This window comes from Perna viridis, chromosome 1 (genome assembly GCF_037379345.1).
Source record: "Perna viridis isolate PV_CMFRI_1.1 ecotype Kerala chromosome 1, ASM3737934v1, whole genome shotgun sequence".
NCBI classification, from domain to species: domain Eukaryota; kingdom Metazoa; phylum Mollusca; class Bivalvia; order Mytilida; family Mytilidae; genus Perna; species Perna viridis.
Window position 1 is genome coordinate 62,328,838 of NC_142445.1, and position 144,179 is coordinate 62,473,016.

Sequence of the window (144,179 nt, forward strand, 5' to 3'; positions counted from 1 at the left end):
TAGTAACCAAGATTGAAGTCTTTATTTAAGTTAGGTAGCTGTTTTGGTTATCGATAACTTAGAACAATTTCACCCCTTTTTTTCATTTCTAGTGCCATTGTTTTTTTTATTCAGCTTTTCTAGTTAATGACTTTGTCCTTTTACAACTGTCCTTATGGGATTACTTTACAAAAACACAACTCATTGCAACAAGCCCAAATTTTTATTTATATTTTGGCAGCAACCAAAATCATTATTTTCATTTGAAAGTAATGTGGAAAATATAGAATCATCATTTTTATTTTTTTTCATCTGCTGAATGAACAAAAATTGTAAAAAAGATCCCCATTCCCAAAGAGAATTGAGCCCTACCCCTGAAAAAATCACAATTTTTTTGTGGCCTTTTTCACTCGTGACCTCTTGTTCAGCTGTCAATTCCTCATTTTTTTTTATCAAACTCTATATAAAATAGCCTCATTTCAAAGCACATTCACTCTGCTTGCATATGAAATCAAATTAAGGTTTCCAATGTTAAAAATAAAATTGCCAGAACCCAAAAATCGGAAATCAGCCCATGACCGTATATTACCGTTCCCGCATGGTAAGGGTTAAAAGTCGGCAAGACAAATAACAAACATCTTTTGAACTGACACAACAATATATATAGACCAACAAAACGTGACATATAATTACATACTATATAGTTGAACATTTACACATACAGTTGTATACACATAAAACATACAAGACATACAGTACTGTACATATATACAGAAGTCCTAATTACACATACAGTTATAACTTGTACACATAAAACATACAATACATACAGTGTACATATATGCAGGAGTCCTAGTTACACATAAGTTAAATACACATAAATTATCATACATACAAATTAAACTAACAAAAGCAAATGAGAAACTCGGACTACACTAAAAACTGGGAGCATGGACAAGGTCCACCGGTAGGGTAAGCGTCCTCTGCTTTTCTAGAAACACCCGCAGAGTTGCTCATAAAAAGTCAAGTCCGGGGTAGACGAAAGAGGAAAGGAAAATTATGACACGTTGAACAAATCAGCTTTCATGGCGCAGATGGATACACCGTAACGATCCACGAGTTCATGATGCCGACCATAAAACTTTTGTAGTGATGACTTCAATCTTGTACATAGCAACATAACCCTGCTCCAGAAGCCTATTTGTTAGAATTCTAGCGCGGTACAAAAACATCTGCGTAGTCTCGGCAAGCTATGGCATAATATATGAGTTGTGATATGAACACCCCATACGCAGGTGCTGAAGGGAATAATACAAGCTTCTATGGTACGAAATGATAGGAGTACGAGTTAACCGTCGTGGGAAGATAACTCTGTTGGCGCCATATTTTTTTTAAAGAAAATTAGACAAGTGTATTCATGTCATGATGTATGAAGTCGTCTCTTACAAAAGAAAGGTATGTGAACAAATGACATCTGTGGTAGTATATCGCGCTTGCATCTTATCCTTGTATGCGACCATTAAAAATAGTACAGGTAGTACCAATTCTCAAGAAAACAGCACACTAGAAAAAGGAAACCACAGATCAGTCAGTGACAATGTACTGCCAACCATCTCAAAACTTTATGAAAGAGCTATTGAATCTCAGATATGTGATTTTTTTAAACCAGATTTAACATTTTCTTGTCTGCTTTTAGACCTGGCTACAGTTGTCAAGATATTTTGATCAAAATTATTGAGGACTGGCGTAAATCTTCAGATAAAAATAAATTCATCGCTGCTATACTGATGGATCTGTCAAAAGCGTTTGATTGTCTACCACATGATCTGCTCCTGCTGAAATTGAAAAGTTATGGTTTGTCTGAAAATGCCTATATATATAGATAGCTTAAAATAGGAAGCAGTGTGTCAAAATTGGTGCCATATGCAGTCCTTTTTTGGACATCTATAAAGGGGTTCCACAGGGGTCAATCTTGGGACTGGTCCTTATTAATATCTTTATTAATGATATATTTCACTTTATTTCGAAAAGTGACTTATATAACTATGCTGATGACAATATTATATATAGCAGCAGTGATCTACAAAATATTGTACTCTGGAACAGGAGAGGAGTATTTTAATCAAATAGTTATCAGATAAATCATATGAAAGCAAATTCTGACAAGTTTCAGGCTATTGCGATTGGCAGTAAGACTCAATTAGAGAACATTATTTTTGATTTATATGGTAATGATATCCTCTGTCAGGATGAAGTAAATCTACTTGAATCAAACTAAGTAGGTGTGACATGCAAGATTTCTACTTGGAAGTCGTTAGAAGCAGCTGAAGAGTAGTATTCTGTGGTACCGCTGAATCTCTAACATTTTGTATGGCACATTGTTCTGATCCCAGCCTGACATATCATTATCCAAATAAAAAAGAGGGTTGTACGGTCAGAGGAAATTCAGATTAGATCCGCCACTGGTATAAACAAAACAACTTAAGATCCTAGGAGCTTTTAAAATTGTCATATATGCATTAAAAAAATAACGTTACATCACAAACACAATTCATGACATCTGTCTAGAAAAACTCCATTTCATACAGACATACACAAATTATTAGTCAACAAATGGAAGCAAATGCAAATTAAATTAAAATGGAAAAGCAAATTTGCAATTTCATCGGACATTGTAATCAATTACCTATTTACTTTCACTTTACAAACCGACTTGAAGTCACAGTCTAACCGATCATGGTGGCGCCCATAGGTGCGGGAAATTCAAATTTCCTAATTATAAATCTCGATTTATTAATTAAGGAAAGGAAATTTGTTTCAATTTAATTTTTATGAATATTTAACAGATTACTTTCAATATTTATGACGTTCACAACAACATGGCCTTTCCCTTTAAATGTATTAAAAAGAACTGGAAATCATCGAAGTGAATTTGGTAAACTTACAACATATTATTCTTTTATACTAGCAAATTTCAACTCTTGTCCATTAGTATGGCATTTTTGTAATGAAGGCTGTCCTAAAAAGTTAGAAAAGATTCAAGAAAGGGCTTTACTCTTTATTTATAATGATGATAAAAGTACATATGAAGAGTTGTTGATAAAGTCTAAGATGCCATCCTTGAAAGTTTGACAATTGATATTTTTAGCTATACATGTATATAAAATAATAAGCAACTTACTCCTGTATACTTACATGATATGATAACTGTTAAAGAAAGTTCTTACTCTTATAGGTATATTAACTTGGTGAACATACATGCACCAAGAGTAAACACTACCAGGTATGGCCTGCACTCTGTCAGCTACGGGGCAGCTAAATTGTGGAACCAACTTCCAAATGAATTAAGAGGGGACATGGGCCTTGATCAATTTAAAAGTTTGATAAACAAGTGGGAGGGGAATGGATGTTCTTTTTCCTTTTGCCAATAGTTTGGCTTACCCAACTGACAGATGCAACATCATCTTTAAATCTTTCAATTTATTATTTTAATCTTGCTGGCATGTTAATTTTAATGATTTTAGCTGCTTAGTAACATCTGGTTTTAAATTCAGTTTGCATTGCTTTTATTATAGTGCTTTTTTTGTGTGCTTGATTACTTGCATGTTATTTATAATTTATATGTCATGTTGATTTAAGTTAATGTGTATGTCTTGTGTGTTATTTATGTCGATTTTAAAAGCTCTACAGAGTTTATGTTTATTGTTTGATATATATCAACTTCAAATAAAGTTTACTTGACTTGACTTGACACTGTCAACAAGTTTTTGAGTTGAAATCATTGTTAAGTAAGTACAATTTATTTGGAGTCAACAATTTGAACAAATTACACACATCAATAGTATAATCAGGGCCGGATACAGAGGAGTGCCAGCCGAGGTTCCTCAGAAAAAGGAGTGCTAGGACATTATTTGCCATTTTTTTGTCAATCTTACTCATGAAATTTACAAACTTTCCAATGAAAAGAGGATGCCAACCCCTGCACCCCTTCTGGAACTGCTATATCCAAATTTCCTCTGACCCTGCAACCGTCCTCTTATTTATTTGGATATTGTTACTTTTGGAATGGAACGGTAGCGGACACTTAATGTTTCACTGGAATTATGTACATGTACTATTCTGTTAGATTCCAGTTTTAAAATCATGTCTTCTCCATTTTGAACTTTAAGTAACAAGCTCTGCCTCCTCTCGCCTTGCGCCACGTCACATGTAATGTGATTCAAAATGTCAACAAAGCAGGGTCTCTTGTGAAAAATTATCAAAACTGTATTTTTTGTAGCAAATATGGTATCATCATAAAAGAAAATGATTTCGGAATCAAACTAAGTAGGTGTGACATGCACGATTTCTACTTGGAAGTCGTTAGAAGCAGCTGAAGAGTAGTATTCTGTGGTACCGCTGAATCTCTAACATTTTGTATGGCACATTGTTCTGATCCCAGCCTGACATCATTATCCAAATAAAAAAGAGGGTTGTACGGTCAGAGGAAATTCAGATTAGATCCGCCACTGGTATAAACAAAACAACTTAAGATCCTAGGAGCTTTTAAAATTGTCATACATGCATTAAAAAAAATAACATTTACATCACAAACACAATTCATGACATCTGTCTAGAAAAACTCCATTTCATACAGACATACACAAATTATTAGTCAACAAATGGAAGCAAATGCAAATTAAATTAAAATGGAAAAGCAGCACTAAAAATAGTCAACAATGTAAAAGCATATGAGCAGATTTGTAATCAGTAGCAAGCAGAACAATGGCATGACTTGCCATTTCATTAGTTAAGAAGACTTGAGTAAATGAGGATTCATTGCGAAAATGGCCTGGCAAGTCATTCTAGGTTTTTGCAGCAAAATATTAAAAGGAATTCAACCCATAGCTTGATGTTCTAATGCTGGTTAGTTTTGCTGTGTACTGATATCTAAAATTATATTTATTTTCTTTTATTCCAATTCCGTCTTGTAGATATACTGAATTCTGTCTATTTATTGTCTTAAAAGTTTCAATTGCAATATTTTTAACTCTTCTTACTTTCACTGATGGCATTTTTTATTTTATTAAAAGCTCCTCACATGTACCATTGTACCATAATCGTTATAGATGAATTAGAGGGCTCTTCTTGAATTCTTTTCATTTTATTAGTATGTATCTCACTACAGAAGTGCCAAGTGGTAGGACAGTAATTAAAGTTCAACAAGAGAAAAGAGTGGTATTAAATTTGTTAATCTTCCCAGTTTATTTAATTGTTTCCCAAACCTTTTTAAAACATTTAACTATTTAGAGGCCTTATTATAAACTTGGCTATGTGAGTATCAAATTTAACTGACAACAGACAACAGGGACTTAAGAGAATAATCCTTGGTATTGGTCCTAAATTCTTAAGACCAAATAGTCTGAAGGTTCTCTAGTCCAATGCTAGTAATTAGTGGATTTTTGGTAAATCTGATGGTTTGAATGCTTGCTGTGATTGGGTTGAAGGTTGTGGATTCGATCTCTAGCATTACCAAACAACTTATAAAATGATTATCCTTGCTTCTCTTCTACACGTTCAGCATCAGTAATTAAGACCTATAACTTTTACTATGATTTAATATCAAATATATGCTGGTTTTGTGCAATTAATATATTAATTTTAAAACATGTATATACATTTGTGTGTGCATAAAGCAAAAGAGCTTTAATTCATGCTCATATCTTGGGACTTCAAGGTCTAGGAGCTGAAGTGAAGTGACGCTTAATAGGTACTTTTTGTTAACATTATATTTACATGTAGAACCCAGAAAACTTAAAATCAGTTGCAGTTATTTTCCTAATCAATAAAAAAAATCTGGTTTTAAACAGTCTTTAGAATAGATAATCCAGAACATTTTAGATATTGATTTTTCCATCTCGACAGATGGTGGTGGTAGTTTTGAAAGGCTCGGGTGGAATTCCTTGACTTTCCAATCAAATTAAAGTGTGACGTCACACTAAAAATATGAATTGGTAACTTATAATATTAAATCAGAATGCACATTTTAGTTATCTTAGGTAATAGTGGCCTATATTCTAGGAGAAGGCGCATATATATTCTGGTTAATACATTTACAAGTAAATGCTGTTATTATTCTAAGAAACAATTGAAACTATTTGCATAAAGACTTCATATTGTAGAACACTCAGGCTCAGGGGCAGATCCAAAACAAAAAGCAGTGCTACTTAATGATACTTAATGCATAAATCAGGTTTATTGAGTTTGCCATTCAAGCTCTAGGTATAAGGGTATTTTTCTTAATACCTGGCAGCAATGACAAATACCCCTGAACACATTGTCAGAATCCCTACAGGAACTTATAAAATTAGTGAAAAATTACTGGGCTTAAAGCAGACTAGACTTAGATATTCAATGCTAAAAGTCTGCAGGATTTTACTGGAGGGCTTTGAAAAAATATATGACTTTGCTATTGTGCAAAGTCACCAAAGGTGCAAAATCTTGGCTCAGACAACTGATTTGTCAGTTCTAATCTCCTGGTCTAAATTGACAAAATAACACTAAACGATAAATCCAATTAAAAATTGTGTTGCAATTACTTCAGAGTAACACTTTACAAGTATGAAATGAAGGAAGTGAGACATAATACTATGTCAAACTGAAGTTTTGCAAACTATCACCAACACTATACAAGTCATTATAGGCAATACATTTTTTTAATTTGTTTTTGCAGAATAATTTTTTTAAAAGACTTCTTATGACTTTAATGTATTAAATTTCAAAATACTATACAATATGTATAACCAGCTATTGTGTCTTCAACGACCCATAAAAGACTGTTTCAGTGTGTCAAAAACTAATCTTGTGAGCACTTGAGCCAAGTGAACCTAGTTCAACATCTAACTGAAAAGAGACAAGCATTTTATTTGCAAGGAGTGGGACTTGGAAGAATTTTAGAATAAATACATGTTTTTATAAATCCCAAACCCCAAAAAAACATGTATTTGACTCTGCATGCACCTTTTGTTAAGGAATAAACTTCTTTCGATTAAATCGTCAATTCTGATAATAGAGTAGAAAATTCTGACGTAAAAGTATGAAATTCTAACTTGACAAAAAAGTTGACAGTATGAAAAAAAATTATTCAAACAGTGGCCCTTATATGTTTATTCATCTATCTTTTGAAATAATAAAATAATTCGTTCAGAATTCCAAACCAGCAATCTTCACCTGGATATGCCATACATATACTTGCAATTAAGAAATTGAAATCTTGTTTTATAGCTGTAATTGTAATTTTAAGGCACAAAACTTTGAATTTCCCATCTTTCAAGACATAATAAAGTTATTGACTGTAAATGAAAATGTTTTGCCCATGCACGAGACCAAGGTTTTATTTATTATTTGGAGGAGATGGATATTAACAGTAACCAACATTTCAATAGTAACCTAATAAAAGATAGTTATATATTAATACATGTATAACATAACTAAGGACCTCATTAAAAAATGACCAAAATTACCAAAATAACCAACTTCAAAACACCTACATTTTACATCAATCGATGTGTGGATTTGAAAGGAATCTATGGATGCTTTATATTAGCAAATTCACATATGTACATGGATGTAAATTCAGGTAAATTTGCACATGGGTAAACTTGTTTATGTAAATATTAATTTTCCTCATGAGAACAGAGCTTAAGGAATATATTTAATCCGTGAGAAAGTGCTGAACTGGATTTTGTAGATAATGAATTCGGGAATAAGGATACAGACATGTGCATTAAATCTGAAGCCCTATGCCATTCTAATCTCATTTAATCTGAAGTCGTATGCCAATCTAATCTCATTTAATCTGAAGTCCTATGCCAATCTAATCTCAGAATGGCAATTAAAATTTCAAGTCAACTTTCAGTTTATTTTGACTTTATCACGTCAAATTTAAATGATAACATTCTTTTTCTAACTAATGGAAGGGTGCTGTTTTTAGAAATGATTTTTTTTTGGGGGGGGGGGCAATTGTTCAGTGGGCGAAAATTGAAATAGTTTCAATGCTGCGTTGACAATTTAACATTGTTACTTAGTCTTAATCGCTGTAGTAAGAATAACACTTTGAGAATTTGTTTTGTAACTTGTGATTTAGTGAAGGCATACATAATGTAACCAATATTATTTAGTGTTTAATTCTATTTAAGAGTGCTGGTTATATTTCAGACCTATCAAACCTTTTGACTACTGTACCTTTGGACTAATAGGCAGATGATTGCCAAATAGTTTACTTTTGAACATCCAAAGATTAATACATACTTGATGTTCCTGGTTTAAAATGTTTTCTGTAAATTTAACTACTTTTGTTGAAGCACTCCTTACTAAAGATTTAAAACAACTAGTTAAGTTCATAACTGGTGCCTTGCAGAATGATACACTATACTTAATGCACAAAAAGATAATAGGTACTTGACTGGGAATTAGTCAAGTTCAGATATTAATGAAATACAAAAATGTTAAGAACCAACTATGGTAATTACATTTTTTACCTGCTGTAATGCATTGACTAACAAATGGTCCAGGTTCTTACATCCCTCTGTCACACCCTGTAAGCAGCCTCAAACTACATTTCTCAAGTGATTTGGATAAAAGTTGCTACATTTACATTGAATCTCATTGACAAGTTCAAAAATCCACAATGACAGTATTGTCAGAGTTAAATATCCCATGAAAGCCGATAATTGGTAACAAATTATAGCAAGAATTATGCCCTTAGAAATTGCCTACACTTTAGCCTACATTAGAACACTTTTTTTTATATTTCCTGATTTCAAGGATTGCTAACATTCAATTTACCCAAATGAACTTGAAATTAAAGAAACAACTGGTACACCTTCTGTTTCATATCTAGAGTCATGGGCATAGCTTGCTACGTCCTTTTACCAAGGCAGGGGGTCTGGGGGGCCCCATACGCTGAGGACAATTTTGCACCCAAAAATGTAAATTCTTAGCCCAAATTAGTTTCAAATAATAAAATTAGTTGAGTAGTTTTGCAAGGTTTTAATGTACGAACAAGAAGTTTAATAACTAATTCAAGGGAGTGAATGTTAATAGTGTAATGCTCCAATTCGTCTGTGCATCAAATGCATCGACTACACGCTCTCTATCAACGTCAACACTCCTGTGGTTGTGAAGCAACGACAACCCATTGAGACGATCTTTTGTCATGGTTGTTCTGTTCCGTGTTTTCAGCCTTCGTAAGGCATTTCTTATCTCTGTGAGCGATTTGCAAGATGAAGCAACAACAAGGTTAAGGACACGAGCTCTGCAATGATGGTAAATTGCTCTCGGTTGATGTTCCTGTATCCTTTTCCACACTCCTGATGTTTGTCCGGACATCACGGATGCCCCATCATAGCCCTGACCACGCAGATTACTAATGTCTAATCCACAATTGCCAATTATCTTCAGAAGAGCTGCAAAAATTGAATCTGCATCTACTTCATCCAGCTCAATGGAATCTACAAAATCTTCGTAAACATCACCTTCCTTGTCCACAAATCTGAAGCATACAGACATTTGCTCTTTAGTCCCAGCATCAGTAAATTCATCCGCCTTTACTGAAAACCATTAAGCATCTTTGATACGTCTGATTATAGTTTCTCTAACTGGGTGTCCTGCCAAATTAATGATTTTGTTCTGAATGTGAGTGAGGACTTGTATACTTAGCGTTATATGCTGCAGTTTCTAGGTGATCTTTCAGGACTGGAGCCTCTCCAGATTTCCGTAGTAACTGTCCAAAATTGCCATCTTCGGTCTTTGATTCTTTATCCCAATGATGTCCACGGAAAGGAATGTTCTGTATTCCCAACACAACTATCGTATCAGTGATTCGAAGAATTTCTCAATTTCGCTTAACTTTTGCTTCATAACTTATGGATATTGAATGATAACTGCATCATATACTATGTCGACCTTTCTCTTCAATTCTATTAAAATTAGGAAATAATATTCAAATTTTGTTCACAGAATTATTGTAGAATTCCAAGACAAATAGAATCAAACGCATACCTTTGGGAATCTTATGTTGACAACTTGAAGACGTCGTGATTGGGACTTGATCTTGATGATCATCGACTTGTGCTTTTCTTTAGATGATTCGGATGATTTTGAATCCTTACTCATTTTATTAAACAGGTCGGTCAAACTGGCCTGAGTGGACCGTTTCATTTTCACTTTCAAGTTTTTTCTCCGCAAATCAAACGATGGCGGGACATAACTTGTACATTCTAAATCACAACCAATAATGGATTAAACATGAGAGATTACCGACAAGAAGACGGTAACATGACTGGACATTTATCATATAAAATCCCGGGTATAAAATAAACCATAATCAACGAGACATACTGTCTTTTGTCCTTTCTTTATCAGTCCAGTTTTGTTTTCTTTTTGTTTTCTTTCTTTTTTTTTCTTTTCTGTTTTTTTTTTTTATACCGGCTGCCTCAATGCAAGCTACGCCTATGAGAGTCTAGGTCATAGACCTTAACCTATATACATACATATAGATGATGTGGAATATTTGAAATTGGAACTTAATGGCAAATGTGATGATTTTGACTTTTCAATTTTCAACCTTCCCTTTCTTAGTGGTAATATACCAATATTTCTGGCCTTTGCAGTAAAAAATACACCGTTGTGCATGTTATTTGTACACTGAATTTCTTAGAGTGATAGCTTTTGAGACCGGGGCATGTTCAGCATTTGTCATACCATCACCACAGAAGTTGTATGTGTGTGGTAACAGTATAGTTGACTGATGTGAAGTTTCTATTACTATCTCACGAATGAGACAAAATTTCTTCAGTTAGATTTCACATTTTAGATCCTGAACTTGATACTTACCGGATTTTACTCACATAAAATATAATATGTGCTGCATGCAGAGCAGAACATACTTACTCTTACAGAGACACCTGGTGTCATTCCTGGTCTTCTGGGGAGGTTTATATTGCAAGTACATGATTTTTTAGTGCTGCTTTGGCCTTTCTTATCTTCAGTTTTAGCATGTGTGTATAGTTTGTATTTGATTCTGTTTCTTGTTTTCATGTTTTGGACATATCTTTGGATTCTGGTGTCTATAAATTGTACTTCTGGTATAATATTCATTGGTATTTTTTTGCCACTATTCATTTCAGTGCTATTAATATACTTTACATTGAAAAAAAGTATATTGAAAATTATGACAAATAAATTAAAGGTATGGGAATGTTTACATATGGCCTAGAGTTTGATCACTATGTCAAATTGAAGTAACTTGTATTTTGTGGGCAATTGCTTTTTAGGTAAAACAAGTGAAAACAATGTCTAGGGCTCTGTACTTTTAATCAAATGTTTACATCCTCCTTAAAGAAAACACTGGGTATTTTACTCAGTAACATATCAGATGATTCAAGACAAGATCAAACATATGGAAACTCTCACCATTCAGTCGATTTTTGAACTATGCCACTGATTATGAGCTGTTAGAAAAATCTGCCATTATATACTTTTTAGTAGTAAAACTTTATACATTTATGATCAGTCATCAGTTTTGAAGAAAATCAGAGCTATGCTTATCACCATATGCATATAGATGCTAATGTGCAGTAAATTACTGTTAACCAATAAATCTCCATGCCTAAGGATGTCAATTCCATTTTGGGGCTTTTTGATTTCACAATTAACATTCTTTCAAATATGTATTCTGTAATAAGGGACTTATTATCCACGATTTAATTTTTTCTTCATTGCAAAATTATTGAAAATAAGTAAATTATGCAATTAACAAAGATATGTGATTATGAAAATAAGTGTTGTTTTCATGAAAATGTCAAGGTTTAAATGTGTCAAGTCTCTATCTGGCTTTCAATAGTCTTAGTTAACAGTATAAGTTGTAAAAATTAATGCAATGTGAGATGTTAGATTTAAAGTGTTTGATGATGACATTTAATCCAAAATTTTTTTTTTCTTTTTAGACCATGGAGCACAAAATATATAATATGCACAGACGATGTAAGCAATCATCAGATTTTCCCAACAAGTACTCACAAATGTTGGTATTTGTTGGGAAATCATTAACTATTGAAGATTTTTCTGCAATGATACTTGTATTGCAGACAAATAAAAAAATTACTGATAAAGAAAAGAGGTCTGTTAGTAATGCACTGGATCTGTTAGCCTTTCTGGACAGACGAGAATATATCAAGAAAAACAACTTAAGTTTTCTCAAGAAGTTGTTAGAAGTCATTCAAAGAATTGACCTTGTCGATAAGATAAACTATGCCTCTGGAATGAATCAAAGCTCATGTACCGGTAGTACCTGTGACCAGCCTTCTTATGTTTTGGCAGTACAACCATCCAGTGCTCAGAACAGTCAGGAAGAAAACCTGACTGATCTTAAACATGAACATGCTGCAGATGTCATAATGACAATAGAAGGAGGTGAAGATGTCATACTGCCTTCATCTCTAGACAGTATTACAGATGATGACAAACTGGCTTTGTGGTAAGGATTTTCAAAGTGAAATATTTTGCATTGAAGAAAACTTTTCCTTAAAATGAGAAAAACTTATTCAGAGAATTAGCTTCTAAGATCAGGCATGAATGCCATAAAACTTTAAAAAAAAATTTACTTTAGACTGAGAACATTCTTAATATCCATTGTAACTCCAATCAAATTCAAAATTGATAATATTACAAACAATGAAGAATTTTCAATTTTTGTGACACTGAGGCCTGAAGAGAATGATACTTAAGAGGAATAGTAACTATTGTACTGACAGAATGCATGAAATTCCAACTGTTTCAAAATAGAAACCAGCATAATGTTTACCATCATGTATCCTTTCAATATGTTCCATCATTTTTCTCAGAATTCAGTAAAAAATGCTTTTTGTAGGGAATAGCTGAAAGCTAAAATTAAAAAATAAATAAAGATGAATTTGTATAACAGTAATGCACTTGCATCATTGTTGTCTATAGACACATGGTTTGTGTGCTGTAACTTATGTAGTAGACATTGTCTGTATAAATCTTCAGTACAAAAGGAAGATTGGAATAGATTTTTATACAACCACAAAAATATTGCAGTTGTATTATGGCATGTTGCTGTCATCTGTAGAAACTTTGTGTCTGTGTGATAAACTTAAGTATTAATTGGTGAGCTTAATAAAATTTCACTACAAAAATCTGGACTGTAAAAGAAAGGTTGGTATTGATTCAAGGAGTTATGGACAGAACCCTTTTGGAATAGGGAGCAAAAAGGGACTGAAACTAGCATTTCACGGAATTTAACAATATAACTTAAGAAAAATCATGGATGTTCATGATATTGTTCCAAGAGTAATCAAGGGAACCAAGGTTATAGCGGTAATCAAAAGAATGTAATCCAGGGACGAAGACCAGACATGGAAAACAGACATGCACAACAAAGAACATAAAGTAACTAAAATCATACATACAAAGTAACAAAAGCAAATGAGCAACTCAGACTCCACTAAAAACTGGGAGCATGGACCAGGTGCACCGGTAGGGTAAGTGTCCTCTGCTTTTCTAGAAACACCCGCCGAGTTGCTCATAAAAAGTCAAGTCCAGGGTAGACAAACGAGGAAAGGAAAACCATGACCCATTGAATAAATTAGTTTTCATGGTGCTGATGGATACACCATAACGATCCACGAGTTCATGATGACGACCATAAAACTTCTGTAGTGCTGACTTCAATCTTGTAGCAACATAATCCTGTTCCAGAAGCCTATTTGTTAGAGTTCTAGCGCGATACAAAAAGTCTGCGTAGTTTCGGCAAATTCTATACCACTAAGACCACACTTGGATTGATTTTTGTGGGTAAGACTTGAACTTTTTTGGAGTGAGAGGCAAAATAGGGACCAAAATCAAGCATTTTCCTGAAGTCTGGACAATAAGTTTACTACAAGTAAATGCATCTTTTTGAAATTGTACCACAATGTGCCGTACAACTAAAGGAAAGGCTTGGATTTTGGGGGTTGTGACTTGAAACTAGTAGGGGCATAAAATGGCCTGAATTAAACATTTTCCTGATGTTTTCATGATAACTTGAGTAAAAGAGAATCGATATCTTGGATTCTGGTCAAAGTCCTATCCTGTGTCAAATTTCTGCTTGAAGTCAAAATGTAAGGCTGTATCAAGCTTGAAAGATGCATCCATACTTGTCCCAAATATTCTACACTGAACATCTGCAGCTGTATTAACTGCCACTTGTGAAGCATTTTATTTTAGGTTTGTGGCCCCAAATGATTAAGAATGAGCATTTTATATAACTTTATATAAAGTATTTATTTTATATTTGTGACTGATTTCGATAGGGATTGATTCAAAGTTTTGAATTAACATTTTGATTTCAATGGGCATTGATTCAAAGTTTCGAGTTAACATCAAATTGAATTTGGACCCAAAGGGTCCAAAATTAAACTGCATTTGCTTAAAAGAAAATGAATTCTTGGGCTTCTTCAATATGCAGGATGTAACCATGGATTGAACATAATAAGTTAATATAAGGATTTCAGAAAGTCCTGTGTCAGAAGCATAAGCTGTGCCAATTTTTTTTTACTAAGAATCCAAATTCAGAAATTTATCTAGATAAAATGCACAATCCATACTTAACCCAGCTGTTCAGGGTACAACTGCTTCTAGTTGTATTATTCTTTACTTCATGGAGCATTTTGTTTCTTTCTAATTCACTCATTTAATATCTTTTGTTTAAATTTCTAGAAAAAAAAACATGGACTAAGAAGGAATGTCATCATTTTCAACATCATGAATTGTATGGATAACAGATGAAGCTGTAGATTTGTTCCAGAATATGTTCCAAAAAAGTGAAATGAAAAAAAATGTACTTTATTGTTAGACTGTAAATTGTCTGTGTATATATGTAAGGTTGGGTTCATTTGAGCTAGAACTGATAGTTGAATATCCTATCCATAAAAAGTAAACATGTTGTGTGATCACTTTACTGCAAGTTACTGTACTTGTTTTGACTTAGTTTTTGCTGTACAGTTAGCTTACGCTTGCTTTATATGTTGAAACTGTTGTATGACTTTTAAATGGCTACCACAGTGATTTCCCAGTGTTCAGATAAATTAATAGTGTATGTGTTAAGTTGTGCATAAAAAGGTCATGAACAACATTTCATGACAAAAACTATGTTCTTTTCTTAAAACTGTAGATATATTTTCAGATTTTCTTTCTCCATTTTAACTGCCTACATTAATTTATAAGTTTGATTTATCAGTTGTAACTGAGAACGTAATGCTCAAAGCAGATAATTAAGATTTTTTTTTTAACTTGACAATGTAATCATGATATAAACATGCATGTTCTATAGAACACTTATTATCTGATTTTTTTTTAAGCTTTATTATAAAAGGTTATGACAATATTTATAGGTTTTTTGTTTTGCTTTTGTTTACAATAAGTTTAAAGGTGAACAGAGAATATTATCTCGTAATTTTCTGTATAGTTATTTTTTAAATACATCAATAAATTCATGCATTTAAATATAGATTATATTTTTTAAAATGTTATAAAGAGTTTTACTCACACAAAAAATTGTATTTTTTTTTTTTGGCATTACAGTACTTTTTTGTATTTTTTATTTGTGTAAAAGCATAAGAAGTGCTGTTTCATGACTTGCTTTGTGAGTGTTGTAATGTTTCATTGTATTCATAATTTTATAATTATTTATTAAATATCATTACCAGTTACTGTTCAGGAAGTATATCCCTTTTTTCATTTTTGAAATCTGTATTAAAGCATGTAAACAATAAATCTTCATTCCTTTTTGAAATAAAAGCATATATTAATGTTCTAAAATTCAGTTATAATTGTAGTGATTTTGGTAAAGACTAAGAAAGAGTAATCAAGGGAACCAAGGCCATAGCGGTAATCAAAAGAAATAATTTATAATAAAGAGAAATTGAAAAATACAAAATGTAAATCAAAGACTCTTAAAGTAAGCGATGGCTGTACTTTTAACTCATTAACATGCTAATATATACTTCTACCAGATGTGTTCTATTGAGTAGTAAATGACTCCTTCAATGAAGGAGAGTTAATGAACAAAGGAAGAGTATTACAACTATTTTCTTGTGTTCTTGATGCAGAATTTCAGAATAAAAAATAATATGGTCTACAAGGCCAAATTTGTAGTAATAGTCCCATGCAGTCATTAGACTATAAATCTTGATTTCATACTGACACTATTGTATATTTAAATGACAAAGTTTTAGTGGTACTCTTCAAAAGAGATTCATGAATACCAAGAAAAATATGTTAAAACAAACAACTATACTAATTTCCATAAAAAAATGTTTTTGCTTCTATTTTCAATCATGGTTGTACAGGGTGAATTTAAATAACACATTTCTTAAATGATTCTTAGTTAATTATAAGATAATTCTGGGGTAATAATAAGAGAAGTTAAATAAAGTGAGAATATTTTTAAAGACATATACCTGTGATCTTGTTCTAGGTTTATACTGTCATATTTTGGTTATTTATGTAAAAATGTTATCAAACCAACTTAATTTTGTCAATAAAGAAGTATTGGATTTGAAATAAGTGTCTTTGTTTATGGCCTATGCTTTTTATTGTACTATTATAACTTGTAAGCTATGTTACAATCACTAGTCCATCTACTTGTCCCTCTGCTCCACTTTTCTGTTACTGATTTCCAAGCTTCTGTTTGAGGAATAGAAAAAAATCTATTCTTTTATATAAGAAGAATGCTTTGATATTTAGTATATTGCTTTTGCATGCTGACTTGTACCATGTCTCCCCTTATTGCACAGTTCAAAGCCTGTTACATCCATTTGATATTGAGCTCAGTTTGATATTCTTAAATTATCAAGCATTTTGAGAGAATTGCATGGCATTACAATGTCCCCTACCATAATGAATTTAAGTTTAAGAGAACAGAATGTAAACTTCATGCTTAACTTGTAAGAGAAAATTGCAGAATAAAAATGTCCAAGGGCCGTAATTGGCAAAAGTTATACAGATCAGGAAAAAATGAGCTTGATCTGCAATTTGTTAATGTGAACAATGAACCAAATATCAAACATATACTTGCAAGCATGATGATAAAGTGCAGAATACTAAGTTTTTTCACTAGTTTTAAATGTCCAAGGGTCATAACTCAGCAAAAAAAAACAAAAAACAATGGACCAGAACACAATTCGAATTTTAACTGTAATTTGTCATGTTAAACAATGTACTAAATATTTAATGTATATCTGCAAGCATGAGGGAAAAGGGTGCGGCAAAGAAAGTTATTGCATGAATTTTCTAAATCCAAGGGTTATAACTCAGCCAAAAATCAATGTACCGGAACAAAATTTGACCTTAATCTGTAACTTGCCATAGTAAAGCAATGTACCAAATATCAGATATCTGCAAGCATGACAAAAAAGTGCAGAAAACTGATTTGCTGGACTGACGGACAGACATAGTCCAAACCTGGGGGAATAAAATGACCTTATGAAACTGATAGACTGTTGTCCGAAGGAAAGGTTAATAACAATACAGTAGATTCCACTTAATTGCATACATGTTAATTGCATAGGAATTCAAAAAGCAAAGCTATTATTTTGTTCGTGCAAAAAATCCTTTTATTGCTATTTGTTATACAGATATCAAACTAAAGATTGTTTGCAAATCTCTGTGACACACTTACAAACCACAGGCTCTTGGGACTAGGATTTTTTTGGTCACAACAATATTATTAAATCATTTTGTTTTCATATTTGAGTTCTTATGTTCTCAGACATGTCCGCTCGCTATTTAATGTTGTTCATAGACTGACGAAAAACTGGGTATAGTATCAACAGATGTCGTAGAATATACATAATGACTCAAATATTGAAATAAAATTATTTTAATGATATTTATTGTGATTAAAAAACATCCTGGTTCCAAGGGCCTGGGGGGGCAAGAAACTTTAATATGAATTTACGTGGCACTAGCCATGCCTTATACACGTACATGTATGTCCGGAAAGTATATAAACCCGAATGAAAAAGCGATTTACTTTTCTTGTCAGGTCATCAAAGTGTTTGAATAAATGATAACTTTTAGACGTTCAGAGAGATAAATTAATACAATTTTAGTCACTACCCTCCTGCCTCATCAAGTCTCTTGATTTTTGTTGTCCTGTACTGTAGTAGAGTAGGAAAAACAGCGAAATTTCAAGTCCAGTTTAAACTGAGCACATAGAAACTGCAATGACTGGTGCTGGAAATAATTCCATCGACCCAAGAAGGCCGAATAAAGTCGTTAGGTAAACGCATTTCAAATTGTGTAATCGCCGCACTCCCTCGGCCTCACTTTAGTTTAGATCATAGTCCGAATTTCCTCTGACCCAGCAACCCTACTCTTTTTTTTTGGATATTGATATGTAGGGTTGGGGGTCAGAACGATCTGCCATACAAAAAGTTGGAGATTCAGCGGTACAGCGGAGTGTCGCCCTTCAACGGCTTCTATTCTTATGACTTTCAAGTTGAAATTGTACATGTTACACCTATATATACCTTATTCGTTTCTGGAATCATGTTCCTGTATGCTGAGATCATACTTGCTACAAAAATTGCATTTTTTATTGAAGTTTTGATCATTTTTCACAAGTGACCCTGATTTGTTGAAATTTTGAATCGCACATGTAATTCATGAGGCAAGAGTAGGCAGTTGTTACCTTACATGTATGTTCGGAACAGATAAGACATTATTTTTAAAAGCAGAATCTAACAGAATATTTCATAATTCTACTGAAAAATTACATGTTCGGTGCCAGTACGTTCCAAATAATATAAGGAAGGTATCAGGTTCCCTTTTCAACAAATTGTAGACTTCTCCCAGTTCATCAGTTCATGCCATTTATCATTTTGCCAAGTTTTTTTTAGGAATTTTGCATCTGTAATAAGTGGGAGATGGCAAAGGGCATTCCAGATATACATAATATTATTGTAAGAACTGTACAGGATTTGTTGTACATGTAGCTTGCAGAGTTTTATTAAGTTCCTTCCAACTGGAAATCGCTTTTTTGAAAAATAACATACTTGTAGATGTCTTTTAAATGTTTTGTCTTGCTTGCTTTTCACTGTATATGAGCTTTAATGGATCCCAATGTGTTTTGCTTGGACAAAAGTTTCTCAAGTGTCAGTATGATGTATTTTTAAACCAATATCTATACATTTAAGAGCAAACTTTGCTTGCTTATTAGATTTCACTATAAATTGCACATGTCAACAGAACAGAACTATGCATTAGCTGAGATTGCTGCATGTGTGTAAGTCAGCAGAGATTGTTGACTATTCCCGCCTTGCGGACCAACATTTTGTCAACATTTATTTCCCTTTGGAGTAGGTGTCTATTCGGAACACGTAAGGTTTTCCATCTGATATCGACGATACTTCAGAAAATCTAAAAGATCAAAAGGGAATTTCTCGTTCTACTGACCCTGCCATAAATTTTCTTTATACGGGATACAAATGAAAATCATTCTTATGTAACCTACCAACAAAATGAAACACCCTGTAAATTTTAGAAACACTGTTGTGTTTGTCTGCTGGGGATTCCATTTTCATTCGAGTTACCTCTTTTTTCTGCACCCAATTCCGAACATCGATGAGAGAGACTTCAAAATTACACCTGCTCGTACGGGAGGTAACTCTGCAAAAACAGGATAAAATATGGCTGCATCCCGTGCTCCGCAAGTAGGGAATTTAGGCCCAAAAAAAATAATAATAATTTTGTGTTTCTGATCACCCTTCTTAAATTTTGTAGGGTCGGTAGGTAGGGATTTAAATTTTTTTTTTATTTATTTTTCTTTAATTTGAAATGAGATAAGTTTAACACCAAAATTCAATAAAAGCCAAATCTGCAACAATCAAACAGTGGCCAAGAGCACACTCACATGTCTGTTTACAATCAATTCTAAGTATAAACAAGCAGTATTTTTAACTCTTTGTTTTTCCATCTAGGATAGAAAAAAATCTTTGGCTTAATTTTCTTTTCTTTTTCTGTAAGACAGTCAATATGCTTTGGAACTGATTTTTTTTTCAAAATTACAATCAAAACTTTAGGGTAGGGGCCTGAAGGAGGGTCGGTAGAGTGACCTGAAACATACATTGTAACAATTGATTTTTTCAGCCTTACTTACATGTACATCTGTATTTTTTAAATGAAATTGATCATAAAAAAAATTTAATAAATTGTTTTAAAAATGAATAAAATATTTATGTGTGTTTGGAAATGTAGGTTCATATGTTCTTTCACCTACAACTGAGGCATTTTCATATATTTTGTCTTAGGAACTGAATTTTGGACTTAAAAAGGACAAGATTGATTACAATGTGATGTTTGCATAAAGTAAACATTGTACATACATGTACAAATGTACTTCCAACCCTTTTTGCTATTCAAGGTATATTTTTAGACATCAAAGACTTCCTTAAGTTTTAAAAATAATGGACATTCATAACATTTTGCATTCTCTCCGCAACATGTCACTTCTGAAAGGTGAATTGTTTGTTCTCATCATTCTCTACCCCATTAACTTACATGTGCAAACTGCATGTTGGTAAAGAGCTCCCAACTCTCTCTTTGGCTTTACCGCAGCTTGAGTTGTGCTCACTATTATCAGTAAATGCTGCATAAACCCCTAAAATATGGGTTCGCTATCAGGAGCTTCTCTGGTAGTCACATTCAAATGCTATTTTACCATATTTATAAAATCTTACAGAATTCCAAATTTAAAAACACGTAAAACACAGAGGTTTCATTCCTTGCATTGCATATGGTAGAACCTCTCGGTGATGGATTTGGCTTCCTCTTTCGATAGAGTTGGTTATGAGTACTTCTTGTATAGAACTAATATTTTGATTATGATCTTCCTACACATTTGATTTTAATGCTGCTGATGAGAGGTTATCCTTGAAAGACGTGTACAGCATATCGAAATTTACAATATTTAAAACTGGTATTTTTTGCATTTCCAATACCTATATCCTATATAATAACTGTACAAGTATAAACATGAAGAATTGCATTTTAAGTTTCTGTAGTCAAAATTTCCTGTCACCTTGCAACTCGTTTCCTTTTTATTAGCTCACCTGGCCGAGGGTCAAGTGAGCTTATGCCATCATGGCGTCCGTCATCGGCGTCGTGGACAAATTTTTAAAAATCTTCTTCTCTAAAACTACTGGAATGACAGATTTTAAACTTGGCATGGTTGTTCCTTAGGGTGTTCTGCACAAAATGACATTTGGGATTTTTGTTCTTTGAAAAAACATGGCAGCTGTTACTAAAAATAGAACATAGGGGTCAGATTGCTGTTTTTTTGCAAATAACTCCAAAATTGTTGCCTTTAGCAAATTTCTGGCACGGATAATATTGTTCAACATTATGAGGCGGACCTATGCCGAAATTTTCAAAACGATTGGTCAACTGATGTAGGAGTTATGGCCCCTGAAACAGTTTTTTTGCATTTTTCGCATGTGCAACTTTGAAAATCTTTTTCTCAAAATCCATTGCACAGAATTCAATGAAAGTTGGCATTTTGACCATTGGGATTGTTGATTCATGAAAAAACATGGCTGCCATTACTAAAAATAGAACATAGGGGTCAGATGGCAGTTTTTTGCAAATAATTCAAAAACCGTTGCCTTTAGCAAATTTCTGGCAGGGTGAAATTGTTAAGCATCATGAGAAGGACTTATGCCGAAATTTTCAAAACCATTCATTGACCAATGTAGGAGTTATGACCCCTGAAACAGTTTTTTTTGTTGTTTTTTTAACATGTACAACTTTGAAAATCTTCTCTAAAACCATTTAAGATCATTGAATGAAAATAAGCATAATAGTTCTTTAGTGTATTGTGCTCAAAATGACTGTTGTGATTTTTAATCTGTGAATAGATATGGCTGCCTATACCAAAAATGGAACTTAGGGTCGTAAGACAGGTTTTTGAAAAAAATTCAAAAATTGTTGCCTTTAGCAAAATTCTGGTTCATGTCATGAAAATGCTATGAAAAGCATTTCTTGCATTTGACAATTTAGTTGATTTTAACTTAGCCTGTCTCATTCCTCAAGTTTTTCAAATAAGCAAATGGTTAACCAGGTGAACAATTCAGGCTCTCTTGAGCCTCTAGTTTGGATACTTACCGGTATATATCAGGTTAAGGGTCCGAACAATGTGCCATACAGAAAGATGGATTTAAGTACATGTAGTACAGTGGAGCACTGCACTTCAAATGATTCTTAAGACTGTCAGGTTAAAATCCTGCTTGTACAACCTTCCTAATTAAAACCAGAATTCATTTTCCTGTATGCTGATACCATATTCATTACATAGATTTAATTTATTATATAACTTCGACCATTTTACATGATGTTCTATGTATTGTTGACATTTAATTACATGTACATGTAAAATTGTGCATGATGAGTTGGGCAGAGCCTGTTACATGTACTTTTGAACAGAACAGTACCATTTATATTATTTTTCACTGGAAGTATGAAAAATTCTAACAGTTCCTGTCTTTAAAATGTGTTTGCCACAAATGAACTATTCAAAATATGTTTCAAGCTTGAATTCACATGTACATGTACAAAATGTAAGTAGTGACCATACAAAATATACATGTATGCATTTTTTTTTAATGTGTAATAAATTGTTTCTGGTATCATCATGATGATATCTTTCAAAAAGCTTAAAGCATGTTTGCCATAAGTTTGGAGATCTTTGGTTCGCAAATTAATGATATTCAAAGCAATGGTTGTGACTGGTTGGATAAGGGTCAGATTCAGAATATTGTTTAACGGGAAACATTAGGTTCTAATTTTTGCTATATTAACAGGATTTAGGGAATCACGAAAATACAAGTTTGGCAAATTTAACTCCCAAAATTTAATATGCAATTTTCATACAATAAAATCTGAAGATGTGAAAATAAACACTGAAAAAATTTACTACCCTTCTTCATAGAGAAGTCACAATATTTGAAACCTGCAAATATTACCAGTTATACAGAATGTTAAAGGAATCATCAATTTTATTCTATAATTTGAATTTTTGGATGGAAAAAAAATTCATGTACATACATGTACTGGTACATGTAAAACTTGATAATTAGTCAAAATGGACCCAAACTTATGTATGACCTACAAAAACTCAACTTTATTTCACGTAAGTGTACGATGTAACATTTACATAAATGTACTTGCCAACATAAAAATGTGCTATCGTGGATAATAACCCTAATACATCATTACACAAGGAATATAGATGGTGTGAATCATAGTCATGTTTTTTGCAACCCTTATTTTGGGTTTGAAATTTGGTCCAAAAAGAAATATGTTTAAAATTTCACAAATTTCAGCTGTCAAATCCCATATGTAACTTTAAACATTATCAGAATATTTTGTTGTTCTTGTTTCAAAACGTCTGATCCTTTGGTGTATATCCACGCTTTTTCTAAATTTTGACTTTTCACATCCATGATGTGAGTGCATTGCAATCTATCATATTTTATGTCCGTGTTGCCCTAATGAGGACTTACCAGTACTTTAACCTGCTTTGAAAAATCCTTGTATATAGAATAATTTTACTCACCCTTATTCCAATAGCCGTCACAAGCCCCTTCCCAAAAAAATAGTTGGAAAAATCACTGTAACAGAGTAGTTCATTGCTGTATCCATCGACAAATTATATTGTTTTCTCTCAAAGTGAAAGTAAGTTTGAACCCTTGTCTTCCTTTCCTCTGGTTTACATTTGTTGGTGATATTTGAACACTTTTAGTAGGACATTTATTAAAATTGCTTCCTGGGTGGGTCATTTTTCCAAGATGATGAAGCTGATGGGTTAAAACTGTGACCAACCACCATGGGTCTGAAATGATGTATGATGAAAAATCATTTTGGAGAGTTTGTTCCACGAGAACTGGGTCAGTTGGCAGGTATGATTTTGCAGGGTTGCCATTTTAGACACCTATTCATTTAAGCTAACAGCCAATATTCTTTCATTTAGATACAAACCCCCACCACAAGGTGGACCATCAGATGATCCCACACCAGATTATATGAATCTTCTTGGTATGATATTTAGCATGTGTGGATTAATGATGAAGGTGAGTAAACAAAATCAAACTTCAAGATCATATCTATAATGAATGAGTGATACATGTATCAATACAACCCATATTGTCATTGTATATTATGATTTGGCTTATTGTTTTTTAATGCTTCATGTATTGGAATAATCAAATGTTAAAAGTTTCAGTTTGCTCTATTCCTTTATACAAAATGTAACTACATGTACATGTATGTCTCCTTTTGTATTTTATACTAGACCAAAAAAGAAACAATACCAATTTTTTTTTATAAAAAAATGTATAATCACATTCTTAACAAAATATTAGGTAACATATATTTCAATATATATTGTCATTTAACAATTGAGATTCAAAAAAGAAAACAAACAAAAGTTGTTTCATTACATTGCACAAGATTTCGAAAGTTGTCATGTTTAAAACATCACATTGAAAAGTCAATAACGAGTATGACCGCCCCTTGCTTGGATTACTGCTGTTAATCTGCGACATATAGAACCAATCATATGTTGGATACGTGCTTGAGAAATGTTATTCCATTCTTCGAGTAAAGCGTTTCTGAGTTGATCTATCTATTCTGGCGGTTGTGGGAGCCTATGTACACATTTGTCAACGTCATCCCACAAATGTTCAATTGTTGACAAATTAGGTGACAATGCCGGCCATGGCAGTACATTAATGTTATTCTGTGCGAAAAGTTGGTTGCATATGTGTGACACTTGACATCTTGCATTTTCCTGTTGGAAAGTATGCCGATTCCCATGCCGGACAATGAAAGGTTGAACAATAGGTGCCAAAATTTCATCACGATACCGAACAGCATTCAAGTTACCATTTATGATTTTTACACTGTGGGTAATTTCACCCCATGCCATTTACGCTGTGGCCACCAAATGGATCACACTCGTAAATGCAGGGGTATGAGTACCGTTCATTTCAACATCTGTACACTCTCATTCTGCCATCGCTCCTACACAAGTGGAAACATGATTTGTCACTAAAAATGATGCTCTGCCATCTCCTACCTGTCCAGTAATGACGTGCTCTGACCCACAGAAAACGTGCTAAGTGGTGACGTCTAGTAAGAATGGCGCAACAACAGGACAACATGATTGCAAACCACCTGCCTTTAGTCTATTGTGAACAGTCTGAGCAGATATTCTGGGATTATAATGCCCTTGTGTTTGTCCTGCAGTCACTTTTGCAGGAATGAACCGGTCACGCAGATGAATGAGCCAAATATGACGGTCTTGGCGTAAAGTTGTTTCTTTGTGACGCCCACTATGAAGTCTATGTGATCTATCAGAACCTGTTTGCCTCCATCTACTCATTAACCGAAGTGTAATGCAACGTCAATATGGTGCATACCTGCTTGAACCATGCCAAATGCTCTATCCCTCTCATGTTGACGAAGACGTGGCATTGAAAAACTTCAAAACTGATGTGGTTAGTTTTCATCACCTTTTGTGTACATGTGTTTACTGGACATTTAATGACCTTGATAAAATTTAAAACCCATTGCTAGAAGATGTAATCTTCAATTCCGTGTCAAAATTTCCAAAACATGATGGTGATGTTACGCTTGCGTCAAAATGTGGATACTGTTTTCTGGACTTTTTTTCTAAACGCTTGCAGATTATGACATGATTTTTTGTATATAAGTTCACCATGTTAAATTACAGGTCAAATATTTGTTTTGTTCCGCTATGATGATAATGACTTTGGATTAATTAAAACTCAAGTCTGGAGTTTGAAATTTACTTGAGTATCCAACATGGGGACATGTGGGGTATGTGAGCGTGCTCAATTAAGTTCTTTAATTTTAGAAGAAACTGAGTATTTTTTAATCAAGGACTGATATCTAAACTAAAAAAGAATTTGGCAGGAGACCTAATAAAGAAAGCAATATCAATTTTATTATTTTTGTTCTTTGAAGCATTTTGGGAAGTTGCTATAAATCGTGTTGAAAGTTATGTTTTATTTGAAAATTTCAGTTGAAGTGGTGTGCATGGGCTGCAGTATATTGTTCCTTTATAAGCTTTGCCAACTCCAGAACATCAGAAGATACTAAACAGATGCTTAGTAGTTTTATGTAAGTAAGGATGGTCCAAAGGTTTGAAATTCAAATTACTTGAATCTTTGGTTTAGATTAGAATATTAGTATATAGTTAAAATAGTTTCCGAACCATAATGTTGACAAAAATGAAGAATCTCATTCATATGTTAGCAAGTAGAAAAAATTTTCACATGTAAAACTTAACTTGCAAGAAACTTTATGTACCTAAATTGAATTTCAATTGTTAGTCACATATTTAGCTCTAGACAATTACTGTTGTTGTCAGTCTGTACTATTAATCATGAATAATATAAAATATAAAAAAATGTTTATAAAATACTAAATTGTATGAATTAAATATTAATATGCAGTTACTACACTTCAGGCGTAAGTTTTGTATTAACACTCATGAAAATGCCAAACTTCTGTTAGTGGGTACCAAATTCATGGTTTAAAAAAATCAGTACATTCAGTCTTGAATTGGTGAATTTAGAAATTTCGTCATATACATGAAAGGGAAATCTTTTTGTTTGGTACCAAATTTCATGGTTTGCCAAGCCTACAAAAACCACGAAAATTGGTACCCCATGAACAATTACTAGTATACTTTTCAGTGTTATTTACTGTATAACAATATCTTGTATTTCATATTTTAGGTTATCTATATCAGCAGTAGTTATGTCATACTTACAGAATCCACAGCCTATGTCTCCACCATGGTAGCACAAACACAGCAGGATGGGATGATCTGAATAGAAGAGTAACACCAAGATATTGAACATAAATAGACTAAAGTTTAAAATGCCAAAACGGCATTCAGGTTACTGTTTTTTGTTCAACTCTTGTAACAGAGATGACAATATTGAACATTGCTATCACATATTTATTAAGTTTCATCATAAAGAAAATTGTTATTGTGTATTCTAGATGTAAATATGTTCACATAAGACTGTCATTAACCTTTAACATTTGTGCAATAAAAGTCAATGAAATAATTTGATATTACATACTTATATATGCAGACTACCAGTAATCTGATTTACTTCAACTTCAGACCATATTTTGTTCTGCTTTCTACATCCAATTTGCATCATTAGAACTCTTTTATATTTACTTCAGGTTGTGTCACCTGGCACTTTTTTGTTAGCCATAAAGTTTCATGTTGGTTACAGCAAGTTATATGGTTGACTGTAGGGATTGGAGTTGGTATTCTCTTGTTTGAATGATCATTTCATGATAAAATGTCTTTGGTTGTTAAATGGAGTTTTAACCCAGATATTTAAACTTTTTCAGAAGCATAGTAAAATACCTATCAGAATGATGAAAGGTTTAAATCTCGTTATAAATTGTCCAGTTAACCACCAAAGACATATAAGAATGTCTAAAGATCACTGATGTTATCATAAGCTTTTCACTTTTTCACCTTTAGTGATCAGTCTGTCTGTAGCAAGTCTGGACTGTAACTTTTTTTCCTGCAAGATAAGCTTTTGATATTGTGGGTAGACAACCTTGAGATGATGTATTCAATGGAAAAAAATTGCTGCTTATGTTTTTCATATGTTTGAAAAACACCTGAAAAACAAATGTACCTCATGTTTTTCATTGTTTAGAACCACCATGAAAAATTTGTTTTTGACAAACAAATTAATTCATGAAAAACAAGTATTTGAAGTAAATACAAATTATATGGGAAGTATATGTCTCCTAATTGTATTAAAAGAGTATGGTTTTCATATAATTTTTTGGAAAAAAATGTTTCCATGTGTTTTTTAGGCACACAACCATGTATTTTGATTTTGGTACTAAACATGTGTTGCAATTTTTCATGCGTAGAATTGATGACTTTTAACCTTGAGGTCAAGCTATATTTCTTTTTGCTATTTTTATGTAACAATCTGTGTCCAGACTGACTTTTGTTTTTGATGAAAAGATTCTGAAATTTGGCAATTGGGTAACCATCTATCATAACAAATGTTTCTCATGAACTAACTTATGGTGGGGTCTACCAACACAGATTCTGTTGACATTTAGTTTTGCATGTGTTCAAATGTTCCTATTTTTCTGGTTAAAAACAAAAGTTAAATAAAGTAGGGAACATTTTATTATAAGAATAAATTAGGTACAAACACTTTCATTTGAAGTTGCAAATGCATAGACATAAACATGTGATAAAAATTTATAAAAACATGAAACATTGTGATTTATTTCATAACACACAAAAGGAAACACAATATTACCCATAAACAATGTAATGTATGTGATCACTACAATCAGTAAGAAACAAAACTTTGGATTATAAAGATAAAACAGTGCCAGATTTCTTTGATCAACAATTAACTACCATAAATTCAGAAATATTATTGGTATTTTATTTTGCCAACAATGTGACCAACTACACTTCAGGAGAGTTTCGTAAGTGCATTCTTCCACTTCTTTATCAAATTTTCTAAAATCTAGCAAATTGGACTGTCAGTTAAGTTGGGAATTTAAATGATGTAGGAATAGATGTAAAACTTTCAATTCAATGAATAGATATCACAACAATTTCTGAATTTACAGTGTATTGTGAAATAAACAACATTCATATAAACAAGAGGCTCACAGGAGCCTGATTCGCTCACCTTTTTGAATTTTGCCTTTCAAAGGCAATAAATTAAACAAGAAGTTGTCCAACAATTTTGACTAAAGAAGTCTTTGGTAGGACTATCACAAGATCTTTTCAACAATTGAAAGTTTCTTTTAATCAATCATAGTTTTCAAGATATTGACTGAAAACTATTTAAAAAAAAAGTCAATTTTCCCCTTTCAAGGGCAAAACCTCTTACAAGGAGTCTGAAGACTTTTGTAGTCCTCATAATATGGTTCATTTCAGCTATAGAAAGAATTTGGATAAACCTAACTGTTTAGGAGATATATGTGAAAAACTACTGTCTGACCCCTATGTTCTATTTTTAGTAATGGCGGCCATGTTTTTTGACAAATAAAAAATCCCCACATCAGTTCTATGGTCAAGTGGTGTCAGAGGAGAAGATTTTGGAAAGAAATAACATTAAAAATAGCAAAAATCGTTGAAAAAGAGCAATAACTCCAACATGGCTTAATGGATTAAAACTAAAATTTGACCAGAGATAGATCTTATCATGCTGAACACTTCTATCCAGTCAGAATTCAGCTTAACCTAACAGCTTAGGAGATATATGCAAAAAACTACTGTCTGACCCCTATGTCCTATTTTTAGTAACAGCGGCCATATTTTTTTTGACGAATCAAAAATTCCCACATCAGTTCTATGCAGGATACCCCAAGGAACATTCATACCAAGTTTGGTTCTAATAAGTCAAGTAGTTTCAGGGGAGAAGAGTTCTGTATAATTGTTGACAACGACAGACGATGACGAACACCAAGTGATGGCAATAGCTCACATGGCCTTTGGCCAGGTGAGCTAAAAAACAAGGTACCGGTAACATTTGTAATTCTTGCTGGTAGAAGTTCCACCTGAAAGTCATGCATAGGGTTATGAGTCCATAATTTTGTCACTTTCACAAAAGTATAAATCTGTCAAAAATGTCGACTAATCTCTTGATTGATTTTACTACTTTCCAAACCTAAGATAACCATTGGGTTTCTGATCCTTCAGGATCAAAATACATTATGTCACTGGTTCATCAGGGAACTTCCCTACAGTTCTGAACACTACACAACAATATAGTTCCTACGTAATTCCTTTTATATCAAATGAACATCAATATCTCTTTCAAATCAGTAACAATGTCTCTGGCAATTATTCAGCTTAATACTATCCTATCATTGCTGCAAATGAATGTAAATCTACATAGTCTTCCTAGCCATTGAAAATTTGAGGGACTTCTTTTTTGGTCTTGAAAGATGTTAAGTAAAAAGTATGCATTAATGGAATTTAGATTTCTATAATGTCAAGAAACATTAAGTGTACTAAGCATGTTCATTTAACAAGCTCAATAGTCAAATTCTTCATTGATATTTTATGATTGATAATCAGGAAGTGAAGAGCAGTAATTTGTAACAAGTATAATAGGCGGGAACATTTTTCAAATGGATTAAAAGTCAAGCTGAAATTTCGATTTGTGTATAGTTTCTGAATGTAATTACAAATTCATTTATTGGGCAGGTTTAAAAAATTGTGAAAAAGGTGAAATGAAACAAAATTTGTTTGTGTTAAAAGTTGCATACTGTTTAAAAATTTGAACTAAAGATCCTATCTTTGAAATCAGTATTTAAGATTGACATTCAGTTTAAATATTTAAAAAAAAAAAACAAATTCAAATTATATCGGAAGTGCGAATTTATTTTTACAGTTTTAATTTACATCATATAATCTTTGAAGTTGACTGTGTAATCCTCCTACTACTTTCACAAGGATCAAAACCTCCAGTGCTAACTATACTTTGATTTAATCATGAATATTACTGTCTGATCTTTTTAAGCTGTTAAGAAATTGGAAGAAACAAATTAATTGTTGTTTTTTTCTGTTTTTGCATGATTATACCTACTATGACCTAGAAGTAATGAGGTCATTACCATAGAGCTTACCTACTAAGGATCATTGAAATAAATCTCTCTTCCAGTCAATTCTAACAAACAACACAAAAATCATATACATGTGTATCAATCAAACTCAAACATCAACAACAAAAATTGACAAAATACCATTTTGTTCTAAAGTCTAATTAAAAATATTCATACTGTGTAAACACATAACCACAATGATCAATACGCATGTTTGTTATAAATGTAATTTTGTCACATAATGTAGGTCACTCAGGAAATTAAGTCATGAAACAGATTTTGATTCAACAGATTTCTTATTATATCTTTTGTGAGAAAATGATTTTCGGAAACATGTACATATTAAATAAGAAAGCCAATGTAACAAATTGTTTGAGGTAAATACTACAAGTCCCATAAAACTTAAACAAATTCTGAATTCATCATTTGAATAAATTACAAAATATAGATAAAATATTGATAAAATGCAAATTAAAAGCTTAGCCCAAAGTAAAAGAAAGTTTTCATACCTGTTAACTGTCCCACATTTAGAACCTTCCACATAAAAATGTAAGATTTCAGGGAGGTTTTTTTCGTTTAAATTACTATATTTTCTGCGAAAAATACTAAATAATCGAATTTTTACATAAAAAGTTTGCTTTTACATGATAATCTCCCACATAAGACAATGTCAATAGGGGAAAATCTCTCAAATGAACTGTTCAAAGGGTTGACAGGTATGGGAAACGCACCAAGCTAACACAGAAGCCACTGCAAAGCAATATCTTGGATTTGAAGCAGCAACCATTTTTACAATTTGGAATCATGCTTTACAATTTTATCATCTTTCGGAATGATGTGATTCTCATCTTTATAGAGAACAATCTTTAACCTCAAGCTAAACCTGTGGCATGATAGACAATTATAGAGAACAAGCTTCAATCCAAGGCTAAACCTGTAGTGTGATAGACAAGTGTAGAGAACAAGCTTTAATCTAAGCCTAAACCTGTGGCATGATAGACAATTATAGATAAGAAGCTTCAATCCCAGTTTAACCTGTAGTGTGATACACGATTATAGAGAACCAGCTTCAATCCCTGCCTAAACCTGTGGTGTGATAGATGATTGTAGAGAACAATCTTTAATCTAAGCCTAAATCTGTGGCATGATAGACAATTATAGAGAACAAGCTTCAATCCCAGGCTTAACTTATGGTGTGGGAGTCAATTATTGAGAAACAGCTTCAATCACAGGCTTAACCTGTGGTTTGATAGACGATTATAGAGAACAAACTTCAATCTCAGGCTAAACCTGTGGTGGGATAGATGATTATAGAGAACAGTTTCAATCTCAGGCTAAACCTGTGGTGTGATAGATGATTATAGAGAACAAGCTTCAATCCCAGTCGAGAACAAGCTTCAATCCCAGTCTAAACCTGTGGTGTGAAAGACAAATGTACATACAAAATAATAGATTTTAAATCAAATTTAGATTAATCACACTGACTATGACACAAATCTCTAAAAAAATATATAGTACTTGAAACACTATAATATATATGTAGATAAAACTTAACATAAAAATCATTCTTGTTTCTAACTACACAGCCAATAAAATAAATTTCTAAAGGAATGTTTCTATATTGGGAATAATTATTGTAAGGCACTTTGAAATGTATCACAGCAAGGCATGAAAACAGCAATTTAAACAAGAGTTCAAAGGCAGACACCCATGTCATATAAGCAACACTCTGCTTGTATAAGATGCAAATATCTATATATATTGATGTTTTTATATACCATAAAGTGTTCATATATCACAATTCACTAAAGGAATTACCAGTACTTGGGACAGCAAATACCAATTTATAGATATATGTACATGTATAACTAATTTAAACATATTTCTAGTTTCTAACTGTACACTAGTATACAATTATTAAAACAATTCTGGAGAAGGAATGTTTCTATAAGGTTTATAATACCGCCACCACTGGTATATATCTTTAAAATAGTCAAGGAAATACATGTATTATACATCATTCTTTTTTCAGTTGTGATAAAAAATAGAATTTGAGAGTATACTTCAATTCACATAATGATCAAACCACATGTAGCTTGTGCAAAATATAACTACATGTACCTTCAAAATGACCTAATTCGTGTTGTGTGCAGAAGTTATTTTTCATATACATAAACCATAAATCAGTAATAAATCTTGAAACACTACCATATTTGAACAGATTTATAGATATAACTCATATAAAAGTCTCTCTTGTTTCTAACTTACAATAAAGTTAATAAAATAATTTGTAGAAAAATGGTTCTACAAAGGAAGGTTACTGTTGCCTTACATCACAGCAATATTTTAAGTATCAGTCTTTGTAAGAATCATGCAAAATCTGAAAAATGTGATAAACCTTAAAAAGGCTACATATTTTTATTTTTGTAATTAAGTTGTTTTATGGATGTATATTATGAAATGTGCAATTATTCATTCCGATCTGTCTGCTCTTAGGAGATAATCAACATTGAAAATCCAGTAGATTCTATTGTATTTGAGTGTCATTTACAGAGTTATCTCCCTTAATTTTGAAAGCTACGGTGCATTCTATATAATTTTTATCTTTTATGAGCACGGGTTATTTGAAAAAACCAAATGTTAATTTCTGTTTACTAAAGCATTTTAAACAAAATATCTAAAATAAAAATATGTAGGCTTTCCAACCATGTATCACATTTTGCATGATTCTGAGCTGGAGTGCTACTTAAAAAATAATAATAAACAAAATATTCACAACTGGAATAAACTAAAATACAGTTAATAACCTGCATCATGCGAATGTCATATGCTTCACTTCATTGGCTTGTAAACAAATCTTTAAATGATCACAATTGTACACTATTACAGGGGCTGACTGGCTGAACATAATTTAAACATTATCAAACTCTACTTCAATGATACAATTACTCATAATTTTTGCATTGATTTGCATACTAAACACTTAAGTACTAATATGTTTAAGATGATGTATTCACAAATGTCATGAATGTCATGCTTCTATACAATTATGTTTTGTAAAAGTGAATACATGATTAATTAGACATATAAATTAGTATTAGCAGATGCTGTAGGCAGATTAAAAATTGTATTTAAGGTCATTTAGTCATAACAACTGTCATAAGACCAGAACTGTTTTTTACATAATGATATAGGAAAATGTATTGCCTTCTAAGAGTGATTTTAGGCAATCTTTATAGCATTCGTCCGATTACCAAGTTTTACTGGGTTATGGGGCACAGCTTGATATGACCACAGATGGCTCAAGTATCTCCATGATCGATACAACACCAAATCTTTATAGTGATTAAACTTTTGACACAACTCAGGTTACTGACACAGAATGAAGGAGGTCATAGAACTTATCAAATTTGAAATTGGACATTTATCTATTATGGTCTGAAATTGAAAAATTCCAAGACAATATATGGCATTTCAAAAGCCCAGAGATTTCAATTTTTTTAAGCTATCAAACAAACTTTCAATTTGTGTCTGGATTTGAACCAACTTGAAAACAGAGTAAAAAACATCTACTGTAGCTTGATTCATTGGATCAAGAATTTTACAAATTCAGGACTTCAAATTTTAAACCTTGATACAAGTTTGATAATATACTTTTCATCATTTCGTTTACTCCTAAAACTCAACATCATCAAAACAGAAATTGAAAACAAGTACTATCTTAAAAAAAAGATAGCCGACACAGTAAAATTTGTTCTTTTTACTTATAATTTTAATCAGGAAGTAACGCATGGCATGCAATTTCAATTTCCTTTTTCGAACCCCACTAAGTTATCATTATTTGCCCAATCTGGAAACAGAATTTTGATCAGGCGACTTGCGTTTCCATGGAAGAGTGTCTTTAAGGTCAAAGGGTAAAAAGCAAAACTATACCAACTGCGTCGGAAAAATAAATAATTACCTTCATACATTTCAGCAGAACTTCATATAACTAGAAGCTTATAAAGCCTGAATTGCCCACCTAGAGACTTTGAAATCACATGGTCAAATCATGTGAGCCTTCAAACCTTATGTTTATACAGGTCCCAATAATAACATCCTTTCTGGTACCCAATAAAAATGACATTTATCTGTGGGCCAACATGTGTATGCCCATATGGTTTCAATGGCAAATCAGAATGGCTGCAGCCTCTCAATTAGCAATCATTCTGAGCCGCACATAATTATTTGTAGAGGGTACTGAGGTCATCATCCCTTTCAAGTTTCAAAACATTTGCACCTGTGGTTTCAGAGTTTATCTTTCAAAATTGGCTAATCGCAAGCTTAAATAGCCTCTGATGGCCACCTTGTTAAATCAATCAAAACCAAAGTTTGATCATGTGTATAATATTTTTTTTACTATTATTTCTGTCAAGTTTGGAAAGCCAAAATCTATTTCCAAATGGGGTTTAAAAAGCAACTTTAGATTGGCTGCAGTGACTTGCTCAGATATCTGAGCCACACAAAAAGTGGATCGTTTGTAACGGACACTGAGGTCATTAATCCCATAAAGTTTCAAATTATTGGCACCAGTGGTTTCAGAGAATTTTATGTTAGGAAATTGGCCAGTCAGAAACTTAGATAGCCTCTGGCACCATCCTGCTAGATCCAAAAAAGGATTGCTTGTAGAACATCTTTCATACATCATTTCAGCTCAGTTTGGTTAAAATTGGACAAGTGATTTTCATGTGGCCAAGCAAAATGTGAAAAGTTACAGACAGCAGATACAAAGTGATGGCATAAGCTTGTGTGGACCTTTGGTCAAGGGGAGATAAAAATGTAATATTTTAACAGATTTAATGCAGCTTGTTAATAAAAAAAAAGTTCTGTAAAATTGCAACTGTGTTTGACACATTCATATGCAAACCAAGTGTAATATTTGACCCGTCATCAAAACAACATAAGTACATCAGAAAAAAGATATTTAGAAAGACATAACATGACATGAATTCACATATCATTGATAAAATATATCACAATACACAACAAATAACAGTTAATAACACAGTAACAATGTAATCAACATAAAAAACAAAGATACTAATTCAAAATACTGAGGCATGGGAAGAAAAACTTTCATATTAATAAGGGTAGGGCCTCTAATAAAAAATAAATTTTGAGCAAAAATTGTTCAGCTTAATTTGGCACAAATTCAATTCTAGGATTTAAAAAAATTGCAGTCATACACATACATGTATGTGAATGAAAGAAATAATTATCAGTACTTTTTGACTGTTAAGTAATCCAAAAGATTTTTTTCAAAGTTGTTCTAAAAAGGACAAATATTCAGTTCAATACTATCTACACTGCCTGAAAAACAAGGTTACAAAAAAAAATGGACTCATCATGTCATCTAAATGGTCAATGATATGTTACAACATCTCTAGAAGTAAGTATTATACTCAAACTTCTCCAACACCTGGGATTTCTCTATCACATTTTAAAGTACCAAATTTTTCTCACAAAAAAATCAATGTAAATAACCTTGGATTTCTCAAACTCTCTAACTAAACTGTTGGTCCATATTCAGTCATTGTAATGAATTTAAGAGAATAACCATTACTATAAACTTGAATATGTCAGCCATATTGTTAGCATAGGAAATAAAAAGGTGTGAAAAACTGAAGCCTTATCAATAATGTCATTTAAGATTATTACAGGTAATTATGTAGTAAGATACTTTTAATTAAACATAATACTTACAAAAGTTCAGGAATATTCCCAAGGAGGCAAGATGCAAGAAAGAAAGACAATTAAATGAAAAAAATATTGACCCACAAATGTCAAAATTATTTTAATTTACCTCAAAATTCAAAATAACCTTTTGAAAACAAATAAAAAAATACCCCCAAAGTAGCAAAACCTCATCAAAAGTTCTAAAAATTAAGTCAAACACAGACCAAGAACAAACTCAATCCAGAAATTAATCTAACGGCTTCAGTCTTTCGAACTCCTGATAATTCAAACACATTTGGAAGGCCCCTTTGAGTTCAAGCTACCAAGGTTTGACTGTATATTGATTAAAGAAAACAAATACAGTGAAACCTGTCTTAAAGCAAACCTTTATGGAACACAGGTCATACCAAATCTGTAATTAAAATCAATGAATTTTAACCAGGATATTTTGAGCAGCTGCCCCAAACAAATCCTTAAGGAGGTAGACCCAGGATAAGGGACACAACTCTTACAAATCATTAAAATGTTTGTATTCAGCATTTTACATCAAACTCATGTAAGCATAAAAGTAACTTGGACTGATTTCATTCTGTTTCAAATGAAAGCTTAATAGGCTTTAATGAAATTGAATATGACACAAACATATCACTGATTTCAAGAGTTATGTCCCTTATCCTAGGTCTACCTCCTTATGTCTGAATTGGGTTTGGTTTAGATAGGTTTCACAATATTCCTAAACTTGGGAATGACATATGCATTCTTTAAATTGACATAAACATAAACACATCATAAAAAAATGATTGTCTGTTTGACAATTAAAGATTCTGAGGTAAATTGTAAAGAGGAATTTGAACACATTTTGCCATAGTTTGTATAGTACTAGGTTATTCACAGCTATTGCAGAGAAAAAACAACTGATTTTTCCACTTAATTCCATTTAATGAGTTTTAGGAAAAAATCAGAAAGTAAAAGATATATCAAGTACTCTGGGTATTTTAGGAAAGAATATTTTAGAATCAATGACAGAAATTGTTTTAACTTGTAAAAATTTCTTGTAGACTTAATGCATTAATAAAGTAAAATTATAGTTTAAAATAACTTTCAAAAGTCTGTCCAAAAAGTATCTCCTATCAAACAAATAGCTGTGATCCAAGAACCAACAGTTAAAACAAAAATGAATCATAAGAACAAATCCATGACAGTGAAACAATCCAATCTGGAAGACTCTCTTTGAAAGACACTAGTTCCGGTGATGTCTTGGCTGTTCCACTGATAAAATGTCCACTGAAGGCAATGTCAACCAAATGTTTGTCTTCACGGTGTCCATTGGGGGCCTATAAATAATCAATAGATAGATTAGTGTTCAACCTAGAAAATGTGCTTATTTTCTCACCATAAAAAACTTTTTTTTTTCAATATATACCAATGTTGGGTTTACTGCGTATATATATTTTTTTCAATCCAAGAGACCACCTCTGTGGACTTTTGTTAGCAAGCTCTCCTAGAGAGAGGGAAGTAGTAGGTTCCATCCCTGGCTGAATCATATCAAAGAGTCATGGTTTCTCCATTGATCAAGCACCATATAAAAGATCAAGTGGTGACTGTTGGGCTCATAGTAAATATTAATGAGTCCAAATGGAGAGTGACCAGTGGGCTGTTGTTTCTTAGAGATAGCACAATAAAAATCATGTTCAGTGTGTTGGACTAATACAAAGAAGGGGTGTTTGATTAATCAAACATTCTCCTCCTGAAATGCATGAAAAATCTAATCAATTCAATCCAAGGAAAGTAAATCATAAGACTGAAGCTATGGTTTGCTGCTTACAATGGGGTAATGGGAATGATCATGGTTCCATGCTTTTTGTGAGGAAAATGATTACATAAATAATTCAAAATATTGAGCAGACATTTACCTAGTACTGAAATGAGTAATTTATGTTTGATAGGGATACAACATGGAATTTACAATCTATTTTTGACTAAATGACCAGAGATTTTCACAATTCATACCTTGATGTCAACAAAGAATCTATAAGGCTGGTCAGGCTTTAGCCCATATGAGTAATAAATGAAATATGTTGTATCATTGATACCAGAGGGAAGTTTTGTTGGAAAGTGTTCTGAATCATCTGTAATTGACCACCTTGTCATTTCCGCCCCATGAATGGGAGTTACAAACATTGTTATATGATCTGGTCCTACAAAAAAAAAGTAAAATAAAAAAGGTAATAAGTGGTTAATATAAGATTTAAACTGTGAAACTTATAGTGTGAAATTTGAAATTTCAAAGTCAAAAGACCGTGATTGTAGGGGCATATGCATGAAACAGATACAGTATTGCTATAAAGTGATGCTAATGCAACTGCATACCAAATATAACTTGCCTAGCACAAGTGGTGCATATAAATGATCTAATCAGAGCTTAACATGGACGCCACCGCCAGAAAAGTAATACCTTAGTCTTTGGCAACATTAGCTACAGGTGAGACAAAACTGATCTAAAAATATTCTCAACAGGTATGTAAATCAACACTTTCCAATGTCATATATATAGAGGTAATCAAAGAAACATTTCAATGTGAATAATGAATCTCTTAAATACCATTGTATACAAAAAAAAGGCAAGCAAATATAGGACTTCAATAAATAAAAATGTTCTGTTTACCTGTTACATCAAGTGTAATTCTAACAATTCTTGGACTAAACTTGACAACTTCTTTCTCCACTAACTTCACTGTCAAAGGGTTTTTGATCACTGGGGGTGGCTTGGTAGTATATAAGGAAGTTCTGAAGATAAAATAAATGTAGTTAAGCATGACTATATTCTATCCAAATCTGATATAATAAATAACATTTTACCATCTTTCAAAGATATGAACCAGTAAAATAGCCTTTTTCTCTACATACAGTTAAACCGGTCTTAGCAACCACATGTTTTCAACAATAACCTATCTAAAAAACTACAAAGTATCCATATGTAGCACATTTTATGTAAAATTAACCAGGTATATAAAGATGGCCATGATTTAGCTCTCTTTAGAAAGTCACTGTGCATATTAAATCAGCTTTAATGATTTCTTTAAGAAAAATTAAATACTCTGTAAATCACTACATAAATTGATCTCCCTTAGGCAACTCGGTTCTTCTAGCTTAATTGTATCCTGAAACTATTTTATACATGACTATGTATTACTATGAAATATGAATACTGTTTAACATAGCAGGCATAATCATGGATAAAGGATCTCCTCTAACGTATTTTTTTCACAAATTTTCTACAAGAATGTATAGTACTGCAGTTCACCATAATATTCATGCATAGAAACCGTGAACTTGAATTTCAATCTATTGATCTAAATTTCTAAATATGTTTTCCTTATGAAGAAAAAACTTTCTCTAAATCCATTAAGACAAACTTTAGGATATACCAAAAAAAATTAGCATCAACTACATGTTTGACAAGGTACAGACTCACCTAGCATCAACTACATGCACGGCAGGGTACAGACTCACCTAGCATCAATTACATGTATTACAGGGTACAGACTCACCTAGCATCAACTACATGTATGACAGAGTGTAGACTCACCTAGCATCAACTACATGTATAACAGGGTACAGGTAAGGTACCCCACAGTAATTACCCTGGCATAACATCAAATGGCTGTCATGGATGACTGGATTGTCTTTAATGAAGGAAGCACTGTTGTGATCCAATGGTAAATACCATATCCCTGAGTCTGATTTGTTGATTGAGCTGTCATGGTTATAGAAATTCCTATTGAGGTGCTGGAAGCAATACATAATATACATTTTTTTCAATGCCTTATTTAGCAGGTCAATTCAGACATCATAATTGAATAGTTAAACATGATACCATTAAAACTTGAAACAAGTGTCTGACATATTTACATTTGGTAAACTTTTCATCTTGGCTTTCAGAGTCCGAAAACTCAGAAATAAAAAAATGGAAAAACAATGAAAATTTTTATGGACCTTACTATAAAAAATGACATTGCTAATAAGGATGAAAATCCTATATAAAATTTCATTATAGCACAACATGTGTGAAGAAAAGCAGAAAATGATTATAATACATCCATCAAAACATGAGCTTTTTAAAACTACAAAAAATGTATAGTCTTGATTATAATACATCAATTAATGCACTGTGGTGCTAGGTATTCCCACACTCATACAGGAAGTAGAAACTGGACAGCACCCAAAATAACTTACATCATATGCCAAATCTGTATACATGTAAAGCCACACACCAAATTTGAAATTAATCCATCCATTAAGAGCTGAGATTTGTGTGACAAAAATTTTCCATATCATTCAAAATAGTGAAAAAAGTCCCACAAAGAAGAAAACTGATATTAGACAGCAACCCTTCTATATAAAATCTCAAACCAATTTTGAAAATCACTTACAACATATTCTATGTAGAACCACACACCAAATTTAAAATGAATTCATCCATTCAGATCTGCCAAAGATTTTTGTGACAAAAATTTACTATATCATTCCATATAGTGAAAAAACAATGAACAGGCTGTTGATATCGGACAGCCCTATAATCACTTACAATGTCTGCCCCTTCTATATGAAGCCACACATAAGATTTGAAATAAGGTAGTACAATACAGTTAGGGCATTTCTAAAAATTTGGTCTCATTTTTGTTGAATAAAGCTGTTTTAAGGCAGTCCGCACAGAAATTTCTAGTGTTTTGTCATAAAAAAGTGCATATTTTTTAAATCCTAGATGTATGGAGATTCAAGTCATTTATAAGTAATTTAGTGATTATTGTTATAAAATCCAGTAGCCATGGTAACATACTGAAAAAAATATTACTGAGTTTTAGTACAAATCAGGGGTGCCTTTCCAAAACTAACAGCCAAATACTATGTTTTATAAAATATCAGGCACTTGGACACTACAACAGGATGAAAGCATGTATGGAGTAGGTGGAAAAAGGGTAAAAATAATTAAGACCCTTTTCGATTCATTCTCTCACAATTTTAGTTCCAAAAGTTTGTGCGAAATAAGGTATTTTGAAATTCTACCATCTGATGGTGAGGAAAGAACCTAATACAACAGGGGACTGAAACATTCTGGATACTATTCTTCATTTAAATTACACCTGTTTACCATTACATATATTACATCTGTCTATGTATAAATGCTTAACTACATTTAAACAATAAATACACCAAATTTCAACTTTTAATTTCAAGTTTTACAAAATTTGACGGGGGTAACTTGGTGTGCGAAACAGTGCAACTTAATGCAACTGTATAGTGCACTCTAAATCTATCAATTGGAAGCCTAGATTTGTGAGACAAAATTCAGAAAGACAGAATGATGGATGGAATGACAGACATACCACCCATTTGTTGAGTGAAGGTGGCTTTTTAAAACTACATGAAGAAAATGTAAGGTCTTGATTTTCTGTATTAGTATACCACCATAAGATCTGAGGGTACATTTTTGTACATAAATGAATTGACCACGTGTGAGAATTATTTACTTGGAAAAAAATAACTGGTAATTGATTGCAGATAATCATTTAGATTATTACATAGCATTTATCTGTGTATCAAACTGAAACTTCCATATCAAGCTTAAGACTACTGCTTGACACCATTTCAAATTCCAAAATTTTCAATAACTTTGCACACAAGGGCATGTATGACCTGTAGGAGAGCATAAGTTGTTTGACCTCTACTTATTTCTGTCTATTATTATTTGGTAAAAATTGCATATATCATGACTAAATGTATAAAAATATCTCATCCTACCCACAAATACCCATTTCCTGTAATTTGGTAAAAACAATGTATGTCAGTAAAAAATTACTTCATGAGTACAAAAAAGAGAAGTAAGGTGTAAAGTGAAATATTGTCATAAACTAAATTGTGGGTATCTACCTCACTAAAAATGTAATAACCTAAATTGTGGGCGTCTACCTCACTGAAAATGTAATAAGCAAAGTACTGAGCTCCATATGAGTTCCCACTTTAGGGGAAACAAAATCCTGTTGAATTAACTTTACATACAATATCATCAACTTACAAAGTACATGGCTCTTTGTGGGGTAGGACTCTCTTTGTTCCCACTATACGGAAACCCAAATGCTGTAAACTGAGTAAGCAGAAGACTACTAGTGAGTAATACTACTAACGTTACTATCAAAGGCTTTAACTTGGAGCATAAATATACTATACCAACCTAGAATAGAAAACAAATAACAAGAAATACAAGTATAGAAATAGATCAGAACCTAGAATAGAAAACAGATAAGAAGAAATACATGTATCAGTATAGAAATACATGTACCAGTATAGAAATTGATCAGAACTTAAATGACTTTTCTATTGTAATAAATCTTAACTTAGCATTCATTTTTTATATCTAAAAAAATCTTTCAAAAACTGAAATATGTTATATAACCAACAGAAACTTTGTATGGCTTACTTTGCACTTAAAAGCTTAAATTCATCAAATGAAGTTTAAGATTTACAGTTAAATGTTCAGACTGTGCAATTAGTAACAAGCCTTTTACTGGAGACTAATAAAATTGGTGAGGGCTAGAGGAAAGTGAATAAAAGTTTGAATATATATAGTTTGTCAATAAAATTGAAGGTTAAGTAACTGAAATTTTTTAGGACTGACTGCATAAAGTAGCTCTAAAAACACCCCTTTTATGAGCAATGCGGTGGGTGTTTCTAGAAAAGAAGAGGATGCTTACCCTTCTGGTTCACCTGGTCCATGCTCCCAGTTTTTTGTGGAGTCCGAGTTGCTCATTCACTTTTGTTAATTTATAAGTATTATTTTGGTTAATGTATGAACTTTGAGATGTTTGTCTTTCTTCACAGTCTGTTTTTTGTCCCTGAATTACATTTCTTTGATTTCCACTAGAATCTCAGTCCCCTTTATTACTCTTTCAAATTGTGTAAAAAATATTGAAACCACCTTTTAAAATACAATAATTTTTCATAGCTATTTTTCATAATAAAAAAATTCAATGGTGTGTCCAATACTGAACTTTTTATTAAAACTTTTTTGAAACATGTCATACTTACTAAATATTGCATACAAATTACAACAGCAACAGCAGTCATCATGGCTATCAACACATCAGGGAAAGCATTGCCACCCACTCTCCCCATTATTGGAATAAACAGGACAAACATAGATTCTAGGTTATGTAGAGTTGCTATCACTGGAATTAACTGCCCTGATAAAGTGACTAGTATAAAGGAGACAGTTGGTCCTACAATGAAATATCATTATAACTGATAAAGTGACTAGTAAAAAGGAAACAGTTGGTCCTATATTGAAATATCATTACAACTGATAAAATGGCTAGTAAAACGGAGACAGTTGGTCCTACAATGAAATATTATAACTGATAAAGTGACTTGTATAAAGGAGACAGTTGGTCCTACAGTATCATTATAAACAGTTAAACAGCTGAGATTTCATGGCATTTTCTACTTATAAGTGCTCACTCAGTCTCCATAACAGAAAGAAAATAATAATGAACTTATTTTGAAAATAAATGTTTTAAACACTGCAAAATTTCATGGTGTAGGACCTATCACAGACAAATCTGGAAAAATTACAGTATAGCATAGGCTAAGCAGGGACCAACTAAAACTGGGACCCTATATTTTCACAAGATACTGTCAATACAAAAAATCCACTTGCAAAACTAACAAAAAGATGTTAATTTAGAGATAGATAATACATCTTCAAAAGTTTCTCTGCAATTTCAGCAACTTGGAATGGTTCATACTGTCTTATGTTAGTTATTTATACAACTAAGTAAACTTTTGTATGGGGTCTCACCCCGCTGTTAAGATCTTGCCATTGAATGTAAGTCATAACTCGTGTTGAAGATTAGACTGTGCCCTTTTGTCCTGTTGTTATTTGTATATGGACATTTCAACCATCATTACTTATCATACATCTGCCTCTATGAATTATTCATGTACATGTTCAAGCATGTTTCTACTTACCTTGAGTATTATCTATTTTTAGAATATAAGTGATGATATATCTTGATGTAAATGGTCCCAATATCCACATCATAGGCAAGAAGGCTGATGCAAAGTCATTGTATGTTAATACTAAAGTCAGTATACTGAACAACACTATTGTAGCATCATAGTACAGTGATTCTGTGTACCAATCTGGTGTATACTGAAAAAAAGATGGCAGGTGTTCCGATTTACTTGCAAGAGTGGAAGTTTCTAAGTCTGAAAGCAATGGTCTACTTAAGATTAATACCTTATGTTTTACTATACAAAATGTAGAATTGATTTAAAATCATTTAAATGAAGTACATGTATTTCTGATGAATATTCAAACGTAATCAAGTACCCCTAAAACTACCCCATTCATCCCAGTTTTCTATTGGAACATACACAATTATTCATCCGGTAATTGAAGAAGAAAATGTCAAGAATGTTATATTTAACAAAATTTGTAAACAAATATTTCATAATTTGGATAAAATTAAACAACCAAATATGCAACATGTAACTTATCTAGTTACAATCACATACACTTTTTTGGCTCAAAATCTGCAAAAATTCAGGATACAAAAATGTTGTCTATGAAATTTTCACAATCTAATGCCTTAAACAGAAATTTTTTATTGAATTTTTTTTTTATTTTTAAAGTAAACCATTTTAATGGTGTTCTCACAAAAGTAATTATTTGAGTGTAATCTTGTACAATTCCACTGATTTAGAAACCAATATTGAAGTAATTATTGTACCTTGTATGTTGTTTGCTTCAACCAATAATGGAAGCCCAGTAGAATAGTAAATGACATTACACCATACACCAACAGGATATTGTAAGTTCTAGTAAACCAAAACATTGGTTGACCAACCAAGTCCACCAAAACCGCTAAAACAGCCAAGATGGCAAAAACTAACACCATAGACAAAATGGAAAACAGGATAGCTTGCCACAAGGTCTTGTCAGTTGATACTTTTTGATCTATAAGAAAAGAAAAACTAGAAAGCTAGCTCATTGAGTGATACACCAACTTGCAACACTTAAGTTGGTGTGTTCGACTTTGGTACAATTCTTTATTTACCACTGTAATTTGAATTATTTTTCAGTGCAAAGTGGTTGTGACCACCCCCACCCCATTCCAAAACTAGAAGCCCTGTTTATTACAGGAGTCAATTGTTAGTAGTAATTTACTTTTTTAGGAAATCAAATGTGTCTGTAAGACACTAGTGATGCCCCCACTTGCTAGATTTGCCAAAGTAGGAATATGTTTATTTTTGTATGAAGACATGGTTTGCAGATTCAGAAATCCTTCCAAGACTTGTGATACTCATGGTCTGTTGGTTCCACTCAATCCTCCTAAGGCTTGCAATGACAAGCTGTTCCAGTACCATAACTTGAAAAATTTTGGGATCAGAAATTCCTAAATGTATGCATATCTACATGTTGTACCCTGGCCATATAGTGTTATGAAATTCTGTTTGGTAGTTGCGATGAAGAAAAAGAGGATAGATGGACAGACTGACGGACACATAAAAAAAGAAAACCCAATCACAAATCCCTAACTTTGTTGCCTGGGACATATTTCTGACAAAAATTACAAAGTCCAACTATCATCCAGTTTCTTAATATTCCAATGTCCAACTATCACCCAGTTCCTTAATATTCCAATGTCCAACTATCACCCAATATCGTAATATTGCATGAAAATCAAGATCCTATGATCTTGCACACCATCATTATGTGTAGAAACATCCTGAAAAAAATATTTTAGATGCAGTTCAAAAACTTCAGGAGGAGATAGTATGACAAGCCATATAGCCATATTTCTGATGAAAATATCTAAGCCTAACTTTCACCAATTTCCGTAATATTTCATGAAAATCAAAATTCCTTGACCCTGCACACCTTCATCATTTGCAAAAATATCCTGTAAAATATTTTAGATGTAGTTCAAAAACTGTATGAGGAGATAGCCTAACAAGCCATGATCTATATATTTCTGAGTAAAATGACTAAGTGTAACTATCATCAATTTCCGTAATATTTCACAAAAATCAAAATCCTTTGGCCCTGCACACCTTTAGCATGTGTAGAAATATCCTGTAAAATATTTTAGATGCAGTTAAAAAATCTGTATGAGAAGATAGCCAGACAAGCCATAATCATGTGTAATCTAGACAGACGGCAGGACGGAGAAACAGAACGCTGGATGGCCTGACAGACGGACGGACAGATAGGGGTAAATTAATATACCCTCCAACAGTTTGTCACAGGGGCATAAAAAAATCAATAGACCATTAAAAGGATAAATCCAACAGCAGTGAGTTTAAAGAGCTATTTCTTTAAAAAAAAACAAAAACAAAAAAGTAGATTCCTATTATAAGTGGATTATCAGGTTATTTCTTCAATGAAGATGGTACCATATTTTCCGGACTATACGTCAATATGGAGTATAAGTCGAATTGCCTAATTTGGACCAAAATCAACGAAATAAACATGGAAAAGTCAAGGGTGAGATGTGTGCTTTTATCACAGTGGCATTTGTATCGTAGGTGTCAGTGGAGATCTGAGTTGAGCGGTTTGTTTTTAGCAGCATATTATTCCAACAATGTTACTTTGTATAGTATTTCTGAATTAAATTAATATTTGTGTTTTTGTTATAGTGTACTTTGTCCGTGAGTTAAATTATTTGTATTGAATGGCTAGTCAATGACCCTGCAGCCATAGATCATTAGGTGTACGAATTGTAAACATGTCAAGGGTGGGCATCCATGTGTGAAATAAGCAGGAAATTTGTTTGATGAATTGGTTACCTGGTATTACGAAATACAATAAAAAATAATTGGTACCTGTAAATTTAATTGCAATTAGCCATTTAGATAACACCTTAAGTGACTATAATTTGAGCCATGTGTGAAGGACCGATGTCTTTCCAGTTAAAAAAAGATTTTTGTTAACGTGTCTCTTAGAGTTTGTTTATATATTTTAACGGTTTCAAAGTTTTCATTAACATATTCATATTCATTCATAAAGGATAGTGGCACTGATCGCCGGTTTGACGGTTTGAGTGATGGCTTTAGTTGATTGAGTTTACCCAAAATTTTGAATTAAAGCAATCTAAAGTAAACTAAACAAATCTAATGAAATGCACTATAGATGAACATTTTTTCTCGAAAAATCCTTATATAAGTCGAAGTCGATGATAATTTGAGGCTGACGCTTTGCTGAAAAAAATATTGACTCATAGTCCGGATAATACGGTGTTACTCAAACTTAAATTTCATAAATGTACATGTTATATTGATCTTATTCTGTAAATTACTGCCAGAAAGAAATTGAATATAAAATCTCTCTTAGTCTAATATTTGAGGTACAATTCATTGGTGAATAAAGCCTAAATAAAGAAAAGTAACGTCAGAAAGATCCCTTTTTTGTATGCCAACCATCAGTAATAAACTTACTTGTAACAATTCTGATTTTATACTTCAACAGAAGTGTCACAAAAACAATAAAAACAAGGCTGAAATTGAAGATGGCCCCTATTCTGCTAGGATAATGGACCATGAACAACCCAACTACATCAAAGAAAACCATAGTCCCATGTTTGTCAGCCCCAGGGTCTTCTAACTTATCATTGGAACACAAATGTTTGATTACACTCAGTAAATTGTCCCCTAAAAAGAAAAAAAAAACTTGTTAGGTTAAATATATGGTATCTTGTTTAGCAAGTAAACAACTATGTTACAACTGAAGAAAAAGGTACCAAACACATTACACATTTAAAAGACAGAATAAAATTTAATGCTTCACTATTAGAGTCCAAATAAAGAAAAATATTTAAATATTGTGATGTTTTAAAAAAAGAAAATTGCAAACATAAAAAGAAAATTATCTTTTTTCCAGTAGAAAGCATTCACTAAAAATGATCTGAAATAATGAACTCTGACACCATAACACTAAAAAACATTCACATTATTGGATAAATTTCTTACCTGCCCTCTGAATGCATCCTGATGGTATATACTCAGGCCTATCATTCTGTGTATGGTATACATATCCATTAGCTATATAAGCAATGTCTAATCCTTTTCAAATAAAAAAAAAAGATTAAATGTAAATTCAGAGCGTATGGGAGATGTCTGTTTGCGCCAATTTTGTGTCCTTTAGAGTCACAACTTATTGGCATCGGTGTTACATTTGCGCCACTTACTTTTAACAAACATGAACTTATTTGCGCCTTGAGAGTATTTTAATAAAATGAAATCAAATAGGATAAACTTGTGACCATGAAATGAAATATAGTGAACTTTTTAAATGTAATGTATGAAACAAGATTGATATGACCTTCCTCTTCCTTTATCAAGGCTTGCAACTGGTAGTTTTTCTTTCAGAGTTAAGGCCACGCCAATTTAATTTCATGTTCAAATTTTATGAGAGAAACAGATGTGTGATTTTTTAAAATAGTTTTATATTTTTTTTCCAAAGGCAATATACAAAAAAGTAAACATATTTACAATCCAACAATACAGAGAAAGACATCAATTTTTCAAATTAATTGCTGTAATTTGTAAGTCATTATAAATGTGTATTCTCTGCCACTTATTCAATTATTTTTTTAAGTAAAAATTCATTTACTTTGAGGGTACATGTTACCTAATATACGTGTACAGGTACACTGGCACAAACGAGTTTTCCATTCTGGCGCAAATAAAACAATTTTAAAAATGTATGTGGTGCAAAAGGATTCTTCTGAAAGTGTAGCCTGGATTAATATTTGCTCTTTTTTTTGTGATTATGCATTATATCAAAGTAAAATAATAAAATTATATCATTTTTAGCCAGTCAACTAACAAATTCAAGTATTTTTCCTCTAAAGTTTAAGTTTGTGAAATCCCTGATTTGTGGAGATTCATAGAAATTACAAACAAAATATACATGTATGTATCACTGCATTTTTATGGCAAATTTTGGATGCATTCCAAAAGCCAAATAAAATAAACCTTTTTAAAAAAAGTTTATAAAAACTAGAAGCCCTGTTTATCACAGGAGTCCCCACCTCATTTGTTAGTAGTGATTTGTTTGAAAAGTAAATCAAATGTGTCTGTAAGACACTAATGATGCCGCCGCTCGCTAAATTTTCCAAATTAGGAACATGTTTATTTTTGTATGAAGACATGGTTTGCAGATTCAGAAATCCTTCCAAGACTTGTGATACTCATAGCCTGTTGGTTCAGCTCAATCCTTCAAAGACTTGCAATGACGAACTGTTTCATCACCACAACTCGAAAATTTTGGGGATCAATTTGGGGATCAGAAATTCATAAATATAAGCATATCTACATATTGTATCCTGGCCACATAGTGTCATGAAATTCTGTTTGGTAGTGTCAGACTAGTTGAGATGAGAAAAAGAGGACCGATGGATGGACTGTTGCATAAATAATGATTATACCCCCATAACAAATCCCTTACTGTGTTGCTTGGGATATATTTCTGACAAAAATACAAAATCTAACTATCACCCAGTTCCATAATATTCCAAAGTCCAACTACCACCCAGTTCTATAATATTTCATGAAAATCAAGACCCTATGACTTTGCACACCATCATTATGTGTAGGAACATCCTGCAAAAAATATTTTAGATGAGATAGTCATACAAGTCACATAGCTCTATTTCTGATGAAAATGATTCTGTCTAACTTTCACCAATTTCCGTAATATTTCATGAAAATCAAAATCCTTTGACCCTGCACACCTCCATCATGTGTAGAAATATCATGTAAAATTTTTTAGATGTAGTTAAAAAACTGTACGAGGCGATAGCCTGACAAGCCAGGATCCATATATTTCAGAGTAAAATAACTAAATGTAACTATCACCAATTTCCGTAATATTTCATGAAAATCAAAAAGCTTTGTCCCTGCACACCTTCATCATGTGTAGAAATATTCTGTAAAATATTTTAGATGTAGTTCAAAAACTGTATGAGGAGATAGCCGGACAAGCCATATAGCCCTTTTTCTGAGTAAAATGACTGTGTAATTATCATCAATTTCCATAACATTTCACGAAAATCAAAATCCTTTGGCCCTGCACACTTTCATCATGTGTAGAAATATCCTGTAAAATATTACAGGATGGACAGGGGTGAAAAAAAAAGATATGGGGTAGCTATGCATAGCCATATGTCCCTATCCATGGCAGATTAAACTAAAGAAGATACTCAAGAACTTGAAAGAGTGAAATGCTCCAATTCATAAGAAATGGATAAAATTATATGTGGTTTAGATTTAGACAGTATTGTGTGAGTTTCAGAGGAAATGTGTCAACAATATCTTTGTTCCATAACTAAAAATAAAATTTGCCAATACAAATTTGCAGTGTAGCATGCACATCTACATTTCATAACAATACATCATACCAAATACTTAGTATCAAAAGAATTTATCAAAAAGTTTCAGAGGAGTTGCATACACCAAGTTTTCTATTGTTAAGGCTTGCTGAAAATAGTACAAAATTTGCAGAATAAAAATGGCAGTGTAGTATGTATATCAACACTTCACAACAGTACAATGTATCAAATATCAACAAGATAGCTACATGTGACCATATATCCCCCACCATGGCAAATTAATGAAATTTAACTAAAATATACTTGTTGTTAAGGTGGAAGGAGTGAAATACTAAAATTTAAAGTAATGAATAAATGATATATGGTTTAGATCTATACATTATTGTGTAAGTTTCAGAGAAGTTGCATCCATAATGTATATTTCCTGTAACTCCAACAAACTTTGCCAAAACTAAATGACAGAGTAGTATGCATATCTACACTTCATAACAATACATCATGCAAAATGTATTAAGAAGAATCCATCCTATAATTTCTTCGGAGTTGCATCCAAAAGGTTGAAACATGCTAATATAGTCTTAGTCCTATAACTCCCACAAAATTTGCAAAATCAAGATGGTGTTGTAATAAACACTTCTACACTTCATAACAACACAATATCAAATACAAAAAAAATCTGTCAATCAGTTTCAAAAAAGTTAGGTCCACAAGATCTTGTACTGTTGAAACATGTTAAATATAGTCTAAGTCCCAAACTCCAACAAAATACACTGAATGAAAATGGTGCTGCAGTATGCACATCTAAACTTCATAATAATGCAATAACAATACATCCCATAAAATATCAAAAGAATTTGTCAAGCAGCTTCAGAGGAGTTGCATTCAGACTGATCCCTACCACTACCATTGTCCATCTGCCAACAGTGGACATAAAAATTCCATTAAGGAATTTCAGCTGAGACCATACTAAAAATAGTTGAAGTCCCATAACTCCAACAAATTTGACAGCATCCAAATGGTGGTGCAGTATGCACATCTACATGTAAACATCATAACAATACAGAACAGTTACATCAAATATCATAAGAGTCTGTCAAGCAGTTTCAGTGGAATTGCAATCACAAAACCATATGGACGGACAGAAGCCTACCATTATCATTTCCCATTGTTGCTTTGAGGTTGGCGAAAAAATCAACTACCTACAAAAATCGTAAGTAAACATGCATCATGCAAAATGTAACAATAATACCTCTTTTGTCTTATTATTTTTAAATTTCAATTTTTAAAGTTTATCTGTTTATTGGTAAAGTCAACACCATATTGGAAAAAAATAGGTATGATCTACAAAAACTGTCAATGGCATATATCACTGCTGAAAATACCTGGAAGGTTTCCAAAGTCCCTGAATATTCTAAAATCTGTATCCGAAGGAACCACACCAGACTGGAACAGTTCTTGCCCCAAAATGGATCCAAATGGGTAGGGAGCAGATTCAGCATAAGCCTTCACCAACCATGGATGCTCTGGTCCTTAAGTAAAAAAAGTAGAATACAATATTGTTATATATATACAAATGTCTCAGAATGTGACGACTCTATTCCCAAGGAGGAAACCTCCAATAATTTGCATCGCAAATTTGACAGTTCTAACATCATTGGGAATTTTTCAGACCTTTATATATATATATATATCCGATGGAGCAGTGTAGTGAATAGAGTCGTCACATTCTGAGACGTGTATATATATACATGCATATGAAAGATCAAAACAGATGCAGAAGCTGAATCACGCACGCTGTGGGTTATTGTACCTTTATCAAAGGCACACATCAGCAAATGATAAGGAACCTGAATGAAAACAAGAAAGGGGTGTTTTTATCAAAAATTAGAAATGAATTAACTGTGGAAAACAATTAAGAAAAGTCAAAATATAGTAGTACGGCGTATTGATGTATAGCATGTAGTGCTGTACCAGCCTTAGACCAAGACCTATAAATGAATTATTTTTTCTCGTGTATTCCATCTGGAGACGTTGTTTGTAATTTTTTCATCCAAAAGCTTTCCTGAGACATTCTTTTAAATTTTGACCAGTTGTTATTATGTTACGATCATAGAACCCCCATTTATAAAATATAGACCCAGCGAGCGAAAGCTATATATTTCATATAGCCTAACTGGCTGAGTGGTCTAGGGTGCTGGACTTTGTGCATGCGGTGTTGCCATAGATGTCATAGTGGTACAAGTTTGAGTTCCGCAGAGGAAACAACAAAAAATTTGCTTCGCAAATTTGACGTTCCAACATCGTTGGGAATTTTTCAGACCCTTATATATGTTTACAAAAATAAAATGCTAAATGCTACGTTTTTGACACTTTTCATATAATTCATTTAAAAAAAAAAAAAAAAAACATTTTAATTCATATGTTTACCACAGAAATTCAGTTGCTGAAATTAGCAGATTTGGAGCAGCAAATACTGAATGGATCTGTTTAGTAATTACATTTCAAACCCTAATTTCTGTGACTGCAAACTATGAGCTTTCTCAAGTGACTTTCTGTACAAAGTGATGTGAAGCTTTATTAATCCTACAATAAGAACTAATTCCAACTTTTCACTATTACATGTAGTGTTAGTCAATTATTCTTGTAAGGAATCAACCCTGTGCATATGCAATATTTTAGTCTCAGTCTTGTAAGTTTGCATCAGAAGACCAACCTGTTTGAAAAACAATTTCCCAGCCACCTGCTCCAGCAGAATCCAGATTGATGAATGTTTTAATTGAAGATGCCCATGGATGTTGTGTAATAAAACCATGACTTGCCTAAACAAACCATAAACATCAATTAAAATACATGCTAAATAAAAGAAATGGAGAGAAATTAGTCGACGAAAAGACTGTTATACATATTGCATGTGATTTAGCACTGAACTCTATCATAAAAGTAATACATATTGTTATTTTGCCACAAAAGATGGTAATGTATTGAAGTTACTTTCAAAACAGATCATGAAAATTATACTACACCTGCAGTATATTCTCTTCTGCTCCATTGAATAAAAAGATAATGTTATGTTTCAGTGGTTCCCTGGATATATAAAGTGCCCTCAGCAGTTCCAGCATGACAGCACAACTGGCAGTATTGTCCCCAGCTCCTACAAAAAGATAAAAAGAGAGAGAAGAGAACAAATATTATTTGCATTGATTTCAAGGAAGGTCATTGTTGTATTCAGCATACAATCTGTAATGTCTTCCTGGAATAAAGTGAAAATAAGTACAATGTGAAAAATATTCCATTCACTTGTATGGAGTTAGAAATTTATATATAGAATAAAGATAAGTTATCGATGATTATAATCTAACAAGGGGACTGGTTCAGGTGCTTAATGTGGCATTGCTCAATACTTGATGGTTTCTTATTCACTTTGGAAGGCAATGCCTTCACTTTATTACAATTAATGTTTGGGAAAAAGTATCTATTTCTTGTATTAAAAGACAATTTTGTATTAAAAGATTACCTGGACTGTCAATAACAGTGTCATAGTGACAGTTTATTAGAAGGCTTGAATTGGATGAATTTGGAGGTTCCAGCATGACAACAACGTTTTGCAAGTTTTCATACACTGTGTAGTAACTGGTTCTTACAAAATTTTTCAGGAGAAATGCGCCACTAACTTTTTGTATATCCAGTGTTATTGCATTCATAGGTGATGGGGAAGTTTTTAAACTTTTGATTGCATTGATTTGATCTTTTATGTATTTGATAGCATTTACTTCATTTTCAAAACTTCCTACAGGTTTTGGACCAAGGCTGCACAGTTCAAGAAGGTGCTTTCTTGCTTCATCTTCAAAAAATTGGTCTTTGACTACGCTGTCTCTTGAGTATTTAGGATCTGGATATTTGTGGTATTTCACTTTGTTCAAGAACAATATTGCAAGCGTATAAAAAATGAATACTGTTGGCCAAATGAGAAATGCATTGATCTGCTTTTTGTCTCTTGATTTTATATTTTCATTTGAAGCCTGATAGCGAGTATTTTTGTCGGTCAAAACGTCGTTGTCGTTAGCCTGTCTTTTCCTAGTTGCCATCTTCGGCATTCAGCTTCACCGTTTCTTGAGAGAAACCTAAAAGGCGAGTTCTACACTCCGAATCCAAGAAACTTTTGTTTTGTTACTTTCAGTATTTTATAAATTCATTTTTTGCAACGTTTATGAGTAAATAATAAGGTATTCTGCAAATTCTATAGATGAAAAGAATAGTTTAAAAGACTAATGCATGTTGAGTAAATTGATAATAGACCCGGACACAGGATCTATTTTATTTTTTGCAAACCCGTAAGCGGTGGGTTATAGATCTCACAAGCGGCTTACCGCAAGACCTTCCTTGTTGTTCAGTATCAGAAATCTTTCATAAACTGTATTCCTGTTCCTTTTGACGATGTCATCTAGGTTCAAACCAAATGAAGGCGACTGGATTTGCCCTGATACAAAGTATTTTCACAAACAAATTTGCGTTTCAGAGAATAAACTTTCTGAGACTTGAATGTACTAGCATGTGACTGGTCAGATTGACCTATAGACCGAATTATTCTGTCCTTTAGAAAGCCATGTTTATCATTCTACATTCATATTTAACTAATCTGACGTTTTTTTATTTATTTTTATGCTGCTTTGTAGAAAGCAGGAGTACATATATTACCACAGTAAATTGAGTAATCTTCAATCTTTGTCGTTATCCACAGGATGACTCTCGTGTACTTGAGGTCTCACTAACCACTTCTAACGTTTCCATTGGATGCAAGTTGTTCTGGCCCAAAACCTGTCCGGCCCAAAGTCGTTCCGGCCCCAGTTTTTTATTGTATATATATGTATCATTTGGAAACAAGACGATGTTGAATTATCATGAAAGAACTGAATACAACAACAGAAAAACTTACACCAAGGAAAACTTAAAGCCTTTGAATATGAACCCATACTTCCGCATGTAATCATAAATAATGTGTAATTATATTTTACTCTATGTACTCTTATTCCATATTTCCTGTACATTTGGGCTTAAAATTTAAGATTATAATATTTTGTACAATAAGTGTTAGACTCACTCTGAATACTTTATAAGCTGTATTATCGCATTTTAATGAATAAATATATATTATCACATACCTCAAAGTCTAAGACTGAAAAAATTAAAATAATAATATTTTGTACAATAAGTGTTAGACTCACTCTGATTATTCTATTTATAAGCTGTATTATCGCATTTGAATGAATAAATATATATTTTCACATACCTCAAAGTCTAATGTGGTTGGTTCAGCTGGACGTTGTTTCTGGCGATATCTGTTTACAGCTCTCTCTACATAGCTTGGTTTGGCTAAGTTGAAGTCATTGTCTGCAATAACTTCCTGCATGGTGTCTTGCACAATGTCTGCTGCCGACCTGTTGGGGTGTTGTCTGGAATCCTGTATAGCCTGAAAAATATAATCTCTTTATTGCAAATAAATCAAACAGTTTAAATACAACAAACACATACAACAATCATCAATACATAACATGAACATCAGTATGAAAAACAGTATTTATAATATATACATAATGCATATTATATGAACAAATATGTATGCAATTGACCAGTATGGACATCATTCTCGCAACTCTTGAGATTGCTTAAAATGAGTTTTCATATATGTAACTGTAGTAGCATATGGTATAAAACGTATTATATTCAATATTGCCGTTGTTTGATCTTGTTTAAACCTTGACCTAATAACCAATACAAACAATACCTGTATCTGACAAATCAATGACGGTTGTAATCTTGCACATTAATAAAATAGAAATAAAAGGTCTTTATATGCTTTAAAATACCTGACCTCTGACTTTAGTCTTCTTGACCAAACTAGGGTCACTGGGATGAAGATGAGGATTGGGTCCTGGAATAAACTGGTTACCACGTACTACTGTAGCCTTGCACCAAAGACTAGTACTGCGTACACTACACCTCCAGTTGGTAGTACGGACACCTGCTTTCTGAAAAAGTAAAAAAAATCATTTCATTTCCAACATTTTATTATAATAATCAAATAAATAAAAGAACGATGGCATATTTATTATATGAATATTTGAATATTAATCTTAAAAAATACAAGGATATTATATGCATTACATGTTTCAACTATAAATACATTCATTCTAATAAATATTAATTCTTTTGCAACTTATTACATGTACTATTATTTCTAGTATATTTGATTTACTCATTCATTGATATTTTGTTATAAAACATAAAAGCATACCTTCACAGTGTAAGCGAACCAGTCGCTGCTTACTAGCTTCTTGGCCTGGCGTTTGGTACTCGTCTCTACTATCTCGTACATAACTTGCTGTTCTGGTACATCCTGGTCTGAAGGAACTGCGTCTTCAATGTCACTAAAAAATAAATAAACATAATGAAAATTGATATCATCGGAAATAAAAAGTAATTGTAGAACCACGGAAGAGAAAAATATACATGTATGTAAAAAAAAACCTCTCAACCACTGCATTTACTTCGTCAACTGGAAGTGAAAGGTCAAAGGAGTTCTGGTCTGGTCTATCAACGATGAAGGTGGCATTCATGTTGAAGGTGACTTCCATTGCTTCTAGTAAGTCAGGATTACGCTCTGGAACATGGTCATCATCCTGAAAAAAATAATAGAAATTGTTGAGTTTTTATGAAAAATGATGCATTACAATGACTCAAAAGTATACAATACACAAGAATTGCACGGCAACATTCACAAGTTCATTTTCTCTCTATACCTTACATGTACATGTATTCTATTTAATTATTTTTTACAATTTTTTACCCTTTAGGAAAATTGAAATTTTCCTATACATTCTATACAAATTATCTCCCTTGAAAAAAGTACGGGGAAATTTAAAATTGTCTTATTTATACCTAAGGTGTGGTTAATTGATAAAATAATGATAGATTAAGCCATTTTTTAAGTTTTAAGAATAAAAGACAAAGAATTATTTCCTAAAACAATGGAAAGTCAAATACTCAGTGGTATAACTGCGAGCCCCTTAAATTCCATCACTTGAATCTTATATCACGTCTTCTACTGAATATTGACAATTTAAAGAAATAAAATTAAAAATATCTCAATGTTAAATGAATCTTCTGTGGCTTCCTCTGCTAATTCAGGTTCAGCATCTTTGCAGGCTTGGCATATAAAGTTGCGTTCTCCCCAGTTGCGGTACTCTGCTAGTGTAATACCTGTGCCACATTTTCGATGTTGCCATCTGGAACAAGAGTCACACAACAAGGCATGCTGTCTTGGTCTTACTTCTGTCGTACAAACTACACAAGGATACATCATGAATAACGTTTTTTTTTTAAATAATGAAGAACTAAGATTCGGTTGTTATTTATATAGACCTGACATGTGAGTTGTTTTTTTTTCTCAGCTTGGGCATATGTTTTTATAAAAACTAATTGTAAAAACAAGTGAAATTTACCATCAAAGACATAATCCAATCAAAATGTATCATCAAAAACTATTACCGTCAATCAATTAAATCATCAAAAAGTATTACCGCCAATCAATTAAATCATCAAAAATTATTACCGCCAATCAATTTTTGATACATTCTTTAATCATCAATTTATTAATTAAATCATTTATAATTAGCAGTGCATAAGTAACTAATTAATCACTACATCTGATTACTCTCTTAATCTTTATTAATGCTCTTAATTATGAAATGTGATAAAACATTACAAAAACATTGTCTATGGTTCTTGACGGAAACATTATGAATCCACATTTGTTGACTAATCTTTATGAAAAATATGCGACTTCGGTAAAATCTCAAATAATTTATCTAAATTCATTGACTAATTGGTAAAATTAAATATTTTTATTTTGCGGACGGAACGACTTTTAAAATGGGGCCGGAACGACTGGAAAACTTTCCATTACTTTACATGTTAAAAAAGTAATTTTCTAAGTCTCACTGTGAATTCCCAGGACAAATGACATCTTAAAGTTGCATACTGTTGCAAAGCTTGGAAAATAAGGCTTCCAAAATCATTATACTAATGGTATGGTGATTGTAGAACTTCTTCACAAAATTTACTGGAATAAATAATACTGAAAATCCATATTTTTACCTGTTCTGCTAACTGACAGCATGGAGGCAAATTACTCACACATGTAAACAATATTCATACACTTTTGTAGTTAATTACACATATGATTTTAAAGTACACATTCTCAGCTTTATTTTGACTACTTTTAATCATAATACACACAAATAATGTACTTACAATGCATATGTCGAGGTTCAGTGTGTTTTTGGTACTACATAGGGGGGTTGCCATTTGACCTGGAAGTGGTTAGTGTGACCTTAAAACATTATTTGAGTTTTTATGTTTTTCTTTTTTTACATTTTATGAAAGCTTGTGGTATTGTGAGTCTAATAAGACCATAACTATCAAAATCAGACATAGGACTACAAAGAAATGGTCATTTTTATATCATGCCCCTCAGTGATATTTTCCCTAAATTACAGAAAAATTACAATTTTAACTAACTTGTCAAACCAAATTGATACCTATGATAATTCAAGAAGTTGTAATAGTAAATATCATTTATTATTATGAAAAAAAAAACAGATTTCAACAATTTACATGTATATCATACCTATTTCATTACTGTGTGATTCTAAGTCTGTGCTGTGTGACTATTTGAGTACTTTGAATATCCCAAGCAGTGACGTTATGTATTTCATGGATGACGTCAAGTTATGAGTCACTGTTACTGATAAAAATCTTGTTGCTATGTTGTTTTTTAAAATATCTTGCACAGTGCACCTCTTAAAATATAGCCAGGTTACCAATATCACTATACTGATTTTATGGGAAAATGGAAATAATGACCAGGAAAGGCAATTTTTCTCAAATTATGCATTTCTCTGAAATATGCCATAATTTAATTTATGGTCTCACTAACCACTTCTTACGTTTCCATTACTTTACATGTTAAAAAAGTAATTTTCTAAGTCCCACTGTGAATTCCCAGGACAAATGACATCTTAAAGTTGCATACTGTTGCAAAGCTTGGAAAATAAAGCTTCCTAAATCATTATGCTAATGGTACGGTGATTGTAGAACTTCTTCACAAAATTTACTTGAATAAATAATACTGAAAATCCATATTTTTACCTGTTCTGCTAACTGACAGCATGGAGGCAAATTACTCACACATGTAAACAATATTCATACACTTTTGTTTTTAATTACACATATGATTTTAAAGTACACATTCTCAGCTTTATTTTGACTACTTTTAATCATAATATACACAAATAATGCACTTACAATGCATATGTCGAGGTTCAGTGTGTTTTTGGTACTATATTGGGGGGTGGCCATTTGACCCGGAAATGGTTAGTGAGACCTGAGTTCTCTAATGTATAGTATATTGTTTCGTTTGTAAATCCTCTCATGTATTTGTAGGTGGTGCTAAAAGATTAAAGGAAAAATACAACAAAAGTTACAAAAAATAAAGTCTGTATAAAATCAAAATAAAAAAATTAAAAACTTTCGATCTTTAAAACGACGGGTCTCCTCAATGTTATTCAACACAGCCGATAAAATGACTTCTTGGCGTGCTGATTCTACTTGAAGAAGCATGTCTAAATCCATGAATAGGTTTCCAGTGATGAAGTAGATTTCTTGCTATAATTTTTCCCTTTGTTTAGTGTATTTCTGGCAATGAAGAGAGAAATGCTCTGTGTCCTCTCTTACTCCACAAGTCTGACATTCACTGCTTAAAACATTTTGGTTGGTGTGGTTTTGGTAAGCATTTAATTTAGAGTATACAGTAAAACCTATGCAGTTTGCAAAATATATGTCCTGAAAATGCAGGTGCACACATTGTCCCATGTAAAAGAACCCATCAGGATTGGCAGGTATGGAATTACTTGCCTGCAATGACTACTCCTTGACCAGTATGTGTGCGTAGGAACTTAGCCAGTTAGGGTCATCATTATAGTGTATCTTATAACAAATAATATGAGGAAGGCACGATCTACATTTGATATTACGTACATTGCTTTACCATAACAAGTTGGAGATCAAGTTCAAATTTTTGTTCTGGTCTGTCTATTTTTTGCTGAATTATGGTCCTTGGGCTTAAAATATTCTTGCAAAAACTCAGTTTTCCTTACTTTTTTTTCTTCATGCTTGCAAATATACATTTGATATTTGGTACCTACACTGTAGGTACATTGCTCTATCATATAACAAGTTACAGATTAAGTTTAAATTTGGTATTGGTCCATTGAAGTTTTGATGAGTTGTGGCCCTTGGAAAAAGGAAATTCATGCAAAAACTCAGTTATCCATACTTTTTTGTGTCATGCATGCACATATATACATTTGATATTTGGAACATTGCTTTACTATCACAAGTTACAGATCCAATTTGAATCTTGTTCACTGTCTGTTGATTTTTTTTATGAGTTAAGGTCTTAAGAGTAAAAACATTTGTACAGACTCAGTTTTCTGCTCTTTTCTGTTAACAAATTATGCATGAAGTTTTGCATTTTGTTATTTTTCTATTGGTAAGGGACTTTGTATTGCCATGCAATTCTCTCAGTTTGCCATAATACATGTTCGTGCATATCTGCCAGTGCTGCGATATAAGGATGTCATTATATAAAGGTCAAATGTCTAACAAAGTTTGGGTTAAAATTTTTGATATTCTTTTATTTTTTTCAGGTGTGGAAATGTTAATTTTTCAAGACGAAGTAATTGTAACAAGTGTGGAAAAGGTACTTTTATATCTTTTTTAATGATACTTAGGGAGAAAAAAGTTTGATAGTATGCATGTTTACATATTTTTCACAGTGTATTGGTTCAGAGATTACCAGACTGAATCTCCAAATTTTCACTTTCTCCTACACAATTGTAAGTGTAACTAAATTTATCCAATTTTTAAATACCAGAACGAGACATTTTTTCTCAACAATGCCAGTTGTCACATATCTGCTAGGTCCTGCAAATTACATATTCACTGATGTCAAAGATAAGGACTTTTTAATGTATGTTTGTATATCATATCAATATAAAACTGAGAGGCACTAATCTTTAAATAATCAACATGTATGAAAACTTCAATCATTATTGTATTTAGTAATTTTTTCCTTGATTTTTTTTTAATGATTTATGACAGAATGGATAGTCTTAATGGTAACTGCTGATACAATTGTTGTTTTATTTTCTTTTCCTACTTTTTGATTGAATATATAAACGATTTTAATTGACATACAGCTGTACATTGGTCTCAAACATTTTTCCAGTCATATTAGATTAAATATATTTAAATATTTTCAACTTTACTTCTACTGATACTAGTAAATAGTTTGGAATTTGAAGATGCGTTTGACATTTCAGAAAAGAAAGATGGATTAATTTTTAAGAAGGGTGGAACAGAGATTGGAAAGGGTTTAGCAGAGAAAAGCAAGGGACTTTTCAGTGCAGATGATTGGCAGTGTAAGAGGTATGTCAGTACTTCTTGAAATTATAGTATATTTAATGAGAAACTCTTGCGATCTTCTTCAGCATCTATAGAAGCCATAAATTATACTCTGTTGACCTAAATTAATATTTCGTATTTTTTATTTATTATTATTTTTTTTTTATGTATTTGAGGCCTTATTTAGTGTTCAAATCTAACAACATTTTAACAAGGACTGTGTTGGCCCAAAAGCTTTGTAAAGGGTGTCATACCTGAAATTGGGGATAAATCGATACACAACAGATAGCAAGCCACATATACATGTAAAATTTCTGCATATAATGAGACTGCAGAGTGATGGCAGTCTGAAGATTTGACATGGTCTTATGAGGACATAACCCTTGTTTGGTCAAGATGATGTATGTTCTGAAACTGGTACACAAATGGAAGTTGTTTTGATTAGTTTTAATACACAAAAGATATGTGACGTCATTTAAAATTTCTCATTGTCATGCTGCAGTCACTTACATTCAGCCAACTAATTATAAATTAGCACTGACAGAATTTGAATTTGACTACCAGGAAGATAAATCAGTATTAGCTTCTAAACAAGTTTAAGGTGTACTGACTGCTTTCTGTTTCGTAAATTATTATCTGTGTTGTCATTAATCCTCCATGTCTTCCCAGCAGAAGGAAAATTTGGAGATGTCTATAACATTTTCAAAGACTATAATCCTCTTTGACCCAAAAGAAAATGATGAAAAAGATGTGACACGAGACTCTCTACTGCCTCATAAAAAGGCTTTTCTAAAAGCAGGGGTATTTGGCAATGATTTCTGAAGATATAATAGGGATGAACTCATAGTTAAAAAAAACAGTGTTCCAGATTTAGCCTAAATGACCATTTTTATTACGGCAAAATGACAAAATTGCAGAAATATTGTACTCTAGATTGAACACTGTAACTGCAAAAATAACACAGATGTGAAGATTTCTTGGTTTACAGTATATAAACATATACTGATACTTTATTTAAACATTTCAACTTGTAGGAATGCTTCCTTAATCAGTTCTTAATTTTGTAGTTGTGGAAATGTAAATTGGGCCAGAAGAATGACCTGTAATTTATGTAATGCCCCGAAGTATGGAAAGCAAGAACAAAGGACAGGTAACAGAAAGAGACACACAATGACTGATCACCCACACAGTGGTACACCACACTGGGGACATCAAAAGAATGTCTTTTAGACTGATTTTTCGTTTATTTAGTTATCAGTGTGGATAGGTATCATTCTGTTATCTATTTATTTTGTTGTAAATTTAGATACAGGTTTACCTAAGAGTTTTATATTTAAAGAAAGAGGGGTTAAGTAGAAAAAAATGGACAACTTTTCTAAACAGCCAAAAATCTTTAAAAAAAATTCACATTGATAATACATGTTGTCTTCAGTTGGTATATTAATAACTTGAATTAAAAAAAGTTCAGTTGAATTCTATTGAAAAATGTTTCCTGCCAGTTTGCTAACTTTCCCAACCTCCCTCATTACTTTGAGCATTACTTAAATCACTACTCGGACATATTGACTAAGTTGACAAGAATATATATAATTAATATGTATGATTCATAGAGAAAGATGCACTGTATCTAATTTCAGTGGTTAAGATATTATATTTAATGCAACAAAAATGTTTGAATTTTTTTTTTTCACAATGTAACTCATAATTGCATTTTTAGCAACTGTTTTTAAGAACATAAATTTAAGCATGGTGTATAGTTTTAACACTAACTTCATATTATACAGGGTTTGGAGGTGGTTATATGGAGAGAGATGAGGTTGTGGAATATGTGAAAAGAGAGGATGAAGATGATGCTGAATTTGATGAAGTAGGTTACCAGAAGTTACTATATACAGCTGTTCACATAGTACTTATGCTAATGCATTCCTGGTGTGATCAATTTTCTAATGATAATTCTTAACCAATTTAGATAGTTTTTCTTTATTGACTGTGTGAAAATAAAAGCATTGTCTAAATATGAATTAGTTTTATCAAAAATACTTCAACTGAATTGGTATTTTAATATAGATTGATGAGCTATAGATCAATTGTTTTATTTCTAACCCAGTAGTTATTTTTCTGAGAGGAATTACCTTCAGTAATAAACCAAATATATTGGTATTACCTATATGACCCAGAAATTTGCATACATATAGTACTTTAACTTTCTTGTTAAAATCAATTCCAGCTTAATTTAACATACTAAGTTCAAGATCTTTAGTTTTGATATTCTTAAGATCATTAGATTTTCTATAGTCATGGTTTGCAGTTGGTGTCTCTCCCCTTGGCCCATGCTCTTACCTGCTGACGAAGGCTGTAGACTGAAAATTTGGGCCTTTTAATCTTCATTTTGTCACTTTTTATTTGTATTTATTACCTTTTACCTTTTAAATGTGGATACTTTTTACAAATTTACGGAGGTAGACCTAGGGTAAGGGACATAACTCATGAAATCAGTGATATGTTTGCATCATATTCAATTTCACCAAAGCCTCTCAAGCTTTCATTTGAAGCAGAATAAAATGAATCCAAGTTAATTAGATGCTTACATAAGATTGATGTAAAATGGTGAATACAAATGTTCCAATGATTTTTAAGAGTTGTACCCCTTACCCTAGGTCTACCACCTTAATATTCAACTTATTACTTAACTATTAATAGTTTGGAAGAAAGAAGAAGAAATTTAGAGGCTCAACAGAAACACAAGCAACTGAACCAGAGCCGCTTAAAGATGAACCGGTAGATGAAGAGGAAGAAGATGATGATGATGATGATGACGATGAAGATGTATCTAAATATCAGTTGGATTCTGAAGAGGTGTGTAGATTTTTTAATGTGTTATGAGGCAAAAGAAAAAGTGTTTTTTAGACAATTTAAAAAAAAATACTCAGACATATAATGTTATGGTGATGTTTTTTTTTTGTCAATAGCCATTTAGTTTCTTGTAACTTATGTATAAGTTATCATGGTAAAAGATCTGTATAACAAAAAGATTTTGATTGAATTTGGTGGTTATGACTTCGACTGCATTATAAGAATAAGGTAACAAAACCAGCATTTTATAAAAACATTACACAATTTGCTCACTCTTGACTAATGTCAATAGAATCAGAACTTCCTAAGATTCAGGTTATTAGTATTTAGATTTTGGACACTGGTTTCCAGGTTTGTTTGAAGAGGTGTCAAAAATTTCACTTTGTTTGATTTCACAAAGAAATTTGAATTTTCAAAGTTCTTATGTATTTAATGAAACTGTGTATGTTGAATTTTGATTCTGGACTCTTTTTACAAATTGATCTACATCTAGGTGCAACTGGTCCAAAGTAAAACATTGTTTGATTTCTACAAAAAAATTAATTCCTTTGTTTCTGTGAATATTGTGTCCATAATTGCCCTGTTCCACCTCTGTGTTCCTATCAAACTGCACTGGCGTAATAGCATTTTATTATGAAATACCCCCAAAGTATGAAGAGAGGAAATCACTTTCTTTTCTGTACTTCTCTGTCAATGTATCTTGTAAATATAGCCCCACATAAACTGTTCAATGGAATTTGATGTTACTGTATATGTAGATGAATATGAAAATGAAAAGGTTATCATTGCTGGATGCTTTGAAGATAACCCAATTGAGGAACTTGTGTGACATTACATTCCTTCATAAATTGTTTATGTAATTTGAAGAAAATTTGTATGAAGGGCAGCAATTAAGTTTATATATGCATGATTGCTAAATGCTTTGAAAAGGAGTCAATTTTACTTGTTGCAAGCAGGAATTATCACTCCTTGAGCTCAATCACAATTCCAGTCTTATTCACTGTTCTAAGGATTTTTATTGCACATAATTGTAGACTGAAAAACTGTAATCTGAGTTAATTTTGAAAACGAAAATTATTTCAGGATGATGACGAAGGTGGCGATGCCAGTAAATATGACTTAGGTGGAAGTTCTGATGATGATGACAACAAAGGCAGATCTTCTAGGTCATCATCTAGGTCATCTAGATCAAGGTCATCTTCTAGCTCATCCTCTTCTTCATCATCCAGGTCAAGATCAAGGTCATCATCAAGGTCAAGAAAAGACAGAAAGAGAAGTGGGAGGTCCAGGTCAAGGTAACAGTAGGGTGTCATTGGTAAAGGTTAAAAGGTCGTTATCATTTTCATAATTATAAGTTTAATTTGTTCAGTTTTTTTCAGTATACAAACTCTTATTGATTGAAATAATTAATAGAACCTCCCACTTAATGTTGGTACCCAGGTTGTCTGTAATCCATATGAGGCAATAAAACATTAGGATGTCCTAAACTATTGTTCCAAGAAAACTGTTATGTCATGAGTTAAAGTAATGAAGTTGTTCATTGAATATATATGTTTTTTAGCTCTCCTGGCCAGAAAAGTCAGGTGAGCTATTGCCATCACTTGGTCATTGTCGTTGTGCATTGTCATTAATTGTTTTTTTTTTAAATCTGAGAGTCAGAATTATAGATAAATTGAATGGCATCATATGACCCTATGGGCCCAGAAATAGCAATTTTTTATGTTTTTTTTCAATTTTCTGGGTATTATTTCATAACATCATCTCCTCAGGAACTACTCAACTTTTGGAGTTATTGTCCTTTTTTATGTTTTTTATTGGTTGTTGTTACTTTTTTGATGTTCTCATTTTCAGATATTAACTTTACTGAAACCTCAAGTGCCAATGGTTTAAAATTTTAAAGGGATGTTGACCTCATGTTCTTTACAAATGATCCAATTTTTGTGTTTCTCAAATTGCTCAGCTGGTAGCAAAGGGGCCTCTTTAATTGATGAACTTTGTTCCAAATGATAAAACTAAAGGATTTCAATTCTCCAGGTTATTCAGGCACTTTTAGTGCCTCTAGTTGGGGATAATTTGACATGTACCATCATACTACCATGCAGGGTTAGTCGCAAAACAATGATGCTGACTGAATTGTATAAGACGATGTGTATGTCATCATCTATCAGATTCTTCTTGAGTTTGTATTAGTGTTAAACAAATATGTATTTGATGTTGAATTTTCTTACGGCTCATCTATTAAATGCTATAGTAGTAGCGCTATTATTTTCATTTCAGGTCTGACTCACCAAGCCCGAAATCTCGTAGGAGGTCAAGATCTAGGTCATCATCAAGCTCATCTGACAGAAAGAAACCTGGATCAAGGCGGTAGAGGTTTGGTGATAGGGTGTGTCTGTTGAAAGGACACAACTGATAGCTTCTGTCATAATTGATAGATAGTTATACAGCATGTCCAAAATAATGGGCAGAAATACTTAAAAAAAAGGAACGTGAATATATTCACAAAAATCTTAATCTTTAAATAATTCTATCAGTTACCTTCAATATCAAAGAGTTGAATGGTAGATTTTACAACTTAAGTATTATTTTAAGACATACCGGTTGTTATAATGAAGAAACTTAGACAAGTAAACTGTTCAGTAACAAATGAAATAAGATTTTTTTTTCATAAAGTTTTACCTACAGACCTTTTTGATAGGAAAAGTTTTCTTTGTGTTTAAATAAAATAAAAAAAAACAAAAAAACTCTTAATTCTTTTTAAGATGCCATAGGTAACTTGTTTGGATTGATTTATACATGTATTTTGTGGTATTGATTTATCAATTGTAACATGTTGGATTTTTGTATTTTACAGGCTTTAATATATGAAGTATAAAGAAGCTCAATATTGATTCTGAGACACAGTAGATAAGCAGGGAACTACAACATAAACACTGTAAAGCAATCAGTCATTTTAGAATGTTTCATTTCATTTATCATATTGTACATCTATTCATAATTAAACTTAATAACTCATCTCTAAAGAAAGTTACCTTCGGTATACCCTCATTTGTTGGTTTTTTCTGGAATTGACTTACCCAAAAACTGTTCAAGAAAGGGTCTGAATTGTTAAGGCTTTGAAATAATATAGTATAAATAGTAGTCTACTGGTAATATTTGGTTATTAGCCAAAATATATCAAAATCTCCAAGTATAAAACCAAATTAGTTCATGTATTGATTTTTAATCTGGACTGCCTTTCAAAATGATTTTTTTTATTTAATGATTTGGATCAATATAGATTTTATCATTTGATATTAGGCAGAGTTGACTAGTTGGTGCAGGTGTAATTATAATGTCATTGTCCCTCGCCACAATCTGGTAGTGGTCTTTGCGTGTCTGTCAGTCTGTCACTTATATTTATTGATGCAACTCTTCTGAGACTGTTAATTGAATTTCAATCAAATATTGTAAATTATTAGTCTTGATTTGATCTTCTAGCACTACCAATTTGACACATCAAATTTAAGTAGCTTTTTTCTGCATTTGATTTTATACATTATGAAAACTATATGAATTTAACTGCTGTGAGACCACGAAGTAGATTTTTCTTAAATTTTTGCAAGATTCATCTTTATCATAATATGTCAGACACAAATTTTTGCCTATATTGTACTGCATTTTTTATTTCTTTTACCAATAAATAAATTGTAAACTATCAATTTCACTGTAAAATTTTTTCAAGTGATTTCAACAAAAAACAATTTGTACCTCTTATGGGGCTTGGATTTTCTTTAAGTCCAGGGACATATGGCTAGGTTTAACAATCTCATAATTTGAACATTTTTTTCCCCTTTTTTTGTCTAGTTATTTCTTGTTGGTTAAATCATTTGAACTTCTTATTTTTGCATGACAAATACAGCATTGAGCAATAATTAGACCAATATGAAATATATATTGTGTACCATTAATACTACTTTGGCCTTATTTACAAGTATTATTTAGATTTTTTATCAAAATATGGTAGTAATTCCTTATTTGAAAAAACAAAAACTGCTGTCCATTTAATCATAGCCGCAATAACTTAAAGCAATACCAGTATATTATTTAATATACAGTTGTAACATTTCTGCAATTGTTTGTCAAATGTACAATGTGTTTATATAGGGATAATTTAATAATTAGATTTTGAATTACTACCAGTACTGTGGTTTTGTTTTATTACAACTTGAGGGGTACTCAATTTTCATGTTTTTTTTGTTTTATTGGCTAGTCTTGAACCCCAAAATTTAGTATTGAAGAAATAAAAGTCTCCATGGATGAACATGAAGTTAGCTAAAATTACTGTTCAGTCCCAAGATCATTGGTGTGTCATAAGGGCAGAAGCCATATCAAGCATGCAATATTCTGTCGCCCCTTTTTATTTCATACCTGAAAATCAATGACAGTAGGTCTTCTTTGTACATTTTGGGAGGGGGCTACCTGATTCATGTATTAATGTCAGTGTTTTCAGAAAAGATGAAATTTTTATTTAAGTATTGGTCCAGAACTGTGAGGATTAAAAACCTATGAGAAAAAAATAGGCCCACAGTACATATAAAAACAATCATTACACTGTTTTAAATTCATTCAAAGTAGTTTGAAATTTTTAAGAGATAACTTTTCAAATTATAGTGAAATCTGTTTTTCTCTCTAACTTATCGTACTATTTATAATGAATGCAGGATATTATATAAAATTTTCCTAGTTTATTTTTTCTTCGTTTAATTATTGTGAATCTTTAAGATATCACTAACTGCAGCTGATAGCTATACAGGGGAAGAATGAAATGTTGCCCTTGGTCTTATGTCTATGTATCTTGAAGTTGTTTCTTTAAATTGACTTTTGAACACCTTGATGAAATGATTTGAAATTTTTATTTGCTGTTTGAAATTGCTAACTCCATGTAGATTATAAATTGCCCCTATCCCCATTTGTTGTTATGCTTCTCTTTAGAATTATAAATTGGGACATCTTAGTCCAATATTTACATTTCATCTTATTTCTCAAGAGATTATTTTTACTACACAGTAACTCAGGATATATTTATACAATAGCAGGGCACAAGGACAGACAGGTTACATTTAACCTGATTTGAAAACATATTTTTCTATCTTAACCCTAGATTTCGACTTAGCTTAGAAAAATCTGGTATTGTTTTGTTTTTTATCTTTCATATATGTTTGCTTCCTAAGCCATTGTTTTTTATTGTGCTTTAAGATTGATTCTTGTTGAATTGTTTGTTTTTTTGTGATTACACTGTATGTCATTATTAACATTGATTTTGGATGGATTTTTTAATCAGATATTAATGGAATTCAGGTTTTTTTCTCAATTGTTAGCTATTTAGATATTTTACAGTATAAATTTGGTATCAAAGAATTTCTTCGTCGAGATGACCTGATTGAAACTTATGCCTGTTGCTACTGCTGTGCCATAATTATTATGTAACAAAAAATAGGCTATTGTGCTATAAAGTAAATTTGCTTTTAAACAATTATTCTGTATAGAACCAATGTCCTCATAGTTTTTCGCTTCCATTTTTAAATTTTAGCTGTACTTAAAAGAATTATAATTTAGCAGTCATAAGAAAGGTAGGTTGAATTGTGAGTACATTTTATGAGTTTAACTACATTTTAAACTTTATGCCTTTTTTATGAATTTTTAGAAGAAATCTTCCTTTTTCCATAGAAAGTCATTTCGCCTTTGCATGCAGCAACTGATTCTTACAAGTTTGGCTAAATTTTCTTGTTTTTTAAAAAACTAGCTTTTATAAAAATTATCATTAAATTAAAGCTGATCAAAAGTTATGGTTTAATTATATTCCAAACTTCCAACGCAACTTATTGAATGGTCAGCAGTTAAGTATGTAAGTATACTATGTAAGGATGGATATCAAAAGACTTTGTTTCTAACAGGTAAGTATGTAGATCAGTGTACATGTGCTTCTTAAAATAATATAAAACAACACAGTTATTTCTAGTATTTTAAAATATAAATATACTTTTTGTATTATTTTAAGTATGTATAATTGCTGTTAGTGTAAATCAGTGGATGCTGTATAATACACTTTTGTATTAAAATATTATTGAATGAATTTGCATGATTTCCATAGAGTAGTGATCTATTAACAGTTCTTGATCAAGTTAGTTCTTGGTTCATACAGATATGGTATTAAGATTTGGATTATTTCTATTGTTATTTAAAATCCTATATGGCTGATTAGTTTTGCAGAGTATTTTTTTTATTATTTCTCTTTACAAATAGGCAGTTGAGGAAATGTGAGTTCATCAGTAAGAAGTACATTTCTTTTGTTTTTTACGACATCTTTAAATTGAGTTAGTTTTCTTTTCATTCACTATACATCTACTCATCATGTCCATATTCCTTTCTTTACCAAACAAAAGCTTAGGTTTAACAATCTGTTTTTCGACAAAAAAAAAAAAATTTCATTGTTACCGCTAATTAAGATTTTTTTTGTTCTCTTTGTTATCTAGTTGATACTGCTTTGTAGACAGAATAACAGTAATAAAATTGTACAAGTGATGGGAGTTGTTCTTAAAGACTAAACATTTGATAAAATGTTTGTCTTAAATTATTGCCAAACCTTATTGATCAATTATTTTCCTTGTCAAAGATTAATGACTAAAATTCAATGGATTTCTATACCACCTTAAATCAGAAGTTTACTCTTCAGTAAAAGAGTCAGTATATTTTTTATGAAAGTGAACGGAAGCAGAGTTTATGGTTTGCTATGACATTATAAATATTTCATGAGTCGTAGATAAAAATGTAACTAAATCAGATTTCAATGAAATTTTTATTAAAAGCAAATCCATACACAAAGTTTTAGTAGAGTCAAGTCACTCATAAGTCATAAGTCTCCTATCGGCTTAGGCACAGATCATTTTCATATCGAGGGGGGCCTGAGATTTAAAAAAAAAGCTTTTTTTTTTTTTTTCAGCAGAAGCCCGAGTTCATTTTTTTTATGTGAAAGTCCATATTTTTCTGTTCAAATATGGCAGAGAAAAAAAACGTTTTGCAAATTTTTGGAATAACTTTTTTCCTTAAAAAAAATCCCAGCTCCCCTTACTAATAGAGTGGTTAGTGCCTTACTGCCTTTAGCCAAAGGAGACTAATGGGGTCACCTTCTGTCTGTTGCAATGTCTCGTATATGTTCATGGACTTTCATTTGACAAGAATTTGGGGTTACATAATTGTATCGTGCTGTAGTCATCTTCCTCCAAAGACATGTACTGACTTCTGTGTAAGTAAAATGTGGACCTCTTTGAAACTGTACCATTATGTTCACTGCCACAAAGAAAATATGGAATTGATATTTAGGTGTTGTGACTGTATTAAGGAATTAGTTGCCAGAAAAAAGCATTTCCTGAAGTTCAGATTATTGAGTAAAAGTGTGTGGACATAAATGGATCTTAAGGGGGAAGGGGGGCAAAGGATTCACTCCCCCTATTTATTCAAAAAGTTCTTCTGAATGGATAGAAAAAATTAGTAATCACTGAAGCATTCTGTCCCATTCAGTTTTGCGGGCAAATCAAGTTAAACAGCAAAAAAACATCACGTCTCCATTACAAACGCGGTACATATTCTTGATGGCATCATAATGGCTAGATTCTTGAGCTATTTAAATGAAATAGACAATGTGTGTATGATCACTCTTGTCACATTCCTACATTTCAAAGGGCTAATTTTACCACACAAACATACAGGAATTGATTTTGTGTAATTTTTATAACATATGTGTGATTAATGAGAAAGAAGTACAGAGGTCTTTATTTCTTATCACTATCAATTTTGCTTCTATAATAAATTTTTATATGACTGCAAATATAATGGTATGGTATTGTTGACGTCCAAATCTCCTCTTCTTGTGATCTGCTGAAATCATTTTTTTTAAATACAGGTATGCAGTAGATTTATGTGGATATGACCCAGTAATTCATTAAGAGCAATATGTTGCATTGTATTAAACAGGTACTTATAATGACTTATTCTTGTTCAATTCCTGGAAATTTTCTGAAGTGTGGTTTGTATTTAAATTAAAATAACTATTTTAAATTAATATAAATAAGAGACTTCTCCAGAGGGTCTACATTTTTGTGGACTTTTTTTTTGTGTTGCACAATTACAAGGTGACATTGTCTAATTAAAATAAAGTTGACCTCAAACTAATTTTAACATAAGTTTGGGGTAGAATAAGATGACATAAATGGCCAACTCATGGTAAAACAATGATTAAATGAAATCTCTGAGAATTACTTTGTAATCAATCTCTCTTAGACAGAATTATCATACCTCTACTATATGACATTGTTGTAACTATGAACCTGGACAGTCTTTCTGATTTTGGTGGTAAAATCTAATGAAATAAAACAGATTTAAACAATAAAGTTTTATTTTATAAATTATCATAACAAAGTAATGTAATTTAAGTAATATAAAGAAGAGAAACACCATAACAATGATCAATCAGATATTACATTCATTCTGTGGGATTGACATTTAGGTTTTGATATTATGCAATGCATATTTTTTTAACAAATATATGTAAAATTGTGGATCAGTGCTTGAACTGGACGCTGGAAGGAAGTGGTAAAAAGTCATTTTAAAAAGACCATTTTAGTGTGCTGCATCAATATTGAAAGGGCAACACCATGACATTAATAAAGGATCAGGTATGAAAAGGGCCATACTTTGCCCCCTATTTTTCAAGAAAAAAAATAAGTTTAAGTAAATGACAAAAATGCAATATGCACTGTTAAATGGATGATTAAATTGTTCAAATATGGTTTAAAATATTCACAATTATATAAATTTCAATTTTATGGAACCCCATAATCTGCCAAAAACAACAAAGTTGGAAAAACACCAATTTTCAATGATACTTTTGTTATTCTCAAAGGTCAACATCAACTTGACCCAGTGATTTCTAAACTGATTTGAACCCCTATTAAAGTGGCATTTAGAAATTGTAATAATTTTGGGTCAAGTTGGCAGAGGCACTCAAAAATTGCAAAAATGTTCCAACAAATGACTTATTTCGGCAAATTTGATAAAAATTTTCATATTTTGGACATCATATTTTCAATCATTGAAAGATGATATGCTTATAAATGTGGTTGACTATGCTATACCATTTATTTAACATTCTAAATACAGTTCTACATATCAAATTCCTAATTTCCAGTGATGGAGGGAACTAAATATGGGCCATATCATAACGAGTCCTTTTGTGTAAATTATGATTATGCAGTTGCTGTACTAATACTCAAGGTTTTGAATGTTAGCTGAATTGCTTAAATAGGCACCTATAGATTTAGCATGAGAAAAAAAAAACAAAAAAACATCACATTGTCCCCACTTGCAATGCTGATATATGAAAAAAAAACATCATATTGTCCTTGCTTCAATGCAGATATAAGAAAAAAACATTGCATTGTCCCACTTGCAATGCAGATATAAGGAGGGAAAAAAAACACCATATTGTCCCTGCTTGCAATGCAGATGCAGATATAAGAAAAAAAAACATCACATTGTGCCTACTTGCAATGCAGATGTTAGAGTCATACATGTATTTACTTATTTTTCTTCACAGGTAGACAATTAGTATAGTGTCAGAATTTCTGTCTTATCACTGTTGTCACAATGATCAGTGTTCTGTTTGGATTGTCCTTTATCTGAGAAATACATCCTTACTTCCTGTATAGACTTAAATTGTTTCTTCCTTGAAGTTAGCTTGATTTTATGATTTATACCCATAGCCTCCTGACTTGACACAGAAGCTTACACGTCCATTTCTAGATTGAGTAGTTTATTTTGTCCACTTCCTGTGCTTTGTATGGAAGAAAATGCAGAATTTATTCGGATTAACAGAAGTCTATACCCTGGAACAATTTTAACTTTCTCCAAATTATCTGTTTTGAAAGGTTCTGATATCTTGTTTCTCTTCCTGGAATCTGAATGATAAAGAATAGAGTAATTTTACTTTACCTAACATTACCATATTACATTTAGAACATGTTGACAATATTACTGTTGCACTAAATTATAATATGTGACTCTAAAGTTTCCAGCTGTTCATTTGTCCTGATTTCAAGATCAAAAAGAAAATTATGCATGCTTATAAGATATGCTCCATCATCTTTTTTTTTTCCTGTTTTCAAGACACGGCTAAACATATTTATTTCTATTGAACTAGGTATCTATCCTTATAATTGATTTTGGATGGCTTTTTTAGCTTACATTTTGCTCACTTCCTTTTTACATTTTTAATCCTTCAAGTATCTCATACTTTACAAACTTATACAAATACAAAATATGCATAATACAAAACAATTTCAACGATTCCTGAAGGCTAAAAACCACTAATTCCACTTCCCATAAGCTTCTATGCTAATTTCACAATATTCAATGGCTTCTCTGGACTTTACCTTAACTTTAACCTGCAGATGACTATATATCAGCATGATTCTACATATGTCAGCTCACAATCCTCAGAATGGCATGTGGGGTTAGCAGACTTGCAGTGCAGTACTGGTCACCGGAAGTGAAGGGTCTATAAATAGCATGGGAAATCCCAGTGTTTTCACAAGATAGGGGTATATTTAAAAATCATTATGGAGATTAGGCTTCACATCACAAGAAGCAAAATGCACCTATAAAATGTACAGAAATGTTTTTCCTTTCAGAAACTGTTTAATTTTTTTAAATAAGATGAGAACTTTTTTCACAGCACTATGAGGAACAGGGGTAATTTCTGCGTAGGACTATTTTTGCGTACGTTCCAAATGCTCATTGGTTGAATTGGTGGTCTGTAACCTAAAGAGTCACTTTTTGTCTTAGAAAAAATAAACAACTATACAGGTATCTTCCTACACACATACTGAATGCATTTGCAAAGTTTCAGTAAAATGTGACAAGCACTTTTTTAAATATTTGATTTTTAAATATAGGGTAACCAAGTTGTGCGAGCAAAAAAGTGACAATATTCTACCATACTGAAATGCATTAAATATTTGCAAAGAACTTTTTCTGACTTTTCAAATAAAAAATATCAATCACAACTTGTTTTTTAACAATATTAATGAAGAAATAGTTTTAAAAGTAATCATTTTCTGAGAAATTGGTCTATTTTTAAAAATTTATTTCTGACATGCCTCCCCCTTTTTCTTGATCACATGTCAAAAATTCTAAATCTTTAAATTTTCACAAAAGGTGATATATTTGGCTTTAAATTTGTAAATACAGTGTTTTCACATTAAAACATGACCAGTAAAGGGCACCTAAAGCAAAAAAAGTGCTCAATAATGGATTTTCCATGTTGCCATAGGGGAATGCTTATATGGCCTTAACCGCAGTAATGAAAGTGAGTTTTTCCTCATTTCTAACCTAATTTTTGCTCAAATCTACACAAAACTTGATTTCAAGTGCTTATTACTACCATATTTAGGTAAATATAGCCCTCAAAGTTTGATATTTGATATTTTTACTAAATTTTCTACACTTTTTACAAGATAGGACATAAAAATCAGCCAAAAAGACCAATTTTCCATAATTTGGACCTATAACTTAAAAAAATGCATATTTTGAAGGATTTTTGTAGTATATTCCTCTCATGGCAAAGTTAACAAGATCTTCATGTAGTTTAAAGCTATTTCAAGAAACTTTTCATTTTGCCATGGCTTCATCTTAAGGCTAAAAACCACTAATTCCACTTCCCATAAGCTTCTATGCTAATTTCACAATATTCAATGGCTTCTCTGGACTTTACCTTAACTTTAACCTGCAGATGACTATATATCAGCATGATTCTACATATGTCAGCTCACAATCCTCAGAATGGCATGTGGGGTTAGCAGACTTGCAGTGCAGTACTGGTCACCGGAAGTGAAGGGTCTATAAATAGCATGGGAAATCCCAGTGTTTTCACAAGATAGGGGTATATTTAAAAATCATTATGGAGATTAGGCTTCACATCACAAGAAGCAAAATGCACCTATAAAATGTACAGAAATGTTTTTCCTTTCAGAAACTGTTTAATTTTTTTAAATAAGATGAGAACTTTTTTCACAGCACTATGAGGAACAGGGGTAATTTCTGCGTAGGACTATTTTTGCGTACGTTCCAAATGCTCATTGGTTGAATTGGTGGTCTGTAACCTGAAACCAGTTTCCTATCCAGGGGAACCATGATTATCCAACCCCTGTCATATCCCCTTGGGAGCCAAAAATGAGCTAAACATTAATAAAAACTAACAAAATTCAGGACATTTTTGTTAATATATACCCCTACAAACTAGAGTTACCTTGCTATAGACCTGATGCACCTGTATTCCTAATCTTCAGCTGATCCTCATTACAGGGTTTGTGGGTTTTACCTCCTTTGAATAGTTTATAAAAAATCAGAACTACTGTTTAAAACCTTACAAAACTTCTGTGTTTGCGTTAAATCCTTCGTCACTTTCATGGTTGTGATTCTATCAACAGCAGCCCTCATCCATCTCATGACCACATCCTTAGCCCAGCCAGAATTTTCAACTCTTGATAATTCATTCTTCTCTTTACATGGCTTGAATTTCCAGAATTTAAGAAGGTCAGGATTTCCCTAATAAAATAACCAAGTCAAACATTTTTCAAACATTTTTAGTCTAAATAATCTAATGTAGACAGCAAAGAATAACAGAACAATATAAATTTATTTTTAACATAATATTGGGGTACAAATTAAAATTTTAAAACAAGATGTTATTTGAATTATTTCGGATTTAAGCAAGAAAGTAAAAAAATAGTAAATAAAACCTACACCTACTAAGGTGGTTAATCATGCTGTCATGACTAAGGGGGTAAATAAGTTTCAATTGGCTTTTGTATCCAACTAACCTTACCCCTTAGCTATGCTGGCATGAATAACACCCTTATTAAGGGTAGTTAACCATGTAAGTAAAAAAAATACAGTGAGTTGAGTACAGAAGATGAAGAAATCTTTTGATATCATTCATAATTGATAAAAAAAATTATTGATAAATTACCCAAATTTCTGTCAATGAAATTGTCTATTCTAAAATTGACTTATTCCTATTTTTTTTTTCAAAACATTTTATAGCCAAATTTATGTCAATTATCTCCCCTTGAAATGATATGTTGTAGTATTTAATAAACATGTAAATTAAAATAGAATTTTTCATGATGCTGTTTAGTTTATTTGTTGGTATTTCAAAATTCATTTCATTTAATCAGATTTAATTTTTGTACAAGACCTATTCCATTCTGAAGAAAAAATGTGGAATTTCTACAATGACAAACAAAACATCAAAGTTATCTCCTTAATCAAAATTAAAACAGCAAAAACAAATTAGTACATGAATATTTTAACTTTGAACTTCAGATTCAATATACATTGTATATCTTAAAATTAATTCTGAGCTGAATACATTTCAACAAGTATTTATTTGACATAACCACTAATTTCCAGATACCCTAAATGTATAAAGGATTTACCTTTATCTGTGTACCTGTCACATCTATCTCTGTCAATTTTATAAATTGTTTTAGATATCTCTCACTTTTTGCTGTAATATTCCAGTTTTCTGTAAGAGAAATAATAATTTCATAACCCTGATCAATGATAAAATGATTAAATAAAAAGAAACAAATTAATAATTAACAATGATATATTTAAAGCCTAGGTCAGTTTACCACAGTATAAGATAGGAATGTAAAGTTGTATTTGAATAATAACACTTTTATGGCATGTCCAGAAAAAAATACAAATTGGTTATTTTAAAGACTGAAATGCATTTAATGTTGTTTTAATTTCCTTCACATATTTATCCTATAATTTATCTTTTTTTTTGGTTATGAATTGAACTACTAACAATATTCTACGTAATTTAATTACACATACATGTAATAAAATATTGGTCTTCTTGCATGCTGTTTCATCTAACTTACTAGTCAATTTAATTGACTAGTAAAAACATTCCAACAACTAATTCCTGACAGATCTAGTGATCCAAGTCTCTCTCAAATTGTAGAGAGTAAAATCATTCCAAACAGCCCATACCTGTTAGATCTAGCGATCCAAGTCTCTCTCAAATTGTAGAGAGTTAAAACATTCCAACAGCCCATACCTGATAGATCTAGTTTTTGTAAGTTTTTAGGGCCTCTGTGGCAAACTCTGTAAGGTGTTGTAAGCCTCTGTATTCCGATGTCTGACATTTCATTCTTTCTCAGAATCAAATTCTCTAGGCTATTTAATAAAAAAGAAAAATTGAGAAATTGAGAAAAAGTTACCCAGGTGATTGTGAAATGGAAGTATTCAGACTGAATTAGTGAAAAACATTGTACAAATTCCTTTACAATATCTTCAGTTCAATCTTACTTTGCCACTTCATAACATAATGTTATTTGACAATAACATTAGTAAAATACAACATTGAGGAAAAGTATAAATACATATGTATCTGCCACATTGGTAAACTAAACAAAAAATAGCCCTTCCTTAAAATTTCTTTCCCAACCACTAAACACAATGACAAAAATGTTTCCTGGGAATCTTTGATTCAAGAACATAAAAATAATCAAATTTTTTCTAATAATACAATGTACATAAATGAATACATTACCACTCAAGTTGTCCCACATAAGTGAGAAAGTCATGATAATCATCTAATTTACATCCAGTTACATCCAGTTCTTTCAGTGATGAAAAGAGCTGTAAATGACCTTGACAATAGTTTAAGCCAAGATATTGATATGACAGGTTTAATGTAGAGAGAACCAGTTCATCATACACAGTGACAAAAAGTGACAAATTTTGGTAACAGTTACAGCAGCTAATATCAAATTTATCCCACTTTTCTGCTTCATCAAAAATCTGTTCACCAATCAAATCGGGCAAACCAAAGAATGTGTCAACATAGTCCAGGTGATCTGCCACATAAGTTATACACTGTGAAAGTAAACTAATTGGTGAATCAAGTGTGTTTGATTTCTCATATTTCTCAAATCCTTTTCTCCTTCTTTTGTTCTCCATCTTTTATCAATATGGCCTGAAATAAACGATAAGTAACATGGTTTGAATTAATAATATTATTATAAATTTATAGTAATTTTCAGCTTCATAGCTCCAAAAACATATAAACTTTACATCTGCAAGAATTATGGAGGCTCTAGTTACAAATTCAAAACATAATATTTAGATAAAGATTTGTTCATTTATAGATGGTGAAAACACATACCTGCAATTTTAGAAAAGTCTATTGAAAAAGAAAGTCTACCTTTGTGATGATCAAATTGATCTGTTAAAGTTACATATATTTTCTTCCTTTTTCCAACAAAAGGTTTCTTTGAAAAGAAGTAAATACGAGTAGGTAAAAAAGGAAATAATACTAAGGATTAAGGAATCATGTAAATCTTTACCAAAATGGTTGAACAAAGATCATGTTACAGTGAATTTACATTCACATGTATGTATAAATACATGGTTACTGCCTGTAATCATGGTAACCAGAATATGCCATATAAAAAGGCACTTAATGAAACAAAGCTTAGTAAAATGTGTTGCACTGCCCTGCTTGATTGGACCACAGAAGTCAAATCCTGAATAGTTGGGTCATGCATGGATATCCATTTAAGCTTGATACAGATCTGAATTTTGATAGAATTAAATATTTGACAAAGGATAAGAACTAGATCACAGTAATAGTGACCCCCTTTTGGCCCCTAATATCTGAATGGTTCCAGTCACAACCCAAATAATCAATCTCTGCATCATTTTATAGTATAGCACTATGTGGTACAATTTCAAAGAGCACCATTCACTGTTACTCAAGCTATCATTTGTTCATTATATTATTTGCTTGTTTAAAGCCACTTCTTGGTCCCTCTTTCTTCATCAGTTCAATACACAACCCAAAAATCAATTCCAGTGTTCCTTTTTAGTATGGCACCCAGGCACATAGCTAAGGCCAAATTGAAGTGTAAGCAAAATTACGGCAGGGGGTCTGGGGGTGCAAAGCCCCCCCCCCCAAGCTCCGCAAAGATAGCGTTTTAGAGCATCATTTATGCCTCTCCTGGATGTATTTTATCTCAAATTAAAAAAATTGGCAAAATTAAGTGCAGGCAAAAGCTTTTTTGCCTAACAGCAGCTACGCACCTGGCACCTCCTACATAATTTCAATAAAGATTGTCACATGTACTCATCTTATTGTCTGGAAAGCATGAAAGAGCTTTAATTCCATATCTTAGAAGAAGGAGCTATTCCTTAATGGATGAAACATGGCTATGTAGTATTCATTAATAAGCCTTCATATGTCAAGAGCTGAAAAAAAAAGTGTCAGTCACCCAAATTTGGTCACATTAAGCCATTTTTTGCTAGATGTGGTGCTCACCGGGGATTAGATGGGATCAAAAGTGCATTTATCCCACATCTTGAAACATGTAAATGTCAATGAAGAAAGGGCCACTTGTAAAAAAAAATTATACATTTTCATTATTTTGCTATAAGCTGGAAGTGGTGTAGTGAGGGACCAATAATTGCACCCTATCCAACCAAAAACCACAACTTTTTGTGACCATTGTAAAGTCATAACCTCTTTTTTTCAGCTCTCTAGTCAATACACTGTATTTTTTTTAATGAACTCTTTATTAAATTAACCTCATTTGAAAGTACATTAACTGTGCTAGTTAGAAATACATGTAACGATCAGAACCCCCCAAAAAAAACCAGAAAACAGACCTAAAGGAATTCACTTGTTATAGTCTATTAAGAATAGTACAGTTGCTACTTGGCTGTTTATTAGCAAATTTTCTCAAATTTCGCAGTTGAAAATGAGGCAACTTAGCTTAGAGTGTTTTTAAAAACTACATGATGGATATTGATTAATTATGTACCAAAATAAAAAGATAAAAGATTGGAGAATGTCAACATACATTTTTTATTTCTTTAATGGATTTTTGTCAGCTCACACAAAAGTAACTGCACTTAACTTAGTCAAGGTAATCATGACATTCTCTGAGGAATTTTTTTTTATATGACAATTTTGCCTAATAGGAGCAAGAAAATAAGAATTAGAAATTAGTCTTCTAAGACAGTTTATTCGGACTATAATTTTATAACTGTAATGAGGGAGCATGATCTAACTAGAAAAAATATACTCCGCCACCAAGGATCCAACCCTAGACCCCTTGGTGACACGCCAGCGACAAACTGAATGGGTTAAACAATTAATTCTTTAGCCAATCAATTAAGTGTCTACATAAATCTCATGACCAAATACAATACAGGCCATCCTGTCACAAAACTATCAAATGCAACAAAATAAGCTATTCTGCCATTTTGCAAGAGATCTATAATCATACATCATGTATATTACATAGGATCAATATCGGGCTGATGGAAATTTGTGAACTAATTTCAGTCGGTCGAAGAGCTCTACTGAGGTCATGTTTCTATTTTTATTTTGTATATACTCATGCCGAATAAAACTTACTTACGAGCTATGTAATTTACAGGGTTCACTTACTGAAAGCGAAGTCCAACTAATGTTTCCGCGGGAAATTAAAGATGTTCCGAAAGTAATGCTAAACAAAAAAGTATGCTTTATAATCCTGACCTGAGAAATTGCAATAATAAATTAATTAAAAAGAAAGATGTATATTCAGGAAATGGATAAAACGTGAATAATAATCTTTAAATTTTGAAGAAAATTTGAATTTTTGCATGAAATCTGGATTATTTTTTCACACAATATTATGCGAAGTCGGAAATTGTGCCATTTAATTTCGAACCTAATAACAGCCGAGGCACTTCGAAAAGCTGTACTACATTCCTTGGAGTCAACAATAAACAGACCTTAAAATCATGTTTGATGTCGCTTTAAAATCTGCTGGAGCGCAAGTGGTTCTTGCCACTTCAAGTGATGACAAATTTCCTCCGGAAAATATAATTGACGGGTATTTTTATTTGTTTGAACTGTGATTTAGATGAAAAAAAAATTGAGAATGAGCCATTTCAACTTCAAGTCTACGTCACTAGTACTGCAGCACCATGCAAAAAGAGAGTCCCATTTTCAATTCCTCCATAGAATCTATGCAAAATTACAACAATTGTGTTGCCATTTCACAAGTAAATTTATAGATCTTTACATGTACATCTTATTGAAGAAACATATCTGGAATAAATTAAGTTTTTATTGCTAAGTTGCCTATAATTTAAGAGATTTGCAATTAACTGCATTCCACAATAACATTGGGTGGTAAATGAGATCTTGTACTTAGTTAATTGGTGATGACAACTTGTCTTTAAAATTATCATAAGTAGAAAGTATTGTGATCATTGAAATAAAACCTTCAGTCTGCTTCATTGTATTTCAGATCATTTCATAAAAAGGGGAAAAAGAAGTCAAATATGTAAGGAGAAAGGTCAGGGAATCTTATTCTGCATTGCCTGATAATTTGTTGATAAACTGGCTAATTAACAATTTTCTTATCTCTTTAATTATACATGTAGGTCTCTGTTTGAATAAAAAGAAATATTATTTATTGAGTCACAATTTGCCTATGAAAGAGGGCCCCATAAGTACATATTAAATTAGCGCAAAAAAAAATGAATATTATGTTTTTACAGGTAAAAATGTAATCTAGGTAATTTGTAACTGTAAAAACTTAATATCTGTTGGCCTATAGCTAATACTTTCATATAATATAATACAATAGGAAAGCCTCGTATTAGATATCATAAGTATTCCCTTGAGGTTGTTTAGTGAATCCTTGTTCAAATTTTATCAAAATATTAAGTCATTAAGTGTTTGACCGGTCAAAGTGACAACATGGACATAATTGAATCTGGGACTAACAGAGGCAATAAGTCAATAATTTTTTATAGTCATACGTACAGGCTATCAAATGCGTTAAAAATGGAGACAAATCATATAGATGCACCAAAAATGTATTCCATTCATGGATGCAAAAATGGTAACTATGTACCATTGCTGTATGCGTTGTTGCCCAGTAAGACCCAGGAATGTTATGAAAAGATATTGAATTTCGTATTACAACTTCGTGAGCAACAGACTCTCACTCTAAAGCCACTCTCAGTTCATATTGACTTTGAACTAAGTAAGCATAATGCTATTATGCATGTATTACCTGGATCTAAGATTGAAAGTTGTAGGTTCCATCTGGGTCAAAATTGGTGGAGGAAAATACAAAATCTTTAATTGAGTACTGAATACAAAAGAAATGACTTGTGATATTGGTAAATGGTTGTTGCCGATTTTTGATTTACCATACTTACCTCGAGATCAGATCAAAGATAGTTTCGTGAAAGATAATATAGATGAAGCTCCTTCAGATGAAAGATGCATAAAATTTATGGACTGTGTCTTGAAAACATACATTACCCCTTATTCAAGATATCCACAATCATTTTGGGTATCAGCTCCAACCGCAGACTTTAAAAGGACAAACAATGGACCTGAATCATTCCACGCCCATTTTAATGAGCAATTTTATTTGAAACATCCAAACATGTTTTCATTTATGTAGATGTTATCTAGAAAATTCTATGTAAAACTGAGGTCCTTGGAAACACCGGCTGTTGTTAGGAGTTGGGAGAAGGAAAAAACGGAATACCTTCTTGAAAAAGATAACAAGTTCTCCAGGGGAGAAATCACAAGAAAGGAATATATTCACACTATGGCCTACAAGTGTGGTGCAAGAACAGATTTATAGTGCTTTCTTTCATTGATTAGAGACTATTTAATTGTTTAGCAATTTTATTCCTGAATGCTTCTAGTTTTAGACGGTAATTTATGGTGGCTAGTACTCTTATATTTTTATTCTTAAACATTCTGGTTTCAGAACGGTATCCATGATATTTTAAATGTGTTGTAATAAAGAATTAAAATGTATTTTTTATGCTAGGTCTATTTTACCTGTATTTGTGTAAAAAAATGCACAAATGTAGGATTTATTTTTGGTGCAAATGTAATGTGAATTGGCGTAATAGTAAAGCACCGATGAAAGCAAGTAAATTTTTTACCTCTTTTTTTTTTCTATGGAGTTTAACTTATTGTTATTGTTATTTCATAGTTTTCTTATAAAAATTTTGAACCTAAATAGATATATAAACTTTTGTTTTTCAACTCTCTTTGATGAATTTTTTTATCAAGACAGCTTTACAATATTTTTTCTTTTTTTTGAAAAATGTAATTTTTATAGATTTTGTGGGGAATTTTTAAAGTGAGACTCCTTCTTGGCATGGTGCTGTAGTTCAAATAATTATGCTGTCTTACGAGGCTTATTTTTATTTTGCTTGATCACCTCCCTTCAACATACGTATATTTGTAAAACATTAAACTATAGCACTGATATATTATAAATAATCTATTTTATAAATGTTCTTTTTTAAAGTGATCAAGAGACATTTTGGACGACGACTGGTCTATTTCCACAAGAATTTGTTGTCAAATTTACATCAATGATGAACATATCTAGAGTAGAAATGAATTGCTGCAATGGTATGTAAATTCACAATGTAGGTCTTTGTATTTAGAACAAAACTCAGCAGGTAATTTATGTAAATGCAAGATTGCAGTGCAACAGTTTAACATCAATTCAGGCAAAAAATCACACCAAACTTTCAAACAGCAGCCAAAGAAATATAAAATGATACAACTATTCCTGCATCCATCAAAAATTTGGCAGCATTTGAATTGTATTTGCTCCCTGCTTGAAAGTTATTCTGTCATTCTTTCAAATTTTATTTCCTTAACAGTAAGAAGATTGATTTTGGAAAAAAGTACAGATACTGAGCCTTTGAATTTTGAACCAATAAAAGAACTAGGTAAGTAACTGAATATCCAAACTATGCTATGCTTAAATATGAAGATTTGTCTGAAGTAGAACTATTAAATTCTAATACTTTTTTTTAATATTATTTGGCTTCATTTTGCAATAAGTGTGGAGAATAAGAAAAGAAACGTACAATGAAACAAATAAACTGCTTACTGTAAAAGAACTATTGTTCTTTTACCAGTTTTTGTGGTTCATTTATATAAGTTTGACTTATAAGTGGGTCAAGCTTAGGTTCCAGAAATTTTGGAATGAAAAGGGGGTTCTGACTTGTAGGTTGATCGACTTGCACTTGAGAACATACAGTATATATAATTTTTGGTCGTTCCCTCTGCAGGACTCGAACGTGACTGCTGTGACATCTATGGCAACTCCGCCTGCACAAAGTCCAGTGCCCTAGACCACTCGGCCAGCTAGTTTTATATAAAAATATGGCTTTCGCTGGCCGGATCATTCCTCTTCGGAGGATTAATCTAGGACTGTAACTTAGTATGCGACGTATGGTTGTACAGGACAGCTCATCTAGGTGTTTTTATGTAGGATAGAGGATCAAATTAATGATACACATCACAACAAATCAGTATTATACAAACGTCTCAGAATGTGATGACTGTATTCACTACACTTATACATTGGATCAAATTGATACAGGGAAGATAATGTAAGCATAGGAGGGTCTGAATTTTTGGTTGTTCCCTCTGCAGGACTCAAACTTGTACCACTGTGACATCTTTGGCAACACCGCTTGCACAAAGTCCAGCACCCTAGACCACTCAGCCAGCTAGGTAATATAAAGATATAGCTTTTGCTAGCCGGGTCATTCCTCCTCGTGGGATTAATCTAGGGCTGTAACTTAGTACACAATGTATGGTAGTACAGGGCGGCTCATCTAGGTGTTGTTATGTAGGATAGAGGATCAAATTAACAATACATGTCACAACAAATCAATATTATGTAAGAGTTCAAGTCCTGCAAAGGGAATGGCCAAAACTGCTTTTCACAAATTTGACAGTTCTAACATTGTTGGGAATTTTTCAGACCCTGCTATACTTACATTATCTTCCCTGTATCAATTTTATTTGATGGAGCAGTGTAATGAATAGAGTAGTCACATTCTGTGACATTTGTGTATAAGCCATCTCATTCTTACTTGATTTCCAATTCAATGCTCTTATTTGTGCATATCTGAAAAAAAAAATTAAATACTAGTTCCCAGTACGGTAGTTAGTTATTAGTAGTCTGTCTGTATTGGTAATGAATTACAATTTTTACTGGCCTTAAACTAATCAACCTTTTTTTAGCTTTTCTTTAGTTCTAATGTATTCTTATGACATATGCTTATTATTTCAGAATTGAGTTCTGGTGATGGTCAGCTGCAGTCTGAAGAAATCAATTTAGGGAATGTACAAGCACAACAGCTTCGTGTAGTTATTGACTCTGCCTATGACCATTTTGTCGCAGTTTATAGACTCCATGTAGATGGGACAGCAGCACATTAATCTTATTGTTTTTTATTTATTTTTTTGTAACATTCCGTCCATTAAACATGTATTAGAAATTTGGTGGCAATGTTTTTGTTCCCCTAAGCATACCGTTTATGCAGTGCTATGCAAGGCAAAGCATATTCAGAGCTTCCATAGAAATTATTAGCCATTGTTCAACATGCTAGAACTCTAACAAATAGGCTTCTGGAACAGGGTTATGTTGCTACAAGATTGAAGTCATCACTACAGAAGTTTTATGGTTGTCATCATGAACTCGTGGATCGTTATGGTGTATCTATCTGTGCCATGAAAACTGATTTATTCAACGGGTCATAGTTTCCATTTCCTCGTTTGACTTTTTATGAGCTACTCGGCGGGTGTTTCTAGAAATGCAAAGGACGCTTACCCTACCTGTGCACCTGGTCCATGCTCCCATTTTTTAATGGAGTTGCTCATTTGCATTTGTTACTTTGTATGTATGATTTTAGTTACTTTATGTTCTTTGTTGTGTATGTCTGTTTTCCATGTCTGGTTTTTGTCCCTGGTTTACATTCTTTCGATTACCGCTATAACCTTGGTTCCCTTGACTACTCTTTCAAATATCATCACACTCACTTTCCCACTTATTAGTTTATTTTTCATATTTATTTAAGAAAAGGGGCATTATATATTTAATTGTTCCAGAACTGCACAATGATACAAGATTATATTCCCAGAAAACCTCAGTGATATGTTCTTAGCCAAAATAAGTACATTAATATATGTAACAAAAGTATTGTAAGGACAACTGATTCTGCTTAATAAAAACATTGATTGCTATGTATATCACCTTCACAATGTGCAATGACCATTACAAATACTAAATGGTAAGAAACTTAGTTGGTCCTTCATAAATGTAGAATGTACCTTTAAAAACTATTTAACCTGTTGAATGTAGTATACACCATACTATCTAGAGACCAATTTCTAAGCTCATATATAACAGAGGTCAGAGGTGCTGATCACAGTGGAAGATTTGTAGATTATAGTTTATTTCAAGCTCAATAAATGTGACAATGGCCAAAATATATACACTTTTATCTAAAAAAAATTGATTATTACTAACTATGAAAACTTTGTAATGACCAAAGAAATTTAAATCAATATGAGCTGTTTCAAGAAAATTTCAAATTTGTAGAATGATGGATGATTGATTTATCTAAATTTCAGATTTTACATTCAAATACAAAATACATGTTTTATTTCATCTTTATTCTTAATTAGATATGTATAATTCACTTTTTCTGATGCATTTGGTATAGTTTTGCTCTTTTATGGAAATGCAAGTCAGCTGATCCCAATTCTGTTTCCCAATTGGCCAAATAGTGGAAACTTGGTAGCGTTCAAAAATTGAAATGGCTTGCCATGTGTTATTTTCTTGAATGAAATGTAGAAACTTATAGGTGAAAAAGAGCAAAATTTTACTGCGTCGGTTATCTTTTTTTGAAGATAGTACTTGTTATCAATTATTTACAAAAATAGGGCATTAATGGACATTAAGTGATATTCTTCCACGTAATGGTGAAAAAAGGGGGATGGCAAAATGTTCAAAATTACCTAACTCGAAAACTACTTGGGTATTTGAATGAAAATTTAATTTGTATTTTATGGTACTTAACAACTGTGCAAACATTAATCTGTCTTCAAGTTATCATCGGGAAACTGTTGGTGGATTGACAGACACACAACTTATCAGAGGGTATCGCATACCTTGCCACTTAGTGTCGTTGGGTAAAATAACCAATATAGAAATGTAATTTAATGAAAAATTTTATGATTAAAATCATTTAATTGGAGCTTTAAATATTGCAAAATTAAGTCTACCACACTTTTGTAATAAATAAATGCAATAATTACTTGATATACAGTGATTGGTCATAGATCAGTAAGTTTATTTTTAACTACATGTCTATGGTTTGATTTAATATTGCTTGAAGAATAAAATTACAAAGAAAAATATTGGCAAAGAAATGCGTAATTCCATACCTGCTATCATTAAAAAAATCATGGGTGAAATCATAGATCTGTAATTAAATTATCATTTAATTTTTGGTCTCTGCTGAAATTACACATGATATATTGTAGTCCTCAGCATCATCAAAATGATTTCTGATCTTTTTAATGAAAAAAAAATCTACTTATTTGAATGTTTGGTTTTAAATTGTAGTCAATAATTGAAAGCTTAAATTTTAGAGCAGTCATTGGGAACCCAATACAAATACTGACATTAGACTGGTATGTGCTTCATTATCTTTGTCATATATAAAAAAGGGAGATAATTTTAATTTACTTGAATTACCTCCCTTCCTTCCTTTCCTCCAATCGGCATTATCCATGTAAGAAAGATAGACGACGTGAAGGGAACAATAAACAACGAAAATGGATAAATTGGTTGGAACGTTAGTTCTGTTGGTACAATTTATTTGTATCAGTGTTACGAATGCCACCATCGGCAGACCAAGAGGCGTGTCAATATCGAGTAAGGATATGGTGTCAGCTCCTAAAGTAAAAGAGGGGGAGTGTATCTGTAACAGTCTCAAATCATTAACTGTATAAACGTGTTTTTGAGAACACAAAGTACAGAAAATTTGAATTATATTTACATATTTCCCATTCCATAATTTGGTATTGTCAGAGTCGGTGTTTCAACTACGCTAGACGAGGGTCAAGGTGGGAATACTCTGTTCCACTAATGGTACTATATTATGGGTTCCACTGTATCACGGTATTGCTAGAACAAGAACATGTAACCTTGCACATTTTCAGTATTTTTTTTAGCTTGAACAAGGGGCCAAATGTGTTTTAATTGATCAAGTTTTCCTTAGGACGGGAAAGAGATATATTTTGAAATGTGTAACTTGTACCCTAGAGTGCTAGACATTAATTCTGTTGTCTGAAGGGCAGCAACTTTATCTGCCCCATGTTCATCCATCCCCAAGTCGATCAGTTTACCAATAGCTAAATACTATTTTGCCGAATTCTTCATGGTTACATGATATTTTCCGCTGATAATTTGTACACATTTACAAAGTGATGTGATGGCTAGGCAAGAATCAATGATTTTTTAAGATTATTTTTTTCAAAAATTTGATTCTTATTTGATTTTCATTTTTCAAAAGTACTGAAATGTGTAACCCAAATTTCCAGGACCAAAATTCAAAATCCAGTATTTTTGTTATTTGTACAATTTTATTATATATTTCATATTAGAACACAATAATGTCATTCAAATATTCAAGGGCAATACATGTAAATTAAAATTGCATCAGATCCTATTTATGAGACTTTCTTTTTCATTCTTGATAAGATGGTGTCCATTCTTTGCTGGTACAGGGATTTGTGCTACAGTATGTTATGGAATTTAAACTTCCAACATTTCTTTTTTTTTTAAACAATATCAAATCTTTCAAAATGTTATCCAAAGTCTTAAAGTGAAGTTTTAACCTCTGAATGTTTTTAGAAAAACATAAAATTCTGATGGAATGTGAGAAATTGTCAATTTTTAGTTTGGTATGGTAACTTCCGGTTACACATTTCGGAACTTTTAAGAACATAAACGACTGAGTTGGAAACATTGAAAATGTTTCAATCAGTTTTGCTAAATCAAAATACAAATAGAAAAATAGGCTATATAGTGATGGGTGTACAGGTATTGGTTACACATTTCGGGGTGTACCCAGACAAATTTTAACCTGATTTTCAGCCTTCACATTCCTTTAAAATTCTCAACAACTAGCCCAATAGTAGAGGATTGTATAGGTTTCAACTAACCCAAACACATAATTTCACTAGCCCAAATCAATTTTTACTAGCCCCAGATTAAATTTGGATTTAAAAGTTATCATGATCCATTGAAAAGTGGTCTAAGTATGTCCTTAATAATACAAAATTTTTTATAGAAATTATTTTATAGGACTTTCTTTTCAATACAGTGATACAATGGGAACATTTTTAGCTCACCTGGCCAAAGGCTATTTTAGCTATTGCCATCACTTGGCGTTCTTCGTCGTTGTCGTTGTCCGTTGACAATTTTTCAAAAATCTTCTCTAAAACTGCTGAGTGGAATTTTATGAAACTTTGCACATATGTTCCTTAGGGTATCTTGCATCAAATTTATGTTTAGATTTTTGATCCATCAAAAACCATGGCCGCCATTACTAAAAATAGAACATAGGGATCAGACTGTACTTTTTCACATATATATCCGTTAGGTTTAGCAAAATTATTTCTGTAGCTGAAATGACCCTTATTATAAGGCCTTCAAAAGTCAGGGATCAGAGTTGTCAGGTGACTCCTTGTACAGTCCCTGAACCGATCCAAGCATCTATTTGACGGATTGATAACCGATGACAGGTAACCGGTCGGACCGCAGTTTTGTTATGTAAAATAGCAGATGATCGGTTCATGTAAATTTAGGAATTTCTACTGAAATGAATCCAATATACTACCATATTGAATTTACACTGACTTTAATATATCAAATCTATATATTATTTTATGTTTAAATCTATTGCATTATGTAAATATGAGAAAAATTGTCAAACAAAAACATATTGAACGATCAGTGGTCACGTAATGCGATCACTGGTTTAATGGATCAGTTTAACAGATCGATGACTGATTGGAAACCGATCAGTAACCGATGACTGATCACAATTTTGGTTGCATGGATCGGTTCAGGTACTGTAAGAGTTATTGCCCTTGAAAGATGAATTTTTACAGTTATCAGCCAATATCTTGAAAACTATAATAGATAGAAAGAAACTTTCTATCACTGAAATGATCCTTATAATAGTCCTACCAAAGTCTTCTTGAGTCGAAATTGTTGGACAGCTCCTTGTTAAATTTATTCCCCTTGAAAGACAAACTTTAACCAGGTGAGCGATTCAGGCTCCTGGGAGCCTCTTGTTTTAAGTATCAGTCTTTGTAATGATCATGCAAATTCTCTAATATGTGATGCACCCCAAAAAAGGCTACTGTACACATTTTTATTTTTGTTATCAAGTTTCTTGATAGGTCTATATGACGAAATGTGTAATCATTCATTCCAATCTGCGTGCTCTAAGGAGATAATTTACATTGAAAATCCAATGGTTTCTACTGTATTTTAGTGTCATTTACAGAGTTTTCTCTCTCAATTTTGAATTCTACAGTACATTCTATATAATTTATATCTCTTATGAGCACAGGTTATGTGAAAATCCATATGTTATTTCCTGTTTACTTAAGCATTTTAAACAAAATATCAAAAATAAAAATATGTAGGCTTTCCAACCATGTATTACATTTTGCACAGTTCTTAGCTGGAGTACTACTTAAGTACATATATAGTACAGAAAGAGACATACTGTGACTAGTCACTGACATGGTGGTGTATTTACCTCACTTTTTAGCAAGGAATTACTGAGTTTAATATGCTGCTTCAGAAAAATAAGTTTAATGCAATTTATTGTAATATTAGATGTTGCAATAACTTTTGTCAAAATAAAAAACCCCTTTCCATAGGCCTGTTATTCATCAGTCTAGAAAACAATTAACTACAGTGATATAGTGAAACTCCTGTAAACAGATATTTGAATTTATTGATTCTACGAGGATTTGCAGTAGAAATTGTTGACATCACGGTCATCAATAAAGTAGAGAATATAAACATGTTGATACTTATTCACATGACATGTAAATAATTTATTGATTTCAGTATTATAAAAAGGACAATTTAATAACATTTTGTCTTTTGATACCGCCATGAATTATTTTTTACATAGAATATACACATCATAACTGAACAGTGCACTATAGTCATGTTTTACTGAAATACAAAACATTACTGAAATGATACTAACTTTTGATATTACCAAGCATTCATGACTACTGGAACACAATTTGATTAAAGTCATTCAATATTTTTGTATAACAATAAATAGTTATCCAGTTGTTATTCAATCTTCCATTTATTGATATCAATAATTAATATATGCACATGTTGATAAACATTATTTAACATGTTTATAAATATTTATTAACATGTTGAAATATATTAAGTCACATGCTGTTAGATTTATTGGTATCAATAAATGCAGAATAAGCTCTGTAAAGGCCTGCCATTAAAAAGTGAAGAACCATTAACCAGTTTCCAGTTTATTCAAGGCAAAGTGCAGTTTATTTGTCATTGATCTTAAATGATTTTCATAACAGTGGCCTCAATTTATCAGCCTGCTGAAGATGGAACATTTACCTGTTTAGATGGGTCAACAAAGATACCTTATGAATATGTCAATGATGATTATTGTGATTGTAATGATGGATCTGATGAACCAGGTATTTATGTAAATCATGATTAATATCTTAATGTATAAGAAATAAAAATGATAGATTTATCCCTATTTATACTACATGAATTAATCAGATTGTTATAACACCCAAAATTGAATTAATTTATTTTTTTCAATCTCTTGAGCTAAGAGCAGTATTGATTTTAAGCATAAAGTAACTTTAAGACTATTTGGTCTGAGAGGTATTTACCATGACATAATGTCATGTACATTCTTGTATTCAGCTTCCTTTGCTTCCAGCATCAGAATTTATCATCTGTCTTTTAAAGTGTGAACCCATTCTAATACTATTTCATTTACCTAAGTTAATTTTTTTTCTTGATAATACATAGTCATAGCTTTGCTCATTTTATAAATCTGGTGAATAATAATTACTTTTTGTATTTTTCAACTCCAGGCACATCAGCTTGTCCAAATGGAAAGTTCCATTGTACAAATGCAGGTTATCTACCTCTGAACATTCTGTCCTCTAGGGTCAATGATGGAGTTTGTGGTATGTTAATTCATTTAATGAGGAGAAATCATTTACATGAAGCTTTCAGATTTAGACTGTCTTGATACTGAAGACAAATGGGCAATAGAAAACAACAATATTGTAACATTGCGGATTATAACACTTGCAGTAGTTAGAAAGGTCTGAAGTCTTTTTTTGAACTTTATGATAAGGTTTGTAGCTTTACTCAGATTCACTGTTTTACTCTTCCCAAAGAGAACTTACAAGAGGTATACCATTATACATTTTTTCCATTGAGATCAACATCCATCAATGGATTTTAATATTACTCTATAAACTGTCTCAGTGGTGTCATGGTAACTTGGCAGTCTGGGATTATTTTCATTCCACAAGTTTCTTTCAAATATAATCCCAGGTCACCAGTGACATTGTCTGTCTTTTGATTGGCTAAGCGTATATCACATTATTATTTTATTTATTTCTAGACATTTTAATACATTGTATTCAAATTTAAAAAATGAAGCATTTAAACATTTCTTACAAATTATTTATACTTCCTTTCGGTGAAAATGCAGAACAGTTGAGTTAATAATTTCATCTTGGTTTTTGTTTTATTTCATAAGCTGCAATTTACTCATATATATTGTGTGTCCATTGGTGGTGACCTGAGTCTGTATTTTTAGCGATCTCAGGGTCACTTATGATATTGACCAGGGAACCAGATTAGTGTAAGGTTAGCATGCTTGCTCCCAGTTCAGGCAGTCATGGGTTTGATCCTGAGCCAAATCACACCAAAGACTTCAAAATTTGTAATTACTGCTTCTCCACCAAGCACACAGTATTTACGGAGATAGAGTTATAACTGGTTGGCTCAAAGTCACAATAATGTGTCAAGAGGAATGATGTCTACCTGTGGGCTGTTGCTTCTGTGAGCTAGCACAATAAAGATATCGGCTCTGTGTGTTGGACAAAGCAGGGTCTGTTTGATTGATTGTTCTCTTCCTAAAATGTCTGCCATAGGAAGTTCAACCATAATCAATAAATCAATAAAACTTATTTTACATACTCACATGCTTTAGAAAAATGTTAATCTTTTTTTTTTCTTATCAAGTTAAAAATTTTACCCATCTCAGAGGATGCCACATTTTTATTGCCTACTTTTGGAAACCAAACTAGAAGATAACATTTAATTAATTTATTGCAGACTGTTGTGATGGAACAGATGAAGATGGAGGACGTATAGAATGTATCAATAATTGCAAGTATGTATATTGTTTTCATTGTTATCATACATGTAAAATCTAGTATCAACCCTTTTAAAATGTAAACCATGCACTGATATTCCAGCATGTAATTAAAAGACAAAAATCACCAAATTTTTTTTTTAAACTGAGTTATGTTTTTATTTAATTTACGAAGGGAAATAAATTCTATCACTGATCGTATGTATCAACAATTCAAAACCAGTATGAAGCTGTAGTAAGTCTTAAATTAGTTTTTGTTTATCATTTATGAAGTAATGGTTGCTTGAAAAATACTTTTTGAACAGAATTTTATAGGGATTTAAATTACTCTATTTCAGAGAGCTTGGAAAGAAATTACGTGAGGAACAAGAGAGAATTAGACAACTACAGCAAGAGGGTTATGAAAAGCAGAAGGCTTATTCTGAAGAAGGCAAGAAGGCTTTGGAGGAAAAGACTGTAAGGAAGCTTAGTGGTAGAATTAAATTTTACAAAAAAAATTCTAAAAAATATCCTTTAAGGTATAGAGTAGAACAGAGAACTTGATTGTACTATCCTTCAACTTTTATTCAACAAATTATACACCTATTGGAATCATCTTGTCCATCAATCCTTCCCCTAGTTTGTCCAAATACCTTCCCAGTTATCATGATTCCAATGACTGAGGGTATAACTAGCACAACGTGTGCAACTCATGTTTTATGTGAGTAACATACAAAACATTGAAAATTTTTAAGCATAGGAAAGGTTTTGTCATAAGGTGATATATATAGTGTGGTCACACATAGTTATCTTGTTTCTTTCTAGTTATCAACATACAAAAATAGTCAATGTGAAGTAATGTTGATGTGTTTGAATATTATTTTTCAGCAAAGACAGACAGAACTAGAAAAAGAGATAGAAACACTTGGTGACTCAGTGAAAGAGTTAGAAGGTGAATAACTCAGATTTTTGTTCCATGATAACGATAAAATATCGTCATGGAGACAAAAGAAGACATCTCCAAGTAGAACCAATCAAGTGATTTATGTTATGTGAAACAAGCTCTTTAAATAATTTATATTTAAATGTGTATATGGGCTTATTGAAAAAGTTCTGTCAGGTTTAATAAAAAACCAGCCGACCATAACAAAAATAAAACTTGGCATCAAGACTGATGTTGTGAAACGAAGTTCATTTCCTGTAAAAAACATAATTCTATATAAATTATAATAATTTCATGAAGACCAGTTCTTCATAGACCCCAAAATAAAATTAAATCAAAACTTGATTTGACCCTTGACATATTATATTACACTCCATGATGATGGCATGATCTGACTCATTTGGGATTTCTGTCATTTTGCTTTAGGAATGAAAGGTTATTTGATTGCTTAATCCATTCAAGGATGTTGTCTTCCCCATATTAATTCTTACTTTCACCCCTTACTGCAGTGTGGAAAACTAAAATCTGAGGTCTCATCGACTTAGGTCTATAACAAAATGACTCGATAGTGCAGTTAATCAGTTTGTTCTAATATGGAATCTGTACTTTTTTGTTGGATATTGTAACTGTGAATATAGCTGAAATATTGCTGCTCGGGCGTTAAACCCAAATGATCAATTAATCAATGTAACTCTACTACAATTAACATTGTAATAACTGACATAAAATACAAATCATTTATGTGGTGTCTGAAATATGGAAAAAAGTTTCTATAGGATTAGCAAGAATGCAATTCTTCATTCACTCTCTGGAAAGGGCATTTTTATGTTTATTCTGCACTCAAGTATTGCAAGTACATGTGTACAAATAATATTATGAACAATGAATTTCAGCTGCTAAACTGGAAGCTGAAGGACCTGAGACAGAAGCTAAAGATAAACACCAGAAAGCTTGGGATGGTAAGACATTAATCTGCTTATGCTAACTCTAGCTTTTCTATATGTTAATGTCGACTAAAAAATTGCTGCCCCTAAAACTTCTATTTTTAGCTCTATTACATAAGGCTATCAGGATTCAACTGATGAATATGAAAAAATTTATTTAGAAAAAAATGAACATATGAAATGTAACTAATATGCATAGTTTTTAGAAAAGCTTCGGAAAACAAGTTTAAAGATTATTCTGACATGCATAATAACTGCATAGTGTTCAAATAATTATTTAAAAAATAATTGTTACCTTACTGTTATTTTCCTCAGAGGTTAAAGCAGAAAAACAGGCTAAGAAAGATGCAGAGAAAGCTGCAGATGCCTTTAAAGAATTGGACACAAATGGGGATAATTCGTAAGTTTACAAGGTCAACTAAAATAACTTCTGAACTTTAGTTCTGACTTCAATAGTCATTGTATGGTGTAGTGTTCAGTGTTAGGGTTACCAGGCTGCCCAGTCTAGTTTCACAGGTTTTCTAATTCTATTTTGAGCATGATCAGTCAAGTCATTTTTGCATATGGGCTTAAAACTTTTTTAAATTATCTGTCAGATTGAAATCAGACATTCATTGATTCCAAGGTATAGGTTAAATCGATATGGATCACTGATATGATTTCATTCTCTATAATTCATGGTAATTTTTTTTCTGTAGTAATGTAAATCTTATTAATTGTCATGTATTTGTACTTTTTTAAATTATTCTGATGCTAACTTTTGACTGAAAAAATATACTTCAGGTATTGACTATCAAAGGTAAAAATGAGGAATTACTCGGTAGAAAAATAACATGTGCCTTTGTAGTATTAGAGTAATGCAAATTCATTTTCATTTTAGTGTTGACTTGTCAGAAATAATTGCTCACAGTGAATTTGACATTGACTCAAATGGTGTTGTGTCAGAAGAAGAAGCCAAGGTTTGCTTATTTTCTTAGGCTAGTTGTAAAATTTATACAACCTTCTTTTCTTAAACTAAGCTAGAATTAATCAACATTTCATTCTCAGTATCATCAAACTATTGATCGTTTCCGAATTTTTACCTGATATAGGCTTTCAATTTTTGTCTTTGTTAAATGAATGAGTGAAACTAGTCATACTCCCCTGACTTCATTTATGAATTCATTTTGGTTTTAACTTTACCAATCTGCATTTCTTAGATTTCCTATCTGTTTATAAATGTACTGACAAGAAAACTATATAAGAAGTTGTTCAACCTAACTCACCCTGAATATTTGATTTATTGTAGGAACATTTAGAAGACAAAGAGAAAGTTGACTTTGATATATTTACCAAGGATATCTGGTCACATATTAAAGATATTTATAAGAAACCAAGCCCTACAGAACCTCCAGCAGTAGAGGGTGAGGCTCCTACAGAGGCTCGTGGTGAGGAGGCCAAGACTGAGGATGTGAGTTGTCTCTCTTTAATGATTTTTCTTTTCATTTTTATTGGAATTGGTATTTATAGAGTATTGGGTTCATTATATATAGTCAATGGTTGCTAGATGTATATTTCTTTGATTGGATTAGCAGGCTTTCATAAGTTTGGTAAAATAAAATAGAGATTTAATAGTTGGACCAAACTTCTGTACTTTTTGATGGATTGGTAGTTGTCAATTTCCTGATTAAAAGTATTGCTGGTCTATATTCACATCATGTTTTGCTATTTAAAAAAAAATGTTTGTTAAACCAAGAATTAGTGAGGTGCATATCTAGTGGTATAACACTGTAGGTGGTTTACAATGAAAGTACTTTAATTCATGAATACCAATTTTTGTGGTTTAGGGAAGAAACACAAGTTTGTGGATTCTTGAATTCATGGTTTTGAGGTTTTCAGTAAACACATCAGTGGGATTCTCCATTTTGTTGGGAACCAGATTTCGGGGTTTGGCCTACCCACGAAAACCACAAAGATTGGTACCCCAAGAACAATAGTATTTTCACAGTATCTTATTACAATAACTATTTGATCAATAACTATTTTTTTCCAAACCAATTTTTCCTTTGCTGTTTATAAAGAGGACTGTACAAGAAATATGTAAACATTATTTCAAACCCAATGGTAAGGCAAGATGTATTTTAAGAAAATTAAAAATTCAGGAAGGATTTGTAGTTACGAGAATGATAATGCAAAGAATCATATTTGTGCATATGTTTAGGTACTAAAGCAATAATGTCTGCAAATAATGAATTTTATTAGTTTTAGTTCAACCTGTTTAAATTGAACCCTGCATAGATGGGACACCTGTCTAAAACAGACATCTTAAGTTCTTTTATATCCTGTGAAAAAGGAACAGCTTCTTCAGCTGAACAAAAACTTCAAAGGGGTTCACTTTAGACAAGTTTAAATGTGTATAATTAAAACAATATGAATTCTAACAAATTAAACAAAAACCTTACTTTTTTTACAAATCTTTTTTTCTTGAAAATCAACCTCTCACCCCTGGCTTATTTTCATATTGCGGATATTTATATGCCTCTTTCATAGCACTCATTTTCAGAGATACTTTTGATCATATAAGTAGTATTACATTGTTCTTCAACACATTTTTTTCTCATAACTCACCCTTTTAAATGTGCCAGGAAATTCTTTCAAGCATAGATCTGATTTAATCTGTAGATTTGCACTCACTATTTTCATTATTTGTTTATTATTTGTTTCAAGATATGTGTTAAAGAATTAATTGTTGAATTTCAATTTTTTTTTTTAATTTTTGGACTGTAAATAATGCAGCTAATATGTGTTTTTTTACAAGTTGCAAAAAAATGATGGCTAAAATATGTTTGTCATAGAAGGGGAATTTACATTGTTACCCAAGTACCACCTGAACTCTTACTTTATTATTGCTTTTTAGTCTTGCATCATCGTCATCATCTTTTACATGTAAAAAATGGCAGTCCTGATTACTAGATCGTGTATACAGAACCAATACATTTCTGAATGTACACGACAGTAACAAGCCAAGAAAAAACAAAATTCTCTTGATTTCACTCTATACATGTTGTGAAACTTACTGCATTTTATGGATATAAAAAGACATTTTTGTATTTGGAATTATACAGTGTCAGAAAATTAAATACAGACCTGAAGGAAAGAATGAGGTATACTTAGGGATGTTTTTGGCCCCCTTATAGTCTAACTTTTTTAAACATGGTAGTAGAATATTGCCAATCTGCTTCTTTGATAAGAATTTTAGTACAACAACAGCTTCATCATACATGTATAAACAATTTTTGAATTCCAGGAATGACAAGTCAAAAGTAATTATCAAGCTAAGATCTGCCGAAAACAATTAGATTATAAATGGATTCTTTTTTTCAAAATGATGGTGCCTCACCAACATGCCTAATCTTAGTAGTTTAAGATGAAGTACATAAAATTCTTAAGAATATCATATATTAAATAAGTCTAAACTTGGGCAGGGACTTGTATTTTACTTTCTGATTTAGCAAAACTGAAGACAATCTGTTAATCACTTAGCTTTAGTAACTGATTATGCCCCAAGTGTGCAGTACAGACAATTTATAAATATAGAAAATTAAATTTATGTACAACATATTAGTTCAGCAAGGTAAACTTTGCTTGGATTCAAACATCAATTTTCTCAAAAACTAGGGGGGCAAATTTTACCCTTGAATATACCTCAACCTTTCTTAATGTAACTTAAAACAGGCCCAGCCTCCAGGTTTTAGGGAACCACCTGAGCCCTTCCATGAGGGAGAGGAACGGGAATATGATGATGAGGAAGATGAAGAAGATGATGACGATGATGATCCTGATTATGTTCCTAATGACGTGAGTTTTCTTTCACTTTCAGTTATCTTAATGTTTTAGTGTGTCTCCTTGCTTGCAGTTCTGCTTACTTCTAGCTTGGGAGAGGTTACTAAATTATGTTTTGTGTATTAATACTTGGGAACAATTATTCTCTGTTGTAACTTTCAGGTCAACTAATTTGATACGTTATGCAAGTTTTCAGCTTCCATAAATGTTAGAGACTGCCATAAATAGAAAGAGGGATCTGAATAAGGAAAAAAGATATGGAAACTAGATCATGTTTTATGTGTATTGTATTTTATGTTAAATCAGTATTTTTTTTGTACATCTTGATATGTTTTTAATTCCAAAATCAATAATGGAAATTCAATTTAATAATGCTTTTTTTTATAGAAGCTAACATGTTTTTATGTGCTAAAAGTTAAAAATAAGTATGAAGTAAATGAAAAGGAACAACACATTACATCGAAGTAAAAGAAGGACTTCATAGCTTCTTATGGATTCTTACTATTATATAAAATGTGCTTTTCTAATATTTATCTAGCCAACTCCTACTCTGCCTACAACAGTAGCTGGAGTTCCTGAACTTATTGTTAATGAACCAGCTACAGAGGTATTATGGTGCAAGTTTATGTATAGAGCTAGCCTAAACAGAATATGTTAACTCAGTCTGCATTGTCTCTTGTAAGCCACTAGTCAGATGATGTGCTGTAGTTTGTTTTGTTATTGAGGCAAGAAAGTACAATCATCTACAAAATTGTGGAAAAAAAATTACATGTGGTTAACTTAGTTATCAGACTAGTAGTTGTCAAAACAAGGTATTATTTGAATTTGGAAATATTTTAGATTTAAGAAAAAAAGTTTAAAAAAAATTGTAAAACTTAACCCTAATAAGGGAGTTAGTCACACTGTCATGACTAAGAGGGATTAACAATTTTTCCTTGCCTTTTGTTAACCAACTAACCCTACCCCTTAGTCATGCCGGCATGACTAACCCCCTTAGTAAGGGTTCGTTTTACAAATTATTTTTTTGTCATTTTAATTCAAAAATACATTGTTTCAACTTCATTGCAGACTTTTTCTTTGTTGTCCATCTGTAGTCGTTTATTTTTATGTTCATGTGTACCGGTAAAGATTTATTTTACTGATTGCAGAGAGGATACTGAGTTTAAAAACAAGATTCTTTATTTCAGCTGTACTATAACATCTTGGTTGAATTTGGCTGCTTGTTTTATTTCTCCTGTAAATGTATAATTTTTTAAAGTTTTTTTAAACGTAATGATAGAAGTTTTCATTCTTATCTAAGCATAGAAATATTACCTTTGAGTTCAGTATATTTTACTGAATTAGCAAAAATTGATATATCTATGGGCACTGAATGTAAATTCAGAAATTATTGTGTTGATTGATTATTGCAGTTTTGTCTTTTTAATCAAGTAGGTGATTTTAGCTTTTGCAATTTGTATAATAATCACACATTTGGTTGGAAGTTCCATAATGCAGGGTTTTATTATTGCAATTGAAAGTCTGTCACATTTTTCATATCAATAAATGCATCACATGATTTCCAAATTTTCAGTATTTATTCCTTGCTCTCACTTAAATAAGAGACTACATGAAGTCTACGCGAGTTTATGTAATCAGTTTGCTTTGATTGTCATCATATTTAATTTTTTATATTTTGCTCATTTACTTCAATACCCCCATGACATAATAAACCAAATATGACAGAATTGGTGGATGGAAAACCTTCTGCAAATGATCCCCTTTTGGTTCCATTTAATCAAACAAGATGGCCACCACAGCTAAGCTTTTCAAAGATTTTCTCCTGAAGAAATGGTCCATGTGCCAATGTTTCAAAACTTGATAGGTTTACAACAACAAACAAGCTACTTTTTTGTGGCTTGCTTGGACTGTGATAGAAATGATTTAATTGAAGGGACTTTTTTAGATGATTACCTTTTTCTTTTATTCCACTGGATCAAATGATATTACCACATGGTTTCAAATTCACTGGGTGAGTGATTAAGGGTCCTTTGAGCCTCTAGTTTTATTTGTTACCATCTATGACATTTTTTGGTAATGTTTTACTTATGAATACAGAGGTCTGGATGATATAAGTCCCTTTAAAATAAAATATAAGGTTACATACTTTTGTACTGTACAAACTGTAGTTCAAGTTGGCCATGAAAAAAGGCAGGATTTTCCCCCTCAAAATGTTTGCTATATAGTATACATTTAAAAGTTATCTCTTTGCATGAAGTAAATAAACAAGTTAAGTGACCAGGTGAATGGGTTAAGCATTGCATGTTACCATCAAAGCAATTTTGTCTGCATGCAAAAATCCAATGCTTTTCTTTTGAATTGGTCATTGGCTCATTTTATATTAAATTTCATGCTGCAAATATCTCAGGTGTTGAAAATCTTTTGGTGGGTTATAGTTGAAAAAAAAATGAGTGTAGTAAATATATTCTAGCATTGATGGAATGATATTCTGTTATTTAGAACTTCCCATTAAGGTATTTTGATCATTGATAGTTTCCTACTAGCTTCTTTAAAGAAGGCTATAGTTCTCTGATCACTCCAGATATGGAGATGATTTTGGCATATATACTAGTATCTTTATTGATGGGTAAAAATTTTTTGTGAAGATCAATCCCATCCAAGTTTTTATTGCTAATAATCATTCAATGTCTGAGAAAAATCCATAAAAAATAGAGGTACTATCAAGGCGACAAGTTTGTTGAATTTTCGTATTAGTCCCCCTTGACCATTTTTGTAAAATCAATCCTATCCAAAACCTTTCTTTAAGTTAAGAAAAAAATCAGTAAAATAATGGAGGTGTTATCCAGGCAACAAGACGTTGTAACAGATAGTGGGTCAATAACATTGTACCCCCGCAACTTTGTTGCATAAGGTATTATAATTAAAGAAGAGCCATACATTAACTTGGTAGATAAGGAAGTTGGCCTGTTTTGAGAGGGGGACATAGTTTAGAATTACTTAAGTTTGTTGCCTGGATAACAGCTCTATTATTTTGTGGATTTTATTCAGACTTTATTGCATGACTAGTAGCAATAAAAGCTTGGTTGGGATTGATTTCACAGAAATTAGTTAAGGGGAGCCACTTTTATGGGGGTATAGAGAAGAAAGTGTTTTGAATGAGTGTAAATGTGTGCCTGTGGATTATTGTGAGTGTTCTCACTATGTTTCAAAGTTTCAATAAAAATCCAAAATTGTTGTAGAATGGTGATATTTGTATGTGGTTGTATATTGGGAGGTTACAGATTCAGTGATCAATATTTTTTTCAATAAGTTTTTTTTTTTTTTTGTTATTATTGGCCTTTATGACTTCAAAAATTTCATGAGAATAACATTTTTTTTCAGCATTTTATCTTATCAAACTTTTCGTCAGATCATTTCTTTCTATAAAGAATAGGGTAATTTTGTCACAGTTAAAGCCCTTTCATTTCTTCCTTGCAGCCAGTAGGGCACTGTTTATTGCTGTTTTCAATGTTTAAGATACTAGTGTCACCATAAGCTTGGAAGTATTTTGAATAAAATTTTCTAGAATTTGCAAAGTTCTTTATGTTTTGCAGGTTACAAGATGCTGAATTGGTTGAGTTAACCAAGAATCTTTGAACTACTGGTATATTAAAAACTATCGTAACTTATTTTTTTTATTTCAGCAAGCAGAAGAGGTGATGCCAGAATATGATGAAGAAACTAAAAAACTGATAGAAGGTAAGTATATGTTATCTTTGAACTATTTTAGCTATACATGTCCATCTCTGTCAGTCAAAATTATCTTTGAAGAGAATTTTTGTGAATTTTAATGTAAAATGACATTTAACTTTGTAATTCTATAACCACAAAGTAATCTAAAAATAGTTGTATTGAATAAATATGGGACAGTAGAAAAACTCTGAAATATATAGTGTATCACATTTCCAGAAGTAGTTACAAGATACAAAACTTTGTAGTAAACAGAATTTGCAACAAAAATATCCAACATCATGTATGATTTTGTTCAATTTTAGTTGCTGATGAAGCAAGAAAGAAATATGACGAAGCCAATGGTAAACTAAAAGAATTAGAATCAGAATTATCGTAAGTACGTTACAGACAGGGGTCAATCAAAAGTATTTGCTCAAAGAAAAACTTAGACTCTCATCAAAGAGACTTAAGTTCCCATGGTTACCAGTTGTTTCAATCAAAAACTGTATGCCATTTTTTACTGATGACTTTAAAGATTAACCATTCTGTGTTTTATTGCAAGTTTGAAAGTCAAAAACACATTATTTTTTTCTTTTCAGTTCAATAAAGTCTTATTTGGAGTTAGATTTTGGTCCAAACAAAGAGTTTGCAGTTTTAAAAGATCAATGTTTTGAATACACAGATAGAGAATATACATATAAATATTGCCCATTTTCAAGAGGGTCACAGCGACCTAAAAGTGGAGGCCATGAAACTAGTTTAGGGTAAGTTCTTGTCATTATTTATATTTATACTCCTGCCAAAAATTTGTAGTCCTATAATGTTATTCTACTGTCAGTATTAATGTCACTGTCAATGGCCATCAGGTTTCTGCACAGTGACTTGTATATATATATATATATATATATATGGTTCCGCTTTAAATTATACCATAAGGTTCCATATGACAAAATCATAGAGAAAAATGTTTTTTCTTCCACTATTTTTATCTGTTGCTAAATGTTTAATGGTAATTATGAAAATAAATGGTTTGGCTTTTGATATTGAGTACATTTGACTTCTCTATATCATTTGTTTTTTGAACAGTGCAGTTTCAGGCTTAATTTTGAAATATAACTAATAACTTTTTATATTAGAAAGTAGATACAATTTTCTTGATGAATCCATATTTATTTTAATTGAAACCTAAAACTCTCTTTACGCATTAAAGGTCATGGGGTAGGTGGGATGGCCATCCCAATGATAAATATGCTGCCCAGATTTATGAAAAAGGACAGAATTGTTGGAATGGACCAGATAGATCTGTTAGGGTAGGTGATAAAACATAGGAGTTGCTTTTCAAATTGATGATTATTGAAAAAAAAGTGTTCAATGTAAGAATTTGCTTTAAAGAAAGTAATTTCCTAGACCATTTGTTAGTGCTCAAATACCATCATTGTTGTTGGTCTAACCCTTGTCATTAAATATTCAGTGGAAGATTGTTTGCTAATATAATAAAGTTAATAAATGGTACAGGTTTGTTTGTTTTTTTTTTTTTAAAGTGGTACATGTATTGGTATAGAGTGTTAGGGAACTGTTTCTGAATGTTTATTTAGGGGGGGGAATCTGAAAAGTGTAAGCATTTCATGAAATACCTTGTTTCTACAAAAATATTAGCTGTGATTTATTGTTTGTTGATTGGCAGTTTGATGTAGAAAGTTATTCTCTCTATTTGCAGGTACATTTAAAATGTGGACTAGAACATAAGCTGATTGGTTCCAGTGAACCTAGTCGGTGTGAATATGCATTTGATTTTGAAACACCATGTAGATGTTCTCAACCATTAGACACAGCTCAACAAAAACATGATGAACTCTGATTTTTTTCTACGTCAAATCATTTTTCAATTTTTGTGTAATGTTTCATCTTTCAATCTGCATTTGTGATTGAACTGGGTATATGACTGATAAGAAAGGTTTTCATGTTACACATAAAATATCCACTTAACAGGCCATCTCTATTTTGTACCATTTCTCTTTTTTCCACTTCTTGAAATATGAATTATCAACTGATCCTGTTTTGTCCATTATGGCACTGAGACTTTTGGATTTTTGAAAAATATACATACCCTTGATACAAGATAAATGCGATACATGTATATTGCTGGAAAATATCAAATTTATTTGATGAGCTTTAGGAACAGTCCTATCACGAGGGTTCCCTAAGCTAATCAGACTGTTTTGAAGTGAGTACAAATATATGTATTGATTTTTTTTGGCAATTGTCATGTATTGTTTTCATCCTGCAACCTCATTTTCTAAATAAAACGTGAAATTTGTCCAAAGTAGTTTTTGTTCAGCAGTCTTTTATTCAGCCCCCTTTACTTATATAGGAGAAAGCTTAGTTGCAAGACAAATATATATGTGAAGTCATACAAAAAAGATGTAAAATTTATGAAAAAAATCATTTTCACAATCTATGGATGCACCAATACCTACCCATGTAACATATTTTTGTTTATTTTTTTGTTTTTGCCTTATAAAAAGGTTGTTTCAGTCAGTTTCATTTACATCAGTTTTACAGTAAAGTGCTTTTCTTTCACTAATTAGTGCTACAAGTACATGTATTAACTATGTTGTCTTAGGTTTATTAGTAGTCCGTTTGAACCAGTTGCTGACCTATTCAGGACATAATGACTTACCAAAACAATACATACTGATTGATTACACTGAAATAATTCATTTGATATACTTTTTATGTTAAGTCAGTTTTGGTTATAAATTACTTGAACAAAGGGATTTGTTAGAGAATATTCCTTTGGAAAAAAAATGATAACCTCCCTTTTAATTCTAAAATTAATCTTTCCTTACTTAAAAGTTATGCTTTTTTGACAAGATAGGTATTTAAGACCATTTTTTTGTTATATTGTAGTATTTTTTAATGACAGTTAGCATAACTTTCTCAGTTTCTCAATATCTTTTTCACTTTCTTGTTTTATATAAATAACAGAAATGTTAGGAACTGTCTGTAATACACTCTTACTTTAACATAAAATAGATATAGCTGAAGAATCTGTTAAGATAATTCAAAGGAGAAAATGTAACTGGAAGTATTTACAGTTTCTCAGAAGATACAGAATTTTGTTTAGAAAGCAAGCGATATATATTTTTTTTTTCATAAACTGTCAAACTGGTTCCTTTATGAATATCACAGTAGAAATTAATAGAGGAAAAATGTCTGTCTCTAAGTGTTTACGCTTGTGTGCATTCTACTTATTTTTTCATATAGATCTTAAAATATATGAACAGCTTATTGGGAATATGAATGAATATGATAGTGTGTTGTCGTTTTACAACAAAAATAAAAAACTTTTTTCTGTGTATGATTTTGCTTTATAAGACAAATGCCACACTACTTGGAAATTCCTCAGAAAAAAAAACTATAGAAGGAGTAAAATTGTATGAATTTCTGAAATTGTATCATAATGTTCCATCATTATGAAGAATGTTTTGATGGATTCTTATAACCCTAATTATTAGGGAATAAAAGCCAACATTGCCCAGAAGCAAGCATTTCATGAAACCAAGTACTTTTATAGTTAACCTATGTGTGTATGGATCTCTATAAAATTGAATCACAAGGTTCCATACCGCCAAAGTCAGGCTATGCTTGATTTTGGATGTGGTGACCATAACAAGGAAGAAAAAGGGGGCAATAAATTGGGTAAAATAGTAAATGTAAGATTTTGATGGATTTAAGTACCATTCTGTAAGAATCAGGCAATGGTAATTTAAAATTACAAAACTTTACTATTCAAACTGGTAATTTTAGTCCTAGGTTTCCAGAAGAACATGTTGATGGCTAGATTGATAAAGGAAAATTTTAAAATTCACTATCCTATCCAGTCTTTTTTTTTCAGATAATCTTTGGTTTCATTAATCCAATTGCACCCCCATCACACTGACAAGCGAGAGAAATGATGGTTAACAGATCAATAATATGTATGTTGAGTATTGCTGCTTGATCGTGAATTGAGCATTATAGGATCGTGAACGCAAATTTTGTTACTTTTTCGACAATTTCAGCAAATCTGCTGTATTGACATAAAAATCAAAGAAATCTGTCAAAATGATAATCATTTACAAAGGATATTTAGTAATAGGTATATTATTTCGATAACCCATATTTCAGAGAATGCAAAGAGCACAATTTCGCCCTTTGTATTATAACAAGTGAGTACACAATAATGAAAAATACAACATAATTTATCCAATCTTATATGTCAACATAAAATAGCGAAATTACCAGTGAAAAAAGTAATGGGAAAATTTAAATCGTAATACCATATGTAGAGTGAGAAATGCTCCTTTTTTGCATTTTATGACAGAGGTTTATTAAGATAAAGACGCGTGACTCTATATGCTTTGCAGATTGTAATTATCTGGACAGACATCTATGAGTTTTTTTTTTGTCAAATTTTCGAAAAAGTTACAAAATTTGTGTTCACGATCCTTAACTTGCACCACTCACGATCAAGCTGCAATACTTGATCTGTATCATCGATCTGTTCAAGATGATTTCTCTCGCTTTCTTTCGCGTTAAATGGGACTAAGTGCATTATTCCAAACGTGTCAGTGCTAGAGCTTGGTGATAGATTCTTTTCAAATTCAGAATTTATATTACTGGAAGAAAAAGTAGGTCTGTATAGATTTTTATAATATTTACCATTGTTATTTTGTATTGTAATGTTTTGTTTTGTTTTTTGTTTTTTTGTTTGTTTGTTTGTTTGTTTGTTTGTTGTTTTTCGTTGTTTTTTTTTGTGGTGTTCTCTATGGAAGAATGGGACTTAGCGCAATACGCGTTTAATAATCTTTATTGAAAAGTACTTGACGGAAACGTGCCGGAAAATCCGGTTTGCTGTCAATGTGTGTTATTTTTTTATACGACCGCCAAAAAATTGCGTTCGTATATACATGGTATCATGCTGTCGTCGTCGCCAGTAGGCACTTCATGTCCGGAAAGTAACTCGGGTATACGTGAATAAATCTTTTTGAATGTCTTAGAACAATAGAAAGCCTAGGAATGACCTTGAACCACTTAGAAATTAGGGACCAAAAATAAGAATAATAGCTTGAGTAAATGTGAATGGATCTCTGTGAAAATGAACCACAAAATGAAGGCTAGGATTTATTTGTGAGTGTGTGTCTGGAAACATTTAGGAGTTAAACGTCAAAACAAACCTTTTCACGATGTCCAGATGACAAAGCTCTATCATGCTACCGCAGGGAAGGATTCCATGCTGAGTCCCGTACGCTATCGGGCTATCGCAAGGGAAGCTTTCCTGCTCGAGCCGCATGCTTAATTGTGAATGAAATAGCACTACAGTTTCATATCACATAGGAAAGCTGGGATTTATTTATGGGTAGTGACCCAAACCGTTTAGGAATTAAGGAAAAACAAGCAACTTTATGATGTACGGACAATAACTTGATTAATTGTGAAAGGATCTCTTTAAAATTGCACTGGAGGTGCCATACACCCAAGAGAAGGCGGAGTTTAATTTTGGTTGTTGTGAATCAAAACATTTAAAACTTAGGGACCACAAACTATTTTTTTTTTTCATTATGTCCTGACAATAACTTTACTATAAGTAAACGAGTCTCTTTGAAACTGTACCATAGGGTGCCACACCACCAAAGCAAAGCTATGTTTCATCTTGGAGGTTATTGCTTGAACGACTTATAAAATAGGGGCAGGAAACAGGTATTTTCATGATGCCGGGATATAATTTGACTATAAGTAAAAGAATTTTTTTAAATTGTAGTACACGGTGCTATACCACAAAAAGGATGCTTGGCAGAAATATGCATTTTCCTGGTGTATAGATAGTAACTTGAGTGAAAGTGAATAAATCTGAAATTGTACCAAAGGTTCCATATATCTTTAAAAAAAACCTGGTATTGATTTTGGGGATAATGTGAATTGAGAAATACCTACCTAGTCCTTGTTGCACCCGGAGGCACATAAGGCCAGGGCTTCTCTTCTATATCCTATGCTTTCTGTTTTAGCTCACTTCCGACATTTTTTATTTTCATTCTGCCTCAACGGTTCGCCTCCAGGTGGTCTTTGGGCGACCCTGTTTCCGTTTACCTTCTTCAGTCCATCTGAGGGACGGATGTTATTTGGTTTCACCAGAACATACCCCATTCCATTGCCATCGATATTTCTTAAGTATGGTGCCTATGTCTAAGAATTTGTTCTCCCGTGCAAATTTTTGTTTGTAATTTTGTGCGGGCCAGAATATGCCCAAGATCTTTCTTAGGCATCTGTTATAAAAACTAGAGAGTTTGATGATGTCTCTCTCGGTCATCCTCCAAAGAATGGTCACTGCGATTTTGGTCAGATTCTTTTCCTGTGTCGAAAATTTAATCGCAATAAAAATTCGGGACTGCATTATGCTTGAATGACGAGTCCATACTTGTCCCAACTGTTCAGGGTCCGACCTCTGTGTTCGTATCAAGCTACGTCTTTCGAAGCACCTTAATAGTTTACTTTTTACTACTGGCTAGAAATTCTGTAGCTATTTTGCAGGTTTGAGAAATAACGCTTTGTACAGTTGCAAAAAAAAAGAACCTTCTACCGGCATGCGGTGTGTCATTAACCTATCGATTGGTATCTCTGGTACTATTGCTGATCACTGCAATTAGCAGTAAAAAGTTCCATTAAATTCTGTGAAACTTTATAAGGTTCAACATATATACAGTGTAATTTATAGATCGGTTTTAATTCGGGTTGTGCCGTTCCGATCTCTTCTTTAAGTTCTGCACATCATTAAGCTTCTATACCTTTACACTAAGGATTTAAATGATCAATTTCCATTGACAAGAAATGTTTGATTTTAGGTGACATAATAGTCATATTTAGTGTGTGGTCTACGTGTCAATAGCTCGTTCTGTTCTCTTAAGTACCCTTTTTGGAGTATCCTTCAATCTTTTAATAATACAGGAACATTATCGATAGAATATATCACTTTCCATTCGTTAAAAGATAACTGTCAGTTATACAAACATTATGAGTGATTCATAATCATTTTACGTGGGGAAAGGTGAAAATTCATTAGGCGGTGGGATACCATCATTAGAAAATGATATTCTAAAATAGCAAAAGAAAATTAGCAAATATTGAAAATTCGTGTTTTGTATGTTTTTTTCATTAAGTTTCAGTCTTATCTTTCAGAGTTTCATGTGAAGTAGCAGCATGTTCAATCGAGTCTGCACGCTTTCTGAATTGAATTTGATTTAATTAATTGCAAAAACAAGTTAAGTTGACGAACTGTTTAATTTTTTTTTCATCTCAACTTAGCTTTACAAACTTGTTACCTGTTAATATTTGATCGAAGCAGAACATGTACTTTAACAACCAATGTTTTCTAAGCTGATTCCTTCTCGCCAGGTTTGTAATATATCCCCATTCAGTACTAAGAAATACCCATACTTATACAAAAAATCTAGAATTCACACAATAGTATACATGTATTTTGGCACTTAGAATATAATCGTAAATTTAGGAGACAGCAAAACTTTAGTGACTACATTTACGTGTTCCCGATAAGTTTATGATTCAGGGAAGTCGAAAAACTTCGAAATTTCAAACCAAACTAAAAAATGTTCAACGTCACAATTGTTATGTTCATTACATGGTTTCTAGCTTAACAAGTTAGAGTAACTAGGTACTGACTTTATTCACAAGGATATTGTTGATGAAACAATACTTTTCGACGACTTATGAAGAAAGATCTATCATAAGTCTTTTAGATTATTGTTTCCAGGACACAAATATGAATAAATCTTAATGATATGGAAAAGGAAGTAGATTTGGACAAAATATCTAGCTATTTGTCTTGGAACAGGAACAATTTAATTTCATGTTTCATGTTTTAATTAAAATAGTAAACCATACATAAATTAAAAAATTAACTATTCACAAAACAGACAACAGGAAATGCTACTAACTACTAAAATTTCTTTTTTAGAACATTGATACCCGAGGAAATCATCAAGAATTTTGAACAAATAAAACAATGCAGATACATCTATTCCAAACAAACTGTCGTTATTTCTTATCATACTATCGCTAAAAGGTATACTATTTTTCTTTGTATTAATGAAGTTGCCATATGTTTTGCCTCGCGCCATAACATATTGTATAGTACAGAGTGACATTGTTTCCTCTTCATTCTTGTAGCTATAGGCTTAGATTCCCCATTCGATATTTCTGTTTGTTTCGTCCTCCGAATTGCTGCCAGATTTCAAGATAATGAATTCCATAATATGTATGTTTATATATTATTTCCTTTAGATGAACTCCCTAACGTGAACACAAATAGACCACACACACAAAAGTTTATTATTTCGTACTTATTCATTTGTTTTTGTGGACTTATATACATTTTATAAGGACGTTACCGTTACGCAGAATAATTTGCACAAAGGATGTGATAGACTTCAGAACAGTTAAATACTGCAGCATGAAAAGTACACGAGATAGGAAGCGAAACCAGTCGAAATGTTACACTTGTACAAAGAAAATGTAAGAATTCCGGAATATCAAAAAGCGAATAACCATGGACAAAATTCAGCCTGGAGCATGAAAAATGATATAGACGAATAACAAGTTCGACTGTCCAGTGTATGATGATTTACTTCTGAAGTTTTACAATTTTCTCTCAGGGGAAAGCCGGTGGGAATTTAAGTCCCCCCTTTTCCTTCATTTTGCAGATATGTTGCAATGGGCTAAGATGAAGTTCCCCGTTGGGATATAGGCTACCTTTTTAGAAGCGATGTCATTTAGGTAAACGATTGTTTCGATTCCAAGAATAAATTGTTAAAATGATTTCCTCCTCTCCTTTTTATGTTAGCTGTTGTATGATCATATTTGTTATTTTATTGCAAGCTTATTATTTTATCAACAAATGAGTTGTGAAAATGCACATAGTTCCGTTTTACTATCTGCAGAGGTGGTATTACGTGCCCCCGTATACAAGATACCAGCGTGCTATCCGTTGAAAAGAATATCTATTCCAGATGAACATATTTAGTCATATTGGAACCAGAGGCGATTGGAGAATATTTGAAGCGACGACTTTAATCTTTCAGTAGCCTTTGACGAGAAAGTCGGTGTAGTGCCCGCAATTTTGTGCATATTACGCCGAATGTATGCTCTACCAAATGATTTAATGAAATACAAATGATAACGCATCGATGCTTTAGTTGTCAGTCGTCATAAGTGTTTTACTCTAGTTTGTCTGACCTTCGTTCAAGTGAAAGATATAATTGTCCGTAATAGGAGAAATATGAATTGTTTTACATATTTTTTCATAAAGACTCAGACTCAGAGTGATCGTTACAGATAACAACGTTGACTGATGTAGGGGAGATCTGTCACATTTAATATGGCTTAATGTAGGTTACACGCACACAACAGAAATAACAATTTATTCTGACTCTCGTTAAACGATATCAAATTGAGCATGAAAATCTGCATTCAAACGCCTTTTGATCATAAGATTAGCGCAAGAAAGATAAAAAGAAGTTCAATCTGCCAAGCAATTGACTCCCGACAGCAAAGCATATAGGTAAAACGAAACATGCATTAGAAACCATTGAAATACCGGAATACGAGATCGGTAACGTAAGTTACAGACAGGCTAACCTCTTGGGAGGTATATAATGATAACAACGATACTTTGTGTCTAAGTACATACCTTTTAATGGAATACCTAGACAGATCTCACGGTGGAAAGCCGGGAAATATCGGAAAAAGACAGTTTTGACGGAAGAATTAGCTTTTCTCTGCTAGAATCGAGATGTATGTGACATTAAGTAGCTTCGTGCCGAAGGATTTAGTCGAGCAAATAGAAACATATGAAACTATCAACAAAAGATTACACGCAATTAAGGAATTTTAGACATTAAGCGATACAAAATGTGACAGTCTTAATTCTAGATATGATTACAATGATTTTATTATGACGTGAAGCCTACTTGAAACAAGCGTGTTTGTCTCAAATAGTGTTGTGCATAAGAGATTTGAACAAAATGGAGGTCATCGTTGATCCTCATCGTCTGAAAGGATTACCATAAGCTTTGGTTAAGTGCTTTTGACAGATGTCATAGGTCGGGACACGTGACCGCAAATCACTTCTGCTAATGGTGAACGAGATTTTTGAGGACTAGATTAAAGGCTCTTGCTGTGAGATCGGCGCCATAAAAGATTTACAATAATGTATCTTCGTTCCAGAAATTCCAGAAATGATATACGGTTAAAATTACTAATATATGGTTATGTATTAAATCGACCAATAATGAATGGTCTGAACGGAAACCATAAAGCAAAATCCGCACATAATTATACTCGATGCATCTTAGAAAAAAAATCGCCTGATTATTTTTTCTTCTCTGTGTTTTTCTGTTGTATACAAAAATAGTAAACAGTGAATAAAATATACCAATACACAAGAAAAACTTTAATGTAATGACAAAATATCACCTATCTAAGTTTCCTTTCGTTTAAAAATAAAATTAAAAAAAAAACATTTACTCCAAAACATATACATATACATGTTGTTGAATGGTCATAGAGAACTACAAAAAATAATTGACATGATTTTATGAAACTAGCTAAATATGAAAATATCGTGAATATTTTGTTCTAAAAAGTATAATGTGGTACTGAACTTTTTCTAATGTCAACATCTGCTGAAGTACAAAATAGTGTTCCGAACACATGAAATAAGACATGCGTTAATTTCAATGGGGGTAATACAAATAGGACAAGACAGTGATTTATAAAACAAACACAGATTTATGGAAAACCTATTTAGGTACTCAAGAGAGTCATGTTATTCTGTTGCCACCAAATCTCATTCTGAAGGAGCCGTGAATAGGTACGAAAACCAAACAGTTGCCTCTTCAAAGTGATTTTAGCTTCGGACAAAATCAAGACAGTGAATAGCAATGTAAACTTCAAAATTCACAAAATATAATATCTATTTATATGTCAAAGATGGCACAAAACCGTAATCTTTTATACACATACTCTCTTGAAAGATTAACCTGCCGATTTTGTCGAAATCATATCAATTCAATATCAGGTAACGTGTTTATTTATGTATCAATCTACCCCAATATCAACACGTTCCCAGTCTTACTGACTATCGCTTAGCTCCCACTTGACCGTTAGTTTATTTTGTCAAAAATTAGCATGCAAAATCTGATTGAATATTGTTTCGAGTTACGTTCTATGTCAAGACAGTATAAGAAGAGCTGAAATAGTATATGTAGAAGCGTAAAGACGGAAAATATCAAAGCGACTTAGCGACTACTATATTGTAAATATGTCTGACGGTTTGTCGTGATCTGACTGGAAACGCAAGGCTTATTACTATAATACCGACATAATTTGAAGTATTATATCTACATTCAATTATGTTTGTCGTGAATTCGATTTCGAAAATAAATACAGTATCAACATATCAAGCTCAGTTTAGGAAGTCAATGTTGTAGACAATATTACTTGTATAGGTTATACAAATTTCAAATATTGAAATACGTTCCATACTTACACCATTGCAGTGTAAGCTGCAAATAACGACTAATAAACCGACAGATATTCTGATTTAAGGTTTTCTGTTGGTTCGATCCAGTTGCTTTATCTATCTTTGTTTTATAAATTTAAGAAAAGGATAAAACAACAGCACTAAGCATTTACAATTTACCTGTCTTCTTACAACATACCTGTCTTTTAACCATTCAATAAGAAATATTGACATTTGAAAGCACCACATTAACCACAAATAATATTTCAGCGTTTCTATATTGCGTAATTTATGCTCATTAGAAGAAGGTATGTGGTGTTTTCATTAGAACCATATTGTATCAAGTGGGCAGGTGAGCTAAATCGCTTGGGATAAAAGAGGCAACTTTTGTACTTCAAAACTAAGCGATGTAATTAGGACCATAAAGAGACTAATTTGCGTATTTGCTTTAGTCGCGACCAGAACCAAAGGAAAGAAGTTAAACGCATAAAATGAAAATTTGGTCTTTTATCATACGGAGACAACAGTAATCCATTTACAAATCAAAAACCGTGTTTATTGTTGCACACTTAAAAGATAAGCTGGCTAGGAAGATAACTGTAAATATTTTAAATAATACTAATTATCACTTGAAAAAATCACGACTGTTCAAAGTAAAATGCTTCATTTTCTGCGTATGCTTGAAATGTTAAAGTTCACACTGTGAAGAAAACAGAAATATTTATCAGCTCTGGTCCGTGTGTCAGTATCTACAAGTATAACAATGCACGAAAAGTTTACTAATTGTAGAAATGTTTTGTAACACAAAAAATCACTTATCCTCTCAACGGCCTACCAGAGGCAGTGATCCTCTGTTTATTACCTCCACAGTATGAGGTTAATATTTATTTCTGAAGCATCAATCAAACTTGTCATCAATGAAACTCTATCTCATGTATTACGCTTATTTTGTCGATAATGATTAGCATATAAGTGGATCAAAGCGTCTGTAAAAAATCCTCCTTTCCCATTCCTGGTAGCTTAACGTGGGTCACAATATACAACAAGCAATAACTAAGTAGTATAAAAATTTCTAGGTCTCAGTTTGCTTATTTCTGGCCATTATTTAGTAAACGTTGACAAATTGAAAAAGATATTTTTGGGGAAGCAATATAATAATAGCAAAAATAAACACATTTGTTTTAAGGTAGTTAAATCAATGACAACAAAGAGTATAGCAATTTCAAAAATCGAATATCGATAAACAAAAGTGAATGGAAGAAAAACTAATAGAAGCAATAAACTACACACAGTAACTGGAAGCTAAAACACAGAAAAAAAAAAACGTTCACATAAGCTAGAACCCCGATTTTCACCAGAATTAGAAGCAAAGAATAGATGCACCGGTTAAGCTTGTGTGCTACAATTATAGTTACCTTTTCGCGAATTTTTCTTGTCATATCTTATCTACTTTTTTCCTTATAATGTCTAGATAATGTTCACGTGTTCTATGGCAACACTTGTGATTTTACCCCGTAATATAGCCTATTAATTTTAATTTTCGAAGAACCGATTAACTGGTCGTATTTGCCTTTTTATATCCATTTCATTTACAACAATGCCAACCTTGTATTTCATAAAAAAATATCTTATTCAATATTTGCATGCCAACCAATTGATTGATTTAAGGGTAATGTTTAAATGTATACTTTTTCAAGTATCTTTGTCAAGTATTGAAACTATGAATAAATGAGTAAGTTTTGGCGCCAGTTGGTCACTTCATACAAAACAAAACAGTATATTAAAATGAACGAGTAAATAGTTGAATTTACAGAAAAAATAAGAAGAGCTACAGTTATGTTACAGAACTAATTTGATCGTTTGTCTCCAGTCAAACTGCAGTTTTTTCAGTCAATAAATATTGAACTGAACATTGCTTGCAACTTTTGTCATTTTGACCAGTTTTGACTTCACTAAATGATATGTTTTACAGCCATGAAACTCACATTATTGTGTATGTTTCATGTAAATCGGTATCTGAGTGTATTAGCTGGGCTGTTCAGTCCAAAGTCATTTCTAATTTTTAAATTTATCTAGCTGTTATAATTTTGCTTAAACTTTAATGTAGCTGTGGTATATTCCGCTAATTAGTGTTTCAAACATTGCTTCATTTTTTTTGTATTATATTAAATATAAGTTGTTGAGTTAAAATACTCTCATTATTCTTTTCTACTCATCTCTCAGATAATAAGATCAAACAACAGACTTTTACAATACACAGACTATTAAGTACAAATTGATACATTTCACCAATATGTTCTCATTTCGATACAATAAACATGATTTGATTATTTACTTTCTTTTTCTCCATTCCTCGATAACAATACAACATAGAAATAGTATCCATTATTTTGATAAAGCCATGTCCAATATTCACATGCTGATCAATTGAGTTGTAACAAGGCGCTAAATATCTAACGCGTACACCATTGGTATTTTGATTTCATTTTTTGTTGGTTTTTCACAATAAATTATTGCTATAAACAAAAGTAGGGAAAAGTAAAATCACGAAGAGTAGACATTCTACCCTCGTGATTATTATTTTATAAAGGTAATATGGTTTGTTTATTCATACTTATGTATTTTTCTGTCTTAAACTTTTCTTCTCAGAGAATATTTTCTGGGTCCATATGTTAAATAACACACACCCTTCTAACAGAACCAAACCAAAACAAAAGGTTAAACGCAAGTGTAAATTGCAAACCGCTTCCCATATCTGAAAACTATCACGATATGTACATGTTTGTTTATGTTTTAAGGTTCAAGATTTGAAAAAGTATTCATTTATTTTAATTATTGCGTCATTGAGGAGAAATGAAGAATGATTCACATATAGGCTATATAGCACAGTAACTTACGTTAGAATTGTTTTCCCAGAAATCTTTCAAGGCACAGTAAACATTGCTATTGAGAGAATTTAGAATAACAGTATATTTTACAAAGAATGCCATCAGAACATCAAAATGAAAATGATGAGACGAAAATCAAGGGAATATTAGGTTTGACTAAATTAAATCGTAACGAAGCACAATGCTACTTTCGGGAAATACTCTTCCTTCTATCTGTTTTTTTTTTCTTTTCTTGTTGTTTTATGGTGTCTATGTTCATTTCTTTACCACAGAGGTTTTCACTGTTACTGTCTACTTTTAATTCTTTTATTTTTCTTTAAACGAACTACAAATACTGGGTTTTTGCAAGAGAACAAAATCTACACTTCTGTGCCACTGGCGGAGTATGACATGCTTACCCCTTTGGAGGCACCTGATGTCACTCCCGTTTTTTTGGTAGGCGTTCATAGTGCTAGTGCTTTAGTTTTTTTTTATTTTGACGAATTTGAATCATCCCACTACTGACGCTTCGGTATTTTTTCTTTTGCCTATATCATAAACTGGAATATATAAACATTTTCAAAACTACATTCATACAGATTTTTCTCATTATCTTACAGTTTTCGATACTCCTCAACACAACTCGTTTCAGTAGAACATTTCATCGATATTTCCTAATTATATCATGTAAAATAAAACATTTTGAGTTGTTCACTTTTTCATATATATCAAATTAAATTGATTATTTGTTCATGTTTATTGTTTAAGTATCGTTTGTCAAATATTGAAAAATTATAAATAAATGAGCGAGTATTGGCGCCTGAAGGGTAATTTAACATTTGATAACTATAATAGTACAAAAATGTAAATATTTGATTAACAGAAAAGTGTGAAGCCTTAATTAAAGTGTTACAGGACTAATTAAAGTGTTTGCATCTTATTTGTAGGTATCGTCAATATCAAAGACTAAATTCATGTTGATAATATATATTTTAGTGTTCTTGGATAAAGTAACATTTTGGAAATAAATAAGTGTGTGGATGCATTGGTTTTCCCACAATCTAAGTTAATGCATGAATATATACGGTGTTTCAAAGGTACCTGTTATGTCTTATTTATCCTGTTATAATGTCCTCTGTAAAGTATATGAATATTGAAATGAGCTACTGACGTATATATCTTTATTTCTCACACACAGTGAAAAACATAAACAAACAAAAACAAGACGCAGTGCATTCTTTGTACAATATATACACAATCAGAAATGAACTTAGGATACATGTTAAGTCCACTTTGTGAAGCTCACGGCCACACAGTCCTTTAGCAAGGAGTAACTTTTTTAATACATGCTATTAATTTACAGAGTTCCTTCAAAAGCAATCACTTATTACACGCCATTAACTTTAAGAAAGATGTATTGCAAATTTGATGATAAATTCTGTCGTTGCTCGATAAATGCCTAGCACGCAATAATGAAATGGTATACATCACCGATGATCATCGTATAACGAAGTTACAAGTTCTATGTGAAAGTGTTTGTAAGAATCAGGCAAAATGGGAAAAATCATATTACAATTATGATATGATACCACTCACTCTACATGCTCATTGTCAGTTGCAACATGCGATATTTTTGAGAAATTACTTATGTCAATCTTAAATTATGAAAGTGCCACAATTGTAATGTCCATTTATTGTAACAATGTTATATCAATTCAGGTTGCTCTTTAACAAACATTCTCTTCTTCTATAGCTTTTATTTTTTCCGAATATATATAGAAGATATAAAAAAAACGAGACAAAACCATAATTTTATTTAATTCAAAAGGTTTTGTATATGCAAGTAAAATCCCTCAAGTTGTATAAATTGTCAGCAAGTGACGTTTTGTCTGGTATTTGATAAAACCCATGTACATGTTTCAGATCAAACTTAGATCGTAGGCGTACGAGCTATACTATTATACGTATACCTATTAATCGTAACGTATGCACCCGACCATATGCATACGGTCGGGGATCAATAAACAGGGCTAACCATATGCGTAAAATCTGTAAATTGACTCAAAATAGTTTGCAAATGGTTTATATTTGTTAAAAAAAAACGACAAAATTTCAAGTTTCACAAAAACAAATATTAACATGTTTTGTAGATTGATGTTGATAGCAAAAACCTTATACTTAACGCACATTGCCAGTTCAGTAAAACAAATTAAAATGTGTTTAAGTATGTTTTTTATTTATATTTAAAAGTTAAAATTTAATTTCCACTTTTTGATACAAACTTAACCCCAATAATTAAGAAATGTAAATATTTGTTAAATATGGAGGAACTGATAAGTTGACATTAATTTTCCCCATTGATTCTAATGCTGTCGATGAGAGGTTACTCCTTAAAACACGTGTACAGCATTTCGAAATTTTCACAATATATGATTGGCATTTTGTATTTTACATAAATGTCAGATAGTTCAGAACATGAAAGGAACGAATTACAACTAAAGCGCATAATTATTCTAGACTACCAGGGTATTCGGACCATATGCGTATTAAAAAAAAACACAAAATAAAAAAAAAAACAAAAAAAGCAGTATTGTCAGACCGTTAGTATATCAGATCTCTGGCATTTATGTAAATACAAAAATAGCAATCATATACAGTGTGAATTTCGATATGTTGTTTTTTAATACGCTTATAGTCCGAATATCCCTATGGTCAAGAACAATTATACGCATAAGTTGCAATTCGTTTCTTTTAAATTCTTAGTGAGCACTGTTACCCTATAATACACAGAGAACTTAAAGCGAGTTTTAACTATTTTTTTTCTTCATTTATTCATAAAACATAAATACAATGTTTGACTAATGTACGCTGGTTTAAGCTGTTTTAAAATAAGAATAATACATACGGATAACAAATTATAACCATTGCTGAAATAAATCTTAAACCATGCTACCTTAACGAATAAATTAGTTTTTATGAAAATACAAGGAATTTCCAGAAACTTATTTTTTGTCTCACTTTATCTTCATGACTTAAAAATTTTGTACACAAAATGTAAGTGGTTTGGATTTTTTAGCATATTTATTGAAATATCATAATTAAAGTTTAAACAATTGTGATTTTGTTTATTATGAAAATGTTCAAGCACCATAAAAACAGTCTTGGTGTATGCCAACTATGTATTTATGTTTATGAATAAATGAAGAAAAAAATGACATAGAAATGTGACTGAAATGCTTAATATGACCTTTAAATATCAGTAACAAAAAAATAAATAAATAAATAAATCACTCATAAAAATGAAGACATTGTGTCAAGGTAGACTTAAAGCTTGAACTATGAAAATACTTCCAATGGTCCTATGAGGCTTACAATAACACTTAGTTGTGAGAAAGACTGACGGCAGTCTGTGTGGTCAAAATATTGAAATTTGTTTGGTAATATAGGAGGCAATATTTATAGATAACTGACATGTTTCAATTCTTGAAGAGGAAAAGACGTGAATTGATAAGCACCACATGTCTCCTCTGATGAACATCGATATACACAGATACAAGCAAAGGATTAAACACATGTGAACAAATGAAATCTGACATTTGTGGCGATAACATCGATGCTACTCTCTTTTTTCTTGTTATTACACCTTTTTAGCATTTAAATTTGACAGGTTTATTCAGTAATATTAACAGATGATTTCTGGTAATAGCGGTATTAAGTGGATATAAAAGAGTGCTTTAATTTCTAGAACGAATTTATTTTTAATAAAGATTTGAAATAGTTAGAATACTTGGAGCAAAGAAAAAAAAACAGAATTGTCTTTTGTAAATTCTTTAATTCATAAGTTCAATTCTTTCCGTATTTTCTGAGAGTTTCCGTAGTCTACAATATCAGTGGGGTTTTGTATATCAAGTACTGTTACTTTATTATTTCTTGTAATTATTTCATAATCTTACGACGTTCAAATTGGCATGATAAAGATATATTCAGCTTACTTGAAATAATTAAGTGACAAAAAAAAAAACAAAACAAAACAAAAAAACAAAAAAACAACAACCCCAATAAAGAAAGCAAGAACAAATATTTCATGTCTAAATAAAAGCAAATATACCAATATCGTCGTTTCTTCGTTTTTTTTCTCAAAATACACTATATTATATTAAAGCAGAGAGATGTGAGGGAATGGTCATGAGACAAAGACTTCGACAGGTAGTAGGACTCAACAACCATAAGGAAGTTTTATAAGAGAAATATAATTAGAGAAACAACTGTATCATAACTTCTCACAAAGGAAGTTGAAGCGAGTATAGGACATTCAGATAATAAAAAAATCAAAGAGATTATCTTGGTACAATTAAGGTTTTTGTTTCTTTGTGAGCTTTGTTTTTAGAAGCGACTTAATTTTGGTAATGAACACACGCGGCTAAGCGCACCATATATGACCCCCTGTCTACTATTTTGATTTATCAAATATGTATTCGATCTATACCTTGGTAAATTCTTACTTAATCTGTGTATTTGTATTTACAGATTGAACACAGAACACAAGAGGAGCAACATGGACTTCTTTTCACAAAAAAAGATATAATTATTGTCGTTACTCAGTGTATGCAATACGTGTAAATGTAATTGATAACGAAAATTGAAACTGAAATAGGTGGGAAAGATTTAGCCTTTTTGAATTATTTGATAAAAATATTTTACTATTATAATTCGAGATTCCCTTTGATCCGTCCGATGTGTTGCGTAAATTACACGTCATTGGTTAAAACCTTTATGATTACTTTTGTCATCATAATGAAAAATGTTTCACAAGAAAATTCAGGAATGCAGGTGATACAAGGATTACTTAAAATTTAATTTGTACAAATTTAATGAAATTATCACCTAATGCGAAGAGAAATGTAAAATTTAATTCATTTTTATTTAAATTAAATTAACAAATGTATAATTTTTACAATTTAATACACCAGGCGACATAGGCATAAGTCTGTAATTTGAGAAAATTAATTAGATTTAACAAATTAAATATGATATTTTTCACAAAATATGATATTTAATATTACAAAAGACTGACATCTCAATTAACGAAATACTCCGCCTTCCATGCACACAGCAGTTTGTTCATTTCTTACTTTTACTACTCTTTTCAAAATTTCTAAACTCCGAATTAAAATTTACTCAAATTCGAATTTAGATCAAATTATATTTTTTGACATAATGACACTGACTGAAATATATAATCATCTTAAGTCTGTATTAAAAATCTAATTTTTAAAATAATATATAATAATAGATTCTATTTTTTCTTTTAAATTTATTTGAGATTTTTCACAAATCGTTTTTGAAATTTTTTGATACAGGACAAAAAGCATTAAAACTTATTTACGGTTTATTTTGTTTCATTAACGCAATAAAAGGTGAGTGTTCAACCTCCTAGGGATATAATAGTGTACTTGAAACGCCCAATCCAACCCATTATATTCAAAAAGAGCGAAAAATGTGTAGTGTTTGAATAGTATCCAATCAGTTATAGAAATGGCAAATTGATGTGATTTGCTATATTCTACTTAGAATTTGGCTTTATGCATTGCACTTTTAGGTATAAGATATTATGTTGCTGCCAGGATGTACGAATTGCATATCATCAGGACGGTTCATTATATCATTTTTTTTTTGGTTGAATACGGGTCCTCTCTCTGTCTTCCTTCGCTTTCTACTTCCCCTTGATCTTGACCTCCGAATTTCGTTTTTTACTGCATTAACCATATATGCTCCTCTTTTTTTTTTTTGCATTAATTGTAGTTACTTTTGCTTGTACTTGAACAAAATTTTATATTACTATAAGTGATAGCTTCTTTGAATTAAAAAAAAGGTTAACGCTTAACTATTCAAGCATGAGACTTTAGATGGACATTATGTTGCCTTTGCTTTTTGCTACCAATTTTTTAATTTGTATTTCAAGACGTTATTGCAAAAGCCACGCAAGCAAATAAAATTTTAAAAAATAAAGTTTTTTTTTAGTTTTTCAAACTTTCCTACGGTAAATCTACAGGAAAAATCGTATTTTATACTTTAATGAGGCCAGCCATCTATAATGTATGATTGATTGATTGATTGTTGGGGTTTAACGTCCGAGCAGCAATATTTCAGCTATATTCAAACGATGAACATGAAATGGATGATAAAATGAACATGAAATGATGAAGAAATGAAAAAAAAGGATGGGACACAAGGATAATAGGGTCGACAAATTTTGATTGCCACTAGAAAAAAGGAAGGATTGGTAAGGTCGGGCAAAATAGCCTCCTGTGGCGGAGCGCAAAGGTTCCTACTCCTATCGAATACCACAGTAGGGTTCTTTAACGTGCGAGGAAGTGGCATCTTTCCCAACACGGTGCATCACTATGGTTTGCGGTCAGGTTTTCCGTATCACAACCCCAGCATGTAACACGCTAGGGGTACCCCATTCCACCACCTGGGGCACACATCCCAGTTGCTCTGTGGGCAGAGATCCTAGCCCCTGGCTAGGTTCCTGGGCACTATTTAGCCGCCTTTTACGACAAGCTTAGCGCTGCTGCAGGCCTGTTCTTTTAACACCCGAACCTGCACGGGGATCTATAATGTGACTTTTGGTGTGTATGCTAAATGTTCTATCATATCATTAATGTTAATGCATACATTGTAATTTCGACGGCCGTTTTGTGTACATCTTTGTATTGTTTCATTTATCTAATACCGTAAATGAAAAAGTGACAAGAAAAATGGGCGATAGCAGTGATCGGCGATATATACCTAGAAACATTGACTTTTTGCTTTAACTTTTCGGTCACAGCACCACTTACTCCTTAACCAGTATTAATACGAAAACTACCACAATAATTTTCTTGCTGTACTGTTTACTTATTTTCAGTTCCGACTCTTAATAGTTGTATTTACAAGCACGAGTAAAGAAGTGATTTGGAATCTTTTGTTCGATTTCATGATCATGAAAATGTAGAATGTAGATAATCTAATATGATGGAATTATCGTTTAAATGCGCATGTACACGTATAGGTATTGTTTTCATTGTAAATGATTTATTCTGTTATTTCATTTAATAAAAGAGACCACCACATACCTTGTTAGTTACTTGTTGTTGATAAGGACACTTGAACTTATTTGAAACAATAAAGCTGTTTTGGCGTAACAAAAGTATTTTTGAAATCTATTTCGATGCTTTTGGGTTGTTTTATTTTTTCTTACATTCAATCAATAATGTAACAATCTCAAATCAGGATTTCTTGTGCGACAACCGAATATACTAAAAAATTGTTAATCTTCTTTCTAAACATTTCTGAAAATCGGCAAAAAAAAAATACCGATGCATTAGCAGTGGGATGATTCAAATACGTTAAAGTCCTATAACATGGCTTGAAACAGAGACGATTTACATGCACAATGCAGCAAACCGAATAAAAGAGACTAAAGATAAGAAAATAAGAGGTCACACGAAAAACACTAAAGTATTAGCAATATGAACTCCCAAAACAAACTGAATTGAGTTAAAACAACAGTTCAATGCATAAAATTCATGTAATTTGTTAGAAATCAACCGCAATTAATCGCATTTTCACGAAACATACAGACTGGTAGACATTGAGGGGAGCAACCAGAGGAATTTCTCTGTAGATGATAACCCATTGAAGATAAGTCACATTTTGTATTGGACTGCTCAAGCTATGTTTACTTTGCAAGTGTGGAGTTTATTAATTATATCAATGACAAAAAAGTGAACAATCTGAAGTCAGTGAATCCAAGAAAAATCGCGAAATATATATTGTTGGGGCTACCATGAGATTAGATAGATAATTAGCAAAAACAGTAATATTTTTCTCTGATACAAAATTCTTATCCTAATCCATTATTGTTAGTAAATTATATTTTGTTCAAATTTAAACAAAGCCAAATCTGTGAATTAAACTTTTCTGAAGAAAAAAATTGAAGGTGATTTATCGGTCCATTGGGCCGGAAGTACAAAACAAAATGTTTGATAGAATTGACTCAAATTACTATAATAAACAACTTAATTCCTTACAAACTAAAGATGAGTGTTATTTGTTACAACACGATTAATAGACTTGACATAAGTCTCTCTGTATTAATATTTACATAATGTATATATTTACATTTTTAAATATTCAATATCCATCTGTTGCACTCTCTATTACAGATTGATAGTGAATACATTATTTGATAGTAATGACATAAATTTGAAAACAAAATACATTTATTCAAGTTGACAGGATATTAAGTTTCTAGGTTTCATATTACTTAAAAGAGTGTAGATATGATTTGACCATTTTTATGGTTTAGTACATTGGCATTTAAACCTGGTTTGGCCAATGATTTTTAAAGCTTGGTTAAACAACAGGATAGTACATGTAAAAAATCGCAATATCAGATTATATACATTCTACTGAAAGGAGAACAATTTCGCAGATATACTGGTACAAGATTACGCTTTTTATATCATATATAACTATATGATACACATTACTTGCTTATGAAAAAGGTTTAATCATAAACTAAATGCATGTCTGTTATATCAACTGTCGTCATGTGCCTAAAGTTGTATTAAGGTGTAAAAAAAATCTTAATATTTAGGTCAGTGGACAGATAACATTAAAAAAAATATTTAAAGAACAAGAAAAAAAATTAAGTACCAGCTTAGTGAGTTTTCACTTGGAAGAAATTTGCGTTGCATAAGTTTTTTAGCAATGAAGACGAAATTTGATTATTTGGTTTTTCTTTTTTTTTTTCAGTGCATGTATTAAACTTTTGTTGATAAAAAATAAAATACTGAAGTAATATCATCCGTGTTTTTTTTCTTTTATCACTACTGGAAAATTAAAGGACCAAAAGTATCTTACATTATTTCACACTAAAATTTTCATTTACTTATCGAAAGTTCCCCCTTTTTACATTAGTATTAGTACAGTTCAAAGGATAGAATATGATATTTATAACATACACTGATATTAGTTTATTTACCAAATTACATAGGTGTTGCTTGAATTTCCTCAGTCAGTGTTTAACCTAAGGATCCGAATTAATGAATTTTATGAAACAACAATTTGTAACGCAGTCAAAGGCACTCGTAGAGTAAACAAATCGGGTAGTTAGAGGTTTGAAATGATTATTCTATTATAACAAGTGTGTTCAATGTGGTACTTCAATAGATTTCAGGGAGGTACGTCAAAATATTTTAACCAATACCAAAACATTTCCAATGAACATGAAGTATTTACTTTGCAGCCCGTCCAAGTTCTAATGTAAACAACGCGCACTAATCTAATGATATAATTGTAACTTGGGCGGAGTTTTATTCCGGTATATCATCAGGGTGTTGAAAAGATTAAGTTAGAAACGTGTTAAGTTTTTAACCAAGACTTCTGATAATGAACCCGATAACAGCATTGTATCCTGTAACTGAAAAGGGCTCAAGAAAGCCAAAATGCGCCCGGTGTCGTAATCATGGGATGGTTTCCTGGCTGAAAGGACATAAACGACATTGCAAATACAAGGAATGTGCATGTGCAAAGTGCAACCTTATTGCTGAACGGCAGCGAGTTATGGCAGCACAGGTAGCTCTGAAGAGACAACAGGCTGCTGAAGATGCCATTGCCCTTGGTTTACGTGCCTGTACTTCTGATCATGGTATCCCAGTTATGACACAGGGACCTCTTTGGGGACCTTCAACAATAACGCCACCTGAAAACACGAAGTCTGGAGAAGGTACAATCGAAAAAAGTGAGTTTAGTATAATATGTATTTATATATTATGAGTCCTCTTTTTAATTTTTCCGTATTGGTCTTAAATAACTTCATAGGTCTCTTTTATTATATTTTTGTCATGTCATTGTTATTATAAAGTGTAAAAACTATTCAAAAAAAGTATAAATATAAATTTTTTTTTCCAATCAATTCATTAAAATAAGTGGAAAATATATACATACTTTTAATCCAGAAAAAATTGAAATGAGTGAACATTTAGAGCATATGGACATATATGCCTGCCAAAATTATCTAGTTCGTGTTTTGTTCTTGCAGGTCCGGAATCCAGTAGTGACCAGCGTTTGGAAACTTTAACACCAGAATCAGTTGACAGCACAGACCAAACAAGTAAAAACCACCAAGGCGATATGACTAAATATGCACCAACAACGTTCCTTCCAGGGAGACTTAATAACATCGAGATACTTGAAAGGATTTTTCCGTTTCAAAGAAAATCAGTACTAGAACTTGTTTTGCAAGGCTGTAATGGTGACCTTGTGAAAGCAATTGAACAGTTTTTATCTACACAAGAAAGTGTAACAGCTCAACAAACTTGTTCGACAATTAAGAAAGACTTTCGACATCATCCCTATCTTGGAAATTATAATTTTCAGAACTCAGTCCGGAATCACGATTTCAATAAACTTTCACCAGTTGGTTCCATGAGATCTGCTTTTAGCCCATTTCCATCTTCGCACGCACTGACTCTCAATGGACTTCATTCTGCATTTAGTCAAAATTTGGCACAAACGAACTCTTACGGAGCACCATTCTATTCTCCTCATGTGCGGTCTATGGATTTGTTCTCATCGTCTGTGCAATATCCATATTCACGTTACGCACCTCTGACATCAAATCAACTTCCGGGGTTCCTGACTTCACCATTTTATGTCCAACCTTATAAATCTGCATATCAAGGAATACAACTGACTTCAGAAAGTTTCGATAAAAATAATAAATCACCAATGTCGGACAATGGAAATGCTGTGGAAAATTATGATGAACACGGTAAAGACAACAAAGATACTGATTAGTGACTGTGCATGTTGCTTTTAAATTATTCTTTTTAATTTCTGCTTATGATAATCAATAAATGACAATATTTTAATGTTTCGTGTTTTGTTTTATGCTATAAATATTGTTTTTAATTGGTTTTATTTATACGAGGGACCAACAAATGTGATTTTGGAATGCACTTCACCTAAATTCAGGAAATTGTTTCAATTGAATATTTTTAAAATTATTAATTACAAAAATTATTACATGTTTTTTTTAAACAATAAGCAATACACAAAATAACCAACGAAGATTTACGGCAGACTGTCTTTTTTTATTATTTGATATTGCGAAAAGGCCTATTAAGATGCAAGATACCGAACAAAGTATCTCTGCTCATATTCAATTCAATTCATAAGTATAACAAGTGAATTAACGCATATTATATAAACATTTATGCTGAAATTACGAAATGCATTAACGTATTCAAAATTTAAATAGGTTTTTCAGACAAAAAAAGATAAAAATTGAAAAAGAAAACGGAAGTAAAGAGATACACTTGTTAATACCGTCAATACTCGGCATCTCGAGAAAAAAAAATCCTATTAAAAAGACAATTCAGGTTAAAAAAAAAAGAAAAACATGTAGTCCACAATTAAAAATGATAGCGTTTTCTTTCAACATCGACGACAACAATAACTGGAAGGCTTTACTCTTTTCTAAAACATCTTCTTACTTATTTTGGATTAGATAATTGCAATATATTTTAAATTAGGAAGAGTATTAAAATTGTATACACCTCATTATATAATTGATACTTTGGGTGTGTGTTCAACTTTCTGATATTCGTCATTTAAGTTTGGGGGGATCGTTCGTGATTTACGCTTTCACAGATTGATTGTGTTTGCCGTAAAGATTTCAACTGTATACATCTTGTAACAATTATCAGATACATGTGGACATTTTCCGATTTTAAAAGATGATAAATATTTGCTGATAAATATTCCCTTAATTTGTAATTGTCATTGTTTTCTCAAAGTATACAAATTGTTACACATAAGGGGAAATACAAACTAATTAACTAAATTAATAACATCAAGTGTATGTGTGATTATATATTAAACGATCTTTAATTGATCATTTTACCGATAATTTTATGTATAAAGAATTTAACGAGTCGTTAGCTAAATGTAGATGTTTATCTTTAAAGCAAATATTATAGCTAAAAGTAAAATGCAAACACAGTAGAAAAAAAGAATATTATCAACTATACTCTTTCACAGGTGGATTCTATGGGGGCCCGGGTTTCCCCCTTTCATACAAAATTTTAAATATATATATATATTTTTATATTAAAATAACAAGATATTTAATTAAGTAAGCAAATTATTATTTAGCATTGTATTAACACAAGTGAACATGATGCATAATTTGTTCAGTTTTTTAAATGAAAAATTTGAAGCCCCGAGTTTGAGCACCTCTTTTTTTTATCTCTGAATTTACCTTTACCATTGAACGAAGTCACAAGCGCGAACATAATATAAATATAAACGTCGGGACCAAAAGCCTTTTTTGTCGAAATTTCACTTAGAAGAAAACACCCTTTAAACTCGAATTTCAACTTTGCTGATCAACTTATGCTGTTATTATGAGAATCGTTCAAAACATCATGATTTCATTTGCAGTTGCTACCATGTAAATTAAAACTACTTACAGTTTGGATGAATATTCACACAAAATACGGGACAATGAAAATCGAAAAATATTGAAAGATGCAATTCAGTAAATGAGTTCTTAAATAAATTCCTAAAATCCTTTTGAGTTACTTTGCAAGCATCGAAAGGGAATCTAAAATGTTATCTGAATGGGTTCACAGACATGGGTTACATTCAATGTAGAAAAAAGAGCAAAATGTAACCAGTCTCTCCTAATAAACTGATGCATTAAAATTGTTTCATTAATACATTTTATTTAACTTGAACATTCGGGGATAGAATATACGAAACTATTTAAGGAAAAAAGACATAAAAATAAATGAAACATGCACAATGAGGAAGAGAGAAAGCTGTCATCAAATAACAGAAGCAACGAATGCGCTGATGATTCAAAATTCAAACACCAAAGTTTTTCTATATAGCACACAAAAATGCAAATAATGACAAAGCAACTTTTTTTTCAGAATACACTAAATTGCTAATTAGTATCTTAAATCAATACGACGTAGAACCCATGTGATCCGTGGCGACAGGATGTGACAACACGATACATTTCCTGCACTTCAAACATCAACTTATATTTACTGATTTCGGAAGTATGGAGCCTGTTGGCTGTCTATGTCAGTCATCTATGTACATATAGTGTCAACCCTTAATTAACTTAGTTACATGACACTATTTTATCCCAGTATTTATCCAAACACTTCAACGTTTCAGAGGACTACTTGTTCTAACCCAAAACAAACTACTCTATCAATGAGGAGGAAGATTTAGTTAAATTATTCATAAAAGAGTGTAAATTGTTTACTCATAATTTGTTTTGGAGATGTATCGTTGTGTTTGTCTTTTTCAGTGTTATTTCATGATCACACAAGTTGATGGACTAATTTCTATATATCGAAATATCAAGCTATAATGTTCGGAAAAGTGATCAAATTATATAAATTATCGGTTTTCAAAAACAGGTTCATAGTTTATTTTTTAAAGTAACGGTAACGATTCATGATTATTTATACTAACAAATTGAGAGATTCTTTAATATTCTTTGAAAAAAAGATAAAGATTCAACTCGAGATATTCTGTGATGAAACGAGACCCCAGCTAAATGGGGTATTTATATTGAAGTACATACCATTTCATTTTAAAAAATGTATACGTTAATATAAAAGTAATCATGAGAACCAAGATTCTAGCGGAAATAAAAAAAAATAAATCCAGGGACAAAGTAAGACCATATTTCATTAACCTAAAATATATAAATGAGAAGTTAATGGATACAGCTTATGTGCCTTGCTGTCATATATATGACGCTGCTCAAACCATCTGCCTGTACCATGTGCATTTTTTTCTTTTGATTTTACATTTAAAAATGTAAACATTTTTACTAACTAAATGAAGAAAACAAGGTATTGAACAAATGTTACCAAAATATTAAGATGATTAAAGGTGTACAATATAATAAGGCACACTACATAATATTTATAACCTCCATTATATAAAAAAACAATTAAGAAAGCTGAAAAAAAAACATAATAAAAAAGTAAACCAACAAAAACAAGAAAAAAGGAAGCTACATAAAGTAATTAAGATAAGGTGTCGTTTAATTTTATCTGTTAATTGATAAAAATAAAACCGACCGCTTTGCTCGATTGATATCGAGTTTTTTTTTTATATATTGGCCAATATATGTTTGAGAGTCACATCAAAATTCTTCAAAGGAATACATTTGTTATCGTCAATTAATTTGCATTAAAAAAAATTCAAATACAGAATGAAAACATTTTCAGCTTGATATGCACATGAAAACAGTGAATTATTGGTCTTACACTGTAAGCGTACGTTAAAACCATGTTAACTTATGACAAAATTGTCTGCTTTCTGCATATTTTTTTTTTCATTACCTGATAACTAAAACAATTCTTAAAAACAATACAACCTCGATATTATACTTTATATCCAAAGGTAAAACTATTTTAATATAACGGTAATAAATGCAAGATAATAATAAAATAACCAGACTCTAGGCAAAGGAAAAAGGGTTAGTAAAAAAGGACACGCCCGTATAACAATTGGCAATATCAAGGAAAAACCGAAAAGAACAACCGCAATGATCCTGATTTGGTGCAGGCATTTCCGATGCAAATGGTGGGAGAAATAAGGTTTTATGGTGCTCTAATGAGACCAATATTAATAACAAATAATCTATAATACAAATAATGATTACTTCTGATTTTGGTTTGAAACATACAAAAATATAATAATATAGCATAAATAAAAAACAGACTTCACTGTAACACGGTAGCATATAACCACTTATTACTTGTTGTCGACATAAAGATATGCGAACTTATCACTGCATTTACAAATATGTTGCTAGAAACAAATACTTGTTGTCTTTTATCAAATGTCACCACTGTACCAAATTGACTTTGTAACAGTTGTACTTTTCTTCTAAATAATTGTGTTTAGGGTAAATCGTTTCTTAATGATATGACCAAAGGGAGATAATCCGGAGATAGAAGTGTAAGACAGTTATAATGATAAAATGGGCTCATCTCTGTAGGGAATCAATTTACGTTAGGATGCAGTGTTTCGAACGCCCAATTTACAAACATTGACGAACATTGAAAAAATGTAGACCAAATAGATGATATTGATGAATACCTTAAAGGGTTCGATTTGTTTGACAATGACTAAATTGAATATATGATAATATGGCTGTGTACTTTAGTCCTTTGCTAATTGGTATGCAAAGATGTCAAAAAGATGTTAATAATTAACAGAGCTTTGATAAAAAATACACATGCTTATTGAATAGGAGTTTGGGAATTATTTTCGAGATTTTGAGAAAAGCAGAGAATATACTAAAAAGAAATTGATTTAACTGTGGAAATGTGGAAAGATTTCAAATCGAATGGTCATTTTGTTGATAAAGGATGTATTGATTGCTATCTGCTTTCCACAGTTCGCGAATTTAAATGAAAGATTTGCCTTAAAACGTGGCAGAAAAACGTACAGAAGTTGAAGATGACAATGGCAGCATTACATTAAAGTAGGAAAGAGTAACTGGAATTAACGTGAAGAGAGAAAGCTAGACACAATGTGTATAAAAGATGACTTCATCATTAAAAGTTAACCAGCGGTAAACAATTGGTCAAAACAAGAGACAACTAAAGTACAATGTTCTAAGGAGATATCGGCAAAAAATACAAAAGTGTGAACAAAGGGACAATTCAAACTTGGCCAAAATCAAAATACATGGCTAGAACGTAAGCACAAACAGGAAACAATACTACACATACTATATAAACTAGATTACATATAAAACTGAAGATAAGAAAAACAAGGCCTAACACCAAAAATAAATAAATAAATAAATAAATAAATAGCAAATCGTCAGCAAAAAGAACTCCCATAAAACAAGGAACAATATCAACTATACATGTTAATACACCAAAATATTACTTGATCAATAAACCATATGGAGGGGGGAAACAGCATCATGTCAAGAATATAATAGAAAACTCTAAAGAAAATGAAATGTATCTTAGAGTAATTTCGAAGTCATCACATCATTGACGTGTGATTACTGCATACTAGTGCAATTGAAAAAAATACCGTAGTGAATAATATGGTCTGGTTCCTTTGACTTGTTCCAATACACTCATGTCAAAAGAGCTCCACCACTGTAGCTAACAAATGTCAAATGTGGTAGTTTGTCAATCCGGTGAGACGGGGATTCTAATTGTAGATATCCTGTTTCTTCTGTGAGATAGAATCTTCATATCGGTCAATCAAATCGTAATGACAACCGTAAAACTTTTGTAGTGATGACATTTACAAGAGCTGAACGTTCCACTGGTTAAGAAATTTATTTTATCTACAAAACCTTGCCCTATCAGAAAGTCCATGTTCAGATCACAGTCTCGATAGATACAGATCAACTGTATATTCCGATAGCTGCATATGTTGATATATTGCCACTAAGAAAGGGGAAATTTACGATTTGGGAAGTCAAAATCACCACGTTTGTCATAAAGTTTCGATTTCAAACGTTCTGCAAAACTATGCACAAAAAACGTCTAGGTATGAGACAGGGGAAAGTGTATCAGTTGTTTCTTTAATTTCATTTCATTTGGGTAGATAAGATCAAGATAGATCTTGAAAATAGGATTATTCAGAGATAATACAGGTATAACATTATAACATACATACAATGGAAACTGTAATTGAACTAGGCTACTCGCTTCTCTTTTTTTCTATAGTAGTCCTGTAAAAAATCTGGCTTCATATGAGTGTTGGAGCAAATCAGCCAAGAGTAGCTCATAATACGTTCCCCAAAGGTATACCAATGGTCTGTTGAAGCACATGCCCCCCCCTAAAAAAAATGTTGTCAACCAGAAATTTAAACATTTTAAAAACATCAGATGTGGAGTAATTTTGTTATAATAGTGTGTTTTTTATCTTCTCTTTCTCTGCTCCGTGTATAAGATAACGGAGATCTGTCTTTAGTTTGTCAAGTGGTAGTGTATAGTACCAGGTAGAACAATCAATAATTTGTATACTGTGACAAAAGATAAGGCTACAGGGAGAAAAAAAGCTGTTGTAGGTCTGGTTTAATGTTCGAGAATCCACATCTGCTTTACGCCACTTGTAGAGTAGGCTTTATCATACCAACTCTTAGGTCAAACCACTGACCGACGTTAGTAAAGTTGTAAAGAGTTTTGAAAGGAGATGTGTCGTGTATTTGGCATTTGAAAAAGATTTGACAGTGAGAACAAGTGTTCTTTTAAATCATGTTGCTAATTTAAAATTACTGAATAAACTAGCCAATTTGAAAAAAAAATGAAGAAATTTTAATAGCGGACAACAAAATTTCACGATGATGTTATATATGGGGTGGTTATGAAAGGGAATGATTGTTTATGCTGAAAAAAAATTGAAGACTGTATAAAGAAAGTGTTATATGGAAGATTTACATCTCCTAAATGCGTGTTTTTCTTTGAAAAAGTTACTATTTTAAATGCCTGAAATTTTATAAAATTTGTTGTTAGTTTTGGAAAGGCAACTAAAATTTCTACTTGAATTCTGATTTGTTTTCAATTAGTTACCCTGGTTACAGATTTTTTTTGTTAATCTCTTATTCAAGGATTAAGAAAATATATACTTAAAAGTACTCGGGTTTAGTTACGTCATTTTCCAGTCTTTTGAAGATAACCACTTATCAAACGATCTCCCTGCAAATTTAGGATGTGAAGTTAAGTATGTTACACAAAGTTCGTGCACTTCCGAAAAGCTCTAGAAGAATGTAAATGTTGTATTTTTCCCAAAAAGGCGGTCTATTCGAACCAGTAATTTGAGCATTTAAAAAGCACATATGCGTTAGAATTAAGAGATACAATTTTGGAACATTGAATACCTGCAGATAAAAAGTATGTATTGCGTCTTTAAGTTATCGTTCTTTCGTTATTTAATAAATTCTGTGATTATCATTAACTATCCTTCGACCATGACATTGAATAATGGGGAAATCTTTGAATTTAAAATGATTGTGAAGAATTAAAATGTCTAGGATAGCATCAAATGACTCGATTTTGTTATTATAATAGCAGGAAAAATTTACTTAAACCATAATCGGCTTCAGTGATTTTACAGTGTTAAAAGCAAAACTTATTTTACAGTCCATAAAGAAAAAAAATTTAAGTGGGTTGAAAGCAACAACCGTAGAGAAATAATGAAAGACAGCTTTTTTACACTTGTGGAAGACCTTTTAATGGTCTCTAAGTTTTTGCTATTTTTATAAAGGTTATACGATGGTGCATTTGTGTCGTTTCACCAAATCTGTTCCTTTTCTACAGTATAATTCTTGAGCGATGATGATCTAAATCCCCACTAACAGTTGTATACAAGAAGTTCTCAGAATCAAAAGTATTGAAATAGAAAGCCAAATCCAGCATTAAGAAGTTCTACTATGTGCAATATTATGAATGAAGCATTTCAGGAAAAAAACTGATTGAGCCTCATTTAACAATATTGGAAACGCGTTTCATTTTCTTATTACCATACATCGGTTATCATGGCATTTATTGTCTACATTGAGCAGAATAAGTCTGAAATAAGTTAACTCCCTGAACACTTCGATAATTTTGAAGATGATAAAACTGTGTTGGTTGAAAATGGTATGTTTATAGTAATCAAAGTATCTGTCAGTCCGTTTTTTTTCGTTACAGTTGTTGCTGCAACTACTTATTACAACCATTTAATAATTGATAAGTATGCCATAACGAGAGAGTAATCAAGGGAACCAAGGTTCTTGCGGAAATCAAAAGAATGTAATACAGGACAAAGACCAGACATGGAAAACAGACTAACACAACCAAAAACAAAAATACATAAATAATACATACAAAGTAACAAAAGCAAATGAGCAACTCGGACTCCACAAATAACTAGGAACATGGACCAGGTGCACCGGTAGGATAAGCGTCCTCTGCTTTTCTCGAAACACCGAGTTGCTCATAAAAAGTCAAGTCCGGGGCAGACGAAAGAGGAAAGGAAGATTATGACACGTTCAGACAATGTTAACTTCTTCTACCACTCTTGTTCTTCGTGCATTTTAAAATAATATATAATAATGTGTTGTGATCATTAATTCAAAATCTTAAACTTGAGGTAGAAAACCCTGTGATTCATCTGATTTTCTTAATGAATACAAAATATTCATTTCCGAGTCAGTCAATATTATACTTAAATTCTATTATCATAAAAAAATAACGAATATATTTTTTCATATTAAGCCCTTTTGACTATTTCTGACACTTGTCATTCTTAAAGATTAACTCACACGGGCTGACGGGCTGGTTTTGATTAACTAAAAATATGCGTTATCGCAAACATGCACCATACTGAACTTAAAAACATTTCGAAAAATTAAAAGATATAAGTTTTACAATTAAATGCAGTCATGCACATAAACGGTTCGATCAAGATATACTGAAATATAACCGTATCCAGTTATGTCAAACCCATTGTTTTGATTATTGCAATATGTATCTTTTATTTCATCAATAACATAAAGAGCTTAAACAAAGCCTTGAAGGATTTTTGCTGGCAGATTTCTCAAATTACTTTTCAAGGGCGTTAAGGTACATATTAATAAGGATCTTTGGAAATTGAAAAGCTTTTAAATTACAAATTGATAGATTAACTTATGAGTTACTTACCTCTGGATTATATTCAGTGTCCATTACAAGGGTCAAAGTTCTTTCTTCAAAAATGCCGGAGAAAGGTTGGAAATGGCAACCAAAATTTATATCACCACTATTAATGTTGAAAATGAAATTTTCTGATAGGGAAATAAAAGAAGAGGAAATGACCAAGCCTGTAATACCATCGATTCCTAGGGGCTATAGAGTACCACCACTCACTCTTCAGTCTGATATTCTCCAACAGAAGAAACCGTCAGTGACTTTACTGTCGAATCAAATTAATTCTTTGAAAACTCACCGTAAGAAAGATGTGAGGCATATAACGGATAAAGTAGCTACACTTCCAATCAAAATTAGGTAAGTACTACTGCATTTGAGTTAAGTTATTTTCTCTGTTTAAAAAATGAACAGACTAAATAACAAACTTGATAAAAAACTTTGTGGAGAAAATTAATCGATGCAAACGCGTTACATTTTATTGTAAGGTTCCCATGGAAAAAAACTGTATATAAAGAACCAAACATGCATTCCGGTATTTTTACCGTAATTTCTTCCTTTTTATGAACTTCTTGGTTGATTATCAAGATATGTACAACCGACCGACCTTTCCCAGTATTATTATTGTCATTTGTATTTGGGTGGGGGGGGTATGGTAAAACACATCTTTCGAAATTGTTTCTATTCTAATGAAGTATACACATGAAAGTAAAAAACGAAAGTATATTATCTAATCAGAACAATGAGTCGGAGAAGGTTTACATGGAGTCATAACCATCTAAAGTTTTTTTTTTTAACTATGATAGGAAAAAGAGCATATATGGTGAAACGCACCATCTTATAACCTTTATAATAAAAAATAATAATTACAGAGATTACCAAAAAGTCTTCAATAAATATAACATAATTCAAAAAAAAATTCTGAAAGACCCCTGCAACAAAAGTAATAAAATACATGGTAACAGAACGATGACACTTCTTCATAATAAACTAAAGCATCAAATAACGGCACAAACACACATTGATGACTAACACCATCAAATACTATTGAGATTAAGGCGAAATCATTCATTTCTAACCGAGTATCATGCTTCAAGTGCAGCAGAAAACTTGGAAATGGGGGACAAAAATTAGATTGAGGCAACGAAAAATCACCAAAAATCATGTGTCATTTACCAATAATTCCTGGAAAACTTTGAATTTGATTTTGAACTTGATATCACAAAACAATAAATCGTATAATAAAAACCAACGCAGGGTCAAAATATACTGGAAGATTTCAAAAGAAATAAAATGTATGACTCGGTGAACGTATATAAACACAATAGCACGACATGTCCAATTTATAGAAAAATGAGTTCAATCCAAAATAATTACATTTATTATAGCCGGACCTGTGTAAGGATATTCATGTAGCTCGAATAAAGGACATATTTTAAGATAGTTTTATTCAATTAAGTAAAGAATAAAACTCAAAATAAAATGTGTTTTGAAAAAGTCGTTAACATTTTGAGGATAAAATGAATCTTACCTCTGCAGAAATGGGCATCTTAACTTTAATAAAAGTGTTTTAGTAATTTAAACACACTCTCAGGATAGCGATGTGATCAAAAAGAAATGTATTTAGGCTCTTTTTGCAAAGAAGATTTTTTGTTCATGTTATCGGTGCTTAAACACTGAATATCTCGATGGTGGGTTGGTATTAAAGTCACCTTCAGTGTGATAGATCACTGATTTTTGGAAACCATGAACTTCTTTACCAAGTGCACGACATACATTAAATGCATGTTGCTTCTGGGAAATAGCATATCAAATTCTGCTAAGTATGTCGTTCGTGTACGAATAAGAGTTTGGTTTCTATTTGTCAACTGTTCTTATCTTCTCAGCTTGAAATACATCTCAATATCTGCCAATAAATAAAGAATTTAATAAATGACAAATAAATGACAACCTAAAGTCATTGTATACATTGATAGAAAACATTCATGAAATGTACATGAAAACTTGGTATAGTGAAAATCGGTGATAAATACGTCCGCACAGGTTTGATCATTTCAATTAAATAATAATGGCATGGGAGTGCGGAAGCTTATTAGGGCAAATTTTGAAGAATGGAATTTGAATTGGGTTTACCAAAGAATGCAATTAAACACAATATTAAACCAGTACGAATCATAATAAAAATAATAATAAAATAAGCGAAAGACTTTTTACATAATATTTTTTTTTTTTTTATTTGAAAACGTTTGGGGTTTATTCGAAATGATTATTCGCATGAATATAGAGTAGTTCGAACAAGCGTTCCCGCGGAGGGAATGACCAAAAATTTGCATCCCAAATTTGACAGTTCTAAAATCGTTGGGAATTTTTTAGACTCTTCTATAAGTTCTATAACGTTATCTTCCCTGTATCAATTTGATTCGATGGAGCAGTGTAGCGAATAGAGTTGTCACATTTTGAGACGTTGTATAATACTGATTTGTGGTGACATGCATCATTAATTTGATCCTCTATCCTACATAATGACACCTAGATGAACTGTCCCGTACTCCCATACATCGTGTACTAAGTTACAGCCCTAGACTAATCCTACGAGGAGGAATGACCCGGCCAGCGAAAGCTTTATTTTTATATAGCCTGGCTGGCCGAGTGGTCTAGGGCGCTGGACTTAGTGCAGCCGGTGTTGCCATAGATGTCACAGTGGTACGAGTTCGAGTCCCGCGGAGGGAACGACCAAAAATTTGAATCGCAAATTTGATAGTTTTAACATCGTTGGGAATTTTTTAGACCCTTCTATAAGTTCTATAACGTTATCTTCCCTGTATCAATTTGATCCGATGAAGCAGTGTAGCGAATAGAGTCGTCACATTCTGAGACGTTATATATATATATATATATATATATATATATATCAAATGTAGATAAAAGAATACAATACTTGAAACCTAAAAGTAGTGGAAACAGGACGGTACACAAAAAAACTAAAACACTTGATATGGATGCTCCGTAATGGTAAGAATATGTCATCAGTCACATTACAAATGAGTAAAATCCTGTAAACCTCAAGTTGGGTAGGTTTTCGTTTCGATAAGTCGTGAAATTTGCTGAAAATATCTTTCTTTTCTGCGATTGGTTAATATTATCAAATTGTGATGACAACCATTATACACAAAGATATTTCTGATAGAACTGACTTGTCATTCCATCACGGTGGATAAGAATTCAAATTAACAGTAGTTTTTTTTTTCCAATGATAATGAACTGTGACCCTTCTAGTTAATATGGTTAGGAGGTCAAGTATTTAAACCTTGTTTTAAAGGGGAAAAGTAATTGTCAAGGTCTAATTTCTCGCTTTTCGATGTCTTATATTTCATTTTCCTCCGTCGTAGCAATTCCGAAAAACAGATCTTAAGTACTTCACACCGGGTTCGTCCTTGAAGAATCTGACCCCTTCAATTTTTTTTCTTTTCAGACAAAATTGTGTCACTCTGTGTTTTAATTACTTTTGTTGAAACAAACTCAAGTAAAAATGCTATGATATATAAGTACAAAAACTCGTCTTTAAAAGTTTCTTTACGTAATATATATTTCACTGTTTTACTTTTTTTATGAAGCAACTGCCTCACTTCCTTCAGTTGTTACTATGTTCCAGAAGCCTATTTGTTAGAGTTCTAGCGCGATACAAAAAGTCTGCGTAGTTTCGGCAAGGTCTGGCATAACGTATGATATGAACACTCCGTACGCAGGAGCCGAAGCGACTTAATCCGTTTCATTTGATGTACAATGTATTATTGTATAAGATTCTTTGGAGAATATGATTTCTTATCATTTTGACATCGCATCAAATTAACTGCAAGTGGAAGCAAATAGAGCCGAAACAAAAAGAAGAAAATGATAGAAAAAAAGAACAATAAATACTCTTTAGTATACGGTCATTAAATTCCATGCACCAAGCACTGGCAGCATGAATTGGGTACCTTGTTTGTTTAGGACACACCCGATAAGTTGATTATGACATGTCCGATATGATACGGAGGAAAATATGACCAATTGATCAAATCTGTTCTCATGACGGAGATTTACACACTATATTAGTAAATGACTGTGGTCGTAGAATTTTCGAAGTTTTGACTAATTTCTTGAGATATCATAACCCTACAACACGATAAAAAAGGAAACAAAAGTCAGAGTAATAATTGCTAATTCTGAAATAACGATTTCTTTACCACAGATGGAGTGAACATATATGATGTTAAGATGTGCGTTTGGCGTAAAGATTTGAAAGATATGACAAATTCTGTAATGCAATTGTGGAATGATTAAATCTTAAATTATGTTTTTTTTTAGTTTAACTTTAGAGCGAGTTTGTGTTTCATGCGGGTCAATGAATGTGGTAAAATTTATTGCAACTATGCTAATAATAATATAGTGGATATAAATGCCCTATTTTCGTTCAAAACTAGTTCTATTTTTAATTCACTTTATCTGGAATTAACTTAATGGAGTGTTTAAGTACGGATTATAATAATTAAGACCCCGATCGTTGATTTGTCAAACTGTATATTGTTACTTGTTCAATATCTCCTTTGAATATCTTAAAATGACATTCTGTCTTTATAAAACTGGCAAGTAGTCCGCACTTTAAATCGTATATCATTCATTTCCCCAAAGAACCATGGATATGCAATTATACACGAATAACAAAATAAAGAAGTGAAACGAAGTGTTCGTTGAACTGAATTATTATTTTTTAAATAAAGATGAATTACTTATATGCATTTTAAATACTTTGTCATATTAATCGAAATCTTATTTTCCACGTGTAATTGGCGAAGCGGATTATTTCTAGTGAATGATTCGGACAAATTCAATTAAATCTCGTACGAAAAATAAGCAGATTACTATTTGCGATAGAATCTGACTAATATAGACAAGCAATGTGAAATTT

The 144,179-nt window shown here is 31.9% G+C and overlaps 9 protein-coding genes across 18 annotated transcripts in view; 7 read left to right on the forward strand and 2 right to left on the reverse strand.

Moving 5' to 3' along the window:
• The first annotated feature begins 1,329 nt into the window (after positions 1 to 1,329).
• LOC148629751 (uncharacterized) lies at positions 1,330 to 16,587 on the forward strand. 2 transcript variants are annotated; one of them, XM_088556617.1, is made up of 4 exons: positions 1,338 to 1,434; positions 3,215 to 3,262; positions 11,967 to 12,496; positions 14,740 to 16,587. In XM_088556617.1, coding segments are annotated over exons 3-4 (528 nt in total). In that variant the 5' UTR covers positions 1,338 to 1,434; positions 3,215 to 3,262; positions 11,967 to 11,969; the 3' UTR covers positions 14,741 to 16,587. The 2 variants fall into 2 exon arrangements, with proteins under 2 accessions (XP_088412733.1, XP_088412743.1); XM_088556607.1 differs by lacking the exon at positions 3,215 to 3,262 and having other exon boundaries at positions 1,330 to 1,434.
• A 1,491-nt stretch (positions 16,588 to 18,078) lies between these two features.
• On the forward strand, positions 18,079 to 27,182 carry LOC148629752 (PAT complex subunit Asterix-like). Its single transcript, XM_088556642.1, has 4 exons — positions 18,079 to 18,304; positions 24,050 to 24,149; positions 26,126 to 26,223; positions 26,844 to 27,182. Exons 1-4 carry the CDS (start codon positions 18,249 to 18,251, stop codon positions 26,908 to 26,910), a joined length of 321 nt encoding a protein of 106 aa, XP_088412768.1. The 5' UTR covers positions 18,079 to 18,248; the 3' UTR covers positions 26,911 to 27,182.
• A 1,088-nt stretch (positions 27,183 to 28,270) lies between these two features.
• LOC148629753 (endoplasmic reticulum metallopeptidase 1-like) lies at positions 28,271 to 54,934 on the reverse strand. Its single transcript, XM_088556630.1, has 14 exons — positions 54,352 to 54,934; positions 53,861 to 53,988; positions 53,551 to 53,656; positions 52,220 to 52,366; positions 48,475 to 48,567; positions 47,944 to 48,156; positions 45,237 to 45,463; positions 44,473 to 44,656; positions 43,534 to 43,724; positions 42,524 to 42,679; positions 40,037 to 40,236; positions 39,113 to 39,234; positions 38,458 to 38,645; positions 28,271 to 37,781 (listed from the first exon to the last, which is right to left on the reverse strand). The coding sequence occupies exons 1-14, from the start codon at positions 54,929 to 54,931 to the stop codon at positions 37,611 to 37,613; spliced, it is 2,706 nt and encodes a 901-aa protein (XP_088412756.1). The 5' UTR covers positions 54,932 to 54,934; the 3' UTR covers positions 28,271 to 37,610.
• Positions 54,935 to 55,173: 239 nt separating this feature from the next.
• On the forward strand, positions 55,174 to 71,775 carry LOC148629754 (zinc finger Ran-binding domain-containing protein 2-like). The gene is made up of 9 exons (XM_088556655.1): positions 55,174 to 55,324; positions 61,604 to 61,656; positions 62,279 to 62,384; positions 63,428 to 63,510; positions 64,145 to 64,227; positions 65,061 to 65,216; positions 66,297 to 66,508; positions 67,491 to 67,586; positions 68,068 to 71,775. Exons 1-8 carry the CDS (start codon positions 55,272 to 55,274, stop codon positions 67,582 to 67,584), a joined length of 840 nt encoding a protein of 279 aa, XP_088412781.1. The 5' UTR covers positions 55,174 to 55,271; the 3' UTR covers positions 67,585 to 67,586; positions 68,068 to 71,775.
• A 1,854-nt stretch (positions 71,776 to 73,629) lies between these two features.
• On the reverse strand, positions 73,630 to 89,889 carry LOC148629755 (leucine-rich repeat-containing protein 42-like). 5 transcript variants are annotated; one of them, XM_088556679.1, is made up of 7 exons: positions 89,857 to 89,889; positions 87,258 to 87,292; positions 79,876 to 80,301; positions 79,381 to 79,499; positions 78,749 to 78,837; positions 77,678 to 77,855; positions 73,630 to 75,208 (listed from the first exon to the last, which is right to left on the reverse strand). In XM_088556679.1, the coding sequence occupies exons 3-7, from the start codon at positions 80,283 to 80,285 to the stop codon at positions 75,036 to 75,038; spliced, it is 969 nt and encodes a 322-aa protein (XP_088412805.1). In that variant the 5' UTR covers positions 80,286 to 80,301; positions 87,258 to 87,292; positions 89,857 to 89,889; the 3' UTR covers positions 73,630 to 75,035. The 5 variants fall into 5 exon arrangements, with proteins under 5 accessions (XP_088412805.1, XP_088412834.1, XP_088412815.1 ...); XM_088556708.1 differs by lacking the exon at positions 89,857 to 89,889 and having other exon boundaries at positions 87,258 to 87,462; XM_088556689.1 differs by lacking the exons at positions 87,258 to 87,292; positions 89,857 to 89,889 and adding an exon at positions 82,777 to 82,817.
• On the forward strand, positions 83,036 to 87,665 carry LOC148629756 (intraflagellar transport protein 25 homolog). The gene is made up of 4 exons (XM_088556719.1): positions 83,036 to 83,206; positions 85,667 to 85,773; positions 86,031 to 86,099; positions 87,458 to 87,665. Exons 1-4 carry the CDS (start codon positions 83,115 to 83,117, stop codon positions 87,604 to 87,606), a joined length of 417 nt encoding a protein of 138 aa, XP_088412845.1. The 5' UTR covers positions 83,036 to 83,114; the 3' UTR covers positions 87,607 to 87,665.
• Positions 89,890 to 89,932: 43 nt separating the features above from the next.
• LOC148629757 (glucosidase 2 subunit beta-like) lies at positions 89,933 to 108,418 on the forward strand. 4 transcript variants are annotated; one of them, XM_088556731.1, is made up of 17 exons: positions 89,948 to 90,109; positions 93,826 to 93,948; positions 94,360 to 94,455; positions 95,621 to 95,678; positions 95,999 to 96,116; positions 96,528 to 96,591; positions 97,476 to 97,541; positions 97,842 to 97,926; positions 98,407 to 98,485; positions 98,815 to 98,976; positions 101,241 to 101,363; positions 101,887 to 101,955; positions 105,032 to 105,086; positions 105,383 to 105,452; positions 105,659 to 105,823; positions 106,270 to 106,369; positions 106,777 to 108,418. In XM_088556731.1, exons 1-17 carry the CDS (start codon positions 90,010 to 90,012, stop codon positions 106,915 to 106,917), a joined length of 1,674 nt encoding a protein of 557 aa, XP_088412857.1. In that variant the 5' UTR covers positions 89,948 to 90,009; the 3' UTR covers positions 106,918 to 108,418. The 4 variants fall into 4 exon arrangements, with proteins under 4 accessions (XP_088412867.1, XP_088412857.1, XP_088412878.1 ...); XM_088556741.1 differs by lacking the exon at positions 101,887 to 101,955 and having other exon boundaries at positions 89,933 to 90,109; XM_088556752.1 differs by lacking the exon at positions 101,241 to 101,363.
• Positions 108,419 to 128,876: 20,458 nt separating this feature from the next.
• On the forward strand, positions 128,877 to 130,423 carry LOC148629758 (doublesex and mab-3 related transcription factor 3, truncated-like). The gene is made up of 2 exons (XM_088564782.1): positions 128,877 to 129,291; positions 129,592 to 130,423. The coding sequence occupies exons 1-2, from the start codon at positions 128,940 to 128,942 to the stop codon at positions 130,347 to 130,349; spliced, it is 1,110 nt and encodes a 369-aa protein (XP_088420908.1). The 5' UTR covers positions 128,877 to 128,939; the 3' UTR covers positions 130,350 to 130,423.
• Positions 130,424 to 139,155: 8,732 nt separating this feature from the next.
• Positions 139,156 to 144,179, forward strand: part of LOC148629759 (uncharacterized) — a 21,125-nt gene continuing 16,101 nt past the window's right edge. The window contains exon 1 of one of the 2 annotated variants that reach the window (XM_088556769.1): positions 139,156 to 139,591. In XM_088556769.1, coding sequence (XP_088412895.1) covers positions 139,302 to 139,591 — 290 coding nt within the window. In that variant the 5' untranslated portion in view covers positions 139,156 to 139,301. Of the gene's footprint in view, positions 139,592 to 144,088 lie in introns of those variants that run through there. The other variant, XM_088556785.1, reaches the window with a different exon arrangement.

Excerpts from the sequence above, each read along its gene's own strand:
- LOC148629758 (XM_088564782.1), top strand. The coding sequence starts at position 128,940 with ATGAACCCGATAACAGCATTGTATCCTGTAACTGAAAAGGGCTCAAGA. Across the intron at positions 129,292-129,591 it reads AGAAGGTACAATCGAAAAAA|GTCCGGAATCCAGTAGTGAC; the intron begins GTGAGTTTAGTA and ends TTGTTCTTGCAG.
- LOC148629756 (XM_088556719.1), top strand. The coding sequence starts at position 83,115 with ATGTTTGATGTCGCTTTAAAATCTGCTGGAGCGCAAGTGGTTCTTGCC. Across the intron at positions 83,207-85,666 it reads CCGGAAAATATAATTGACGG|TGATCAAGAGACATTTTGGA; the intron begins GTATTTTTATTT and ends TCTTTTTTAAAG. Across the intron at positions 85,774-86,030 it reads AGAAATGAATTGCTGCAATG|TAAGAAGATTGATTTTGGAA; the intron begins GTATGTAAATTC and ends TTTCCTTAACAG.
- LOC148629751 (XM_088556607.1), top strand. The coding sequence starts at position 1,402 with ATGATGTATGAAGTCGTCTCTTACAAAAGAAAG. Across the intron at positions 1,435-11,966 it reads TCGTCTCTTACAAAAGAAAG|ACCATGGAGCACAAAATATA; the intron begins GTATGTGAACAA and ends TTTTCTTTTTAG.
- LOC148629755 (XM_088556679.1), bottom strand. The coding sequence starts at position 80,285 with ATGGAGAACAAAAGAAGGAGAAAAGGATTTGAGAAATATGAGAAATCA. Across the intron at positions 78,838-79,380 it reads ACAAAAACTAGATCTATCAG|AAAACTGGAATATTACAGCA; the intron begins GTATGGGCTGTT and ends TTTCTCTTACAG. Across the intron at positions 75,209-77,677 it reads AACGCAAACACAGAAGTTTT|ATTCCAGGAAGAGAAACAAG; the intron begins GTAAGGTTTTAA and ends TTTATCATTCAG.
- LOC148629753 (XM_088556630.1), bottom strand. The coding sequence starts at position 54,931 with ATGCCGAAGATGGCAACTAGGAAAAGACAGGCTAACGACAACGACGTT. Across the intron at positions 38,646-39,112 it reads AATTACACTTGATGTAACAG|GACCAGATCATATAACAATG; the intron begins GTAAACAGAACA and ends TTTTTTTTGTAG. Across the intron at positions 37,782-38,457 it reads GATTCTTTGTTGACATCAAG|GCCCCCAATGGACACCGTGA; the intron begins GTATGAATTGTG and ends GATTATTTATAG.
- LOC148629757 (XM_088556731.1), top strand. The coding sequence starts at position 90,010 with ATGGATAAATTGGTTGGAACGTTAGTTCTGTTGGTACAATTTATTTGT. Across the intron at positions 97,542-97,841 it reads ACACCAGAAAGCTTGGGATG|AGGTTAAAGCAGAAAAACAG; the intron begins GTAAGACATTAA and ends TATTTTCCTCAG. Across the intron at positions 106,370-106,776 it reads GACCAGATAGATCTGTTAGG|GTACATTTAAAATGTGGACT; the intron begins GTAGGTGATAAA and ends CTCTATTTGCAG.
- LOC148629752 (XM_088556642.1), top strand. The coding sequence starts at position 18,249 with ATGACTGGTGCTGGAAATAATTCCATCGACCCAAGAAGGCCGAATAAA. Across the intron at positions 18,305-24,049 it reads AGGCCGAATAAAGTCGTTAG|ATACAAACCCCCACCACAAG; the intron begins GTAAACGCATTT and ends TCTTTCATTTAG. Across the intron at positions 24,150-26,125 it reads TGTGTGGATTAATGATGAAG|TTGAAGTGGTGTGCATGGGC; the intron begins GTGAGTAAACAA and ends TGAAAATTTCAG.
- LOC148629754 (XM_088556655.1), top strand. The coding sequence starts at position 55,272 with ATGTCATCTAGGTTCAAACCAAATGAAGGCGACTGGATTTGCCCTGAT. Across the intron at positions 61,657-62,278 it reads TTGTAACAAGTGTGGAAAAG|AAAAGAAAGATGGATTAATT; the intron begins GTACTTTTATAT and ends TTGACATTTCAG. Across the intron at positions 62,385-63,427 it reads GATGATTGGCAGTGTAAGAG|TTGTGGAAATGTAAATTGGG; the intron begins GTATGTCAGTAC and ends TTAATTTTGTAG.